Genomic DNA, 144,179 nt, shown 5'->3' on the forward strand with positions numbered 1-144,179 from the left:
AAAACAGAATGGTAATTTTGATAAGCTCTTTCTAAAACACATTGGTGTCTGGGTCATCCTGACCCTAAGAAAACTGTATAAATAGAGGAGCTTCAGCTCTGGTTTTTTAGATTGCATTTTGGGGCATCTCAAACTGTGTGGATCTCATGTGGTGGAACGGAACAAATAAACGTAACGAATATGCCTAAAGGCGATAATTGTCAGGTTACAGCAGTCTATGAACTCCAGTTTAGTAGCTACTGTACTGTCTTGTGTTGTTAGCATATGTTTGTATGTGCACTTTATTTATGTGCACTCTTATTTAGTTCTGTGTTGTCTCATGTGGTTAGTGTCTTGTTTTATGCAGCACCATGATCCTGGAGGAACGTTGTTTCATTTCACTGTTTACTGTACCAGCTGTATATGGTTGACTTGACTTGACTTCTCAGCAAACACAAACATGGCCACCCTGCTCACAGTCACCTGTGTTCAATCAGCTGCACTCATTCAGGACTCTTAAAAAAGAGACTTTCATTCACAAGCAATTCGCGAAGTATATGATCAGTTTGTCTTGTGTGCCTGACTATACCAAGCTTTTATTTGTTTATTGCTTCTCTGGTTTTGACCCTGTTTGTTTACCATTTATGTCTTTGCCTTGCCTGCTTTAATCTGTTTGCCACTGTGTGAACTTTGCCTGTTTTTGACCTTGAATCTGATTTGGATTTGTTTACCTGTGTGTTATTAAAAGCTGTTTTACCTGCAACTGCATCCAGCTTTGTCTCCATTACCTAACAATAAGAAAGAAACTTGCATTTAAATAACATTTATAAATAAAAGACATTAGTGACACTAAGAACACATTAAAGTCTTTCCAAATTTATAATTAACATAGAACAATCAAACCAAAACTGCAAGTACATCTGGAATGATTGAACAGGAAAAACAAGTAAACATACCTGCAAAGAATTACCAGAAAAACTGCACCTTTCTTATTTATTTTCTGATCCAAAAAAACTTTTTGTTCTGTAACTACACAGTGAGATGTAATGGAATTTAGGTGACAGATACAAGTGCAGTTAAGAGCTTTATTGAAGGGATGGGCAGACAAATCCAAATCGAAAGGCAAAACCATGGTAAAAAACAAGTGAGGAGTCAGATGATCGGGAGGAGTAAGATTTAACCAAGTACTGAGTTTGTATATAAAATGAAGGCATGATTTTCAGGCATGATTTTCCCCTCATAAGTAATTTATTTCTATTTTATTTATAAATGTGTGATGACCTGTAATTTACAGACTTTCCTGAACTGAAATATGTTTCTCTTTTGCATGTATCTCAACCAAAAGTAATATTAACGTGTGTCCCCCTAAAAGCGATAAGTGTCAGGTTGCAGTAGTCCATGAATTCCAGTTCCCAGCAAACACCTTGACCTTCAAACATGGCTGCCTCAGCCTACATTTCCATAGTCATTTACACTATGTTATTACTGCATCCTGTTAATGTACAACAATACTGAGGTGCAAATAGTATCTGACACTATTTATAAGTATAAATATCATCCATTTAGTGGCCTACAAGACGTTGTGCCCAGGAGCCTCTGGATTTTTAATCCGGGCCAGAAAATCCATGTTATCAGTTTTATTCTAAAGTTAAGAAAATAATTGCAAAGTGTAACCGAGGCTGTAAGAGTGGAGGAGGGTGGCCGAAGTTTTTTATTTACAATTTTGAAGAGGCAGTTTGGTTTACTTCTGCCTGCATTAATGACAGAAGACAGGTAGGCTGATTTCAAATGAAGATCAACAATTTTAACAGGCAGTCCATTATTTGAAATAACAGCAAGCCCACCACTCCTTCCATGGAGTCTAGATTTAGCAACATAAGTAAAAACAGGAGGGCAGGTCATGTTTAAAATCATGTCATCATTTGGTCATTGATCAAGGGTCCAAAAGTGGCAGCTTGACAGTGCTGGTATTTGACCTCACAGCCTTCCCAGCAGAAGTCCAATGTCTTAACCACTGATCTACCACTTCCACAGTATATATAGATACAGTTGGATGTGTAAACATATAGGATGTGTCAACATTTTTTTTCAGTAAATATATTTCCAATCAGGTTATTCACATTAAATTTTCACAGGACTTTGGTATTAACTCAAGAAATCCACACATATAAAGAAATCCAATCGTTAAAGTCCATAAATTAAATTATTTGTAATAAAGAGGCTAAAATAACACAGGAAAAAAGTACTGAACATGTTAACTGAGATTTATTTAATACTTAGTGGAGAAGACTTTGTTTGTAAAGACAGCTTCAAGATGCTTTCTATATATTGAAATTAATTCGCCGCAGTATTCAGGTGTGATTTTGGCCCATTCTTGTAAACATATTGTCTTTAAATCTTGTTCAACTGGATTCAGGTCAGGTGATTGACTGGGGCATTCTAACAGCTTGATTTTTTTTCTCTGAAACCAACTGATAATTTCCTTTGCTGTATGCTTTGGATCGTTGTCCTGCTGGAAGCTCCACCCACGTCTCATCTTCATCATCCTGGTGGATGGCAACAGATTCTTCTCAAGAATCTTCTGGTAAAGGGCTCATACATAGTTCCTTCAATTATATGAAGTCTGCGCCACACCTTGATGCTTCCACCTCCAAACTTCACTGTTGGTATAATGTTTTTAGGGTGATATGCAGTGCCATTTCTTCTCCAAACATGGTGTGTAGTATGACAGGCAAAAAATTAAATTTTTCTCTCATCTGACCAGACAACACACTCCCAGTATTTCATAGGCTTGTCCAAATGAGTTGTAGCAAACTTTAAATGAGCTTCGACATGCCTTTTCTTTAGTAACGGAGTCTTGCGGGGTGAGCGTGAGCGCATTGCCTATTGTTTTCTCTGTGATGACGGCACCTGCTGCCTCCAAGTGTTTCTGGAGCTCTTTTTGAGTGGACCTTGGCTCTTCGGTTATTCTTCTGACTATTCTTCTGAGTCCCTGGTCAGAAATCTTAAGAGGAGCTCCTGTGCATGGCTGGTTGATGATGGAGTGATGTTGCTTCCATTTGTGAATAATGGCCCCAATGGTGCTTACTGGAGCATTCAGAAGTTTTGAAATACGTCTGTACCCGATTCCATCAATATGTTTGCAATTATAAGGTTGTGAAGGTCTTGGGAGAGCTCTTTGCTTTTACCCAACATGAGATGTTTCTTGTGTGACACCTTGGAAACGAAAAGCCTTTTCATAGACCATCCATTTACTAACCAAGCTGATATTAATTTGCACATATAGGGGGTATAATTACTTATGGATTTAAGCTGATTCCTTGCCTTACATTGCCTTGGAGAACTGCTTTTTCTTAGCGTGTTCAATACTTTTTTTCCCCGTGTCATTCCACTTTATTATAGATAACTTTATTTATGGACTTTAATGTTGTGAATTATTTATATTTCCAGATTTCTTGAGTTAATACTGATTTCTGGTGAAAATGTAGCCAATAGCCTCATTGGAAATATATTTACTGAAAATATACTTATTTCCCCCACTACATATATATATATGTTTCAATCTGTTTAACCATTCCAGCCTTATGAGTGTAGATAATTCGTCTTCTGAGGTCCTCAGAAATCTCCTCTCTTTGTGCCATAATACGCTTTCAAAAAATAAAAAAAAGAGTTGTTGATGCTCATCAGGCTTGACATAAACATCTCTGCAAAAAATCATCTATAATAAGTGCTTGGACTCCAACAATCCACAGACAGACTGGTTGTGTACAAATGGAGGAAATCCAAGACCATTGTTACCCTCCTCAGGAGTGGTCGACCAACAAATATCACTCCAACAGCAAGATGTGTAATAGTCCAGGAGGTCACAATGGAGCCCAGGGTAACTTCTAACAACTAACAGCCTCTCTCACATTGGCTAATGTTAATGTTCATGAGTCCATCATCAGGAGAACACTAAAGAACAATCATGTGCATCGTAGGGTTGCATGGAGAAAACCACTGCTCTCCAAAAAGAACATTGCTGTCTTTCTGCAGTTTGCTAAAGATCACCATCACGGTTTGCCATCATTGATGGAGCAATGAATTTTGAATTATACAGGCAAATGCTAAAGGACAATCTGTCCGTGAACTGAATCTCAAGAGAAAGTGGGTCATGCAGCAAGACAACGACCCTAAGCAGACAAGTTGTTCTACCAAAGAACGTTTAAAGAAGAATAAAGTTAATGCTTTGGAATGGCCAAGTCATAGTCCTGACCTTAATCCAATGGAAATGATGTGGAAAGTCCTGAAGCAAGTATTTCATGTGAGGTAACCCACCAACATCTCAGAAATGAAGCTGTTCGGTACTGAGGAATGGGCTAAAATTCCTCCAAGCCAATATGCAGGACAGTTACCGGAAAAGTTTAATTACAGTTATTGCTGCACAAGCTGCTCACACCAGATACTGATAGCAAAGGTTAACAAAAGGTTAACTTTTGCCACTCAAGAATAAGTAATATTGGATCATTCTCCTCAATAAATAAATGACCAAGTATAATATTTTTGTCTCATTTGTCTCATGTTGTATTCTGGTTCTCATTGTCTAATTTTAGGACTTGTGTGAAAATCTGATGATGTTTTAGGTCATATTTATGCAGAAATATTGAAAATTCTTAAGGGTTCACAAACTTCCAAGTACCACTGTAGTACAAAGGTATGTAATGAATAAACCATAAAAGATTTTTCCAAGACAGTATATAGTATATAGACAGTAATCAATATATAGTTTTGAAGAAAAAAGAAAAATTAAAGCACAATGACTGTATAATGGAATAAATGTTTCAAATTACTTTGTACCAGTTAAGTAACATCCCCTTATCATCATTTGTATATCTCTTTGCATTTCAAATGCTAGCACTTACATTTTGGAAGTAAAATAGACTGTGTATCCCCTATACAGCTGCAAACAAGATAGATAAATGTCTTACTAAAAAACTTATAACACTATATTGCATATATGCTTTCTTTTACTTTGCACATTACCTACTAATTTAAAAATTCATTCATATTTTAAACTTTAACAACATGAGTGTGTCATGATTAAAACAAAATTTGGATTGCATGCAAAACATTCTGATAGGAATTTCTTTAACCAACTTAACATAACCGTTATCTATGTGCATTGACATTTAATTATTCATATAAAATACAGTACTACCCTTCAATAAGACACTACTACATTCAGAGTTTAAAATCACGGAGTATATTCGGCAAGTAAGATTTCCTTCCAGTTATTTACTGATTTTGTGAGTGTGTATTTCATATTGTCACTTCTCACTCTATAAAAAAAACATTACTGAACAGGTATTATGTAGACCTAAATATGCTGATATTATTCCATTTCAGATACATTTAGATTTTTTTCTTAGAGTTGCATGAATCGGTAAATTGAGACTCCTATATTAAGCCAAAGGCAGACTGGTAAAAACAAGCAAAATTCTGCACTATAAGTGAGGATGCTTGATGCAGCAGATTTGAAGCAGGTGGCAACATTTCCCACTGTATCCACAGCAACCAATTCCAAGTCTCGGAAACAGCAAGAGGAGTCGTAAACTGCCATAGTGACATTCACGCCTGTGGCATTGAGCTCACTGGTGATGCTGAGTATGCCGTTTCCCTTGAGGGCTCTCACGCTCTGAATACCTGACCCATCAGTCACATTGGCAGTGAGGTACCATGAGGAGAGACTGCAGTTGCCTGAGCAGTTAGAATTTAGAGTAACTGCCTCACATACTGGAGGAATAACATCTTTTACCTTAAAGAAGTAGAAAAACAGTTACATTTCTACACAAGTTGTCGGTAATGACTAAAAACATCATCAAAGCATGACATTCACTGTGTAAGAAAAATCACACTTTTTAGTTAATAGTCAATTTTGAAAGCTAAATGGCCTTCTATTCAACAACTTAATATAAAAACTGACTATTTATTTGGCAGAGTCCTGGAATATCTAATGTAATATACTGTAAGTAATTACCGGAGCAACAATAGCAATGCGCAGCACAGCATAGTTGAAATCACTTGCATCTGGTGCTTCAGCTTCAATTGTCACAGTGACATCAGTTCCAGAGGAAGTATTTTCAGGAACAGTCAGAGTTACTGTGGCATTCGCACTGCCCCCACTCTCAAGAGTTATGGATGTGTTAAAGCGAGTGTCAAAATTGCGATCATTGCTGACACTGATATTAAAGCTTCCTCCAGAGCTCTTGGTTGTGACTGTGAAAGGCAGAGTGAATTGTTTTCCTGGTTCAATTGTTCCAACAGGTTGAGTCTGTCAGTAAATAGAAAGGAAATTAATTTGTCCTTAATAAAGAACATATTTTAAAATGAACATACTACTACTACTACTACTACTACTACTACTAATTTATTATTATTATTATTATTATTATTATTATTATTATTATTATTATTATTATTATTATTATTATTATTATTATTATTCCTATTATTATTATTATTAATTAATTTAATTATTTTCTTTTTTAGACAAACATAGAAGATGCATAGGAACCCTACTGTAATTGTATGTTTTCTTTTTATGAGTATTATTATATTTTGATATGGGAGTCTTTGGCAGCCCATAAAACACTTGGAATGCTTTTTATGAAATTTGAAACAGTGACTAATGAAACATTGTTAGAGTGGCCATTGGGATCTTGATCACTTCCTTGATCAAGGCCCTTCTAGCCCTGTTATGGCCCACTGTGCTCTTGCGAACAGTCAGTTTTGAAATGGTTTTATACTCTCACACAGATCTATGCCTCAAAACAATTTAATCTTATAGGTCTACAGACATATCCTTGGATTCCATGGCTGGTTCTTGGTTTTTGACATGCAATGTGAATTGTGGGACCTTACACATACAGGTGTGTGTCTTTCTAAATAATTTCCAAATTAACTGAATTTGCCAGAGGTGGACTCCAGCGCTAGGACCTGAGTTCAGTTTGGATTGTCTTAGCCAAGTGTCTGAATACTTATCTGAATAAGATATTTCAGTTTTGAATTTTAATTAATTTGAAAAAAAAAAAAACGTAGTGATTATAGATTATTGTGTCTAGATAAATTGGCAATTTCATTTTAAATTGAATTTAAGTGAAGATTTCTCTCAGCAATAGTGTAACATATTCAGACCAAACTTTGTACATAATAATAATAGTAGTAATAATAATAATACTAACAACAACAACAACAACAACAACAATAATAATAAATAAAACAGTAGTAAAAAAGAATAGTAATAATAATAATAATAATAATAATAATAATAATAATAATAACAATAATAATAATAATAATAATAATAATTATTATTATTATTATTATTAAGTTTGAGTGGGAATTTATTTGTATTCAAACTTACAGTAATGTTCACACTTGATGTTTGGAATTGAGTTGGTGACTGTCTCTGAAAGTTATCTGAGGATCTAGAGGAACTGATCTGTCCAGCCACACGAACAGTAAACTTTCCTGCTGGAATGCTGTTGAAGGTCACTAAATACTTCCCACTAGTTACCTCTTCTATTATCCCATTAAAAGAGTTTGAACTTGAAGCTTCCACCAGAGACACCTCTGTAGGCTTCACACTGTCCCCACCGACCATTGACACCAGCAGGGTTACATTGTTGTCTGAATTAAAGAAAAAGTAGAGAAGAAACATTAGTTTTAAAGGAGCTTTTCAGTGATTTTCACTTTTGATGAGTATGCTTACTTGCTACAGGCCTGCTGTTTAATTGAGCATAGCTTGCATGAAGCCCTTCTGAAGGTTCTACAAAGTCAAAGAGGAAGTCAACCTCGCTTTGACCTGGATAGTGAATTAAAAAAAAAAAAACAGTCAATTATTTGCCAACAATGTCTGAACATTTTCAGAACCATTAACCGCAGTTTCCTTCATTCTTGTGATTTATTTATTCACAGCTAAGCGGGAAAGATCTACAAAGAAAAGTGGGAAGTGAAAGAGAATGACTTTACCAACAACTCTGATGGTGTAGGGCTGTATGGAGTTAATATTGAGGAGCCACAGTCCAGCCTTTTCTGCGATATTTGGACGAACTGTGTGAAAGTTACCAACTTTCTGAATGAGCCCCAAAGCCCCATTCAGCTCAGTGCTGGTCTGTGAGACTCCTGGGTTAGATAACAGCATTATGATAAAGGTTTAGCATAGTATTGCATAATATTGGCATTGCATGAGGTTCTGAGTGGTATTTCTGAATAAGGGTTTATTAGTTAATTTCACAATCTGCACACCTGATGGACTAGTGATCGTGTAATCTGGAGAGTTGCCTGTGATATAAATTGTCAGATTTTGCAAAGAAGAATCCACAATGACTGAGAAGCTTTCAGCTTTTGTAGAGTTTCTTACAGCCTGTAATAGAGTGACCTGAAGAAGCAGAAAAGTGAGTGTTCATTAAAAAAAAATATTCATACTGTAAATCATACTGTAAATATTTAAATTAAGGGCAGAATTTCCACTTAATTAAAATATAGAGCTTTTACATATTAATCTAATGTCCATGCTAAAGTAAATTAAGTTAACAAATTCACATATTTCTATTTAATGATTTTAACATAAAGTTGACATAATTTACATATTTACTTTTGTTGAAATTGCACATTATACTTTAAATTTCTGTAATATTCTGCCCTTCTTTTAAATAGGTTGACCTATTAATTTTTTTAGTGTTGTTCATTACTCAATGCATATATTAATCAGTTTAGTTAAAAAAATGTAGGTAATGGAATAGTAATGGAAAAAAATAGGTTTTTAATCCTACATTTCCAGAGCCACATCATCGTTCACCGATTAAATTAGCTGATCTAGGCCTTAAATCCATTCTCAAGTGTGGCTCCTGTCTGGATGGAACAGAAACCTGCAGCTTCACCAACCCTTTCATTATTTATTAAAATAATTTATGCATGATTTAATAAAGTAGGCAGAGTGAGGTGCAACAGTGGCTGGACTGTTTTTTGCAAGTTTGTGGGAAGCTAAGCCAAAGAATGCCAACTGAAATAACTGAAAGAAAAACATTATCAAAGCATGTCAGTGATGGTAACATTCATTCTTTCATTCATATACATTAAGTGCTATATCCTGTTCAGGATCGTAATGGATCTGACAGCAGGAATACACCCTAAATGGGATGCCATTCCAAGTCATGGTTATAATGCAACTAATAGTGAGCCATATAAGGTAGTATTCCTTTAATTACCAGTGTAGATCTGGAGGTAACTGCAATAATGTTAGTTGCTTGGGACAGTGTGTCTTTGGTGACTTCAATAGCATGGCCCCCAGAGGCCTGAGCCAGGTCCTGGTAGATCTGTGAATTGAAAAGCTGAGGGGAGGCTTGTTGTTGGTCATCCGCACGCTTGCCACTTCTTCTGCGACGCCGAGAACTAACGGAGGTAGTTAGCATGAAAGTCACCTTCAGATTGGGAATGGAAGAAGATTTAATCAGCATTTTGTCTATATTGCACATTATCTCATGTTTAAATAAATGTGTCATGATGAAGGCAAAATGAAGAATAAATACATATTATATGAAAAGTACATATTATATGATTTGATAAAATTCTGAAAAATTCTAAATAGTATCATGAATTGTTGATGTGTGTATATGAAAATTTGCATGTACTCACTACAGACTTTGTTCTCTCAATCAGTGCTTGCACAGCATTTTTCAACACTTTATCTTTTGCATCACCATCAGTGAAAACAAAAATCTTGGTCTGTGGTGGAGATCCAGTGAGGGCGAGCTGAAACAAAAAGTATGCAATGAGTATTACTTGTATGCTTGTAATTCGTAAAGGCTTAGGGAATTTTGACTGATTGATTTTCAGACTGCGTGACTGATGGACTAACTGACCAACTCAGTTACTGAGTGGTGAACTGACTGATTGTCTGAGTGACTAACTTACTAACTGACCAACAGGAAAAATAATCGACACACTGGTTGAAAAAAAAAAAATCGCTTTGTCACACCGTGAATGATTATGCCCAGTGTGAATAGCTCCATAGGGATCTATTGTTTTGATTCAAGAGCGTCATAGCATCAAATGTTCGTGGAGCTTAATCATGCCCAGTGTGAAAGGACCTTAACTGAGTGTCTGACTGAGTGATTGACTGACAGAGTGACTGACTGTCTGACTGTCTGAATAAGTGACTGGCTGACTTACTGACAAAATGAAAGTGTGACTGATCGAACCAATTGTTAAAAAAAAAAAGCAATGGTGATTAATGCACCCTGTGACTAGTGACTAAAAGGTGACTAAAATGTGATCAGTGCACCCGGTCCATATATAAAAGCATATAAAATTAATAAAAGAAGTCAATATGGTATAAATATGCAGACTCAACTTTGAACATAAACAGCCAACTTAAAAAAGTTTTTTTTTTTGCCTTATTTTTGAAATAATAATTCTCTTTTTAAATATCTTTTTAGAATTAAAAGACTGCTTTATTTGGCAAAAAAAAACAAAACATAATAGAGATGAATCAAAGAATCAATAATAACATTAAACAAAACTTATTTCAATAACAAGCCATTTAAAGACCACCCAACATGTTAGCAAGTTATGTTACTGTATCATACCTGAAGTGCTGAGAGACACATTTCAGAAGAATCTCCTCCACCAGCAGCTATAAGTGAATTGAGTTGCTGTTTAAACATGTTAAGATCAGTTGTTCTTGTAAGTGAGCCATAATCTGAAAGAATGTGTAAAAACAGAGAAAATTGTTTGTTTGTTTATATCAGTACATTGTACTATGTTACTGCATTCTCTTAATCATTTTGGATCTGCTTACATTATGCCGTACTGAGTGAACATTATTCTTTATTACAATGACCATACATAATACTTATTCCTGATTTGCAGTGAAAAAGTCAGGAACCAAAAAATTACGTTAATATATAACATAGAAATTGCTGTAATTGTAAGTCTCAAAGCTGTAATTCCCCACAACAGCTTTACAACATAGTCCTAATGCTGTTAATTTGTGGTTTCAGAATACATTTTCCCCATCCATTTTGTTTTTGAATCATATCTCTATGCTTATCAATACATATTTTTTATTCTCATACATTTTGCTGTACTTGTTACAAGCACAAACTTAAGACATTATGTGTTTATATTTGAAGTTATGTATAATCCCCTCCAAAACTATTGGAATGGCACAGCCAATTTGTTTGTCATTTGGGTTTGAGATCAAATAGGAGATTAATTTATTTAATTTTATTTATAAGTAGATGTGTTAAATGACAGAACATAGCACATTTTGTATCAGACCATCCAATTTGTAGGTAAGCAAAAATACTGGAACACGACAGGCATGTGTTTCTTGTTACCCAGGTCTATCCTGCTAGATCAATTCTTTAAACAATAAATAGCTCTGAACATCTACTCTTGGTTTTAGTTTCACCTGTGAAGACTGCATTTGTTGTTAAAAAGGATAAGCCAACAATGAGATCAGAGAGGTCTCTATGGGAGAAAAACAAGCCATTTTGAAGCTGAGAAAAGAGGGAAAATCAATCAGAAGTATTGCAGAAACATTGGGCATAGCCAATACAACAATTTGGAATGTCCTGAAGAAGAAAGAAACCACTGGTGCAGTGAGCAACAGACACTGAATGGGTCGACCAAGGAAAACAACAGCTGATGACAGAAACATTGAGCATGCTATTTAAAATTATAAATATATAAAAGGCTGCATTCTAGGAATCAATCTTACCAGGGTCATTAAATGGCACCAGGATGTATTGTGAAGTTTGAGTTGCAGTTTCTGTATTACTGTCAATAATGGATGAAATAACTCCCCTGACTTCGTCAATTTCTTCAGACATGCTGCTAGTGGTGTCGATAACAAAGCACAGCACTGAAGTCTGGCTGAGTCTCAACATTCTAAAAGATGACAAACAAGAAAAGTGCCATACATAATTGTCATTATTGAGCAGATAAACCTGCAGAGGCAGTGGAAATGACTACTGTGTCAACTTTAAACGTCTTTAAAATGTGTGATAAACCCTGATATCTTTATTCTTTATTCTCTGACATTATTCTTGAGGAACCATTAAAGTATTGTTGTGAATAACAGGTGGGAAATGTGAAGCCAGAAAACACCAACTTAAATAAGCAAGTACATAGCAGTGGGTATGCGTGTATGCTTTTATTGATATCACTGCTTAAATCCTATTTTATACATTGAAAGACTTTCTCTGATACCTAAGAAACTCAGCATCTCCAACTGCTGCTCTAATGTCTTGCAGTAGCTCTCTTGTAGCAGCAGTGGCCACTGATGCTGCCACTTCATGTAGATAACCGTGGTTGGAGGTTGTAGTATCCTTATTTATGCCACCTTGCCCCAGACTTGATGGATCTAATGATCCTCCATGACTGCACTTTCCTTAAGAGGAAATGAAAATGAGCAGATGCAAAATATTTTATTTGTTTGTCAGAGTGAATAAAATTGGTATATATATATATATATATATATATATATATATATATATATATATATATATATATATATATATATTTTTTTTTTTTTTGTGGAAATTAAACAATTTTTTAGAGGGCAAATGGAAAATATGAATAAAAATCATTTGACAATTTTCTATAACTTCATCTCAGCCCTATTACTTCTGAATTTATTTATTTGCTTGAATTATTTAAAGCATTACCTTTTGGTTTGTACAAGCCAAAGTATCCTGATGTTAGTTTCTGCTGTGCAATGACCTCCCCCAGAATGTTTCCTGTGCAGACATCATCATTACATTTGCTGCATGTTTCTGAATCTGCCAAAACAGGTAAAAAAAACATGTCACCTAATATGTGAACTATGTTATCTATTAACCACAGCACATTGCATGTTCCCCACCAGTTTAACCTGTGTCTCGTTCACCCAGATTAGCACTGATATATTTTTCAACACCTAAGCTTTTGCTGTCATTGTGTTCGTTTGTTATCATGTGTACATCAGCCTTGTTCTTAGTCTGTGTGTTTTTGCCTAGTATCCATTAGTAACACTCAGCCACACCCTTGCTGCCACACTGTTGTTTAAGTTTATGGTTCTGGTTTTCACTGTTTTACTTGTTTATTTTGCACTTTCTAAAATAAAGTCTGCATTTGCATGCACCACCTCTACAAAATCCCTGACAACAAGATGTAGCATCAGTAGTGGTAATTCAGAAACTCTTGATTCGGGAAAGACGGTCTACTAGTTTTACCAACTTGGCCTGATTTTTTTTTGCAGCGGGTATGAAAAAAGGCAGCTGGTAGGCATATGTTGTCACGATTCCAAATGCTTATCCACGGATGGATAACATAACACATATATAGTGCAGCTTATTATATATGTGTCAAATATTGTTTTGTGAACTACTTGCACAATAATGATGCACATAAAAAGGACATTATGATTCCATTAACTGCCCAAATATCAAATAAAAGCCTCCCTTAATTTGTTTAATCACAGTTTTATTGGTGAACAGCTGCTATGATGAAAAACAAAATTCATAATTGGAAACATGCATTTTTCAGTTTCTGTTTGAAAGCTACTAGCCAGGGTAGAGGCAGACATCAAGGTAACAGCAGATGGAAGTTTAAACAGGAGAAGAACAAGGGCTGACATAGCTTTATAAGAAACAATGGCATTTTCTAATATCCACAGAATTCCTCTTTCATTCATTCATCTTCAGTAACCTCGGGGTTGCAGTGGAACTGGAGCTAATCTTGGGAACACTGAGAGGAAAGCTGGAAAATCACCACTGATGGGATGCCAAATCTTCCTGCAGAGTGTATCTTCTTTTACACTAACAAAACTTAATAACTTTTCAAATGTATAATTTACTGTAGACCACTCAAACCAAAACTGAAAGTACTTCAGAAGTCATGGAACAAGAAAAACAGTTTCAGATATTGGCAGAGAAATATGTGCATACCCACATCTAGATCATTTACCTGCTATGTTGCTGATTGGGGTGTCTGGTTTAATCAGGTTGGAATAGGGCTCTCTTTTTCCCAGTTCAATCCAGTTACTATGACTGTAAAAATCCTTAGAGAAAGACACGAACCAGGGCCAGAATTACAACACAAGTGTTGCAAACTAAGTTAAATGTTAAGTCTTGCATTTTGCTTAAAACAAGAACATCTCTGTAAATATTACAGCAATGCAGTGTAACATTTTAAAATTTATTCAAAAATACTCAATATATCTTCATTTAAATTAGCACTGCTATTATTCTTCAGTAAAATGGTATCATACCTGCAAAGTGTGCAGGATTTTACCAAGCGCCTGTCTGGCAGCTTGATAGCTCTGTTGCTTGATACTGTATTTGACAGCAGAAACTCCTTCAGTAATAAGATTCCGTCCAGCTAAAAACTCCTCATTGTCAAAATGGTAACTTCCAGTAAAAACATACCGAACATCGACCCAGGCATTGAATATAACTATCTCCTCTAGGCTGCTTTGAAAACCTTTGGCTGAATCAGGTGAGTAACAGCTTCCGGCCACAGACTTTACTGTCAATGCACCTGGCTGCAATTAGAAAGGGGGTCATTCCATCACAAGTGGACCAATGCAGGTTGCTTGACCATTTTTAATTTTCCTATATTTTTTTGTGATTATCTTTATTTATCTTTATGTATTGGCATTGCAAAACCACCATTTGATTTTTTGTTTTACTTGTTTTTTACTACGACGACCATCTTAGCATCATGGCACACAACAATTTTTGGCTATACAGCTGTTTACGAAATCCTCAGTGTATCATCTCGGGATTTTCCTAGTACCTCAAAACAAAAACTGATCACTAGAGCACATTACATGGTACATGGAGATATATAAACATTTTGCACATTCTTGTTCCTTAGAACTTAAGTCCAATTGTAATGCTCGATTGTGCACAGTTCCACTTTTAGGGTCAATTTCTAATTTACATTTTTTTAGGGGGTACTTATTTTCTTGGTTTACCCAGTTGTGTGTCATAGCATTCAACACATTTTGGTTGTACAGCTGGTTATACAGCTTTTAAACTCTGCAGATTCGAAGAACCCTGTGATAGCTTATTCTTCACTGTTGCCAATATCAAATGTAGCACATTTTAGACCTCAGTGACAAGCATAAGCTATTGTATGTCAATTATAAATGCATGTACTGTCAAAAAAGCCTACTTTATTCATTTGAGAAATGAACAGATATAATATAAGCTTAACAAATAGTAAAAAATGAACAGTGTTTGACAGTACATGTGTTTATAATTGACATACAATAGCTTATGCTTGTCATTGAGGTCTAAAATGTGCTACATTTGATTTGATATCAATCTGAAGAGTTTAAAATTTGTATAACCAGCTGTGCAACCAAAATTTGTTGAATGCCATGACACACAACTGGGTAAACCAAGAGAATAATAATAATGATAAAAAAAAAAAAACTGGTGGTTTTAAAAAACTGGTGGTTTTGCAATGCCAATAGTAAGAGGTAATCACTCACTCAAAAAAATGTCAAGCAACCAACTTTACAATTATTGGACCGCTTGAGTTGGACTGGTCCAAGGCACAAAACAGTCTTATATAAAATATATGTTTTAATATAAATAACTTTATATTTCAATAGATAGATTTAAAGTTTTATTTACCAGAACAAAACTTCGTCCTTCCCGGAGTGCTCGTGACTTACAGATATCAGCTGTTGTCTGTAAAATTGCATCACTTGTTATGTCCTGATGTGTCTTGGATTTCGACATCAAAGGCATAAAGGTCAGAGTCTGACTTGTCATGAGGATCATTATAAGATATATAAGGATCAATTTCTTGATCAGCAAATTTGTGAGTATCATCATCACCGCTGTGAAGAGAAAAAAAAAAACCTTGTCATAAATAACCTTCAATACAAACTTTATATATCATTCTTTTACATGCTTTCTTATTATTTCTATCTACATTTCTTAATTAAATATATTATGCAGCATTCTAAGCATTATAATTGTCAATTATTGTCATACAGATCATACCTAAAAGCTTTAGTCTCTAGATGACTTTAGTGGAACTACACTGTAGTACTGTAGTGTCAAAGTGAAAGGTATTTTGTGCTTGTCCTTTTGAGTCTCAAAATGTGCATGAAAGCCACTCCCATAACCAAACATAACAGACATGGCATTATGATAACATCTTGGCCCTTTTAAGAATACATTATTTGAGCATAAGTTTATTTCATGCAGAAATATGTGATACAATTTACAGAAATGCAGAATGCTCTGCAATTCACAGACTTCCCAGAACAAATGAAACACTTCTCTTTTGCATGTATCTCAACCACAAATAATATTAAAGTGCCCCCCCCACCAAAAAAAAGTGAGAAGAAAGAAAACACCTTAAATCTTTCCAAATGGATAATTTACAAATGCATACCACAGTAAAATCCCTAGTGTTGAATTAGCACTTTAAAATGTTACAATTGTAAAATTTAGTTAGTTTTATATTTATGTGTACTTTTTCATTCAATCTCTGTAATTCTGGATACAAATTTAGCAAACATTTTTCATTACATCAAACATAATGCATAGCGTACAAAGCTAGACTGCTATCGAGGTTTAAACTTTCAGGCATGTGCCTCTGACCAGACCCAATCAGAGATGCCACAGCGAGTAAAAGCACATATATGGCAATGAATCTGAGAAAAGTAAAATGAGTAAAGGCAAAGTCAGGAAAACAATGCATTGCAATAGATCAGGCAGGAAATGGTAAAATCAAGAATGATAAGCATTAAATCCTTTAGAGCAGCAACATGTTTGAAAGTTTCAACCTTGAGAGAGCAGTAAAGCAGGCTGAAGACACTTGTCGTTGCTTGTATGGAATTCTGGATGTTGAATGTTGGCAAATGAATGTTACTTCAGGCAAAATCTTACACCTAGGACATCATGTAACACTACAACACAGTAAAGGGGAAAATGTCATTGTCATGTCTGTACGGCATTTTGGCATAAGTTTGGTTCTAAATGAAAGGTCAAGTATTTGTTAAAATGCAAGATGGTTATTCTATGGGCTGCATGAATGTAACAGTAATGTTACCATGATGTCAAGCCAGCCATTAGCTTTTTATATAGGCCTACATACAGTATGTCATACGGATACAGCAGTGTTTGCTATATAGCTGTTTTGTAGCAGTGGTAGCTGTAGGAGAGTTTTGTTGATTGTTCCATCTCCACTGCTGTCACTACTCAATTTGGTTCTTGTGCAGGTAATTGCACTAAAACATTATTTTATATTTGGGGACTTGATTTTGTTTAATGAACCACTTCGAAACACTGGGCCTATACTTATCTGTGCTTGTGTTGAGGCCAACTGAGGAAAAATAAATAAATAAATAAATAAATACTACAGCCTATACTGTAGGTATTAATAATGTTACCTAGGTAATAGGTAACAATAATTAATAATATTACCTAGGTTAACAGGTATTAATTAATAAAACTTTACCATACATTTATAGTAAATTGTATTTATATAAATTTTTATTGAAACACTGCTATTAAAACACCATTAACTCAATTAATTAAATATAACAGCCTACAAATTAAACTAAATACACATTTATTTTCTTTCTTTTAACATATCTTTTCCTATAGTTACTATGTCTCCATGCTGAAACAATTCCTATTGGCTGTCTCACCGTGTTGCTTTGAACATGATTGGTTAATCTGACTGTTATCCAGGAAACTCACCCATGACAACTGTTCGCGGCTCTCACCGGTCAAATGTGAAAATCTGTCTGTTCACCTGTAGTGGCTGTTACTTGGATTATTTTCTACATAAGCCCTAAGAGGAAATGCATTATTAATTTTTTTTCTGTTGTTTTCTCGTGATCACGACTTAATTTTCTCGTGATCTTGACATAGCCACATGTTTTTCGCTTTTGAATTGGGTGGTCTGAAACAAAATGTACTATGTTCTATGTTGTTTAAAACATCTACATATAAATACCAGGGAATAAAAGCTGAAATTCTAAACTCTCTGCTCGTATTTAACTTTTGATCTCAAACCGAAAGTTCTTCAGTCTACAGGAAAACAATTGAATTGTCCTTGCCGCTCCAATAGTTTTGGAGGGGACTGTATGTGCAAAACATGGCTCAAATAACCTTGTATGAGTTAAGTAACATCCGATCATCGTCATCGTCATCTGTAAATCTTGTTGTATATAAGGTGCCAGCATGTAATTCAGTTTAATTAAAACTTACATTCATACATACATGCACTTACATTTTAATTATGTTTACATAATTACAACTGCAAACATTAATTCTATACTAGAACCTGCAAGATTAAGTACAACTAGAACCTGAAACCTGAAAACCTATGCTGCATGTAGATATTACATTGTAATAGAAATGTATTTTTAAAAATCTTGCATGTACATGACATTTCCCAGTCATTTAAGAACTTACTTATATTTTAAACTTGTATTATAAAACCCTCTTTATATCTCTTTCTTTAACAAACCTACCATTTTACTGCGTAATGTAAAAAATAATTACAGAATTAGTATTATATAGGCCCAAATATGCAGATTTCTTAGAGCTGCATAAATTGGTAAACAGAGGCTCCAATATTTAGCCAAAGACAAGCAGGCAAAATCAAGAGAAATTCTGCATCATAAGTGAAGCCGCCTGGAGCAGCTCTAGCTCTCAGAGATTTGAAGCAGGTGGCAACATTTCCCACTGCATCCACAGCAACCAGTTCCAACTCTCGGAAACAGCAAGATGAGTTGTAGACTACCATCGTGACATTCATCCCTGTGTCACTGAGAACAGTGGTGGTGATGAGTGTGCCATTTCCCTGGAGGACTCTCACACTTTGAATACCTGACCCATCAGTCATTTTGGCAGTGAGGTACCATGAGGAAAGGCTGCAGTTCACTGAACAGTCAGCATTTATGGTAACCTCCTCACATAGTGGATGAGTAATGTCTGTTACCTTAAAGAAGTAGAAACAAAAGTTGAGTTTTTACCCAGTTTGGCCCCAGTCACTTTGTAATAACTATAATGCATGGCAGCCTGTGAAAACCCTACACATGGTGAGATTTCGACATTTTAAATTACTTGATTTAAATTTCAAGATTTCCTTCCATTTGTGGCACAGGAGCATCATTTTGACAGCAGGCATTTAGCTATCCAAAAATGTCAACAAAACATGACATTTGCTATGTTAAGGTGTTTGACATCATTACGCAGACAGACTGCTTTCTCTTATTGTGTTTGTACCCAACATGATCTTCAAAAAATGAATTTAGGCATTAGCACTTTCTTTGACAGCATCCTGGAATATTTAATGTACTGTAATGTAAGTAATTACCGGAGCAACAATAGCAAGGCGCAGCACAATGTAATTGGAATCACCTCCATCCATTTCTTCAGCTTCAATCGTCAGAGTGACATCAGTTCCAGAGGAAGTATTTTCAGGAACAGTCAGAGTTACTGCACCATTCGCACTGCCCCCACTCTCGAGAGTTATGGATGTGTTAAAGTGGGTGTCAAAATTGCGATCATTGCTGACTCTGATATTAAAGCTTCCTCCAGAGCTGCTGGTTTCCACTGTAAAAGGCAGAGTGAATGGTTTTCCTGGTTCAATTGTTCCAACAGGTTGAGTCTAAGGGTGAGTAGAAAGAAAGTCAATCCCTAAAAATCTGTAAAAGCCATTATAATCAATCTTTGCAAACTTTGACTGCACTTGAGCAGCTTTCATGAGCAGTAAATAATGTGGACCAAAAGGAATGCTGGTCTCCAGTATACTTTGTGCTTAATAAATAAGATTCTAGAAAATTTTGGAATGAACACATTGACTCTTAGGGTGAGTATCAAGAAAATACTCTCTTACTCCTCAAAATAAGAAAATGTAAAAGCCAGTATATATAAATTTTTGTGAACCTTGATTGAATTTGATTATTTGTTGGATGGAAATTGCTGTGTTGATCTCATAGTTCTTTTGCACATGCTGATTAATTAGCTTGCATTATTATTATTATTATTATTATTATTATTATTATTATTATTATTATTATTATTATTATTATTTGTTTAAGAATTTTTTGGAATATAAACTTACAGTAATGGTCACACTTGATGTTTGGAATTGAGTTGGTGACTGTCTCTGAAAGGTGTTATTTGAAGATCTAGAAGAACTGATCTGTCCATCTACACGAACAGTAAACTCTCCTGCTGGGATGCTGTTGAAGGTCACTAAGTACTGCCCACTAGCTACCTCTTCTAGTGTTCCATTTAAAGAGTTTGAACTTGAGGCTTCCACCAGAGACACCTTTGTAGGCCTCAGACTGTCCCCACCGACCATGGATACCATCAACGTGATATTGGTGTCTGAATGAAAGGCAAACAAAGCAGAAACATGTGTTTATTCAGAACTAAAGTATCTGATTGTCACATGTAAAGAGTCGTTCACTTACTAGCTGCAGGCCTGCTGTTTAATACAGCATAGCTTGAATGAAACTCCTGGGAAAGTTCTACAAAGTCAAACAGGAAATCAACCTCGCTTTGACCTGTATAGTAAATAGAAAAACAGAAATATTTTTGTAAACATTATTTTTTTTTTGCAATTTATTCTTTCATACCAAATTAGGAGAGTTGTACAAAGATTTTTACCAACAACTCTGATGGTGTAGAGCTGTGTTGATTTAACACTGAAAAGCCACAATCCAGTGGGGTCTGAAATATTTGGTTGCACTGTGTGAAAGTTACCAACTCTCTGAATAAGCCCCAACGCCCCAATCAGTTCAGTGCTGCTCTGTGAGATTCCTGGGTTAGATAACAGCATTATTATAGAAGTTTAGCATAGTATTGCATGATATTGACATTACACAAGTTTCTTAGTGGTATCTAAGAATGAGGGTTATTGATTCATTTCCCAATCTACACACCTGAGGGACTAGTGATGGTGTAATCTGGAGAGTTGCCTGTGATGAAAATGGTCAGGTTTTGCACAGAAGAATCCACAAAGACTGAGAAGATTTCCACTTTTGCTGTATTTCTTATAGCCTGGAATAGAGTGACCTAGAAGCAGAAAAGTGAGTGTTACTCATCACTCAATGCTAATATGAATGCGCTTAGAAATAGTTCTAATTTTAATTTTTTATTTTAACACAGCAGATCAGCTCATGCAAGGTCACTAAACTTTAAAGATAACAACAAACTGTACAAAAATGCAAATCTAAGAAGGAAGATTCTGCATAAAATGTCAAGACTTATAAGTAAATACCGTAATAGGATATAGAATTTATAGTATGTAGTTCAGTCCAATCTTATCCATAAAGGTGAAGCTGCAGGTTTTTGTTCCTACTACGACAGAGCCACACCTTCTTCCTCCTGTTTAAATAACCTGATCTGATTGGAATACAGACCTACAGCCAGACTAACCCTTTCATAATTTCCAACTATACATTTATAGTTTTTGACACCCTTATCCAGGGTGACTTGTATTTATCTTATTTATACATTTGAGCAGTTGAGGGTTAAGGGCCTTGCTCAAGGGCCCAACAGTGGCAGTTTGGTGGTGATGGAGTTTGAACTCATGACTTTCTGATCAGTAGTTCAACGTCTTAACTACTGAGCTAACACTGCTAACGCTTGTGCACTACATCCATTAAAGACACATTTCCTTATACAGATACTTCTAGAAGCAGTCGAACCTCTATTAAAACAATTAACTCCTCCCTTAACCCTGGCTATGTACCTAACTCCTTTAAACTAGCAGTTCTTAAACCGTTGATTAAAATACCCTTCCTTGACCCTTGTCAGCTGTCTAACTATAGCTACTCCTGAAGATTGCCCCACATGTATAGCTGTTTGCTGTGAGATTGCTGTGGTTGGTAATTCATAAACACCCTAAAGATTGCTGTGGATGGTTTCACTTGCACAAGACTGAACTCACTGAAAACAGTCTACAATTAAAAAAGCACACTGAACTAATTAATTTACATCAGTTTCACATAAATTAATTGAGTTAGATTCCAATAATTTGTTTTTGTAAATCCTACATGATTTGATCAATTTTAAAGCCCTGAATAAAATCAAACTTTGTGTGCTGAGGCAGCAATATTACCATTGTGTTTTCGATTTTCTTTGAATACTATATTTATTTCTTCCTGTCAGTGCTAACAACCTTGTAAGATTTCATGGCCTAACTGGATTTCATTAATATTACATGAATTGATCACACTCATTCTATATAATTCAATCTAGCAATTAGAAAATTGTTTAAATTAAATTTCATACAAGCACTGAAACTAAGTTTTGATGATAAATGATTTTTATGTATACTATATGTCATTTGTTCTCTTAAATCTGATCTTTTTTCAGGGTATGCAAAATTATTCAGGGTCTAGACTTAAAGCTAAAAATGCTAATGAAATAAAAAATGATGCTCATACTTTTCAACACACGCAGTACTGTTTGAATTTACAGCAATTTACAGGAATGACTCATGATCAAACTATTCGGCTTTTGTGCCTGGTTCCTCTCAAGGTCTCTTCCTCATGCAGTCTTAATGAGTTTTTCATTGCCAAAATAGACTCTGGCTTGCTCATTAGGAAACTAAATCTAAATTAATAACCATTAAATATTGTTAAAAAGTACTATATAAATAAAATTTTATTTAATTTAATTCAATTTACAAAATAATTTATGCATTATTTACTAAAGTAGGCAGAGTGGGGTGAGTAGTAGGCTGAACTGTTTTTTTTTTTGTCAGAATCTAAGTCAAAGAAAGTCAGCTAAATTAACTGAAAGAAAAACATTGATAAAACATGTCATTGATGGTACTATTCATTCTTTCATTCATCTTCAGTAAGTGTTATATCTTGTTCAGGGTCAGAGCAGATTTAACACCAATCCCAGGAATATGTATTAAAAGGAATGGCAGACCAAATGATGGCTATAATGCAACTGGCATTTAGCTGTAGGTGGTAATATTATTCTATTATCAAAGTATTCCTTTAATTACCAGTGTAGATCTAGAGGTAACTGCAATAATGTTAGTAGCTTGGGACAGTGTTTCTTTGGTGACCTCAATAGCATGGCCCCCAGAGGCCTGAGCCAGGTCCTGGTAGACCTGAGAATTGAAAACCTGAGAAACTTGCTGCTGGCCATTTGCAATCTCGTCATTCCTTCTGCGATGCTGAGAACTAACGGAGTTGGTTAGCATAAAAGTCACCTTCAGGGAAAGAAAGAATATGTAATTAGTGTTTTGCTTATATTATTTCATTGTTGCGATGAAAGCAAGACAAATACATGATCGGATCTACAATTTATAGATTAAATCTTTTTTTAAATAAATTTTTTTTAAACTTATAAATCAACAGTATCAATAGATTGCTTGTGTGTACAGTATATGAAAATTTGTATGTACTCACTACAGACTTTGTTCTCTCAATAAGGGCTTGTACAGTATTTCTCAACCATTTATCTTTTGCATCAGCATCGGTGAAAACAAAAATCTCAGTCTGTGTTGGAGATCCAGTGATGGCGAGCTGGAACAAAAAGTATGCTACGATTGCTACTTGAATGCTTGTAATTAGTCAAGACTAAACAGGTATTATGTATGGGCCAGCCTAGAGCAGGGATTTGACTGACTGACTGATGGAATGACTATCTGAGGGATAGCTTCACTGACTGACTGAGTGACTGACTGATGGAATAACTAACTGAGAGAGAGCCTCACTGACTGACTGACTGATGGAATGACTAACTGAGGGAGAGCCTCACTGACTGACTGACTACATTACATTTACATTTATTCATTTAGCAGACGCTTTTATCCAAAGTGACTTACAAATGACTAACTGACTGACTGATGGAATAACGGAATAAATAACTGAGGGAGAGCCTCACTGACTGACTGACTGACTGACTGACTGATGGAATGACTAACTGATTGAGAGCCTCACCAGCTGATTGACTGCCTGACTGATGGAATGACTGACTGAGGGAGAGCCTCACCAACTGACTGACTGACTGACTGACTGATGGGATAACAGAATATCTAACTGAGGGAGAGCCTCACTGACTGACTGACTGACTGATGGAATGACTAACTGATTGACAGGCTCACTGACTGACTGACAGACTGACTGATGGAATAACGGAATAAATAACTGAGGGAGAGCCTCACTGACTGACTGACTGACTGACTGACTGACTGATGGAATGATTAACTGATTGAGAGCCTCACCAGCTGATTGACTGCCTGACTGATGGAATGACTAACTGATTGACAGGCTTACTGACTGACTGACTGACTGATGGAATGACTAACTGATTGAGAGCCTCACTGACTGATTGACTGACTGACTGATGGAATGACTAAATGAGGGAGAGCCTCACCGACTGACTGACTGACTGACTGAATGAGTGAGGAGCTGACTGATTTAAAGAGCATCCAACAGCTAAACTACTTTATCATACCTGAAGTCCTGAGAGACACATTTCAGGAGAATCTCCTCCACCAGCAGCTGTAAGTGCATTGAGTTGCTTTTTAAATACATTAGGATCAGTTGTTCTTGAAAGTGGGCCATAATCTGAAAGAATGTGTAGGCAGAGAGGAAATAGTTTATTGTTTGTTTATATACAGTCAGGTGAAAAATTATGACAAATTGCGTGACAAATTTGTCAAGCAAACATTTGATCCTCTTTGAAACAGTGCCTGTTAATGACGTTGATACACTCTATCAAATGATACATAAAATTGACATTTTTCAGTAACTGTCACAATTTAAATTAACAACAACAACAACAACAACAACAACAACAACAACAACAACAAAAAAACAGATCAGTAACCTGGAAAAAGTAAATACACCCCTACATTTATCACTAGAGTTGGGTGTAACGCGTTATAAAGTAACATGTTTCTGTAACCTAATTACTTTTTCTGATAATGCAGTAATGTAACGCATTACATTATAAATTGATGCAATTTGATTACAGTTACTGATGTCAATAAAATTATGTTGCTTGCGTTACAAATGTATTGTTAAGAAAACAATATTAAGTAAAATGTATTTTTAAAATAAATCATGTTTTCCCCCGAAGACTTTTTCTTTAGCCCCGTATAAATCTCCACTTGGAGCGGTTTATCATTACGCAACTGAATGTCAGTAAAAGAAGACGGCCGTGTTGTAATTTGATATCTTCAGTGAACGGAGGCGAGACCAATCAGACAGTGTTTACAGGAAAATACGTGGAAATACTCATGTCTTATTGGCTGACAGCTCTCAATTCTGCCAAATGATATACACAGATTTTTTTTTTTTTTTTTTTTTTTTTTTTTACCGGTAAAGGGGTTGAAACGAAAACACTAACATCCTCTGAGGCTGAGCCGGAAAACAAGGTGTGTAAATGTCTACATGAATTCCAGTTAATGTGAACATGCTATGAGCAGAGGAAAGATAATGGCACTGTAGCAGCTAAACCCATACAATGACAGCTTAGCTATGCCTCCCCTTGGCTAGCGAAACCAAACGAGCCTAGTTAGAAAAGTTTTATATTTTATTGGTCTGATAGATCAACAGTGACAACACCCAAGGCATGTTTTATGATAAATCCAACTTTTTCTGATCATGTCATACCACGAGTTTCACTTTGCAGTGTATTTTTGTAGGTTTGATAGGTTTTGAACGTAAACTGAAAGTAAAGTTATTAGTAATCTGATTACTTTTTACATGCAGTAATCAGCAATGTAACTAGATTACAATTTAGTAATTAGTAATCTGTAGTAGATTAAGTTTTTTGAGTAACCTACCCAACACCGTTTATCACACCTTCAAATCATGTAATTAGAATTAGGTGTTCAAGATTACTTGCAGTGATCAGAACCTGCTTAGGGAGGGCAGGTGGAGTCGGTCTTATTTATAACCCTCTCATATCTAGTGTCTGGTGTTCCCTTTGCTACTGATCAAGCACATCGGCTGGTCAATCAAGCACAGTAATACCATGGTCACAAACCAGATACTAGTTGTTTTGGCACTGTGGGCATGTGCCAAGCCTGATGGAAAATGAAATCAGCATCTCCATAAAGCTTATCAGCAGATGTAAGCATAAAGTGCCCTAAAATCTCCTGGTAGACGCTGCATTGACTCTCAACTTGAAAAAACACAGTGGAGCAACACCAGCAGATGACATGACACCCCAAATCATCTTGGATTCTGTTCCTCTCCACTCTTTCTCCAGACTCTGAGACCTTGATTTCCAAATGAAATGCAAAATTTACTTTCATCTTCCCCATGATTGTAGTTGTGTGTCCTGAACCAGACTGAGAGGTTAAAGGCTCAGGAAACCTTTACAGGTGTTTTGAGTTAATTAGCTGATTAGAGCTCTTCTCAGGTCAAAATTTTTGTATTATAAATTCTTTATTCTAATATTTTAATATACTGGTTTTTTGATTTCCATGAGCTGTAAGCTGTAGTCATCAAGATTAAAACAAAACAAACAAAAAAGGCTTGAAATATTTCACTTTATGTATAATGAATCTAGAATATATGAAAGTTCCACTTTTTAAATTAAATTAAGGAAAAAATGCACTTTTCCACAATATTAACATTTTTTGTGATGCACCGATATATATTAAAACTTCTTAAACTGCATTTGCATCTGTCTCCTCCTCTTTGATGTGCATCTGTCTCCTCCTCTTTGATGCAGAACGTGACACTTACTTAGCTATTTAATATGTATACTACAGTATGTAATCACATACAACTGTTCTCTTACCAGTCTTTCTTTTTTTCTCTCTGTTAAAGTTAATAATAGCAATACAATACAGCATGCAATTTAGACTGAATTACATATAAAGAGCAACCAAACTTACCAGGGTCATTAAATGGTACCAGGATGTATTCTGAACGTTGAGCTGCAGTGCCTGTTTTACTGTCAATGATGGATGAAGTAACTCTCCTGACTTCGTCAATGTCTTCAGACATGTTGCTAGTGGTGTCGATAACAAAACACAGCACTGACGTCTGGCTGAGTCCCATCAGTCTGAAGGATGAGGAGTCACACACATAACTGTACTACTGAGCAGATGAACCTGGGTTCAATGCTAAAGAGAAGGCAGAGGAAATAACTACCATGTAAACTGTTATAATTTTAAAATGTGTGATTAACCCTATTTAACACTATGTTAGAGGAATAATCAGAATATGGTTGTGAATAACATCGAAAACGTGAAGCTTGAAACATCACCCAAAGAGGCAAATGGACATGGCACACCTAACATGTACATAGGATTGGGCATGTGTGTATGCTTTTATTTATGTATAGTACTGTGAAAAAGTATTTACCCCCATCCTGATTACTTCTGTTTTTGTGTTTGTCTCATACTAAATTGTTTCAGAAATTAAAATAAAATCAAAGATAAAACTAAAGCAACCTGAGTAAACAAAAAAGTAAAATTTTAAAATGATAATGCTATATATTGAAGCAAAAAAAGTTCTCCAACATCAGCTGGGCCTGTGTAAAACTGTATCCCCCCCCCCCCCCCCCCCCCCCCCCGCCGCCGCCCAATTCAATCAAACCAACACATAAATAGAACGTTTTCAACAGCATGAAGTTGGTTAAAAGGTCTTACCCAGTAACACACTATGCCAAAGTTGGAAGAAATTCCAGAAATAATGAGGAAAAACTTTATTGAAATACATCAGTCTAGGAAGGGTTACAAAATTATTTCAAAGGCTCTGGGACTCCAAAGGCCCACAGTGAGAGCCATTATCTCCAAATGGAAAAACAGCACAGTACTGAACTTCCCCAGAAGTAGCCAACCTTCCAAAATTCCTCCAGGAGTACAGCAACTACTCATCCTGGAAGTCACAAAAGGCCCAAGGACAACATCAAAGGAACTACAGGCCTCTTTTGCATCAATAAAGGTCATATGGAGTTCATGACTCCACTATCAGAAAGACACTGGGCAAAAATGGCATCCTTGGAAGAATGGTGAGGTGAAAATCACTGCCAACCCAGAAGCACATTAAGACTCATCTGAATTTTGCCATAACACTCCCTGATGATCCTCAAACCTTTTAGGAGAATGTTCTGTGGACTGTGTGGAAAGTGGAACTGTTTGGAAGACAGGGGTCCCATTACATCTGGCGTAAACTAAACACTGAATTCCACAAAAAGAACATCTTACCTACGGTCAAGCATGGTGGTGGAAGTGTGATGGTGTGGGGATGCTTTGCTGCTTCAGGGCCTTCCGGATAAAAAAAAAAGAAAAACATGAATTCTGCTTGCTCTCTACCAGAAAATCCTAAAGGAGAATGTCCGGTCTTCAGTCCGTAAGTTTATCTAAAGCGTAGGAGTTAGTCCATCTCTGAATGGCTAAAATAAATAAATAAATATTTTGGAGTGTCCTAGTCAAAGTCCTGACTTGACGCAATTGAGATGCTGTGGCAGAAAATTAAATGGGCAGTTCATGCTCAAAAACCCTCCAGTGTGGCGAAACTAAAGCAGTTCTGCAAAGAAGACTTGCCAAAATTCCACCACAGTGATGTGAAAGACTGATCTCCAGTTATTGGAAGTGTTTAGTTGCAGTTATTGCAGCTAAAGATGGCACAACCAGATTTTAATTTTAAGCAGGAAATTAGTTTTTCACATGGGTAATGGGTGTTGGATAACTTTTTTTTTTTGCTTCAATAATAAAAAAAAAAAACTGTAATGTGTCTACTCAGGTTGCCGTTGTTTTATGTTGTATTTTGTTTAAAGAGCTGTATGAGATCAGCACTGTGTATCATTTCTTAAATCTTATTTTATACATTGAAAGGCTTTCTCTGATACCTAAGAAACTCAGAATCTCCAACTGCTGCTCTAATGTCTTGCAGTAGCTCTCTGGTAGCAGCAGTGGCTACCGATGCTGCCACTTCATGTAGATGACCATGGCTGGAATCGGAAGCATCCTTATTTATTCCACCTTGCCACCAACTTGATGGATCAATTATTCCTCCATGACTGCATTTTCCTTAAGATGAAATGAAATGTGAAGATACAGGTGATTTGATTTGTTTCTCAGAGTGAATAAAATTGGTATACATTTTTTAAATAAAAAAAATTCATTGCAAACAGAATTTATTTTTTATGTAATATTCTGGCAGTCCACCAGCATGGACCTCATAATTTGAAGGATCTGGTGAGACTCTTGATGGAGGAACGGTCTCAGATCCCTTGCCATGTATTCTCCAACCTCATCAGGCATTGTCAGAGAAAACTCAGAACTCTTATCTTGGCAAAGGGAGGTAGCACAAAGTATTGACTTAAAGGGTGGCAATAATTGTTGCACACTTATGTTTAACCAAGATTTTTTTTTTGATAAACCTGTGTTGTGTTTGCAATTGAGAGCATGAGAGCAGAGTATTTTTTGAATTTTTTTTTACAAAAGATCAAAAGTTTAAACAATAAAGACAGTTATTCACAACCTTCTTTGCTTATATTTAGCAAGGGTGTCAATATTAGTAGAGGGCACTGTATGAACCAAAGCACTGACTTTATGTGTCTAACTGAAACTTAGGCAATGGCTTATTGACTTCTTTGTTCTGAACCAAGTCACATGCCCATAGTATCAGTATGTGGATAAGCCATATAAGACTGGTAATGATTTTACCTTTGCATGCAAGAAGTAAATTTCCCTTTTTCTAGCTTCCCCCCCCAAAACAGTTCACTGCAGAAAAAGTAAACGAGCAAATGGTGGCATATGAGGTCTCAAGATTGCATTTGTTTAATTATTTAATTTGCCATTTTGGACTTATTTTTTCCCAGGAGTGTATAGTACAAAATACTTCTTTTGATATTTAAGTCCCTTCATGGTCTGGTCTCCACCTATTTTTCTAGCTTCCTTATTCCACACTCATCAGCACATACTCTAAGATCTTCAGCTCACCTGCTCGCTGTCCCTTCTTCCCGGCTCTACACAATGGGAGATTGGGCTTTTTATGTTGCTGCCCCAAAACTACAGAACCCTCTTCCTCTCCATCTCTGTGCCTTCACTGCCCCTCCCCAATTTAAAACCATCTTGCTTCTCCACCTACCCAATGACATGCAGTATGTTCCTCTTATTGCTTGCAGTGCATATTAGTTTGCTATCTTTTCTACATAGTTATATAAAATGCATTTTATTCTTTATTCCTTTGAATTCCTTCCTAATTTTATTAGATTACCTCTGTCTTTATTTCATCGCTGACCAGATTTTACACATTACCTTTTGGTTTTGAGAAACCAAAATATCCTGATGTTAATTTCTTCTGTGCAATGATCTCTTCCAGGATGTTTCCTGTACAGTCTTTGCCATTACAAGGCCTGCAGGTTGCTGAATCTGGCAAAGAACATAAGAAAATTATGTTTTATGAAATCAGATATTTGTTTCATGTTCCCTCCAACATGGTATGCTGTACATTTTGTTTCTAGAATAATTTCCACATAATGAATATCTTCATTTAATAAAATGAACTATGAAATCATGTGTGAATATTGCCATGTATTTCACTACCAAATGGGCTCATACACGAAATATACCATAATTTAAAGCTGAATAGCATTTGAAGGGGATTTTGAGGTTTGAGATTGAGGTTGATGCAGGAGAAAAACAAGGATAGATATTAATAAGATTTAAAAAAAATTCCCCTATAACTAGTATCTTGTCATAATAGTTTTCAATAAAGCTGTCATGAAGGAATCTTCTTATGTTATTAATGTATAACAAATGTCGTGAGATTAGTTGTCATTGTCTTAAATGATTAAATAACACATGTATACCACCACCGGTCCTACTACTCTATGGAAAAAAACAACAACAACAACAAACAAACAAACAAACAAACGGGTAAACACATCTGCAGAGAAACATTCATGTAACCACATGGGTGTTCATTTACCTGCTATGTTGTTAATTGGGGTGTCTGGTTTAATCAGGGTGGAATAAGGTTCTCTGTTTCCTAGTTCAATCCAGTTACTATGACTGTAGAAATCCTTAGTGAAAGACATAAACCAGGGTCAGATTACAATACAAACACGACAGATCAAAGTAGGCCTTGTTAGTTATTAATTAAACACTAAAAATTCATCCTTGTATTTAACTTAATAGCTACCATATAATGCCCAATAAAACTAGGTCATCTCTTTAGTTATTATAGCAATGACGTGTAACATCTTTAACTTTATTTTGAAATATACAATATAGTATCTTCTATATTCTACAATATACAGTAGTATCTTAATTATTAGCAATGCAATTATTGTACAGTGACATGGTGTCATACCTGCAAAGTGTGTAGGATTTTACCAAGTGCCTCTCTGGCAGCTTGATAACTCTGCTGCTTGATACTGTATTTGACAGCAGAAACTCCTTTAGTAATAAGATTCCATCCAGCTAAAAACTCCTCATTGTCAAAATGGTAACTTCCAGTAAAAGGATGCCTAATGTCAACCCAGGAATTGCATTTACTTATTGTATCAATGCTCCTTTGAAAATCTTTGACTGAATCAGATGAGTAACACCCTCTTGCCACTGAAGTTACTGTCGGTTCACCTGCCTGCAATAGGAAATTCATGCACTGATATAAAATACATGTTTTATTAAAAAATACTTTTATATTTCAACAGATACTGTATTAACAGTGTTGTTCACCAGAACAAAACTTTGTCCCTCTTGTAACGCTCGCAATCTGCAGATATCGGCTGTTGTCTGTAAAATTGCATCACGGGTTATGTCCTGATGCTTCTTTGAATTTGACCACAAAATCTTAAAGGCCAGAGTTTGACTTGTCATGAGGAACATCATGGAATACATCAATGTCTTGATCAGCATGTTTGTGGTTATGATCATCAAAACTTTGGAGAGAGATAAAGACTTGGCATAAATAACCTCCAAACATAATATGACTATATAAACAGACTTGCTTTCTGAATATTTATATACAGTGGAGTCCAAAAGTCTAGTGCACTAGTGAAAATGCCTCTCTTTTGCATTATTTTCTAATTTAATGCAATTTTCATTGTAAATTATGTTACTTGACAACAACTTGAGTGAAGAAAAGAATCTTTGAAATGTCTTAGTATTTGGTATGTCCTGATATTGCTTTAATAAAAGTGTGCAATTGAGCTGGCATGGACTCAAATCTTTTCATCCATTTCAAAGATCAAATCCAGATTTCCAATGTGGTCTCATATTTTTGGACCCCACTGTATATATTTCTTAAATAATGAAATAATGAAATGAATAAAACAGTATGCAATAATGTGAATCATACCTTAAAGTTGATGGTCTAGATGATCAGTGAACCTCTGTTGCAGTGAACATTTCCTTATGCTTTTTCCTTTCTGTAATACTTTCAAAAACGGTTGTGAAAGCCACTCCCATTATGAAACATGATATCACCTTTATTTTCATAGCACATGTCAGAACAAAGAACATTGGCCAAAATTTCTCAGTAGTCTCAGGTAAATCCAAACAACAATGAAAACACAAATAAAATGAAATAAATGAATTAAAAAAAAAAAGAGTAAAACTAAAGAATGATACTAAAGGAGAAATAAAACCATCAAAATACAAAACTTCTGATAAAAAGACCCAATATGCTTGGGAGAATAATAATAAAAAAGTTTATAAATTGTATTTAAAAATGTCCACAATGGGAGATATTATGGATTTTCCATAATTTTGGAGCTGCAACAAAAAAAGCCCAGTCACTTTTGAACTTCATCGGAGTCTGCAGAAAAGTTAAAAGTAGCTGGTTAGATGATCATAAATTTCCTGAGGTATTGAACACAGAGATATAAGTGGGTGCCAATCTATGCAGAAAAATTAAGATTTACTGACATACCAACTGTTCTGTAAACATAGCAGTTCAGATCAGAGAAAGAACAGTTTAAAGAAAATGAGCAAATGCATTTTGTGCATTTTATGATCTCAATGAGTTCTCTGTTTTTCGGAGAAGTGACTGTTCAGAGGGTTACTTCCCTGTTTGGAGAACCAAAAGAAAACTGAAAGAGATTATTGAAAATGATGAGATAAGCTAGGGAAACATGATGGGAAGAAGATGATTGTGAGGGAGATAGGAGGTTTATGTTAAAGTATGATAATCAAGGTACCCTGTCATAAGAATAATAACAAAATGATTATATATATATATATATATATATATATATATATATATATATATATATATATATATATATGACCAACATGAACATGATCTAAGCCAAGCTCTGGCATACATGTCAACTGAATGAATACAAAATGTTAAAATAACAAAGATGCTGTACTGCTTTTGCTTGCATATGTGTTATGAAAAAGTACAAAGTGTTAGAATAACAAGATGCTGAAAAACCTTGCTTTCTTATATGCCATAACTGACATACGACTAATTGAAAGTCACTGAGGCATTATGAAGCTAGCAGGAGGATTCAACAGGATATTGTGGGTTAGCCTAACATCCTGTGCTCAGTGATTCAAACACGTACACACATATGCTTAAAGAAATGAAAGGTATACTCAATTGTTTTCTTTTCTGAAGGACAGCTCATAACCTGTCAACATTTAACTTGTTTCTAAGTATACTAATGATTCTGTGAAGAATCTGATGTACCTTGGTAATATTATATATTATGTGTGAAACTGTTTGTTCTTTGCCATGATTCTCGTGGTGAAGATCTACAATATAGTTATTGTTAATTACTGTATTGATAATTGTTAACCTGCTTGAAACTATTCTGCAATTAACCAAATCCACTTGGGTGATTTGTAAACTTTACAAGTGACTGGTGAGTCCTCTTTTTCTATGAAAGACTAAGACTAGAGTTTATTATTTTCTTTATCAGTTTGGATTGAAGAGTAAGCCTGAGGCATAATTCCGCTCCTGCCCCAAAGGCTCGGACCTCGACCTGAGTAAGTTACAAAGCTTCTCATTATCATGTAGACTTATATAAACAGGGTTTATATTTTATAGCAGGGAGCTAGTATGTTCTTTTCCAGATAGAAACTCACCTTGAGTAAGTATTTTTAAGGAATTTATGGGATATTAGTCAAAACCACATCAACACACACAGCTCTCCTCTTTGCTCAAAGTACAGTTTTCTCCTCTCTTTATCCTTGCCACTGCTCACTACAACACAGAACCTCTCCAATCAGGTATGCAATCACTTACCTTCTCCAACTCTTTTATATATATATATAAAATATGTCCTCTCAAATTCAACCGCTTTTATTTCCAGCAAATTTCTTAACGTGTAAATATTTGTATTAACATAAAAAGATTCAACAACTGAGACATAAACTGAACAAGTTTCACAGACATTTGACACCAGAAATGGAATAATGAGTCCCTGAACGGTGGGGTGGGGGGGGTGGGGGGGGGGGGGGGGCAACAGTCAGTATGTGGTGGTCACCAGCTGCTTTAAGTACTACAGTGCATCTCATCCTCATGGACTGCACCAGACTGGTCAGTCCTTGCTGAGAGATGAAACATATTGAACCCATTATGTATCCTTCCCTCGTAATCACCTGTAAATCTATAAATCTGTAAATTTAAGTGCTGGCATGTAATTAAGTTGAATTTAAAAAAATGCATGCTCTTAGTACAGTTTGGTAATAAAATAGACTGTTTATCCATTGTACAACTGCAAACAAGATAAATGCCATCCTAGATCCTGAAACCTTTTAAACCTTTGTTGCATGTAGGCCTACTATAATGTAATTGCAAAGGACTCAGGAAACATTTTTACCTTGTATGTTCATGACATTACCCAGTAATTCAAGAATTTTACTCATATTTCAAACATGTAGTGTAAAAGTGAATATTACATTAGTAATGGCATGGAAATTATTTTTCATAAGGTTGTCTATGTGCATTAAATTAATTAAATAAAATAACAACAGATCCTCCAATTAAAAATATCACATTACTTAGTTTAAAAAAAGTATTTATTAAATAATATTTGTAAATATATAATTATAAATATATCATACATTTATTAAACAGTATTACATTCACAGTTTAAATTCTGAGCAGAGTTTAGTTTTACGTTAATGAGTATATGAAGCAAGTAGGATTTCCTTCTAGTTACATACAGAACATGCTGATTTATAGTGATTATTAGACAAAATAGCTATTGAAGATTGATGTTTGGGTATTTCATTTATACATTTTCTCCTCATACTGTATAATACATGAGTAATGTGTAATATGCAGTCTTAAATATGCAGATATTGACCAAAATCAGATGAATTCAGTTTTTTTTTTCTTTCTTAGAGCTGCATGAATTGATAAAGTGAGACTCCCATATTAAGCCAAAGGCTTAAAGGCTTAAATGGCAAAACCAAGAAAAATTCCACACCAGAAGTGAGGATTCTAGATGCAGCTATAGCGCTCGGAGATTTGAAGCAGGTGACGACATTTCCCACTTCATCTATAGCAACTAGTTCCAACTCTGGGAAACAGCAAGATGAGGTGTAGACTACTGTAGTGACAATGCCCGTGTCATTGAGGATGCTGGTGATGATGAGTTTGCCATTTCCCTGGAGGACTCTCACACTTGGAATATTTGATCCAAATCCACCAGTCACTTCGGCAGTGAGGTCCCATGAGGAGTTTCTGCAGTCGCCTGGACAGTCAGCATTTATGCTAACTATTGTACACATTGGAGGGATGAAATCTTTGGCCTTAAAGAAAAAAAAAAAACAGTTGAGATTCTACACAAATTTTTTTTAATGTCATGTCTGTAATGACTATCATGTGTGGCAGCCTGTGAAAACCCTACACATGGAAGTGATACATGCAAATATATAGTTGTAAATCTACAAGTTTTTGCTAAATAATAAATGCTAATCCTATATTATATGCATTTTAAATTCTTCAATTGAAAAGTGAAGAAATAAAGATTTTAAAATGTAAGGATAATTTGACAGGAGTATTAAATTACAAACAGAATTCATTCCGCTTGTGTCAATTTTGCCATGGCATGTAAATATCCAAAAACATCATGAAAGCATGACAATCACTGTGTGAGGAAATCACACTTAGTTAGAAAGGTTCTAGACATCTTTAGGCAGACTGATTGTTTTTACCATGGTGTTTGTAGCCAACGTGGTCTTTCTAGAAATATAGCCATGGTAAGGTTAAAAAGTAAATCAAATTTCTGTTATATTGGTGAAATATAAGCAGAAAATATACAGATATAGACAGAAAAACACATTTTGTCAAAAATCTTGTCCAAAGTGTTTTGGATGTTTTCCAAAATTCAGCCACAGGGACATAAACTGGGTTTTCCCAGACTGCCACACATCAGAAATAATGATGGTAAAAAGGTGTAATGTAATGGTTAGCTTGGAAACCTAAATGTCCTACTGTTCAAAAACTACATTCAGGCACTGACAAATCCTTTGAAAGAATCTTGGAATATTGAATGTAATGTAAAGTGATTACCGGAGCATCAACAGCAAGACGCAACACAACGTAGTTGAAGTCGCTTCCATCAGCTGCTTCAGCCTGGATTGTCACACTGACTTCAGTTCCAGAGGAAGCATTTGTAGGAGCAGTCAGAGTTACTGTGCCATTGGCACTGCCCCCACTCTCGAGAGTTATGGATGTGTTAAAGCTAGTGTCAAAATTGTGATCATTGCTGACTCTGATATTAAATCTTCCTCCAGAGCCGTCGGTTGCCACTCTGAAAGGAAGAGTGACTTGTTTTCCTGGTTCAATTCTTTCAGAAGGTGGAGCCTGAGGGTAATTAGAAAGAAAGTACATTTTTAAAGAAAACTCTGATAGCTCTTGATTAATTACTATTTTGATCTTATAGCCCAAGTTTGACAGGTTAGTTTTCATGAGCAGAAAATGTCTACCAAAAGGTATTAAGGGACAAGCACTTAAGAAGTTCACCTGTCTAAATTCACCAGTAGAGGGTGCTATAATTCCTCAATTAATAAAACTTTTGAACTGTTTAACATCAAATTATGATAATTCTTTCTCTGGATTTCCTGGAACATACTTGGATGTAATGAATATGTAAGTAGTCAACCATTTTGAGTTTTAACAAAATCTGTCAGGTTTTTTTTTTCTACTTCAAATTTTGTCAGATCACAAGCAATGTTTCTGCTGATGCTGATGGACCTAATGTTTTATCATCTTTCTCTGTTACTATAGGGGTGGGGTCAATCAATCAATCAATCAATCAATCAATCAATCAATCAATCAATCAATCAATCAATCAATCAATCTATCTATCTATCTATCTATCTATCTATCTATCTATCTATCTATCTACAGTTGCAATCGAAATGATCAACCCCCATTGCAAATCAGGTTTATTGTCAAAATTTACAGACTTTCTGCTGTTTGCAATGAACAAATCTAACAAAAGCAATTGAAATAATTCAACACAACAAATGCTTCAAGTGATTTCCCCAAATTCAACTGAAAATGCAACTTATAATGACCTCCAGTTTCAAAATTATTCAACCCCCTGAATAGAATCCCTCACAACAGCACAAATATGCAAAAAAGGTGTTATCTTAAGCACACCTGATGCAACTAATCAAGGGCTTTATTAGTTGCACTAGGTGTGCTGGAACACATCAAAAGCCTGAACTGGTTAGGGTCAGAAACTGTATGAAATACCTGGACAGGGCAGAAAAGGAAGCTAGCAATTGCTGCAAACAGATTTCTGAGAAGGCAGGTTGTGAAAAACCCTCGAGTGACTGCAAAAGACCTGCAGCAAGACTTGGTGGTAACAGGCACTGAGGTTTCAGTAAGCACAGTAAGGTGAACGGAGAAGGTTTCCATGCCAGAACTCCAAGACGTACACCACTACTGACCCAAAAGCACATGAAAAGTCGTCTCAAAATCATATAAATAAGCCACAGACGTTTTGGGATTTGGTTCTGTGGAGCGATGAAACAAAAGTGGAACTTTTCAGCACGCTGGATCAGCGGTATGTCTGGAGAAAGAAGAATGAAGGAAGAACACTCTGTCCACACTCAAGCATGGTGGTGGCTCGGTGATGCTCTGGGGCTGCTTTGCATCCTCTTGCAGTGTGGGGGTGGCAAGATGGATTCATTGAAGTATCAGGAAATCCTAGGAGAAAATGTCATGCCGTCTGTGAGGAAGCTGAAGCTTGGGCATCATTGGACCTTCCAGCAGGACAATGATCCCAAGTATACCTCAAATTCCACCAAGGCTTGGTTGCAGAAGTCTTCCCGGAAGAATCTACCGGGGCATCACAGTAAGCTGACTTAAATCCTATAGAAAATCTCTGGTGGGATTTGAAGAAGATGGTTGCAGCATGCAAACCCAAAAATATTACTGAACTGGAGGCCTGTCATCTGACAACATTTAACAATTTTCCACTGAAAGTTGTTGGCAGAGGTGCTGCTGTCACTCAACTTGACGTTATGGTGAAGATGAAGCAATGCCTGGGAAATGGACATTTAGTCCAGAATATTTTTTTGGTGATTTAAAAAGAAGAAATAAAGAATATGTTTGAATGAATATGTTTTTATCTCTTGTATAATCCTTGAAAAAAACAAAAAAATGTGGTTGAAATGTCCTGTTTGATTGTGTTTCATGTTTAACTGTTATTTCCAAATTCAGTGATTTATTCCTTATATAATTGTTCAGTCTTAGTCTGAGGACAATTTCATTGATTTCATTGTTTTAAGGAACAATAGATGAAATATGTGGCACATTGATTTGCTGTTGCCAATGGCATGATTATTCCAATAGGGTTAATCAAGAGTTTTTCCAATAGGGTTTTCATTTATATCTATGTATTTCTGTAAATTTGGTTCATTTTGTAGATTTGAATTACTTAGTGTCGTGATACTTCAGCTGGTTTAGTATCATAAGATATGTTTATGGTATTGTGACTATCTATCTATCTATCTATCTATCTATCTATCTATCTATCTATCTATCTATCTATTTAATTAAATTAATAATGTTGAATCAAGAAAATACACTGTTCACTGTCAAAATGAGTATATTTACATCAGTCTAATAATTTTTTTGCAGCCTTGATTTCATTTGATAATTTATTGGATGGAAATTATTATTTTGGTCTCTTAGTCCATTGTAAATTTCGAATGATTCATTTCCATGAACAGAAGAAAAAGAAAACCAAATTGTAATGGTACACTCAAACAATAATAATAATAATAATAATAATAATAATAATAATAATAATAATAATAATAATAATAATAATACTAATAATAATAATATATGTGTGGTGAGTGGGGATTTATTTGTATTCAAACTTACAGTAATAATCACTTTTGATGTTTGGAACCGAGTTGATGACTGTCTCTGAAATTTCAAGATGACATTTGATAAGAAGCTGGCCTCTCCATCCACACGAATAGTAAACTCTCCTGTTGGGATGCTGCTGAAGTTCACCAAGTATTGCCCACTACCTATCTTGACTAGTTTCCCTGGAAAATAGTTTGAACTTGTTGCATTGACCACAGACACCTTTGTAGGTCTCAAATTGTCCCCACCGACCATGGACAGCAACAGGCTGATATTGGAGTCTAAATGAAGGGAAGGCAAGGTAGGCTTATTTAAATAGCACAATTTCATACACAAGACAATGCAAAGTTCTTACAAATAAAACAGAAAGTATAGAAGAACACTTAACTTGAAATTATATCATTTATTAACAATATAAACGTTAGATTCAAATGAATACAGGTGCATCTCAAAAACATTGAATATTGTGTAAAAGTTAATTTTTTCGGTAATTTAATAAAAAAAAAAGTGGAACTTTCATATATTCTAGATTCATTACACATAAAGTGAAATATTTCAAGCCTTTTGTTGTTGTAATCTTGCCGACCTTCTGAAAAGTATGTTCATTTATGTATAAACATCTTACATGGGCTAAGGAAAAAAGAACTGGACCGTTGTTCAGTGGTCCAAAGTCATCTTTACAGATGAAAATACATTTTGCATTTCATTTGGAAATCAAAGTCCCAGAGTGTGGAGGAAGAGTGGAGAGGAACAGAATCCAAGCTGCTTGAAGTCCAGTGTGAAGTTTCCACAGTCAGTGATGATTTGAGGTGCCATGTCATCTGCTGGTGTTGGTCCACTGTGTTTTCTCAAGTCGAGAGTCGATGCAGCATCTACCAGGAGATTTTAGAGAGCTTCATGCTTCCATCTGCTGACGAGCTTTATGGAGATGATGATTTCCTTTTCCAGCAGGACTTTTGCCCACAGTGCCCACTACTAGTAACTGATTTGCTGACCATGGTGTTAGTGTGCTTGATTGGACAGCCGACTCGCCTGACCTGAACCCCATAGAGAATCTATGAGAGACACCACACCCGACAATACAGACGAGCTGAAGACCGCTAACAAAGCAACCTGGGCTTCCAGAACACAGCAGTGCCACAGGCTGATTTGTAGTAATTCGTGCAAAAAGATTAAAGCCCCGACCGAGCATCAAGTGCATAAATTAACATACTTTTCAGAAGGTTGACATTTCTGTATTATAAATTCTTTATTCTAATATGTTAAAGATTAAAAAAAGCTTGAGATATTTCACTTTTTGTAAAGAATTTAGAATATATGAAAGTTCCACTTTTTTGAATAAAATTATAGAAAAAAATAACTTTTCCATGATATTAACATTTTTTGAGATGCACCCTGTAAACTTGACCAAAAAAGTGTAAGGTACTACAGAAATTAGATCAAAGATTGAACAGTAATGAAGTACCATCACTGTGATCTAACAAGAGTGCTTTATAACTGAAAGCTTTATCAAATGGGCAAGCATTTAGTGTTGATTTAAAAAGGTCTAATCTCTAATCATGAAGTGTTCATATCTCATATCTCAACTGATCAGTCCAAAGTTAAGGGCCTTGATCAAGGGCCCATCAGTGGCAGCTTGGCAGTGCTGGGATTTTAATTCATGACCTTCCTAGCAGAAGTCCAACAAGTTAACTGCTATGCTACCACTGCCATTTTAAAGGGAAAAATAGAAACATCTGGGAATTTTTTACTGGAGTTAACTGATTATTATTTAAGAAAAGGTGTTCACTTACTTGCTATAGGTCTGCTGTTTAATACAGCATAGCTTGAATGAAGCCCTTGGAAAAGTTGTACAAAGTTGTAAAGGAAGTCAATCTCACTTTGACCTGGATAGTGAATAAAAATAATCATTAACAAAATTCATTTCTGGCATTTATTTATTCACATCTAAGCAGAAAAGTTCCACAAAAAGAACTGATTTTACCGACAACTTTGATGGTGTAGGGCTGTGTTGAGTTAATACTGAAGTGCCAGAGTCCAGCCTGCTCTAATTCATTTGGCTGCACAATGTCAAGGTTATCAAAACCCTGAATAGGCCATGAAGTCTCAGTGCTTTGCAGTATGGGGGAGTTCTTTGAGACTCCTGGGTTAGATCATAGCATTATTATAAAAATTTAGCACAGTGTTGCATAAAGTTAATGTTACATGAGTGGTTCATTGGTTACTTTCCCAGTCTACTCACCTGTGGGACTAGTGATGGTGTAATCTGTAGAGTTGCCTATGATGTAAATTATCAGGTTTTGCACAGAAAAATCCACAAAGACTGGGAAGGTTTCATATTTTGCTGGGTTTCTTACAGTCTGAAATAGAGTCACCTGAAGAAGAAGAAAAGTGAGTGTTGCTCAATACTCAATGCTAATATGAATGAGTTTACTAAATGCACCCCACCCCCCTTCACTATACTATATCTTAACACAGCACTGAGACAGATCATGCAAGTGTGCTCAGGTTTAATGACAACAGCAAACTGTACATAAATGAAAAAACCAACATAAGCAGACAAGGAAAGGTGCACATAATATGTCAAGACAGTAGACTGGTGACGCTGCAGGTCTTTGTTCCTATTCAGCCAGAGCCAAACCGCCTTCAACCAGTTTAAATTAGCTGATCTAATTTAATTTAAAAAATATTGAATCTATCATTATTTACTAAAATATTTATGCCTTATTTACTAAAGTAAGCAGAGAAACAGTGGCTGGACTGATTTTTGCATATTCTTGGGAAGATAATCCAAACAATGTTCAAGTAAAATAATTGAAAGATAAACATTACCAAATCACGCCATTCTTTCATTCATAAGTAAGTGCTATATCCTTTTCAGGGTCACAGTGGCCCTGGAGCCTATCCCAGGAATACATCCTAAATTAAATGTAACTGAAATGTAACCATATGAGGTAACATGATTTAACTATCAAAGTAGGTCTTTAATTACCATTGTAGAGTTGGAGGTAGCCTCATTGGTGTTAGAAGCTTGGTTCATGTTGGTGACTTCAATTACATAGCCCCCAGAGGCCTGAGCCAGGTCCTGGTAGAGCTGTATATCGACAAGCTGAGGAGAAACTTGCTGTTGGCTATATAAGGGCGTGGCACTTGGAGAACTAGTGGATCTAGTTAGTATGAAGGTAACCTTCACAATAAGAAAGGAAGAAGATTTAATCATATTGACGTAGATGTGCCACAGTGAAGGCTGGATTAAAAATAAATGACCAGTATGGTTTAAAGTTGGAAGATTTCTATATAACAGTATCAGTAGTTCGGTCGTGTGTTTATGATGATTTGCATGTACTCACTACAGATTTTTTTGTCTCAATCAGTGCTTGCACATCATGTTTCAACTGTTTATCTTTTGCATCAGCATCTGTGAAAACAAAAATCTCAGTCTGCACTGGAGATCCAGTGAGGGCGAGCTGGAAAAAAAAGTATGCACTGATTAATTACAAGCATACGAGTAACAATGAAGATAAATCTTACTACAGAGGTCATTTGTGGTGGGTGACAAAATAAGTGACTCAATGTCTTACTGACTAAATGACTGATTGTTTAACTGACTGGGTGACTGATGCACTGATTTACTGACAAAATAAATGAATGAGTGAGTGGCTGACTGAGCAACTGACCACCTGAATGACTGACTTACCGACTGACTGAGTGACATAGTAATCAGAGTGACTCACTGACTGACTTACTGATTAACTGAGTGATTGACTGAGTGGCTAATCATTCCATTGTTGAAACATGCATGCGTGGGCATACCCTGAGAGGACTAAGTGACTACTATACCATGTCTATCTATACGGATGTATACACCTGCACATAGGTGTATACATAGGACTCACTGAACTTACATTACATTCAGACTACAAGCCTAAGTGCTCAATTCTGTTGTTGCCTGAAGCTCTAGATATGCAAAGGAAAAAAAAAAACAAAAAACTTTTAACAAAAGAAGTCAATGTTTAAAAAAGACATCAATCTTAAATAAAAATAAAAATGTCAACTTTTTAAAAAGTCTATTAATAATTCAACTTAAAAATAAATCAGCTCTAATACAGTTTAAATTTTAAAAATGTCAACAGACACCTTAAACATTAGTCAACTTTCAGTAAAAAAGACTTAACTTTAAATGAAAACAGCTAACTTTTTTTTTTTTTTTTTAAATTGGTTGTTTTTATTTACAGACTGATGGACTGATTGACTAAATGGTTAACTGGCTGATTAACCAACTGAGTGACTAATTGACTGACTTCAAATTGAGTGAGTGACTGACTCACTTACGGACAAATTGATAGACTATTGCCTAGGCAAAATAAAAATCATAGATATTGCCTAATTTTGATATTGAAGTAAGTGATGTTTTTTTTTCTTCTACAAATGATATCACATCTTTATTTGAATAACTTTAAAAATAAATAAATAAAAAGACTTAACTTAAAATGTAAATGACCAAACTTTAAAAAGTTGATTTTTGCCTAGGCTTATTTTTGATTTAGTTTTTTTTTTTTATTTTATTTTTTTTTTTTTAAAATGATATGACGTCTCTATTGAATATATTTTTTAGAAATGCTGCAACCTAACAATTTACTGTCTCATACCTGGAGTCCTGAGAGACACATTTCAGGATCATCTCCTCCACCATCAGGTATAAGTGCATTGATTTCGTCTTGAAACACCTTAGGATCCATTGTTCTTGTAAGTGGGCCATAATCTGAAAGAGTGTAGGTACAGAGGAGGCAACATTCCACATATGTTTTCTGAGGTGTTTTCAAGTTGCTTCATCTTTTCCATTAATTTCTGATATCAGAAACACTATGTTATCTTAGGTGTTGAATTTTCACTATTTTGACAATTTGGACACTTTTGACAGCCCTGACAGTAGTTCAGGTTGCAAATGAAATCATACATTTATGTTAATGTGCTCATTTTAACATGTTATTGTTTCTTTAGTAGCAGCTTACATAGGGACTTGTACTGCAGATATTCCACATAATCTAAGACTAACAACAAATGTATTTTATTATTTAACTTTTTTTTTTTTTTTTTTTTTTTTTTTTAAATAATCGTTCATATAGCCATGTTGTTTGTAAGGAGATCTCCACTGTCAGCACTTTGTAATGGTCATGTTATCACCCAAGGTGCAGATGAAGATTCGCATTGTACATTGCAACCTTTTTTTTCCCTGTTCAAATTAGAAGAAACTCTAGATTATGTATTTAATATGTATGTAATCACATGCAGCATATTATAGCAATATGGCATTCTGTTTAAAATTAACATTCTATAAATAAGCAGCGCTCCAGGAATCAAACTTACCTTGGTCATTAAATGTCACCAGGATGTATTGCAATGGTTGAACTGCAGTGCCTTTTTTACTATTAATGATAGCTGAAGTCACTTTTCTGAGCTTGGCAATGTCATCAGACATGCTGCTAGTGGTGTCTATAACAAAACACAGTGCTGACGTCTTGCCTAGTCCCAACAGTCTGAGGAATACAAAACAAGCACATAACTGTACTACTGAGCAGTCTAGCTTGGATTTGCTGCTAAAGAGGAGGCAGAGGTAGTAACTACCATATCGACTGCAAACATGACTTTAAAATGTGTAATAAACCCCGACACCTTTAACATAATTTTTGAAGAATCATCAAAGTATTCTCAATAACAGGTGGGAAAGGGAAATATCACCTGAAGAAGCAAATGGACATGGCACACCTATACCTACTAAGTAAGCAAGTTCAGCACATATCAGTGTGTATGTGTGTGCTATTATTCATATCATTCATTATTAACTCTACTCTATTCATTATTAACTCTATTAACACTATCATTCATGATTAATTCTTATTTTAGTGAGAGACTTAGTCTCTTTAGTAAAATTTTTCCTTTGATACCGAAGAAAATCAGAATCTCCAAGTGCTGCTCTAATGTCATCCAGTAGTTCTATGGTAGCATTAGTGGCTACCAATGCTGCTTCTTCATGTAGGTGACCATGGCTGGAGGTTGGGGTATCCTTATTTATGCCACCTTGCCCCCAACTTGATAGATCAGCTTCTCCTCCATGACTGCACTTTCCTAAAGATGACACGAAAATGTAAATATAGTGGATAAAATTGGTGCAGTGCCCTCCACTTTTATTGGCAGGCTATATATATATACCCTACATTTTTAAAGCATTACCATTTGGTTTGGATGGGCCAAAGTATCCTGATGTTAATTTCTGCTGTGTAATGACCGCCTCCAAGATGTTTCCTGAGCAGCCATCTCCATAACAACTCCTGCATGTTTCTGAATCTGGCAAAACAGAAAATAAACTTATGTTGTATCAAATCAGATCTGCTTTGCTTTCGTTTCAACATCATTGACTTTATATTCTCTTGCTCACAACTTAGATTCATTTTCACATGATGAGCCAGTGTACATTAAGATACCTTAAGCTTAGCCAGGAATACACTGAACAAATACAATACAGAGTTTCCATTGTTTGGAATGAAGTCTAATATAAGCTCTACTCCTATCTACAAAATTGTAGTCATTTGGTACATTTACAGCATTTTTTCAGATGCCCTTTTCCAGAGTGACTTACATTTATCTTATTTTTTCAACTGAGCAGTTGGGGATTACAGGCTTTGCTCAAAGACTCCAGTGGTAACAGCATGGCAGTGCTGGGATTTGAACTCACAACCTTCTGATCAATAGTCCAACAGCTTAACCAACATCTTAACCACTGAGATACCACTTCACATTGGTAGGGTTAGGGTTAGATGCTACATTAAATCACTATGTAACCCGTAAAATTTTATCTTGACCCTGTCACAGGGTGTGAGAATCTTTGCCAAGGAGCACTGAAGCTGTACTGGTGAGTCAATTTATGTTGGTTTCGTCACTTGTCAGTTTACAGGTACACCATGATTTTTGATGACTGACCAAGTTAGATTTGCCTGTGCCCTGCTCAGAAGTCCAGCCACTAAAACACATGTTTGCTAGGTAGTAATTCTTGACTCCTAATTAGTTGACAAAATTGATCAATACTTAAAATCAATTTCTTAAAATGAATTGTCCAGGGTGTAGCATTAGTGGCAGTAATTGAATGTTCTATAAGCAAAGGATGGTCAACCAGTTTGACAAGCTGCTGTGTTTTGGCAACTGGTACAGAGACAAATTTAATGATGGTTGCAAAATGATTAATATAACACGTGTAGTGCAGATCAGTAAATAAGTGTCACGCATGTATAACATCAAAAACGTCACAAATATGATTAGTCACATTTGTGTGTTGTCTAACAGCTGCTATGGTGAGAAACAAGATTACCCAATCAGGATCGCATATTTTTTTCCATTTCCAAACTTTAAGGTGCATCTTTAGTGATGCAACAGGAAAAACAGGTAAACACACATGTAGAGAAACACCCAGATAGTCACACACTTTGTTCATTTACCTGCTATGTTGCTAATTAGGGTATCTGGTTTAATCAGGTTGGTGTAAGATTTTCTATTTCCCAGTTCAATCCAGTCACTATGGCTGTAGAAATCCTTAGAACAAGACATGAAGCCAGGGTCAGAATTAGACCTTGTATTTTGCTTAATACAATTAAATTTGATTTGTATAGAGCTTTTAACAATGGACAATGTCACAAAACTGGCTTTATATATATATATATATATATATATATATATATATATATATATATATATATATATATATATATATATATATATATATATAGAGAGAGAGAGAGAGAGAGAGAGAGAGAGAGAGAGAGAGAGAGAGATTGATTTTAAATTAAAACAAGTGTCCTATTAAACCAGGACACCTCTTTAAATATAATAGCAATGTAGTATAGCATATTTAAATTTATTTTAAAATGCTTAATATATTGTCATCTCAATACCACAATTCTACAGTAACATGGTGCTACCTGCAAAGTGTGTAAAGTTTTACCAAGCATCGCTCTGGCAGCTTGATAGTTCTGCTGTTTTGCATGGTTTTTAACAGCAGAAACTCCTGCAGTAATAAGATCCTGTCCTGGCCAAAACTCCTCGTTGTTGAAATGGTAACGTCCAATGAAGGGATACTCAACATCGACCAAAGCATTGTATTGATTTATATCATTGATGCTGCTTTGAAAATCTTTGGCTGAATCAGAAGAGGAACAAGCTTTTGCCACTGACGCTACTGTCAGTGCGCCTGGCTGCAATAAGAAAGGCACACACAGTATAATGTTAAAATACATACTTAAAATGAGAAATAGCTTCATATTTCAATAGATATAACAATTTTGCTCACCAAAACTAAATGTTTTCCATCCTGGAGTGCTCGTGATCTGCAGACATCGACTGTTGTCTGTAAAATTGCATTACGGGTTATGTCCTGATGTGTCTTGGATTTTGGCGACAAAGACAGAAAGGCCAGAGTCTGACTTGTCATGAGAAATATTGTGAGGTATAAACAGGTCAATGACTTGATCAGCAGATTTGTGGTTATCATCATTAAAACTGTGAAGGGAAAAAAAATAAACCTTGACATGAAAGACCTCCAATACAAACTTAGTTTTATTGCTTTCTATATATTTCTATATTTCTTAATTAATTACATGAATAAAACATTAATGAAAATACCGCACTGCTGCCTGGGAGTAATGTATTATTATCTTATTTTATCTTAAATCGTACCTTAAGGCTTTAGTCTTCAGATGAATGCAGTGTACCTACAGTCTGTAGTAGTGAAAATGTCTTAGTGCTTGTGTTTTGGGCAGTACTTATGTGTCAGAACAGGTTATGCATGCCACTCCTATAAGGAAACATGAAAATTAGTGTCATAAGATCTCTAAACATATCTAATGACATGTTGTACTACATATAGTTGAGAAAACTACAAACCTTCCTGAACTGAAATATTTTTTGCACATATCTCAACCAGAATTTCTAGCAATTTAAAGAGGGAAAACAGCATTTAAATATCAATCTCAACAACCATATTGATTGCTTAGACCCACCCCACCCCCCCAAAAAATGTAGTGTTTTTATACACACACACACACACACACACACACACACACACACACACACACACACACACATATATATATATATATATATATATATATATATATATATATATATATATATATATACACACACACAAAATAAAGCACCATACAAACTATGTACATCACATCCAGCAGTAATTCTTTAAGTAATTCATATTTAGTAACAATATTTATTTCATAAACAAATAAAAGAGCATATAAAGATGATTAGAAACCATCTCTTAATTAAAAAGTATTTCAGTTTCAATTATCTTAATCTGTTTCACTATTATCCTGAGCTGACAAGCTGTAGAAAGTAACTTTATTGACACTGAGAAAACCTTAAAGTCTTTTCAAATGTATCATTTACAATTACACACACAAACTAATTTGGAAAGTATGTACATCTTTAATGATGGAACAGGAAAAACAGGTAGACACTTTGGAGCGGGTTGGGAGCAGCAACGGACAGAGCACAGACACACAGAGGCGACTGGAGGGGAATTATTGCCAGGTTTATTAAACTATTCACAAAAAACACTAAAAATAGAAAAGGGGAAGCATGCAGGAGCATTGTGAAGGGAGTGCAGGGAGTGCTGATGGTGGCTGGTGATCCCTCGTCCCAGCTGAGACTGGTCGTGAGGAGAGAGCTGTGCAGCAGGGCTCAGAAAGGAGGAAAACATCCATAGAGGGAGCAGCGATGATGGGCAGCCGAGGATCGTGGTCGTCTTGATCGTCGTTGTATTATTATATTGACCACAAAAAAACTATTCATAGTCAACACTTCACATCATCAGTTATCTGTACATATATGTACAGCTACAGTGGATATAAAAAAAAGTCTACACATCCCTGTTAAAATGGTAGGATTTTGTAATGTAAAAAAAAATCAACCAAGATAAATCGTGCCAGAACCTTTTCTACTTTACTGCAAAAATGTTACCTATTAATTAATGAAAAAAAAAAAAAAATTAAGAGAAAAACTAAAATGTACAATAAGAATAAAAAAATAACTTAGTTGAAGCAACTAAGTATCACAGCATTATATTTTTTTTCTTTTTTTGGGGGTGGGGGGGCTTTCCAAAACCTTGAACTTGTTTTGATGAAGCTATTCCTTTGTTGATCTGGAGGTTTGCTTTGGGTCATTGTCATGCTGAAAGGTGAAATTCCTCTTTATCTTAAGTGTTTTAGCAGGGTTTGTGCTAGTATGACTGGTATTTGGAGCTATTCATCATTCCCCAAACCCTGATTAAAGCCCCAGTTCAAGTTGAAGAAAAATAGCCCCAAAGAATGATGCTACCACCCCCATGGTTCCCTGAGGGAATGGTGCTATTTTGTTGATGTACAGTTTTTTCTTTTTTGTGCCCAACATATCTTTCCACATGGTTTTGGGAGATTGTATGTATTTATACCTATTATTATTATTATTATTATTATTATTATTATTATTATTATTATTATTATTATTATCATCATCATCATCATCATCATCATCATCATCATTATCATTATTATTATTATTATTATTATTATTATTATTGAATATTAATGAAGCAACAAAATATCACCACACCATCACACTTCAACCACCATGTTTGACTGTTGATGGATGTTCTTACTGTGAAATGCTGTGTTAGTTTTATGCCAGATTTAACAGGATCCATGTCTTCCAAATATTCCACTTTCACCTTCATGTTCACCTTGCAACTGTCCCATGGATACCATTGTTACCCAGTCAGTTTCTAATGGTGAGATCATGAACACTGAATTATCTGAAGTGAGCCAAGCATGAAGCTTGTTGATGTTCATCTGGGTTCTTTTGTAAGTTCCTGGATGAATTGTTGATGTACTTTTGGAGGTAGACAGGCCACTTCTGGAACCTGTTTCTCTGCAGCACTGTTCCAAGTTTTCTCAAGTCCCAGAACCCTAGATATAGCCTTCCTGACTATTTCTTTCTCATCCCTTCTGGAATTTTTTCGGATTGTGGCATAGTATGCTTCTTGTTGAGACCTTTTAGCCTCCTTCACATTGCTGCAAAGGTTCTATTTAAGCAATGTTAAATTCAACAGTGCTGTCTGTAATCAACCCTGGGTGTTTATAGTCTAATTGAGCCCAATTATCAGTACAATTTGGTTAAATGGTCATTAATGAAGGTTTATTTATTTTCAGATGAATGTTAAATAATTACATAATGTTACAAGTGTTAGTGCACATGGGCCTAACTCTTTTAGGCATTATGTGCATTTATATTGCAGCATGGTTGAATTCTGGAATCTGATTGGTCAGAAGGTGTGCGTTATTTTCGTATAACTGCACGGTTCGGACAGTAGCTACCACTTGTATGGTTGACGTGCCACGTAATCTAAGAGTAATAATAAACAGATGGGTTTTTTTGTGATTTTTTAAAAGTATTGTTCTAGAGAGAAAAAACATAATCGCTGATAAGTTAGGGGACATTTATGGAAGGAGTCTCAACTGTTAGTGCGTTGTAATAGTCACAGTGACTTGCAAAGTGCCCTAGCATAGGAAAGGCTTCAGGATAGAGGAGTTTATGCTTTATGGTTCCTCTGTAAAATGCACTGATTTTTGAGAGAAAGAGCGAGCGAGGGAGAAGTTGGTGGTGGACTAACTGTTTATCACGTCTATAGACCTTGAACGTGTTTGCAAAAGGCCTGAGTAGCCAAGCAGCCTGTCCCTACTTTGTTAGAATCTGACTGAAGAATCTATCAAAATATTATTTAGGAATCAGACAGAAATTAGCTTATTAATGTTATTTAGCTTATTAACTGTTATTCAAAAGACAGGGAGTTCTATTTGGCTGAGCCTGTTAAATTCTTAGTCCTTAAATTCTTGCCTGCATCCCAAACCATCTTCTGTTGGCTTGGAAAGGTGTTTGATTCAGAAGTACACAGTAAAAATGAATGTGTTTATGTGTTGACACTTTTCTGATTCTAACACCCAACAGCACAAAACAACATTTAAGATAAATAAATTCTGCCTTTCTTCAATAAATCAATATAGACTCCTGCTATGTTTTTACAACCAGGAGGCATGAGTGATATAAATTCAGAGTTATATATCTCACTCAGGGGTCTGTACTGTACAGTAAGTGATAACAAGAACTAACACGTCACTACCAAATCTCCCATAGTTGTTCAACATGGTTGCAATTCAGAGTGTATCTTACTTAGATGAGCCAAAGTAACTTACAAAGATGTGCCCAGTTTGTTTGTGAATATGTGCAGTACTTAATTTATTTATTTATTTATTTATTTATTTATTTATTTATTTACTTATTTTGTGGCAATAAGAAAAACAACTTTGTGTTGTGTTGGAAATAAAATTTTAATACATTAAACAATATATTGGAAGTGACATCACAAATTGAGACTATATAAATCATAATGACACTTGAATATGGACATGATATAAGTCTTTAATCATTTTAACCTGTTACAATCAACGTTTCAAGTTATATCAGGATGTAATAATACGTTCTGTTGGCATTGCCTATTTGGCAGCGTATAAGTACTTACTTACATACACAGGATAAGCCTTACACTCACGTCTGTGTAATTCTCAGCCACATTTAACACATCCTGAAACATATAAAAACAGAGTCTGAATACTCTCTAACCAAAATGAAACCTCAAAATCTCTTTACATAGCACCACAATAATTGGTGTGTTGACCTGGGAACACTGGTGAACTACAAATATACATACTTTTTTTTTTTTCACATAAATGTTTGAACAAGCCAGCTTTCCTACATCTATGTCTATCACAAACACACCTGACACGCATTCAAAACAATGTTTTACAGATTAAACTTAACACAAGGAGCCTACAGTAAATGAGGGAGAAAAAACAAAAAAACAACCTTACTCACAATCCTGACCAAGATCATATTCTTAGTACAGGTCAAAATCCTGCTGACCCTATCCTAATACCTGCCTAAACTAATACTGGGATTTGACATATGTTTCAGTACAAAAAGGCTGCCATGTTTGCGTTTACACTTTGACAGTTTTACATTGACATTTTTTATTTTTTTTGGAAATTGTTGTTCAGATGGGATTTCCCTTTTGGGCTTTGTGTAATGTAATAGAACCTGGTAAACCAGGTGAAAAGCACCAGGACGTGAGAACTTATTGACAGGGTAAAATATCCTGCAATGCACATGTTTACTCATATCAGCACTATGAGCAATTTCTTTTGAACACGATTTGTCCAATCATTTGATGTTTTGGAAATCTGACATTTGAAGGCAAGCCTTGGGGTTAAGGTGGGATAAGCCTAGGAGTGTATATTGAAAAGGAAAGCAAAGTCAATGGTGAAGTGTAAGATCCAAGAATTTGCTTCTTTTGTGCTGTTTCTTCATTCTGAATCTAACATGTCCTCTTCTTTTGGTTAAATGCTCATGGGGTGAAGGCACACTCATGACAGGCAGGTCAAACCATATGAAGGACCAAGGAAGGCCTTGTAGCTGATGTCTAAACCTCAGAACTGTCCCCACTGTATCTCATTCCTGCAGTCCCTCTGCTATTGCTGCCATTGCCATAGGCAGAGCAAGAAGAAGTAGAGTATGGTGGATCTTTTTTCTCTTTCCTCTTACACCTTAGTAATACAACCACTAGAATTACCACTAGACACAATAGGAGGATTAGTCCAGCAATTCCCAACAGTGTGGGGCTGCCAACAGGTAGAATGGAGTCAGTGGCAGGTTCTTTACCCAGGCTCCCCTCTACTAGGGGGCGCTCTATGTAAGTTTCACGGCCCCAAGGCTGCCGCTGGCTCACTCTGAGCCGGTCAGAGCGGTCCAGGGCAATGTGCTGGATATTAGTGCCACGGCTGTTCTCCACACCAATGTCCAAGGCCTCTGGGTCAGGCACAGCCCGCCGGTTCCGAGACATAGCACCAGAATTTGGAAGGACAGATGAAATGCCATGATGGTACTCCAGGCTTCTCTTACCAATGCCACGGATAGCATTCTCTCTGGAACGGACGGTATATATAGTGTGGATGAACCACTCACGACCAGCCGCAACCTAAAATATATGACATTTTATGTATTATATGCATTTTTCCGGTAATATGGCAGCAAGAAAAGATTTATTTAATTTCATTTGATACATAAATGAGCAACTGCAAATTAATATCACCTATGTTTTAGCTAAATATTTATTAAGCATATATCAAACATTCATATTGACTGTTATCACTTCCGTTTTAAGATAGAAGACAGAAATGGGTAGATAAAACGATATTTGTAGCATTGGTATATTATCAGTATAAACAGAAAGCTAATCACTTTCTTTTTTCTTGTTATGTACACAACATAAAATGTGGTTCTAGGTCAAAGAGAACCAAAAAGGATATTTAACATCAGCAAACACACTAAAGACAATACAACACATCAAAACCTGACTGGCAATAAGTATTGCTACATTGGATTTGAAAATATAAAGGCAAGTCCAAGGTTCTGACCTGGAAAAGGGGGGATGAGGACAATGCGAACCCATCTGATCCAGGCTGTTGGGCAAGAGAAAGGCCTCCTGGAGTATCAAATGCCAGTGTAGCATCAAAATGCACATCTCCAAATGAAGTAGCCTGGGTCTCAGGCTGGGCTTTGTCCTAAAGGGCAAACACAAACTGTCAGTTCAAATCCAAGCTTATGGGGTACAGCTAATTAAGAATTGAGCTGATCTAACCAGAAGAGATGCTTGACCCTGCTTGTTGTAAATTCAATCGTGACAAAACACTCTATACAAATGATGCCATAAAGAACAAATATATAAGAAAGAAATAGCGTACCAGGATCTTGAACCTGTAGAGCAGTGAGGGGGCATCAGCCAGGCAGCCATATTCTTTATTGGTGGGGTTATATTTTGGCACATAGCCATCTGTGCCCGTACAGAGGAAAACCTTCTCTATGCTACAGGAGAATGACTCTCCCAAGTTCTGCACTGGGTCCACCATCACACGTCCATAAATGGTAGAACCTATAGGAACAACCAAGAGTAATCATACCATGCAATGTTCATCATATTCCTACTTAAACATAAGCGGTAGATTGTAACAATGGATTGTTTTTTTCAGTGATGATCAATGATCACTGATGATCTCAGCTTTTACAGTATGTTAATATTATTGTAAAATCAGTACATATAGCTTGGAAGTATGTTGCATTTTGTACTATGGAGAGAGAAAGCTGTGCTTTTAAATGTGAACTAATGAACTGTACATTATCTCAGTGTCTGTCTGATTTTCTCTTTTTGTAGGAGAAAACGTGAACACACAGCTCTGAGTGTGAGTGTGAGTGTGTGTGCGCTGAAAGCTGTGGTACAATATGCTGAAGATTATAATTCATTTATGACACCTAATGAAAATCTATGTTTCAACAGGTGGAAGAAGATGTGTGTGCTCGCACATTTGTGAATAAATGGATGGATACAGTGCTCCTGGTGCATACAGGGTTAAGGCGCTTGATCAAGGGCTCAGCAACATTGGCACTTGAACCCCCAATCTTCTGATTAGTAACACAGCACCTTAACCATTGAGCCACTACTGCCATGTGAGGGCTCATGGATGGATGGATGTATTTGAAGATGGCTGGGTAGATTTCTTTGATTCTCAGAATGGGAAATTTGTTATGGAATATGTTGTGAGCATAGATTTATCATCACTCTTGGTGTTTAAAACTCATGTTTAAATACCTTTATTTGAATATTGTCTATGCATTGCTGACATTAGGGGACTTTCCAAAAAAAGGTTGGCTGTTTAAAAGAGAACTACATGGTCTAATATTTGGAGAACAATTATGGGTATCATTGGTATAATACTGGTATCAGCCATTGCAACAGTCAGAGATAAAGCAGCATATCAGGATACAGAAAAAGCCCAAAGCTTATAGGTAGCCTTAAACTGACTGTCCATAAGTGTAGAGATTATACTGCATATGTAAGGGTTAATTTCAGGTTTATTCAGTTCAGTTGAGATTATTCTTAATCAATTTTTACCTTCAGTGAAAGCAACATCAGTGCCTTCTGCAAAGCCCATAGAGCCGTCAGATAGCCAGATTTCTTTCTTAGACAGTAGGAACATCTGTGTGTTCAGGCTGAACTCTGCTGCCACTGGGTCACTCACCTGAGAGGAAAAGAAAGTGTAAATCGGATTGTTCTCATTTTGAGTGAAAATAAGTTTTATCAGTGTTTTTAAGACTAGCAGATACACCAGTGTTGTTAGATTTGTTTTTAGAAATGTGTTTTTAAAAATCTTTTCTTATGCTTAGATTTAGCATAAAAGAAAATGCAACCACCATATATATTTTAACCACATTTAAATCAGTCTGACCTGCTGGAAGCGGATGTCCATGTCAAATGTCAGTGGCTCTCGGGGATGGCACACGGGTGGAATACTAAACTCACCATTAGGAGAAGCAATGCACGGAATCAGCTTCACTGTATAGGTGCCAGAGTAGTCTCTAACCTACATACACATATAACCATATTATGAGTGAAATCTGTTTTAGTGGTGTTTGATGTTAGACCACATAGAAATAACAAAACATAGGCAGTGCAATTCATAAAATAACCCTAAATTAAACTTAGTGGAAAAAAAATATATTAGGAGGACAGATCTGCTGCCTTGGTAGTAATATACTAAAAAGGAAATTGAAGCGGGTGTCCCATTTAAAGGGTGTGTAAGAAAAGAACCAATAATATGAGAATTGAATGTAGGAAACAACAGGCATGAACCAGAATACGCTATACGTACATGTTTGATGCAAATTAATCACTTAACTAGGTTTATTTTAGTTGAGTACTCACAGCAAAGTCAGAGACAAAACTCCACTGCTGCATCGGTTGGTTGTATGTAGGCTCAGTTCGGACCAGAGACAGAGTGAATGTAAGGCCAGGGTGATCAGCACACATCACTATGGACGAGAGGCTGCTTCCTGTAGGGCAATGAAATGATTATTTCACAACAAAGTGATCTGAAAGCTGTATAGTACAGTGCTGTGAAAAACGTATTTGCCACATCCTGATTTCTTCTGTTTTTGTGTATATCTCATACTAAATAGTTTCAGATCTTCAAATGAAATACAACATAAAACAAAGGCAACCTGAATAAACACACAATACAGTTTTTATTTCTTTATTTACTTATTGAGCAAAAAAAAAAAGGTTATCCAACACCTATCACCGATGTAAAAAACAAACAAAAAGCTATTGCCCCCTTAAACTTAAAATCTGGTTGTGCCACCTTTAGCAGCAATAACTGCAACCAAACGCATCCGATAACTGGAGATCAGTCTTTCACAGCACTGTGGTGGAATTTTGGCCCACTCTATAGCTTTGTAACCCTTCCCAGACTGATATATTTCATCTTTTTCCGAATCATCTCTGGAATTTCCTTTAACTTTGCCATAGTGTGTTACTGCGTAAGACTATTTAACCAACTTCATGCTGTTGAAAAAGTTCTACTTAAGTGTTGATTTGATTGAACAGGGTTTGCAATAATCAGGCCTGGTTGCGTCTTGTCCAGCTGAACCCCATTATGAATGCAGTTTCATAGATTCAGGGAATTAGTAACAACGGCGCAAATACATTTTCACACAGGCCCAGTTGGTATTAGAGAACATTTGTGCTTCAATAAATAACATTATCATTTAAAAACTGCATTTTGTGTTTACTCATGTTGCCTTTGCTTTATCTTAGTTTTCAATTCTGAAACAATTACTATGACATAATTATTATGAGCAAAAACAGAAGATATCAGGATGGGGCAAATACTTTTTCACAGCACTGTATAATCCACTATTGATGTACTGATGTATTGATGACAATTTCAAATGTTAAGGTTTAGATACAATTCCACTTAGTTGCCCATCATGATTATATATTTAAATTACATGTCTTAAATGGGAAGCCTGTCAATGCTTTCTATTTCTTTGCCTACAGTATGTATGAATAAGTGAGAAGAACACTTTACCTGGATGAGACATGACAAATTGTCCCCTGAATCGAGCCTCAGTCTTGAAGTTGACAACCAAGCGACCCTCCTCATTGATTCTCATACTGGTAGGATACATGGCACCTATAAACATTTTATTACACAAACAAAAAAATTCAATGACATCAGGGATAAAGAGTAAATTAAAATGAGACTATTTCAAGGAAATAGATATAGTATCTATATGAAATATTTATATTGGAATTATTGTTATCTGTAGGCCAGTTCAGGTTACATAGAACTATATACTGTATGCTCTGGAACTATATATGTACCTGTATATAAATACACAAAACATAATATTGTATAATTTATCATCATATAAATTTATATCCACATTACAGAGCCACTGAGGTGACACGGTGGTGTTTTTTTAATAAGGCATGACCAAGAGTTAATACATTGAGTCTGTGAGTTAATATTTCTTAACCACAAACAATCCACAAAGTATACCATGGCCTTGAATTATTATGTTGTATCCACAAGATACCAAAATCTTGGCGATGAAATGTGTAACTTGAGCCCACAGTTTGTGGAAATATTTTATACTATATGGACAAAAATATGTGGACACCTGATTATCATACCCATATGTGCTATTTAAACAGTGCTTTCTAGATTTAGTCCCCTTTGCTGTAACAATATATTTCACTCTTCTGGGAAGGCTTTCCACTAGATTTTGGAGGGTTGCTGTGGGGATTTTTGATCGTTTAACTAAAAAGAGCATTAGTGAGGTCAGGCACTGATGTCGGGTGAGGAGGCCTGGGGTGCAGTCAGTGTTCCAGTTTAACTCAAAGGAGTTCAGTGTGGTTGAGGTCAGGTCAGCAGTTCTTCCATACCAACTTCATGGACCTCCCTTTGTCCACAGGGACATTGTTATGCTGGAACTGGTTTTTGACCCCTTAGTTCCTCTGAAGGGAAATCTTATTGCTACAGAATGCAATGATATTTTAGATAATTCTGTGCTTCCAAATTTGTGGCAACAGTATGGCGAAGAACTGTAAATGGCTGTAATGGTCAGGTGTCCACATACATTTGGCCATATAGTGTGTTTCATACATTACCTTCAGTTATTTGGAGGCAAAAAATCAAGAATTTGTCTAAATCTTGTTGTATATCCATGTTGCAGCACCAGTGACTGCAGTGTGTCTTGATACAACATTCCAGGACAAAAGTGTAATATAGCTTTGTGATCATGAAATAGATCCGAAGAATCTTAATCTGTTTCATCAATATATTAATTCTTGACCCAACCTTATTAAAAAAAAAACACCATGTCACCTCATTGGCTGTGTATTTATCAGATCAGGATATGGTGACATCCTCACAGCTGTCCTCTGTAACATTAAAAATTATTGAGACCACCACTATATGGCTGTGAGGCTACAAACAGACAGACTACCTTGCAGTTCAGCCTCGGGGGGACTCCCAATGCCATCCTGCCACAATATGGCGGTATCATACACAAAGGTGAGACGCAGTTCTGACTGCAGGTCAAAATGCTGCCAGCCACCAACTGCTACAGGAGAGTGGAACACATAGGACACGAAGAGAGGCATGCGCAGAGTGACATAGGACTGGACCAAATTCAGCACCTACACACATAATAAACACACATTAGAAACATGGTCACAGAGTATGTTAAGCATGGATAAAATGTATGAGCACAGAATTCTGCTACTGGAAGCCACAGGTCTTGTTTGTCATTATTTTACAACCTACAGATGACTCATAGAGCATTACATGTTAAACTGAACCACATACTAAAGCAAAAATGAACCAAAACTGATTATTAATATACATATTTGTTAATAGCTGATACCCCAATCAATCTACTTACATATTAATTCTACGTACTTAAATATTATTTTCAGAGAACTACATACATAAGTGACAGATTACAACTCCCATGATCCACAATCCACAACCTTATGACATGACCTACAGTCTGCTCTTCCCACTCAAAGTCATCTGATTATTAATGACACTCACCTGTTCACAACCAGACTGCTCCCTTTAAATAACCAGAACTTTCAGCATTACTTTTTAAAGACTTGTGCCAGTATCATTTGCCTGTTGGGACTTGTTTTGGTCTGCCTCACATTTCTGAGTATTGCCTAGTTCTTTTGTTTGTGTATTTGTTATGCTGGTTTTAGTAATACCTGAACTTGTTTAGAAAACCTGCACTTGTGTCTGGCTGTCTGTCTGTCTGCTTCATGAAACATACGGTATATTCATGCAATTTATATACAGTGCATTCTATGAGCATGTGAGCATGTTTATTATTTTGGCCCACATTCGATTTTCAAAATGGATCAGATGACTAAATAAGGGATGCTAGATTTAGCCACACAAGGTAATGTATATTGTTTACAGTCATTTTATACAATTTTCTACTATTTCTGGGACTGAAAATAAAAGAAAAACAATGACGACTCTAAGATAGTGTAATTTTAACACTTTTTAGTTTGTAGTCTGCAATCTGCAGACAGTCATTTGATGGTTTTCCCTACTGATGCTTCCCCTGTCATTTTCAATTTCTATTTGTTTCCAGTTAAGTGAATGCTTTATTCTTGCAGTATAGGCAACTCAGGGCATGTGGGTAATCCCCTTTCACCCTCCACACTTTCCTCATTCCTTTACATGCATACAGATATTTAGGGAAAATACTGTCCCAGAACTCAATTGAACAGTGATTTCAAACTTTATGCAGTATAGCACCAAAACAACAACAAAAATATTAACGATTATTTATATATGTGTCCAATTATTTATATATGTCATATCCTACAGAATCAAACAATATAATTCCTTCACAAAACCATAAAACCTGTACCCAGAACAGCTCCTGTAACTCTCACCTGTCCATCAGTTCCAATGGATCCTCCACACTCATTGAGTAGCTCAGACATGTCATAGTAGCTGCTGAACTCCCATAGGCAGGCCTCTAGGTTCAGGTTGCGGTAGAATCGTAGAGAGTTGGCACTGCGCATGGCCACACTGTACTGGTAGGGTGCCGTCTCACCAATGATCTCTGGGTTCTTGGTGGCATCTGTGATGAAGCCATGGCCTGTCTGGATCTCGTTGAAGTCAAGCAGGTTGGAGCAGCGGTGGTTCCCAGCTCGGGTACCGTCTGGACTCAGAGTCAGCTCGAAGTTTGACAGTGGACGTGTGGAGATGACAGGTAGCATGCCTGAGCAGAACATCCAGGGCACAAGAGCATAAATTAGTGCAGGTTTTCACCGTACTTTATTGTGTGGTCCTGAAACGTTACATTTTTGTATCAGAACTCACTCATACTATTCAACTCATACTGTTCTGATTAAATATATTTATAATCCAAATACATTCAGATAAATCCGACACTCACCATCCATGTGTGGCATGGTAACAGTTAGTTTGATGAGGTTGGGGTAGTCAGGGTCATCGGGTCCGGTGTAACGGATTTTTGCTGAGAACGGCTCAGCACCAACGGTTCCAGGAATGCGAGGCTGGCAAAGACCTACAGATAAGCATCAAAACGATTACAGATTTTCATTCCATCCCAATTTGGTGCCAGCAATGCTTACGAGAGTTTTAGTTCTTCCATACTTAGTTAATATGACTTTAAATTGAATGAGACAATCAACAGATTTTCCTTAATAAAGGAAATAAAAACCAATGAGCTGTTATGCTCATGTTAACATCATACAAGATAAAAATACATCAGACAGTCAAACAATATTGAACTAGATTCAACTCAAAGGTCATTATAATTAGATAATGGGCAATTCTATGAAAATAACTTTAATGTTAAGAAGTCAATACTCAAATGTAAAAGAAGAGCTAACTGCTACTGGGCTCACCCTCCTCCCTGCTGATGACCGTGATAGGTGAACTGAGCTCCAGCCCGGCATCTCCATTAGCATTAAAGGCCCGAGCAGCACACTGCACACGTGATCCTGCTTGGAAGTAGATGGAGTCCAGTGTGATGGACTTGGTATTGGTGAAGAAGGTGTTGGTATCGACCTCACGCATGGGACTTGTGACTCCATCTGGCCCAGTGGGGGCACTAACGAGCCAGCGGTACTGAGTCAGGGTGTCGTTAATGTTCTCCACAGCACAGATAGAACCAGTCTTGTCAAAGTCAGAGTATTTGGGGTTGCATGCCTGAAAAAAATATACACAGATACAAATTCCAGAGAACACTGAAAAAAATTAGATACTTGACTACTTCAGGAGTATCGCTTAAGTGAAAATTTATATTCAGGCTACTAAGGTGGAGCAAAAAGCTTTATCTATGTCTTAAAAATGGCCTTTATTCAATGTTGATTATTTGTTTGTTGATTATTTTCCCATAACAGCATGTCCAGAAATATTCATCTTATACCACAGCAATTTGCCAATTATTACAATGTCTTATATTGTGGAACAATCTAGTTCCTGTTAGCACGTACATCACTATACAACAGCAATAACAGGTGTTCCCCCTCCAACCTCTCATGTTTGCCATGTTACTGAGAAACCATAAAGCCCTTTTTCCTGAAGAATTTCCCTCATCAGAAAACAAAGTTAGCTTTACCTCAGACTGTTACAAAGCTCTGACACTGGAGACTCCTTCTATCAAAGCTAAATAAACATCTTCTCACAAAAAAACAAAAAAACATCACCATCCATTATTACATGCATTTCTTAATCTGATTATGCTGAGCATATTCAACTTATGTATATCTGCCATACAAATACCTGTGTAAGTTTCTATTAGAAATAATAATGTATCAGAAATTAATATATTATTATACATTAATATACTGTACTCAATTGCCTCAAGTTGCAGCTGGAACTACTATCAGAGCTGCTGTTATGGAAAATTTAATCAAAACCTTTTGACCAATCAGATTTGAGAATTCAACAGTGCTGTGGTATAAATGCAAACTAAATCTAGCAGTACAAATGGACATGCAGAAAATATTTAATATGCTGTGTGGAGCACATTCTGGGCAAACGCAGTGTGAGGGTGCATGTTACGCTCACCGTCACACACACTACAGGGTAGCCTGTTGAAGGGTTTGGATGCTCCTTTGCCCGAGCTGTATCATCATATGTGAGCAGGGACACCACCTGGGGCACTGCTGGGAAGGTAACATCAGCTACACTGTCCATCTCCTCAATGTACACAATGGCTTTGCTCATCTGAGGGAATAAATGAAGAAAGAAAATGTTTTGTAAAATCAAAGCAGACCTTAAAAAGTAACAGAGATCATCATTATATATATAAAAAAAAGTTTAAAAGCAGGCCGATGGATCCTAATTATGATGTTGTGAGTTATACATTATTATACATGTGTACACTGGAAATATATACAACCTTAACTATACATAGAACCTCTTACATAATCCATGAAAGAGTGTATTGTATTTATGTACATTTTTATCTATGCGTTACTGACTATAAAGTGAATAATTCCCAATAGTGTTCACTCTGTTGTGTATAGGTTGTATTTTTTTTTTGACACATGTCCATTCTAATCTACAGCAGTGTTCACTCTTCCTTAAAAAAAAGAAAACAAAAAAGAGCCAAATCTAAAACTGAGCAAATTACAACTTTTTTATGAACCTATTAACCTATTAATCAAAGAACCTATTAACTGGATGCAGCAACTTTAAAAGTTAAAAAGTAATGTCAGTATTTATGTGAGGGGAAAGTTCCTTGTATTCAGAGTCAGGCTATGCAGGTTGATTTTCTGGGCAGCCAATTAAGATTATTCTTAATTGCATGTACTTCTGCATGTAGTTCATTTGACAAGTTATAAAATAGCACATGATCCAGTACATAATATCATTTTTTTACGATTTATTCATATTGTTGGCTGGCAATCAATTTCGCACACAAATTAACGAAGCCATGAGATACTACAATGGAGTTCATGATATTTTAATGTACGTGGAATGTAGACAATGACCAACACATACATTTCAGTTGTGGTTAGATTAAATTATTAGACAGTAAGTCTGGACACTCCTTGCTCGAGTCAAAAAATTGACTTAAGATCAGGGTCAGAATCACACATAACTGAGACATGCTTCTGTTTTAACTTCTGAATATCGATGTGCACAATTTCTGTCTGAGTATGTAATGTATCATCTCTGGATACAGTACACTATGCCGAGCACTACATTAAGCTTAATGCCCATATGCTGAACACTACATTAAGCCTGCCTTGCTCATGGTTGTACTGAATGCTTGCATATAGGTCAACGTGTCCACTGAGACACATTCATATTACAAAGAGCGCACGAGGAGACAGCGGCTGTCTCTACTGGAGACAGTGACCGGCCCCCGCTGACAGAGACAGCTGCTGTGTGGCTATTTTAGCAAGTGAAGCCAAAGCGCATTACTCCATGTCAGTGAGAATATTTATATATTCAATGACCTCTGACCTGTGTTTCAGCCACCATGTATTCATCAGGCTTCAAGTGGACAGTGAAGGCCTCGCGGATTTCCCTCTGTCCATCATAAAGGACCTGGACCTCCACCACATGCTCCATCTCCCCTTCTTTAAACTCCACATCTACACACCCACGCAGTCATAAACATGATATATGGCCCGTGAAAACAAAATGCACTATAGATCAAGTGTTAAAATCTGTCTTAAAGAGCAAATCAGTTTCAATGCCAGACTTCTCAGATTTGACAGGTTTGGAGTTTGTGTGTGAAATCGTATCTGCTGACCTTGAGACAGTGGGTTGTAGTCCTCTCCTGATGTGGCAGAGCCATCTTTGGTGTGGACTCTCACCACCGAGACTTTAGAGGTGTCACCCAGACGGACAACAGGGATCTTCACCACGGCGATCTCTCCGGGAACCTGAGGCTCCTGTACACTGTACTTAACCTCAGAGAATCTAATGATAGCCTCTGGAGGACAGAATAACAAAATACTTCTGTTTAGTTATGGTGATTATGGTTTGTCATAAATTATATTTTGTTAAATGGTTAAGACTTTGTGAATTTGAGACCACGGTGAATAAAAACAACAACAACAAGTCTTAAAATTATTCACTCATTATTTTTAAATAATTGAGTTTAGAAGTATGGATACTTTAAAACTTTCATACTGTTACTTTAAGCGTGTATAATTTTCCTAAGTATCATTTTCCTACACCTGTTTTTATAATTCAAAAATCCATTCAAATTGTTTTAGACCATGAGTTTATTTATTTCTAGATATTTTAATTATCCTTAATTAACAAATTAGCCATTCATCCAAATTATTACTTAATAGGCTTGGCTTTAACAAATGGTGTAGCACAGTAACTATTGTTAAATTTTATACAATATAGCAATTTCAATAGCAATTGAAATGTGAGCTCCTTTTAACTAGCTAACACTTTTAGCGAAGGATAATAGGTGGCTAACGTCAATTTCTATTGCAGCACATAAACTATGTGCATCAAAGATTTTGAATGCTTGGCTGGAATGCATTAGAAATTATTAAAACGGACTTTAATCATTGCACTGGTCCTTCACATCTTTAACTCAAAGAAGGTGCTTAAAGTGCTAGCTTGGGAGCTCCCTCGCTAATCATTCAAAACTGCTACTATCAACCATTCCATTCATGAGGAGTGAATTTTTTTTTCCCTCAAAGTGTAAAAAAGTGTGTACACTCAAGTTTATTTCAAAAGATGCAATATTTGCTTGAATAGAGCACCAACATCTAAAGTACTAGCTAAATGCATCCCATCAGTGATTTTCCACAAATTACAGAACTAAATTTCATTCCTGGATGTCATTCATCCACAACTACAGTAGGCTAGCTATTTGGGTTATAGATTATGGGCCACTTTTAAGAAATGGAGATCAAAAATACTTTCCCTGAGTAGTCGCTAGTCTCATACTCTTAGTATGCTTCTCACTATCTGCTGTCACCCAGCTTTGTGACTATTGTTTATGTCAATAGATAAAAGCACTATACAAATGCAATTTAACTGAAGTGAAAATCTTCCAAGAAGGACCATATGATGAGAACTGCTAGTCTTGTAAGTCCTGATTTGGCAGTTAGAGTGTTAGAGGACTTACTGTCTTTCTTGTCAGTGATGGTGACCAGAGTGTCCTTCTGCTCCCCCAGTGCAGCTCCGTATTTTGACTTGCTTTTCGGCGTTCCCAGAACTAGTCTGAACTCCTCATCATCCTCGTGAATGGAATCGTCCAACAAAGTCACCACACATGGCTTCTCATTCTCACCTACAAGCAGACACACAAGCACACACATAAAACCACAGACAAACAGTGTGCAAATGTTCACGGCTTGGAAAAAAAGTTACATCGATACAGTTTTTATTCATTCATTTGTCTTCGGTAACCAATTTATCCGAGATCTGGATCTGCAGAATATCCCATGAAACATTGGAAGCCTTTTTTATTGCAAGGCACCATGTAGTAATGAATGGATAAATGGATTCAGAGACTTGCTGACCTGGCATGAAGGTGATGATGGACGCATCAGTGTTGGGTCGCTCATTGTAATCCATCATGACCTGGGCAGATCCTTGGCGAGTATAGCAGCGGACAGTGGATTTCTGGCTGATGTCACCACTGCGGTACACCATGGCCCTCACCTGCCCATCAGATTCATCCACCTTATACTCTGTCTCTTTAAATTGCATTCTGGGAACTACCAATACAGAAATACAACACAGATCATCACATCTGAGATCTTATTTAAGTATTAGTCCTACACATGTTCTTATATACAGTAATTACTATTCTGATGACTCACGGTCAGTAATGGTATCATTGATAGTGATGACAGTCTTGCTCGGCTCTCCCAGCACAGCGTTCATGGGCATGCGCAAGACCAGCTCGAATTTCTCTGGCCCTTCCAGCTCTGGACGGCCCAAATCATCCAGGATTGTTACACGGAACGTCTGCATTGTGACGCCGGGAGCAAAATCCATGTTGCGACTGATGCCAACATAATCTAAACCAGCTATAGACAGATAGAGAAAAAAGTATCAGTATACAAATTGTGTGTGTATATATACTCTTAGTATATATATATATATATATATATATATATATATATATATATATATATATATATATATGTATGTATGTATGTATGTATGCATGTATGTATGTGTATATATATATATATATATATATATATATATATATATATATATATATATATTGTTACACATATAGATCTGTAACACTGGGTCAGCATGTGCCAACATTTTTCTGCATGTGTCTACCTTCAGCTGAAACAGGATCTGTCTTTCGAGAACGCACAGTCACCGTAGCTGTCTTGGAGAGGTCAGTACCCGTCCTCCATACTATCACCTCCACATAGCCAGCACTCTCGTCCACTGTGTACTCCGTCTCTCCAAAATAAAGAGCCGGCTCTGTAGGGCAGACAGAGGTCTAAATTACTGACAAGCATTGTTCCTATATTCAAGTATTAATTTATTATTATTATTATTATTATTATTATTATTATTATTATTATTATTATTATACTATTATGTCTTATATTTTTATTTGGACCTTCTGAGTAAATTTCAAAGATCATGAGACTTGGCTACCTTTTAAATATCTAATCAAATACAGACTGATCTGTATCTGCATACCACAGACCATCATATTTGCATAAACACTTCCTGTTAGTCTCAACTGCATATTCTGCATCAAATTACTTGAATAAAACCAACCTGATTTCATAAAAAGTTTGTAGGAAATCAAACAAACCAGTGTGATGAGCATAGGTTTTGGGTCATTTCCTAAGCATAAATAAGAAAAGTATGAACACTAAGTCCACACCTGACTCTAAGCTTAGTACATTTTTAACAGGACCTGAATCATGCAAATTATTAAGAATGTGTGTGATTCAGTACCGTGCAGAAAAAATGTCAAATAATTTACTTTTTTACTTTTAAATACATGCATGTGTGGAATTGTTATTTCCAACCATGTCATCACATCAATATCATTTTCCCAGGGGAGAAGGTTGTTCAGGAATTTTCACTTTCCTCTTTTTTCGGTGACATGACAAGCTGTAAATGTAAGTGAGAACAAGAACTAGATGTTCCACAACATTACTGAGTGTACACTGAGTGTAACTATACATTACTGTTGGCAAATTGCTACAACGTTACAGGTATAATGGTGTCATACCACTGTCATATTGATTATTTCCCTATAACAACACACCCTGTTGTGTAATGCATTATAAAATGCCATTCCATCAGTCAAAAGGAATGTCAAAGTGAGACAGAGAAAGAGAGAAAGAGAGAGAGACTCCCTGTGTCATCGCCATCTAACAGCACAGGAAGCACCTTGGCCCTACTTACTTCCTGCCAAAGATGACAGGCAAGAAGGTCTGGTATTACAGCCAAGACACACTAATGTATTTTTCTGAGAGCAGAGAAAATAGAGGACGTGGTGTGGGTAAAAAAAAGGGGTGGGGGGTTAGATTCAGAGGAAAGAAAGTGATTTCCACAAAAGTCCTACAGAAGCCAGTCCAGAGAAACATAACAATAAGACCCTGGTTTTTGGCTTAAATCCAAACCATAGGCCTCTCCAACTGAACTTCTCACATCCCCATTTGACCCCTACCACACACATACACATACAAACACACTAGCAAGATCTGTTAGACCTACCAAGAAGTTTTGGCCACAGTTGTGGCCTACATTGTGTGCATGAATCCTCTCTACTGTTGCAATAGAGAAGTAAAGTCTGGGAATGTACATACATTATTTACATATAAATCTGCCTAAGACTCAGGTTGTAAATAACTAAGGGAAGCGTCCATGCTAATCTGGCTTTTACTGGAAAGACATAAGATGTAATATATAATATATAAGTAATAAGATATAATATATAAGATGATATATGTAACATATAACCACTGAAAGTGTGGAGAGTGAAAGGTATAATCATGTATTCACAGCCTGTAGGTAGCACCAGTAGGTTTAATGGGTTAGGCTTTGTGCTAGTGATCGTAAGAAGGTGAATTCGAATTTCAGGATGCCAGAGAGGCATTTTTGGGTTTCTGATCTAGGACCTTGTTTTTATTGTATCCTCTCTCAATTCACTATGGATAAAAACATCTGTAAATGAATTAAAATCTAAGAAAATGCTGACCATGAATTCAGAAGAAAGCTTATATGTATTTGTACACAAATTACAATTTATAGGCATGCATTTAGAAAATGTAGCGAGGCAAAAACAAGTTGATTACATAAACTTACACCATGTATATCATTTACCTAGCCTCAGATTCTCTGCCCACAGAATAAAGAACATCTGTTATCTTTCTGGTAGTCCCAGTGTCCGAATATTTTCCTTTCAGATATCAGTGCATGGAAATGCATCTACATAGAAGTGCAGATTTCCAATCAGGTTGTGACCTTCATGTTTTTGACAATAACTATCAGACACTCCAAAGGCAGTGGTTGGCCTGTCTAAGACTGAGACTAAGTTTATATACACAAAAGAACAATACATTCTTCTTGTCTTCTTCTCTACCTGTATGGACATGCTTGCACTGATCTGTCCATGCAGGGGCTTGTGAGTCATTAGACCTCTAACTTGAATTCTGTTCTCTTCCTTTTCCCATGTTTTGGGTTCTTGGGTTACAAGGCTTTGAAGGATGGCTGTGGCAGGCATGGTGACAGATGAAAAACTGGCATGCATTAAGAATCACCATTAACCATGGAAGAACAAATGTATGAAATAAAGGAGAAATGAGGTGGAAAGAATGGGCAAACCCTCAGACCTGAAACTAGAAATAGGAAACGAACAAATGCTTTTTGATGTGCAATAGATTTGGAGGTGCACAGAATGAGCCTGGGAGTCATGAAAACAGGTAATAGTGTGAGTGGGGAAAAAAACAAAAACATTTTGCTATCAAAGAGATTTCAGGTATAATTTGTAAGAAAAAGACAATACAAGACAATCATTTTGGTAAATAAGATTTTTTGTGTGTTTTAGAGGTCAGTAATATTGCTATATATTGGTAAAGACACATTTCCTGACCCAGTTCCCCTTTCTTAAAATGGACTCATATACCCTAATTCAGTCATACACCATAGAATTAATAAATAGATAAATAAACAATAAGAGTAAGTCTAGAATCTCTGTCTTCTTAAATTACTTTCCAGTCACAAGAAGCGTTATCCCACTGAACTGAATATACCAAATTCAGTATGTTCAGTAAGACCAAATTCAGAGTATCCACATAGAGCTCCAGATTATACTGTGGATAATAGTTAGGTGGATAAGAGTCAGATAGTTGTTGTTTTGAGACTTATAGACTGTCCAAAGCTTATCTCCTCTTCATTTGTCTTTCCTTTGATTCCAACCTGGCACAAGCTGACTCTTTCATTACATGTGTGTATATGAGACTTCACTAGTCAGAGTAGTAGATCAGCTACCCTCTAGCTAAGAGGGAGTAGGTAAGAAGAACATAAAAAAGAGCACTCGGACTGTTATCAGATATGGAGGTATTTTGGACTTGCTTTCACTGTAAAATGCCAACCTGAACTGACTTAATCTGATGTCTCCCTTTAGTCTTCTAAACGCCGCATTGTGAGGTGACTGGAGGAGTAGAACATAGCCACATTCGTGATCTCAAAAGTCACATCTTACTGTTTTCTTTCTCTAGCTTAGCCAAAATATTTTACACCACAGTTGAATGTTGAATAATGACTTGATTGGTCAGAGGGTGTTGCTTAGATTTTTATTACAGCTGTGCTATACTAATTCTGTACTGCCAGCTGTAAGGAAAATCAAGTTCATATTAATTCACTATTGTTTCTATAGTAACAGCTAATTCACAGGTACACATAATGTATTATTATTTAACAAATAAAGCTTTATAATCACTGATATGATGATGCTTTATTTAATGTTTAAGGAAGGAGTCTCCAGTGTCAGTGTTTTTTTTTTTTTGATGCTGTTTATAACATGAGCGATAACAGTAACTTGTGGATGTTCCATAACATTAAAAGGAACCATAAATGGATAAAAATACAATGTGTTATTATTTAGTTAATAAAAACACATGATCATTGGTGGATTGTTGTAGTATAAGAGGAATAAAACACCTTGCTGTCATTAGAAAATAATCAAGGAGGTAAAAGTAACTCCACTTTGTGTCAGGCTGCATCAGACCACCACATGCTTAATAATATTCCTATAACAGAATGCCTACAGGTGTTCTTTTCCTTACTTATTAAATACAATGTGATTAACCAGGCTGGACATGTTCTTCATTTGTATCACAAACTCAAGTCAAGATCAATAATTGTGAATAATAAAGACACTATTTTCCTTGAACAAGCTCACAACCTCATATGAGTGAATTAATAGTAGTTACTGTAGGTTACCTTGCATGTACCATCACTCACCATCATTGCTGTCTGCCAGGATGATGACCTTGGCACTGGGGAAGCTGGCTCCCACCTGACCTCCCATAGGCATGCTCAGTGACACATTAAAGCTCTCCTCTTCCTCATACAGCGAGTCATCAATGATGATGATGCGGCACAGCTTCTCCCGTTCATCCTTGTCAAAGCGTAGCACGCTGCTGTGGTCCTCAGGCCGAGTGATGTAGTCGGAGTAGGAGAGCACTGTGCTGGGGATGGTCCCTGTGGCACTGCCTGAATGAAACACAGTGTAAAAATTCTAATATGAAATAAAACACTAAAACATCATTAGCTTTCATGCAGGTGTGGTAAATTTTTAACCTGGCTAAATTAAATGAAAGGATTTTAATACAGTTACAGCATAAGGAAAAAGTGTAGCTGAGGTGTAACCACTCACCTTGCTGTGTGTAACAAATGACCATAAGCTCCTGGCTTACATCTCCAGATCTGCGTACAGGAACCAGCAGTTCTCCAATGTCCTCCTCTATTAGGTATTCAGCTTGAGGGATGAACACAGTGGACTCTACAAAAGACAAGAAAGCAAAGAGGTGGGAAAAAGGCACCTTAGCACACATCACTTCCTTTGACAAATCTTAATATTATTTAAGTATTAGACCCAGCACTTGTCAAAACTGGGAATATAGAGTGCATGCATCTATGTCTAATTTAAGCCTACTATAATTTGATTTCTTTTCTTCATTTCTGTGGAGTAAAATCAATCCTTACCATCACCAGGGTCCACAATTTCCACAGTGGCTTTATCTGGGTACTCTAGAACTGCCATTACTGGTTCAGAAAGTTGGATCTCAAAGGTTTCTGAAGTTTCAAACTCCTGGTCAGTGAAGATCTTGACTCTCCAGGTAGCTGTAGTCTGGCCTGGATTAAATTGGATCTGTTTCTGGGCTTTTCCACGAAAGTCCTTGTCTTTTTCAGCAGTGCCATCCTTAGTGGCAATGCCTGGGAGAAAACAAATAGAATATGTGTAATCAAAAAGGCTGTCTTGTGCTCACACCGAACATCCTTTCAAAACAATTAGTACTGTTTACCTTTCTACACCTGTATACTGTAATGATTTATAGTCTTACTTTCTGGTGTCACCCATAAGAGGATGGGTTCCGTTTTGAGTCCGGTTCCTTTCAAGGTTTCTTTAAGAGTTTATTAGGGATCTATGGTAAATCTACATCCAGATTTCTGTAAAGGTGCTTTGTGAACCTCATTATATGTGAAAAATGTTTGGATATTGTTAAGAGATTTTTTTTTTTTTTTAAGTTAAGATTTGCATTGCGCTGCTGTGAGTTGCTTCATGGCAACTCTTTGACAAAGATCTTACAAACAGTATGTCATGCTTGTCAAGTTATAAAACTAAGGTCATAGTTTAAGATGAAATAAATCACTGTTAAAAGGCTGTAAAAATACCAGCTTCACCTAATAAGCATAAACGTACTGGCTTCTGATAAGAGCCAACTCACTAGAAATGGTTCCATGTTAAGCCTTTACTCCAGTGGTAGCCACAGCTTTTGGCTTGGACATGAATTAGTAGCTTGGATAACAATGTCATGAACGTGAAAGAAACATTATTTTCCTTTATTCTATAAACAGCATAGTCACATATTTATTAAAGAATTATAAGAAAAACCGTGCAGCTAATTTCAGTAAATACTTACTGACAAACGATGTCTCTCCTAAATATCCTCTACGCTTGAGCGTCACCTCCAGGAACTTTGCATCCTCGTCCACCAAGTAATACTCCTTCTCCAGAGAGATCCAGGCCCAGTTCAAGCGAAATGGCTGCGCCTTCAATTTATTGCCCCCTGTTTCAACAAAAGTACGTTAGGAAACAGAATGTGACCCAATTTTAGCTGTCACCTTATTCATTATTCATTTATTCAGTCAGCTTCAGTAACGGCTTTATCTTGGTTAAGGTTGCAGTGGATCTGGACCGGTCTATCAAAAAGCACTATGCCTACATACTTTCAAACCTTTGAGTAATTTAGGGTTGCCAATCTACTTACTGGCAGTTTTATGGGAGGAAGAAACAGGAGAACCCAGAAGAAATCTTGGCAGACATTAGGAGAATATGTGAAACTCCACACAGAAGGTAACCCCTTAAACATACCTGCTGTTCCACTGTGCCACTCATGTCAACTTATGGTGAGAATAAACCTCAACCTAGCTCAGTTTAACGAAATTTTTGCTGTGTATCACTTAGTTATGTTTCGAAATCCAATGGGGTCAAGTAAATGCTTGAACGAGATACAAATCTTCATGACTTCTTTCTGTTCATGCATTTAGCACTCACAACCTTTGGGGTTGTTACTAATCAACTAACCCCATGTCATGGTAATTAAGTTAAAAGAACAGATTTAACATATGTAACAAGCCCACGCCGAGCTCGTCAAATCTTGCGGAGAGGCTGGTTGACTGTTATTTAGGGCACCATCGCTGTGCTAACTTCAGCTAGCTTCATTTAGAGATAGGCCTGATTTTGAGGAATGTAATTAGGTAACACTCAGTACTTTGAGCCAAAAGAGTTTATAAGTATACCCAGGTAACTTAAACTACAGGTTCAGGCAGTCAGCTTGAGGGTGAAGGTAATGGGATTAAATGGTTGCACAAGAAAGGAAGGAAGCTCAGTTAACATTATGATTATCAGCCGTGACAATAGTCTGTTGTCTGAGTCTTTGTCTGAGCCCTTGTCTGAATCTGTTTATCCACCAGTGCTTCTCTGCGACCGTCAACATGTATGATTTATTACAGTCCAGATTCCACATACAGATTCAATGATGTGCAAAATTTCATTCATCTCACCTTTATGGTAGCACTTCCTTTTGCTTTTCAGACATGTATTTCACAAGTGCATTTTACAGTGGGCTTATTTAAAAATTCATTGTCATATCTTACTAACTTACAAGTGAACTTACATAATGCATGGTGAGGTGGTTGCTAGTGCAGATAGAAGTTTAATGCAAAAAACAAATAATACAAAATTCTTAGCGTGGTAACACAAAGACATGGACTATGGTAGCCAGGCAAGACACAACAGTACATAGACTAAAGACCATAACAAGTGCAACCCAAGACAAAAGCTAGACAACCCATACTGTGCAAATCGTGGTTTAAATAGTGGTGTTCATTAAGATCAATGTGAATCAGGTGCAGGTGGACATGTGACAGTGATACAGTGGGGTGCAGTGGCTTCTGGGAACTGTAGTAATCCGATTCTGGCATAACCCTGACACTTACTAGAACTCAATTAGCTAACCATGTAAATAATTAGTGGTCAAATGAAGACAAACAGCAGAATTGACCACTGAAATAAAGTTATTAAAAAGTAATGAGTGATATCCGTTATGAAAATATAAACATATGCAGGACTGTTTGTTAATTGTCGTCACAGGTACTGTCATATTGTTCTTGACCCCCTCCCCCCACCCGCCCCCTTGGTTTTGGGCTCTGCTCAAATAAATATGCAGTTAGTTTTGTGGTATTTAACAAATATCATGCTAAAACTGGGTGAAAGAAAGAAAGAAATGGTTTCGACAGTCAAAAGTTTAGACTGAATTTATATTTTTCATTGTTTATTAAAATTTTGATAACTGGTTATAGTTGAAATTAGTTACTAAGACAAATGTAAATTTATGATGACTTTTATTTATTTATTTTTTTTACTTAAAACAAGTTTTTACTGGAAATTGTATTGTGGGGCAGTTAGGTGCTTTGCCCAATTTTGAGGTTTAAGGAATCTGGTCCTCCAACTGGTGGCTTTTAGATGAGCATTGTAGTAGCAATCACACTCAGATTTTAGTTTTTTAAAAAAATAAAAAAATAAAAATTTGACACTGCCAGGAACTTGTCATTGGCTATCTTTGGTCATAATGTCATTACGTAGGCCACCAGTGAAAAAAGTTCACATAATGCATTCCAAGACCGATCCCAACTCACAACCAAAGAATTTTTTTTTTTATGATGTGTGTTTTTTGTCTGTGTGAGCTTGTCTGGTGTAAAACTCAAACATAGTGACTAGCTAATATGTAACATTCAAAAGAGTAGTAAATATAAGCTGAACAATTTAGGATCTTAAAGCAGAGTTTTCTTGTGAGATGGTGTAATCCTGCTAGGACCATTCCCTCTGACACTGCCTTTCACGATGCCTTTAAATCTAGATTATCTAAGAATTTATATATCTGGAAGAATGCCAGAGGGCTTATTACATAGCATCAGATTTTTAATCAGGAATAAAGGACACACTATGGTCCTGTTCACACTTCCTGTCTGAATGACTGTTACCTGAACTTTTCAGACCAACCATGTGAGTAAGATGATCCAGTCAGGTCACTGTGAGGCCTGCTTTGATTTCAAGGAATGCCTTCTACAAGCTGATCTTTGAGGATGTGCCAGTATGATCTGCTGTACTGTCCATCTAGTTTGAAAACACCATGTAAAGAAGGCAGTTGGGCAAATAAATTATGGGTGTCTATCATCTAATGAATGGAACATCTATATGCAGTGCAGACAATCCACCTGCATTTGGTCCACCTATGCCCATGGGGCTGGGTGTTCAGCTATGTGACTTTAAAGAAAGCATGGATGTTGGTGTGAAAAATAGGATATGCTCTACTCCCTGACCTGCCCATCAAAACACAGATCCACAAGGCTTTTGGAGACAAAACATTCCTAATAACATCTGCCATGGATGAAAACCAGCATTCCATTGCCATGATAAAGTACGTAGGAAGTAAATATCCTGTAATATGCATTACAGCCAACTTCACTCTTTCTTCCACTTCCACCTGCACAGACATCAGCAAGCTTCTCAGTATAGAATGACATCTTTATCTGTAAGCAAGCTCAGGTATCCGATAGTCACGTCAAAAATTTTTGATTGTACTTGTATCATCTATTTTTCATCAGGCTGATTTACTGCATTTTATTGTCACTTATATGTGTTTAACTCAGATTTAAGCTTTAACATTTGCACGAATATTGTGCACTACTTAATCTCTCTTATTTACGATGTGTCATTTATAAAAAAGCAATACAGTCAGAGACCCCCTGGATATACATCCTGGTTCTCCAGGCCCCACTTTGAGAACCATAGGGCTAGTTGACGTATATTGTATATTCACAAGTCTTTGCTAGTCAGAAAGAAAGAGTAGGCTAAATGTACTATAATGCACAAGATTGCAGTCCTGTGTATAGTTCTAGTTGCCTGTTCCATGTTTAAATGCCTAATGGTTTTAAATTAGTATAATTTGATGCACAGATTTATTATTTATTTATCATAGTTATTATTTATATTTATATCTATATATCATCTTTAACACTGTAACATAAAAAAAGCACTTGAGCTGGAAGTATGTTTTGTATATTGGTGATGGATGGCTGTTAATTGAAATTTGGTTTGATAATTATTTGCTGCGTTAATCAACATTTAACTGCACTAACCTAAAAATAACGATGGCCTGAAGCAATTTTTACTTATGGAAAAGGAAACTAGTCTAATACTTTTTTTACTTACTGGTTATATTGCAAAATTAATAGTAAATTAATAGTAATTCGTAGTGCATTTCCAATAAGATCAAGCATATGCAATATGACAAAAATCATATTCCAGGTTTTTTCAAATCTGGTCATATACGTAGTAAAAGTATGGTCGAAACAGCAGCTTGTTCTATTGAAGAACATTTTATGTGTGCAGAGTGCCCAGTGTGAGGAAGAGTTGATATTGAGCTTAGTGATTGTGTACCAGTGGATTATCATCTGAACAGCGCTCAGACAAAAAGCTCTTTTTCACTCTGGTATCCGACACACGGTCTCGTTAACCCTGCAACATTCCTCTGGCCCTGGATAATACTACATTGTCTTCAAGAGTATAGAAAATAGATATCTTTCTATGTGACTATATTTCTTTGCACAACATTATTTTGTTGATTGGAGATTATTAGTAGTTAATTATAATGCAATACACTGTGTATTCAATCTACTGAGTTCAATAAAAGAGGATACATTTATGGGAAAAAGCTCAGTTATGCAATTCGTTAAAGGCTTAATGCAAAAATATAATAGCTGTGTAGATTATTTGAATGCTGTTAATAGTTGATCTATAATTAAGCATTCAGCACTTGATCCATGTGGTGTTAATAAACAGGATTGAATTATCAATGTGGATATAAATGTCACGCCTGTTGGCAAAAATGCAGTAACATGCTTCACCAGTTTGATAAACACATATAGTCGTCCACTGACATCTTTGACATCTTTAATGAAGTCTTGGGATTAGAAATATTTACTCACAGTTTTCTCGGTTTAAGGTGTAAACAGATCGAGGGTGGCTGATAGAGATGAGTTAGCAGGGCTAATTATTTTGCATCCACAGCAAATTATTTGCTGTTGACAAATGTCTTAATATAATATAACATGTTTTTTTTTTTTTTTTTTTGCTGTTGTTTTTTAGTGGAAACAATGCTTGTAAGTTAAATGCACAGAATGGTAGGAAGAAATCTGTGGCTGATGTCTTTTTATCCCAGACTGTAGATTCATGCAGTGACACCTTCCCTAGATTTGATCACTATTTTTTTTTTAGTCTATGACACTGGAACATGCATAAAATGTCATCAGCAATAATTGAGAAAGCACATGTGAAATACATTTTTTGTGTAATGAATGGAAATGAGGTAGATTATTTGCTCTATCATCCTTTTTTATTAAACCCTTAAATGACTTTGGAGGAACAACTAAATGTAGACAGACTAAGCATACATCACATTTACATTTACATTTACATGTATTCATTTAGCAGACGCTTTTATCCAAAGTGACTTACAAATGAGAAAAACGGTACATATTATACAAACAAACAAAAAGTTTAGTGTGATTTTGGTTTGAATTAAACTTTTCTGTTTGTTATGTTTGGTGGAAAATAGTACGAACTGGATAGAGCATTACAGACCACAAATACAGTTGCTTATCTTTTAAGTCTTTAAGTGTGTGTGTGTGCATGTGTGTGTGTGTGTGTGTGTGTGTGTGTGTGTGTGTGTGTGTGTGTGTGTAGTATTTTATTCATTTTTATTATACTATTGATGAGATGTTTTGAAATACTGCATATTAAACTTTAGCTTTCACTGGCAAATTAAAGCTGTACTAGAAAGTCTGCTTTACACAATATAGGGCTCTAATTGACTTCATATCCGTTGGTATAAGCCGTCAACTTTCAGTACAATCGCATCATTGCCAGTGTGTTCTCAGCTGTCAGAGGTGAGAGTAATTTTTTCTACTTACTAAACAGCTTTACACCCAAAATGACTGACAGGTGGTGTTTGACAGTCATTTTTAGGCTATTACCAATGGTGGTCCCCTTGCTCTTCTGACTGGCCATTTCACACGCACGTAGGCACTTCCATTTGGCAATGCTCACAATTTCTTCGATTGTTTCTCACACGACACAGATTCCCATTGGTTTTCAAATTCCAAGGCACAGAGACTGACAGCTGTACTGACATCTGCCCTCCCTCGCTCTTTCCTTTTGTCAGCCTTTATTGCAGCACAGAATGAACAAAACAAAAATACAAGAAGGACAGCAGGCACTGTTTGGGTGGGCCAAAACACACTGGCATGGGGTGCTTGCTTCTTCTCAAACAGGAGAATTAAAATGGGACTTGTATGGGACGAACAGCATCCCAATGGATGTTTAGCATTTCTGCTTTAATGTCTTGTCTTTCTCATGAATAATGAGGTTGAAATCGTAATAAAATGTCACACCGATGTAGTCTGTATATAAAATATGATGGCTTTGGTGGGTGAACAGAGCCATAAAATCACATTCCAAGTGTCAGTAACTCACCAGAACACTAGGGAGTCTCAATGAATGCCTCCATGACTCTTATGGGAGTTCAGAGGTATTTATGGGTGTAATTACATGAAGAAAGAATGCATGGCTCAGTAATGGTCACATTCTCCAAGGCACACAAAGGCCTTTAAAACAAGGAGCAGAAGTCAAACTGGCTAAGATCTTATATACCCACCATGCAGATTTTAAAATTAACATTTAGATTGGGTGTCAACCATGGCAGGTCAGATTTCCGTGATATTCCATCCACAAATGAAAAGTTTTATAGGTGGGACACATAAAATTGTATTTTTTAAATTACCGTGTAAATAGCCGATACATGTTTTTATCTATTTTTTTTTTTTTATAGATGTGCTCATGGTATAGCTATCTGTAAACGCCTTGGATGATATTTGGCCACGTTTTTTGCTAACATCTCCTGAGCCGTGCTAATTTAGCACTGCCATATTAACCGTCCTCTAAAAGAGATTTGCCAAGATTCTTAAGATGGCTTCCTGTTAGACACCTAAAAATTTTTAACTATTTTTTTTTTTTTTTTACGTCTGTGTCAACTGTTGTTGCTGTGTGTTGTGCAGCTTCATTATTTTATAGTGAAGTACAGCCAAATTTTTGTCCGTGTACCACGCATGCATTTAAAACTTAAATGTATTGAAGTTTCTCAAAACCTGACAGCATATCTGTGAGGTCAACTGCATTCATGGAATACTACTTAAACTGCGATGAGAAATATACAACACCAACATATTAGAGCAAATACAATTTTCACCCAAAACCTTACACAATAATAAAATTTGCTACATGGTAGAGGAAGTGCTCATAGTTACTGTATTTACCTAGCGATGCCCCTTGCTTTAAGAGAGATCTACAGGTCCTTCACTAAGTCGCATTATCGAACGTTTAACCACCATTTTGCAGTTTCGTCGGGGGCTAGAGGTATGAGAGATACTACATTTAGGAGGTCAACATTTGCCTCACGCAGCATGATGCAAGTGCAGGCAAGAGTGTGTGTGTGTGTAAGTATGGTGCTATGTATATCTAGTCAGAATGAGGAGGGGGCAATTATAATTATCCTAGCTTTCTCTTTCCATTTATACTCATCATAAGGCCATGTTAGGTATTCAACACATAGCCAAATCAAGCAAATATATGCAGGGCAGGATTACCCCCTGACCCAAACCCCACCCCCACAATTATTGTGATTAATATTACATTGTGCTATATTGGGCTGTTGCATTAGTAAACAAACAAACAAATAAAAATAAATTAAAATAAATGTAGTATGTATGTATGTATGTATGTATGTATGTATGTATGTATTTGTTTATTTGTATCTTTATTTATTTGTTCAATTTGAACCATTGGTCATGATGAAATTATCTAAAGTATGCATTTCCCTACAGTTTGGTTACCCACATATCTAGCCCTAACTATAGCTCTAGTAACGTCTCACCAAATTATGTGACAGTACCAGTGTCTTACATTAACTTTCTCACATCATTCTACATATTCTGTATTAACAATCCCTACTTTCTCTAAAATACCATGAACTACTAAACCTAAATCCCCATACAAAGTATGATCCCCAGCCCATGGCATGATGAATGGTGGGATGACAAGTCACCCTCACCTAACATTGACACCAGTGAGATGAGGCATCAGAATTGAAGATGATACCTCACACCCCAGGCTTGGACAGCAATGACCTGAAAGATTGATATCAGCATCCTTACAGAGAACACAAGAGTATGCATAACATAAGAGAAAGTGATATGGTAAGAGACAGAATGGGAGATTTAAGGATAGAAAATGCAGCATCGATGGAGAATGTGAGAGAATGACAGAAAAGAGTGAGAGAGATGCACCTAAAAGTGCATGCCTCATGACAGAGAAAGAAGGAGGTATAAATAACTCCAAAGCCGTAGATCATATCCTCAAGCGTGCTCAAAAAACCCTCCATAAATCTGTATGCTGTTGCATGAAGAAGGATGACTGAAGAGGAAGTTCATCAGTCACGGGTAAGAGAGGACATTTAAATCCTTTAGCAGCTGCTGACATGAGTGACAGGTCAGATCATGGGGCAGGAAAAGAAACTGATCTGTCCGAGTGACCCATTTCACACTTCAGGAAGCCAACAGCATTATTTCCTTTTTATACTGACTGTATGATCTAATCAATTAAGACCTGATCAGTTGAAGAAAAATTGACGCTGAACAATGTTCATATCAATATTTATAATCAATATGTGATCTGTAAATGTGCAATAGATTTATTTCATGATGAAATACTGAGTTGACTTTTTTGGTTTAAATGTCTTTCATCAACAAGTTGGTGTATTTTCACTTTAGTTAATGGTTTCCTACATTACCCACAGTGTTCTTTGATTACCTGCTGAAAGTTGTGTCAACATGAATTCATTTCTAACTAAAGAGAGTGATGCTGAAGCACTTTAGACCTTTAGCCTGTCTGGCTCTCTCACCTTTTCATCTGTACAGCCTGCTCAAACAGAAGCTTACAAAGCTTTAACTTTCATGGCTGCGTCATCTAACTCGTCCACTCGTCGATTGCTAACTAGCTGAGCCGAGTATAGCCACACTGCATTCTGGAACTTTGAGTTCAATGCTTGTTAGCTCCAATACTTCTATGTTGGATTTCTCATTTGGATGATATGCTTGTTGTTCCCTATTAAACGCTATTGTAACTGAAGTAGCAATTTCCCCCTTGTGAGGTCTGACAGGAACAGCAATACAGCACCAACCAACAAATTAGCGCCTTCATCGCTAAACATATCACAGATATTTTGATTTAAACATATTTAATGTGCCTCAAGGTGGAATTTATCCTGAAGACTTGCTTTATGTGTGGTATAGCAGTGGAAAGGTACACTGGGATTTTGTTAACAGTTGCTATATTGTGACTTTCATTCAAACTACAGTAGCATAATGATCTCACCCAAGTACTCCTCCAAACTGCTGAAGTAGAAGCTGACCTTAACCTGAGTCAAAGGGAAACCCTGGGGTTATCGGCAGATCTAGAACTGGATTTGGGTTACAGGGTGCAGAGAAGGCTTTGAAAAGAGCTCTGGAAGCAGATCAATCCTTGTCCACACACACACACACACACACACACACACACACACACACACACACACACACACACACACACACCTGTTTGCTGCGTCTTCCTCTCACAGACCAGGTTAAGTGTCTATAGGAGACACAAGTCTTAGAAAAGAAATGAGAGCCTGCTTATAACAAGTGATCAAATGACCTATTTTGGTGTCAACTCTTACTTGAAGAGGTCTTTAAGATTTGGTCTTTACATGGCAGAATATTTTGGCACAATATTCTACACAGTACATGTTTTTGCTTTCTTTTCACAATAATAAAAGTGATTTAAATTTGGTACTAGTATACAGGGATCCATTAATCTCAGCAATAACTGAAGTGCACAGGACTAAATGTCCATGTATGGACACGCTTGGCAGGTTGCCACCGGCTAGAGCGGAGGTTCCCAAACTTAAATCTTCAGTTCATGTCAAGAAAATTTGACCTCCACCTGCACTCCCTATCTGTCAGTTTCACTCTGTTCCCTATGCTAGAATAGCTCGATAATGTTAATAAAAATTATTTACCTTACTTGATATTATTTTTACTCACATTTCATAAAATATAATTACTGGAATGAAAGAAACCTACCTCGGATGTCTTAGGATAGTAAGTCATTTGTAATATGTGCCTTTTTTTTTTTTTAACACATGGGATTTCACTCAGATCTGGAGTTTCTCTACTTCTGGCACCACATCAGGGTTCTATTGTTTACCTATGATTATCACAGCCAGACACACAGCCTCAAACACATTCTTATCGTATTGGAAATAAATACCACATTTGTGTATAACTGAATTGTACCCAGATATAGCAGTGGGTCTAGAGCCTTGTGGAACAGTAAACATATCTTCTGTATGCATAGAGAAATCACGATTAAAGTGTGACAAGTTAGTTTAATCAGTTAATAAAGATAAAATTAGGTAAGACCCGACTCCAAAATAAATAAATAAATAAATAAATAAATAAATAAATAGGCAAAGAAATGCAATTGTACAAAGCAGAGGAAAAGAAGCTATCCCAAAGGAAGTACTTCATTTGAATTGTTTGTGTTTCTGATTGGAGGATTAGACGGTTGGACCACTTGGGTGAGTCTGAACATGAAACTGAAATCATATACAAGAGCTGCTAATTCCAATAAACTTTCAAACAGCTGCCTCTGTCCTGCATTGTATAACATTAGCGATTTACTCCTTGAATTCTTTAATAACAGGTGTAGTCTAAATCTAAATGAGCTACATTATTCTTCATAGTCTAGTCTTAGACTTTTTGACCCCCCAAAATAAATAAATAAATAAATAAATAAATAAATAAATAAATAAATAAATCCTTCTTTAAAATATTTGCTATACTTTTTCTTTTCTATTACTCAATAGTGTAGTGCCTTAAGCAGCCTCCCTGAGTCTCTGGCCATTAGACAACTCTCCCTTTTCAACAATGCTGGCTCCAAATGGAAGTTCTTTCCAGTTGAAGGATTGCCAAAGAGACTAAATGCCAAGCCTGGGGTCCACTCTAGTCACCAGAGAATTCCCTTCTGGATAAAAAATAGCTTGAGTTTCAACCAGCAGACCTCCATAAATAATCTTTCTAACTAGAAAATTAAGACGTGTATTTCACTTCACATACATTTTCATTATCAGTCTATAATTGTCAGCAGGCTTGGGGAGAATACACGTAACCGCGTTACATAATCAGGATACAAATAAACTGGTAACTGTAATCCGTTACAGTTACATCAAAAAACAAAGTAATCAGATTACAGGTACATTTTGTAAAAATAATAATAATAATAATAATAATAAATAAATAAAATTAAAAAAAGGAATACTATCAGGATTGCAATTTTTTCATTTAAAACCAAAGAAATGTATCTTTTGACATAACACAATATAGACAGCTGCTTGATTATAGTTCTACAGTTCTTGAGTATAAATTGTTCTCTAAATTGAAATGCTTTTGTTAGGGTGACCATACATCCTCTTTTTTTCAGTTTCAATATGATGAGCTTATGGTATAATACTGCATCATGTGTACATATTTGCACTGCTTTAACCCCTCTCTGTAATTCCCACCTTCCCGCACACCAATTGATCGATTATAAAAGGCTTATTGGCCAAATTCCTGCCTCTCAACCATTAGTGAAGCGCTGTTGTCTACGGCATCAAACAGTTGCTTGACAGTAGCAGCAGATGACAGCTGTCCTGAGTCGAAACAATGCCCATGGCCATATAAGGTCATTTTTAATTTCATGTTTTCACATTACTTCTTAACATGGTCATTCAAATGTGTATATGATGGCAGCAGGTTCACTCATGGCATGTAGTATTTAATTTTATTCCATGGACTTTCATAAGAATGTAGGAAAAAATGCAATACGTGGGCACAGTGAAACCAATTATATTTATATATATTTATCTGATGCTAATAGTGTCTTTTTCAGTGTATTAAAGACTGCATTCCTAGTAACACTATTTTGAATGCTAGTAAGACCACCAACCCCCCACCCACATACAAAAAAAATCTTTTTGGAAAACATGAATATGGTCACCCTAGATTTTGTGATGTAATGTTAATGGCATCAGGAACAGTGATCTTTTTTTAATTAATTAATTTATTTATTCTATTGAAACAAATCCAAACATTTCACATTTTTTTAAAGCTCTAAAATAAGCTCTAACTAAAAGTCTTTTAAATTATATTGCTTTTTTCCCCCTCTTTACATTATTTACATATGTCACCTTGAAGTAATCTAAAAATAATCAGATTACATTACTTTCATATTGTGAAACTTGGATTATGTTACAGAATAGATTTTTTATGAAGTAACTTGTAACTATAACGGAATACATTTTAAAAGTAACCCTCCCAACCCTGATTGTCAGATGTTATATTTCTAAAATTCTATGTACATATCCACAGCAAAGTATTTTTTTCATCTTTTCTTTCATTTGTATGATACATTCTCAGTCATAGTAAACACTTGACCATATGCTGTGGTTTGTTGACCACCTAAGCTCTGGTGTCTGGTCTGGACATGTCTCTTCTGTCTAATCAGATAACAATTTCCTTTTTTTTCTTCTTCTTCTTTCAGGTATGTATATGGTAGGGGGTTGGGGGTAGGGAAACTGATAGTAGAAGACTCTTATGTTCAGATAGAGTGACCACACACTTTAGAGTATCAGAGTAAACCTAACCAGGTTTACAGGTATGCATTTTTCTGCTGGTATTGAGGAGATGACTGGAATCTCAAACAGTGACATGACAAACAGAGGTTAAAGTTACTACAAGGTCTCTTTGTCTTCTTTCTCAACACAGAACAATTCATTGCCTTCCTAAATAAACAGTCTAAGCCAAACATTCAAACAACATGAATATTTGGTCTGTCCAGAGGACTGTCTGTCCTAAGAATATATTGGACCTATGCTGAACCGTAAGTAATTGCATCTTGAACATAATTGTCTTTTGCACTTGGTTATTCAGTTCTTTATCATTTATGACTGCATAAAGCCCAGTAAAATCATGTTGCACTTGTATCATTTTGAGAACTTGTGTACTTTAACTTAATAATTATATCCCAGAATTTACTCTCCATTCATCTTTATGTTAAACGACAACAGGATTAGACTTCATGTATTTTTATGTTAACTGAATTGGTGAGAAACCACTATAAAGCAAACTCATATTAAAATCTGTTGGTAGAAAGTTCAAATGATGTGAATTTTGGTAGGAATTTAAAATAAATATGATCACCATGAATATATAACCATATTCTTTTAGTGATGTTCAATACAACATAAATATAGGCCAAACATTGCAGAGCGGATTGTATTTCAAAACCTCAGAGCTCATGCACCATCTACAGCCAAAGTTAAAATAGCCAAGCCCCATACCTATGATATTTTGTTTCTTAAAAATATATATATTACGTACTCCATTTTTTTAAACCATGCAAGCTAACCTAATAATAATAATAATAAAATATAAAGAATAATCCAATAATAATTTTTAAAAATCATGCATTTTTAAACAATCATCATAGGCAGAACAAACACTTCAGAATACACTTCAGGAGAAATATATATATTTTTTTAAATGATGAAATTAATATAAAACCTAACATTAAAATGACTAAATGTCAGAGCATGCAGAAGCTGAGAACTTAACTATTAGATGGAAAGACAAAATATTCTTACCATTGTCTTCCACTGTGAAGTAGAATATGTCACTTGTGGCATTGGATGCATCAAGTAATACATAGCAGATCTTCATGTCGTCAATATCAGCTATAAAAAAAGAATTTTTTTTTGCAATTCCAATAAATCTGTTGGTACCCAGATCTAGTTCACATTCAGCTTTTCATAATGTTTGTAAATATTGTATAATTTGGCTTCTTTCATAAATTAAAATCAATTTCAAAGTAGTTATTGCTATGAGTATGATATAACAGCTTACCTTGTGTGAAGGTCTTGATGCTGTCATTGCCCAGAGCAGTATTAATGATGAAGCCATGCAGAGGGGCCTCAGAAACAGAGTACTTCAAAACTTTGTTTGGGCTATCTCTGTCCTCAGCCTTCAGAGCTTTGCTTGTAATTAAAAATCCGAGATGCCCAGTATGAAGAACCCTGAGTGTCGATGCAGCTTTGTTGACAACAATTTGAGGCATGCCATTGTCCACTGTGTTAATCTGGATGGTCATCATCTGAGGCTTACGTGTCTCATAGACTGTATCCGGGAAAACGTAAAAGTCTGAGTGAGTTCCATCAGTAACAGTGAAGGAAAAGCTGTCCTCATTAGTTTCAGTGCCATCATGCTTATAACTAATTAGGTTCTCATTTAGGTCTTGCTTAGTGAAAGTTGTGATGACCCGAGTCCCATTGTACAGTAGTTGACCATGCACTGGAACCTGAGTAACCACAAAACGCAATAGATTGTCTGGAGTGTCACGGTCTTCCACAGTCAACTCAAAAGGTGTGATGAGTTTTGTTTCACCCTCTTCCACCATCAATTTGTTAATAGTCAAGACTGGCTTCTTGTTGTCAACGTCAGTGATAGACACCCGGAAAGTCCTGAATACTGGATTGTAACCATCAGTAACCTCAAACTCAAAGCTATCCATCTTCACTTCATCATCAGAAGTGTGTATGTAGTAGATTTTGTTGCCAGCCAGTTGCAACTGGGTGAAGGTGGATATGGGTACACCAGGATGGTCAGTGCTTTCTAGGTGACCCCTGCTAGGAGCACGAGTGATGGTAAAACTAAGGTATTCATCAGGACTATTAATGTCTGTTGTGCTGAGAAGGTCTGTGGTGAGGGTTACTTTGCCTCCTTCTTTGAGGGTCACACCTTTGTTGATGACATCAGGGAAGACCATATCAATACTGCCAATGTTGATATAGAAGTAGCGGTCAATAAGAGGGTTGATACCATCAGTGACATCAAACTTTAGAAGATCACGAATGCCCTCTTGACCAGTGTGGACATATTGAATGAGCTGTTTATCAATTTCATCTTGTGTGAAATTCATTCCAATGCTTATGTTGCCAATAACATCTCCATGCTTAGTAATTCTCTGAAGGTAGCCTTGGCCAGGACCATAGCGCATAATGTAAGTAAGCTCTTTGTCTTCAGAGTCCAAATCTGTGGCTTTGAGGACTCTGTTGCTAATCACTTTGGTTTCTCCAATTTCAACCTCCAGTCCATCATTAATTGTCATTCTTGGAGTCTCATCATCAACAGCAATAACCATTATCAGAACCTTCTCTTCAACAGTGTGTTTCCCATCAGTGAGTCTAATTTCAAAACTATCCTCTTTGGTTTCAGAGTCATCATGTTCATAAACAATATTAGAGGCCTCTTTGATCTGTTCCAAGGTGAATTTCACTACAGGGGTACTCCCGGTGCTTAACTGCTGGACAATGTTGCCATGTTTGGGATTCTTGATTATCTCAAACTCTAATTCATCACCTGGAATATCTGCATCTGCAGCATTCAAAATTGGAGTGTCTATGACTAAGCTCATGCCTTCCATGACAACAAACTCACGTATAAATATTTCTGGCTTCTCATCATTGGCAGGGATGATGACAATAGGGAAAAAGTGCCTCTCTGAAAAATTAATGCCATCAGAGCAGTGGAAAGTAAACCTGTCTTCCACTGGCTCTACACCTTTATGAATGCTCTGTACATAGTAGATATGGCTGAGACTAACATCTTTGATGTTAAAGGCGGTGATGGCAGTGCCTGCCCTTGACTTTTCTGACCCAGGGGCTGGAGAAATGTTCTCCACATAGCCAGATGTTGGCTGGACTATAATAGTGCAGAGGATATCATCATTATCTGTGTCAACATCTTCAGCTCCAATGTGCTCTAGTGTAATAACATTCTTTTCTCCCTCCACTACCACAAACTGGGCCCCAACACTAACAACAGGGGCAATGCTGTCAATAGGAAGGATGGTGACATGTACACAAACTCCTTGAACTTTGTTACGACCTACCACCCACTCGTCTGACAAGTCCGAGATGGTGAGGTTGAAAGAGTCATGCACCTTAATTGGTCCAATTTCGCCACTTGTGTGGACGTAGACAACCACACCATTGATAATGTCTTGCTGAGTAAATCGTTCAGCTGGAACACCATTCACCATGATCTCTCCTAGTCTTGGAGGCTCCTCCACTATAAATGTCAGCATTAAATCATCTGTGTCCTCATCCTGGCCCTGGATGACATTGCTGGTGATCTCTGTAGCTCCATTCTCAAGAACATCAATTGAAGCACCTAAAAGACCTGCTGGTAGCATAATAGTTGGGCTCTCATCATCAACTGGCTTGATATTAATTTTAATAATGATGGGCACTTCATGAAAGCCATCACTGACATCAATTTTGATAACATCACTGAGAGATTCTTCACCACCATGGATATAGGCCAGCCGACCACTTTCAATATCTTCTAAAATGAATGTCTCTCCATTAGACATATCAATTCCTAAATACTGTAGCTGCCCATACGTGGGAATTTGGATCACTTTAAAGATAATATGTTCATTCTCTGTGTCCTGATCAGATGCATTCAGTTCATTCTTAGTTATTATGTAAGTACTTCGCTCCAGTACAGTAAAACCAGTATTTGTGATTACAGGAGGCTTATTGTCAACCGGCTGCAAAAATATTGTGAACAAGCCATCAGCTGAGTTACCTGCAGTGTCCTCAACAACAAAGGTGAACTGAACCACTTTGGGAGTGATACCCAGTTCCTGGTCAGGGGGTTTGTATGCTATTTTATGGTGATTTACCTGAGCTTGAGTAAATTCAGTAATGATGGTGTCAGGACTGTCAGTAAGTACAATGGCTCCAAGAGGCACTGGATTGTTTTCATCTATATCTGTTGGGGGCTTAATGATGATATACTTGAGATCCCGGTCATCACAGTCCAGGTCTGTATAGCGAAGAAACTTCTTTCTAAAAAATGTCAACTCATATTCTTTAACTGTCATGTGCAGAGTAGTGTCTGGGTAAAGTGATGGTGGTATATCATCTACTGGATGGATTTTAATGGTGAACGTGTGTTCTCCTGATTGGTTTGGGGGGTCATTATCATCCTGAACTCTGAAGACAAACTGGTCAGTGACAGTGGTGGTGCTGTGTGGACCTTTGTGGCGGTAAAACAGTTTCCCATCAAGAATATCCTGCTGGGACCATTCTGTCACCACCTGTTCAAACATTTCATCTGTCTCACTAAACTTCCAAGAAGAAGTATCTGCAGGGGGCTCCACTTGTCTAAGAAGCAGTTCACCAATGGTTGAATAAGGCTCCTCCAGTATAAATTTAATAGTTGAATCCTCTGAGTCTATGTCAGTAGCACTCAAAATAAACGGTGAAATTTGCATCATTTCATTCTTGAACAGCACAATACCAGTGTTAGCATTAATGATGGGAGGCTCATCATCAGTAGGGGCGATTGTAATGGGAAACAGAAACTCCACTTCATTTTTTCCATCTGTCATTCGAAATATGATGTTGTCACTGTAAGTATCACTTCCATCATGTTGGTATATCACAATGCCAGAATCTAAATCAGCAGGTGTAAAGAATTTTCTGCGAGATCCTAACACTGTCATCTCACCATGTTTCAAGCCATCAATTACAGTAATCTTCACATCTTCCAGGTTATCCTCATCACTGATTTCAAGATTCTGAGAACTAGAAAGAGGCCTTGACTGACCCTCAAACAGCAACTGGCCCGTGTTCTTGGTCGCTACTGGGGCTAAAGTGTTCATTGGTTTCACGACAATCATAAATGCAAAGGTATCAGACACAGCCCCATCCGTATCAACTATTTCAAATTCAATCTGAAAAATCCTCTCTGCATCTGAATCTTCAGAGGGTGGCTTATAGGCAATTTTTAGATCTTTTATATCTCTTTGATAAAACGAAGTGATTGGCAAATTATGGTTATCTGTGCTGATAATATATCCTTGTTGATGGCCTAGGGGAGATGTTATGTTAAATATTAAATCATCAGGAAGTGATTCTACATCCTCAGCTGCCAGCATATCAGATGTTATGGCAGTCATTACAAACTGATCTACCTCCATCATCATCATAGCTATAAAGCTGGCTTTTGGAGGTGTGTTTTCAACACCTTCTTTTATTCGGACCATAATCTGGAAGTGCTCTTGCTGAATAGTATTACCATCATTATCTTGTACTTCCACTAACATTGGTATGTAATCTCTGTTAGGAGATTTAGTGGTGGCAGTATGCTGGTATCTTATACCTTTTTTGACAAACTCATCACAGTCAATCATCTGTCCATTAACAGAGTTGTCTGAAAGAGTGCCATACCTGGGAAGACCACCTGTTCCAACCAGTGTGGCCACCTTGCACTTTGTGACACCATCCTCAAAAGCAAACTCCAGGCCCTTTTTATCAATGGGGTTGCTTTGACCGTTAAGCTTTTCCACAACAAGAGGCATGTTACGAGTTAAGATCTCCAGCTGCTGGAAGACAACCTCTACCTCGAGCATGAAAGGGATGACCACAGTGTCTGTATGGGAGTCATACCTTAGCTGTAGCTTCACCTGGTCCTTACTTGGACTCCGTGAGCCAAAATGAGTGTATTTCACTTCCTTAGCTCCAAACTCACATGGGAATTTCTTGGGAGTCAGCATTCCAGGTCTTTGTGCCAGTGGGTCATTGTCTAGTACTGTGATGTGGCAACGATCTCCTGGTTTCACTTCAGTGACAAGGTCATTGATAGGATCCAAATAAACAGAGCGTCCAAAAGGAACTCTAATCCCATTGGTGGCCACCAAGATGGTTTCAGCGTTAGGTCCAGATCGGTGCCTGTAATGGAAAGCCGAATCAGAAGGATTTGCTTGCACTGTGCAGAAGCAAAGACCTAATGAAAACAAAACAAGGAGGCACTGCAGAAGTGTCTGGGTTCCACAAAATCTTGTCCTTTGCAGACAACCAGCCATGTTTAGAGCTAGCTGCACTGCAGTCTTGAAAGTTGCTTGCCAAAATAGACCTGTTTCAATCTCCAGCAAGAGGTCTCCCAGAAAATTTCCTCTGTTGAATCACGTCAAACTTGGACTGTGCTCTCCCAGTGGTGTCCCTCTTCTCTCTGCCTCACTCTCCCTCTGCACTTACTCATTCATTCACACAGCACAAGTGAACTCCTCCTGCTGAAGCAGCACAGGTAATACTTAAGCAGAAACACAGTGACAGCGCAAGACTCCACCCTCAGAGCAGCCTCTCTCATGACTAATTTAAGGCAGCAAGTTTTGACAGCCCCCCTCAGTATGGCATTCACCCCTACCCACCCACTGCCCTTCTCTAGAGACAGGGATTTAAAGGACTTTCATGAACTTTGAAGCAGCAACTATTAAAAAGAGTTTGTGATGCACATAGAAAAGTACTTCATTCATGCTATGTTACGTTATGCATTCTCTAATGTTAATGTAATATATTTTTTGTTTACACCACAGCATTGTTGAATGCACACATCTAATTGGTTAGAAGGTGTTGACAAATTTTCCATAACAGCAGCTCTGACAATAGTCCCAGCTGCAAGGTTAATATCAATGCATTCATTCTAATATGTTATTTCTTCTATAGTAATAACATACTACACATCAAAAAGAAAAAACATGCGTAACTCTTGATGTACTGAAGTTTTCTGTGAGGAGATGTTTATTTAACATTTATAAAAGTCTCCAGTGTCAGGGCTTTGCAATAATCCGAGGTAGAGATGTAACATTTTCCACATAGAGAAGTCCTTCAGGGTGGTGGGCTTTGCTTTGTGGTTTATCAGTAACAATACAAGCTGCATTTGTTTGTCTTATTTACTTCAAGAGAGAGACAGAGCATCCCACAACCTGATGGTTGATTATTTTCCTAACACACCATCCCCTGTTGATTACTGACTGTTACTTGTTTATGTGTAATAATTACATAACTTCACATTAGTGCTATCTTAGAGCTACCTTAACCATTTAAATCGGTCTGTGTATATGATTATTTAACCCACTGCCGGATGTAAAGGACCCAGGTCTTTCATCAGCTGTCTAATTAAAGTGCTTCTAAAGCTATATAAATGGCATAAGGCATGTAACTATGCCATTAGCATAGTTTCTACCATTTCTTTTTGCATTAAACATGACCTTATCCTAAAACAGTCATAGTTATAGTGTTTCTTGAGTGGAATCCAATGTGCTCGGACATCCTGAGTTAGAATCATTTACCATTTTCCATATTTTCATTAGTTACAGATCAGTAGTACTCAAGTCCTTCAGAAAGATTCTTTTTTTTCCCTTTCTGTTCCTGGTATTAATTAGAAACCTGATAATTTGCTGACTGGTCAATAAGGGTGCTAAACTGTGCTGGAAGTTAAGAAAGCTAGGCAGTTTTTTTCACACGGCTATGTCATGAGAGGTCACTAACTGGGGACGTGTCAGTTGAATGTCACTCAACTGGCAGTAGCTGATGGCACAGGTGAACAAAAACACCAAGGTACTGTGGATTATTGACATATAAACTAGACACAAATTAAATGGGAAAATACATTTGAGGGGCATTTATTTCTTTTGCTGGTATGTTTTGTTACCACTCGTCTCTTTAGAGAAAAGCATCACTGCAAATCAATACTGCAGTTCTTCTGACATTATTACCTTTATCAAATGATGAAACATTTCTATCCTGATGGGTGTAGTCTCTTCCAAGATGACTCCATCCCCATCCACAGGACACAAGGATTAAAATTATGTACTATGGACTTCACAGTCACAGGATCTCAACCCAATTGAACAACTATGGGAGATTTTGGAACGGTGTGTTACATCATTACCTCCATCATCAAAACTCCAACTGATGGAATATGTTTTGGAAGAACAGTGCTCATTGCACCAATACAGTTCCAGAGACATGGAGAAATTATGTTAAGGTGCTTTGAAGCTGTTCTGGTGGCTCGTAGTGACCCAATACCTTACTACCACATAAGTTACATTTAACATCTTATTTTGAAAAAGGTAAAGCTTATTTGTCCCTTAAAGACAAACATTACATGTGAGCATAAATCTTTTTGTTGTTGTTGTTGTTGTTTTTTGTCTGTACTAACAGTTATTACTAATTTCATTTTCTATATACACTGTATATTGAAGTCATGTTAAGCATGCATCACTGAAAGATATTTTGAATCATGTAACACATTATTTATCAAACATATGGCATCAGCACATGTTTGGCCAGGTTCAGGAATCAGAGTAACCCGAACAAACCTGTTACCCTTTTTAACCAAATACCTCTCATATAATTTTATTCCTAGTAAGTCCAAATATATCCTTTGCGGTTGCTGTCACTGGGGATGAGATTTAAATATGTGCAGTGCCTAAAAATGGAAATCCTGTATTGCTGTCAGGACAGAAAAGACTTTATCCCATAACATGACACATGATCTTGAACACCAATACAAGCCCCCAGCATCCAGAGCAAAGAAGGACAACTATTCATCCATCGGTCCTGAATATATGCACATTTAAAAAGATCTACCATGCAAAAAAAAAAACATTCTCCTTCCATCATTTTGATCTGATGTGACTCAGTGTGAACTAAATATGATGAAAATTGGGCTAGATATTTGAGATTACACACTGTCACACTGTCCATGGAAACTCGAAGGTCGCATCAAGATAAAAATACACTCTTTCCATTTATGGAGCAGTGTTTCAAATAGACATGGCAACCGAGGCCAGCCTCACAAATTATTATAATTAAAACATGGTGAATATTTTTATTTTGGTCATTGTTTTCATTATTTTCATTCATTTATTGCCATAGATTAGTACATTTTACTCGCAAGATAAACAATTCAGAATATTCAAAAGTACATCTTGAGTATATTAATTATAACAGTTTATATAATTAAACCATTTGATGACGGATATCATTATCAAAAATAGCTTAAATTATTTCATTACTTCAATTCCATGTCTTAATTATTCAGCTGCTATGTTGGTGCTGTGCTGATTTTCTACAACTTCTTTTATTACTTTTTTGTTTACCCTTAATGCCATGAAAACTATGGTTATACATTATGCATAACTTAATTTTAAACACAACTGAACAATGTGGAGCACGGAGCATTATCATATGATACCTTTAGTGAAGGGTGAAGAAATAAAGGGTACTCCTTTATTTATTCTACTGCATGGTTGGGACTACTCTGTTCTGTTCTTAGCAACGCTTGTGAAAGCCCCCCTGTTAGCATAGTCAGAATACCCAGAATGCTTTTGGAGTTCAGTGCATCTATTTTGCTACTTTGCTAAAATAACCTTTGGTGTACTCTTTACTTATGACCGGTCAAGCTCCTAATGTGGACACACATTCCTACTGCTAGTCTCCTGAACTGCAGAAAGTGGACCATCTAGCTTTTTGTTTAATACCCAATCTAAGATTTAAAAATAATTGTTTTGTGTACGTTTTTTTTCTTTACACACAGGCTCTTTAGGGTGCTTTCACTCTTGCAAATTTTGTTCCAGAAACATACTAGCTGGAAGGCCTTTTGTGCTCATATGAAACAAACAAACACACAACAAGAATCTATAGCAATGCTTTTACCAATCATATATAGTATCAACTGACTAACTGGTATAGGTTGTTATGTACATTGATTATTATCTGTGTAATAAATATGAAATAAGATTGTTAAGAGGTTGAAGGATGTTGAGGAGGTTGTTTGCCTTTGTTGTAGAGAATTGAAGAGAATTTGACATAATGTCACATTGTGTACCACTGAATGTAACAAGTAACAAGGCTTGGTTTTTCATGTTTGACTTCATAAAAAAGTGGTAGGACTGCACTGAGTGCTTTTGTGAAAAGCTGATTTTTGGTTCAACTTCCACACCACTGTGATAAAAAAAAAAGACTGTGACAGTGCTTTTTAAAATCATTCGTATTCCGTTCACCTTGCAGGCGCTTCCTGTAGGATTACATGCGAAGTGTGAAAGCTACAGGAAATCCTATAAGGAAATGGCATCATGTGTTACCATGTATATCATGTATATTACAAAATATTAACAGAATATGGTATATACAATATTTTACATCTGTTGTAATCTCTACACAAAATATTTCTTCCTGAACTAACCCTACAGATAATATGGTGATGACACGGCTTCTGCACAAAATGGACTGGATTTTGAAAATTAAACATGTAAGCCTTATATAAACCTTTGCCATTTTCCAAGACTACCATTTTCCAAATTTCCATCACCAAAAAGTATGATGCACTTAACATAAACTGAAAATAGTCTGAAGATGAAATCTTGTGTTTGTTGATGTTTAAATACAGTATTGTCTTTAGGCTGAGATTATTATGATTATTATGATTATGATTATGATTATGATTATGAATATTATTATTATTATTATTATTATTATTAGTAGTAGTAGTAGTAGTAGTAGTAGTAGTAGTAGTAGTATGATTATGATTGTTTGTTTGTTTGTTTGTTTGTTGTTTGTTTGTTTGTTTATTTATTTATTCAAAAACCTAAGTAGCCATTGGATAGAATACTTTTTATTGCCTCTAGGAATATAAATTGTATTTTAAAAATTAAGAAGCAAGGTCCATATTGTTGTGTTGAAGTATGGCTGTAGTGCTTCCAGCTGCAGAGATCATTTGAGCATACGTGTCACTGCCTTACACGATGATAAAAAGAAAACCACTACTTCTGCTGAACCCCTATCCCCTGCAGTTATAGCACAAGTATGCTAATATGCACATCAACGCAGTGATGTTGCCAGTGCAGTCATGGTGGATGGTGATATTGTTAGCTATGGTCAAATGAACATGCATGTCAAGCTTGTTGAAATTTAACTGTCTGCCATTCAACACTTGTCACCTGTAGAAACATTTAAAAAATCCTTTAAAGACCTAAGGTTGGTCATATAGAGAACTCCTTAGGCTAAATGAGAATGGTATTGGAAAATAACCATGCTCTTTATAATGATCTTTAATCTTTATGTTCTTGGTCAAAACATAATAGTCATGTTTAAGGGTTGTGTTTATATTATCATAATCCGGGTTGTATTCTAGTAAGGTAAATTAAGTATGGAATAAAACATTAGGGCACATGCTGTTAAAGAAAAGTAATCCATAATGTGCATTTTTTGTCCTATAAGAGCACATCCTGAAGTGTTTTATTACTCTTACAGAACAGCAATATGCCAACAGCAGACACTCCTCTGTCATGAAGACTTTCTTGTGATGGAAAACATATTATTACAAAGTGCTAATGCTGGAGACTCCTTCCATAAATGTTAAATAAACATCTCCTAACAGAAAACTTCACCAGGTTCAGGAAATCAACAGTTCTATGTTATTAAAAGGTTTGTGGATGTAAACCAAAAAGTTAAACAAAAGTAATGTTACTGTGTTACCTTCTTGGAGTATCTCATGTTTCTTCTCCCACCTGCCATCAGGAAAAATTGATGTAACAGATATTTTAAAATAAATGTTACAACTGTATTTCGACAAGTTATAAACACTGGGCCAATGTGATGTAACATTGCTAGGTAACAAACATAACATGAGAGTTAAATTGCCTTGACCAAACTTTGTTTGGAATATTATTCACATAACATTTACATTTTTGGTAACTCCAGAGTCACATTGGTCACGGCATTTTCCCAGCTCAGGGTCTGCCAAAGGCCTGAAAATTTTGTTGCCATGGCACACTCAATATCTGACTCTGATTACACACAACTATTTTTGTATAAATAGCTTTAGAATGGTTACAGGCAGGCGTGAACCATGCTCTGAATGTCAATCCAGGGCAAGGCTTTACTGCCCCATGTCCTGAAAGCCCCAGCAACGTCACTAACACCTCAGCCTACACCTCTCTCTACCACAGAATAACTCTCCCCCAGTAAGGAGGGTAACACTTTCTCTTTGCTTTCGCACGTTGCAGCATCTGAACCATTCACCACTGTAAATATACACACTGTATAAATAGAGGATCCTGGGATACTTTACCCATTTGGATCAAGAGGTTGGAGAGCTAGGAAAATTCTGCCTGTGCCAGCCTGCTGGCACCGATCTCACAGTGCTGCGGTCTTCTCTGCATTCCTCTGCTCCCTCCTTTCTTACTACCTATCCAGAGTCATGTCCATGGTCGTTCAAACACACCCCAGTCTTCTGCATGTTGGATCAATCTGCTTGGGTGTTATCATGACCAGATTTAATAAGGAGCCATTTAGGAACCAGAGCTCAAATATAACAGCTTGGTAGAGTTTAATTCTGCTATAAAAGCTATTGAATAGACCTATTCCTCACCACTGTTCAATTCTCGTTTCTGATAGGTGGTAATTACATTTTTATAGCAGCAGTTCTGACCCTAGTTCTGGCTGTAATTCAAATCACAGGTTTATTTAATGTGGTCTTTCTAATATGTTATTGTTTCTATAGTAACCACTAATTCACATGTCTTTGTATGTTGGACACACCACATAAACTATACCTGATAATTAAAAAAAAAAAAAAAAAGTTTTAGTATTTAACAAAAAATGTATAATCTTTGATATGGTAAAGTTTTATGTAAGGAAATGGTTATTTATTTATAACCATTATGGAAGAATTCTTCACCGTCAGTGTTTTCTGAAGGTCAGTAAGATTTCCACCATGGGAAAGTGTTCACAACAGAAAGAGACTTCCGAAGAGAGAAAAAAGAGCCTAGTGAGATAACAACTGTTTATAGCTTCTCTAACATAAGTGATAACATATGGAACTTGTTCCACAACATTAAATGTAATGAAAAGGAGACAAAAAGTACATGTTGTTTATAAATAAATGAAGTCATGTAATAGTTGGTAAATTTCAAGATGTACTGTTATTCGGGGTGGTAACAGTAACTCCGCTTCATGCCGGGTGACATCACACCACTCTGTTGTTAATTGTTTTCCCATAACAGCACGCAATAAGTTGGCAGTTCATTCTCTTCTTCTGGTGCATTGTCTTCTTTTCTCATTGTATAAAACACTGATGATTAGCATTCACATTAAAAAAGGCCTTAAATCATAAACCTTTTGTGTTTAATGTTTCTCTCTCCACATCACGATGTGCACTATTTACCAGTGTACTTAGATTGGAATTTTTTTTGTCCTAAAGTGGCAGCTAATACCGGTCTTTTAGCACTGTGGTGGGGGTTTGCTTGCACCTGGACTTTATGTTAGGTGCTGCAGAGGAAGACTGAAAGCATTTAAAGAGACACAAAACGACAGATGAGAGAGAGAGAGAGAGAGAGAGAGAGAGAGAGAGAGAGAGAGAGAGAGAGTATGAATCAGGTGTTACTTTTTCTGAATATCACAATGAGAACCGTTTGAGGTGATGTGCCAAAATATTTATTTCTTCCAGTATGCTGTTTTCATGTAAATCTCAGTGTGAATGCTGCTATGATGCTTTTCTTAAAGCCACGAATAGGAGGATAGCATAGGATGATGTGAAACTCATGGGAGTGCTACAAATACGGTAGTGTCAATGGCAAAATATAAATCAATCATGCTAATGTTTTCATTTTTATTACCTTAAGCTCATTTTGAGACACGTTTCTGTTTATGTGAGCCGGTTTTCTGCATGAAAACATAAATCATTTCTTTTAATTGCAGGTCTATCGTTTGAGGATCTTCATCATTATCACTCAGTCTTTTATAGAATTTAAGCAATATTTTATTAGGCATTCAGTGAGGCAACTTATTATATTAAAAGGCTAAACATACACTGAGTAAAACTGGCTTAAAAGCAACTTTAATCAATCATATTCACAAACCTGAACAACAAAGCAATAAGCATTTCCATTAACAAACCTAATGTAGCTCTAGGATCGAGTCCTGTACAATACTACAAAGTTGAATACAAGTTTCCCACCCTGCACAGCCAAGAGGAGACACCTCATATAACAAACAGAGACAGCTTGTAAGTTACTATCTAAACTTCTTATCAGCTATAAACCATGGAAGTGTTTTTATGACTTCTTGCCTCACAGCAAACTGTCTCCCAGAAGCCACCATATAGAGCAGATATCTGTTTGCAACAATTTCTAATAAAAGTTTGCAGCTCTGAGACTACCACTTCCTGAAAGAAAAAGAAACGAAGTGACAAATATCAAATAACCAAATATCGGCCTGATGATCATGTTTAACTTGCTCACCGCAAGATACTGGATATATTGGCATGATCCAGGGTCACTGAGTTTAATATGTCACAAATATAGGTGCAACATGTCTCCCAGTTTGAACCAGTGGACTTAATAGTGGTATTAACTATAAGTAAAACTAACCTATAATTACATATACCTATTGAGTTCAAGGTTATATACGGAATATTTAATATTTAATACACAACCAAATGTTATACACATATACATCCAACACATTACAAAAAGTAAATTCGAGAACAGAAAGACAAGGTTTATAAGACACACCTATAGTAATGCATTAAAAAAGTAATAGGAAGTAAAATTACAGAAAAAGATAGTCATTGTAATCCATAAAAAGTAAACGAAAGTTACATTACGGCAAAGCAATGACATGCTTATCTGAAAATACCACAATACTGTTGAATTCTCAGGTCAGATATTGATTAGTTTTCAATAACAGCAGCTCTGAGACAATAAAAGACAAATAAAAGGTTTCCATAGACTTTAGATTTGTATGTTGGACAGAAATGGATTTTAAAATGGATTTTCCAAGTGTGTGTAATGGGTTATATGGTGAAGCCTTTGAGGAGATGTCTCTAGTGTCTAGCTCTTTGTAACACTCAGAGGTACGTTTCCCAACGTGCGGAAGTCTTCATAACAGAGGGCTTTGTGGTTTATTAGTAGCATGAAAACATGCATTTCTTCTTTAATTTATCAAATTAACTTCAAGAGAAAGAAAGAAAAAAGATGTGAGAAGATGACTATTTATAATATTTACATTCATTAAATGTAACTAAAAAGGATTTAAAAGTTTGATGTCATTCTTTAATAAATAAAAATTGTAATAATTGGGAAATTGCCTCAGGACTTGCTGTTAAAGGAAAGTTAATCAACTTTGGAGGTGTAATGCATCACGTTAACCCCATCATGTTTTATTTCTTAACTATAAATACCTACGTAGAATGTGCAATAAAAGTTAAATGATACATAAAATGTTTGAAAAAGAGGAAACAGTTAGTATTCAGTGTGAAGAAGAATGAGCTGTACTGATCATGTCAACGTTTGATCAAGTAAACCTACCTGATCTCCAGTTTAGAGAGACATGAAAAGTATTCAATTTTTGCATACTATTTGCAATCTTTTTTTTGTTATTGTTGTTTAAATATCCAAACAGTCTGGTGCAAGTAAGAAGTGTGAAACAATAGCTTCTGAAATATCTACGTTTATAAATACTTTATTAGTCCTGTGTATGGATTAGGTATAGGATATTTCCATTTATGTACATACTGTATATAAGTACATTGTATGATAATCATAAATAACCTCACGCTAATACAAATTGCAAGGTTTGAAAGTGTTCATTAATTTAAAAAAAAATCCTTGATTCGTTTTTTTCTTTTAATTGAAGTAACATGCAAAGACACTAAAACACAATTTTGACAAGTACACTATAGGTTCAAAAGTATGTGGACAATTCTACTGGGAATTTGTGTTCATTCAGACACAAGAGCATTAGGGAGGCCAGGCACCCGTGTTGGGTGAGGAGGCCTGGCAGGCATTTGGAGTTCCAATTTATTTCAAAAGTGTTCAGTAGGATCTGTGCGGGCCACTCGAGATCTTGGCAAACCATGTTTTAATGCACCTCACTTTATGCACAGGGGTTTTGTCATGCTGGAACAGGCTTGCACCTCTTAGTTCCAGTGAATGAAAATCTTAATGCTACAGCATACAAGAACACAATAGAGATTTGTGTGCTTCCAGCTTTGTGGCAACAGTTTGGGGAAGAACTACACATGGGTGTTATGGTCAGGTGTACACATATTTTTGGTCATATCGTGTGTGTATATTTCATTTCTGCATACTTTCCTTCTTTTTCCTCCATTTCTGTAAGTTCTGAAAGACATGTCCTCTTTGGTCTGTAGGGAAAAGAAAGAATAGTTCTTAGTTGAAGTTTTATTATGACATTTACTTATAGAATTCACTGGAGATAAGCAAATCTCCTAAGCTCACAATTAAGCAATATTTACATTTATACATACATTTATTTAGCAGATGCCTTTATTCAGAGCTAATTACAGAAGCTATGTATTTTTTGTTGTTGTTGAATGACCTTGATAAATGATGAAACTTGGTCAAGGGAGTGAGTGAATCTGCTCATAAAGATGTTCAAAATGGTTACATGTGCACCTATTGGTTTGTAATGGTTACATTACAAACATGTACACCTACCTACTACATGTTCAGTAGTGCACCTGATACTGTCTTCTCAACATAATAATGTACTGCAAGTACAATTTTGGGTTATTTATCCAAATTGTTGAAGATCTGGTTGTTCTTCAAGTCGACATTATTCCCTGCTGTGAATTTCAAATTTTGTATGCATAGCCCCATCCTCAAATACCCTTCTGTTTCTCACAAAATGTTACCTTTGTCTTTGACCTTAGAATGTAACCATCTGTTTGAGAGATTAAAGCAACTGAAATAAGTTGTCCTGAACAGTAAGCTAGCATTGCACATTCACAATATGTGATTATTATTATTTATTTATTTATTTATTTATTTATTTTTTTGTGAATGGACCCACATTGCTATTGGGACGTTAAATTAAGAATTCCCATTGATATTAAAGACTAACCTCATTCATAAATCAGAATAGGTATTGAGATAATAATAATAACCAGTCATGATTAGTCATTTAATTAGTCAAATACTAATAATGTCTACAAATATACATAATGCAGCTGCTACTGACTTGCTCTTAGTTGGAAGTGAACAGTACAGAATACTGAGCTAGAAGCAGAGATAATGATCAGACCAGCTTTGACCCAGGAAAGTGAGCAGCAGATGAAAAACCTGGCATTCCTCAGGGGATTTATTAAGGTGGGAGAAACCTGGGGGATAATCCAAGAGCCATGTTCAAATAACCTGCTCTCACCTTATACTCGGCTCTGGCCATAGGCATTAGGTTTCATTGATTGGATTTATTGGGTTTGGTCTGGAACTGGAAACTTTTAATAAAGTGACTAATTAAATCTCTTTTGTTTCTTTTTTGGCTTTATGGTCTAAAACAGTCGAGTCCAGGGATGTAAGTGCAAAGGAATCACAAGGAACTGAAGGATGACTATTTAACGCTAAAGCAGGGTTTGGGGCTGCATGTCCTACTGATATTAGATTTACCAATACGTAAAGTTTCCTTCACAGCAACCTCTGTGCACGTTTAACGTGAATGCAACTTATACAAGTTACTTAGAAAACATTTTTTCGCCAATAACTACACTTTATCTTGAGATGTGTATATTCATTCAAATATTTCAAAAGATATTATTTTTGTATTGATGTGTGAATCCACTTAACATGACATTCTTGAAAGATCCTTTTCACATGAATCATACATTATCGGTTTGAAAAAGAAAAGAAAAAATAATTTTAAATTAGTGTCCCTCTTTTACTAAACTCTGTTACCTGAACACAATCACCTCTATGACATATTTGGAATATTCCACAAGTCACATGCACAACAGGAAGTTTCTTCACCTGAATTTCCTGAAAATCACAAGAAGGGGGAAAGTAACTTCTGTCAACCCTTTTTCCTTTATGTTCAATTATATTGTGGCATTGACTGATTAGGTCACTTTGAAAGAATAAAACTGGAAAAAATTGAATATTTTTTTTAAAAAATAATATATTGTTGACTCCCGCGACCCTGTAAAGGAGTAAGCGGTTGAAGATGGATGGATGGATGGATGGATGGATGGATGGATGGATATTGTTGACTCCATATTTGCAAATAGAATAGAATAAGCGATCTTAGATTGAATGTTGGATTAATTAATTCATTAATTAAGCTGGTCAATCATTGAATCACCCAAAAGCTTGTAGTGCAGTACTGTACAGGATGAGCTTTTCTAATGTTTTATTAATTTTTTTATTTTATTTTATTATCAAAGCACAATCCCAACAGTGATCTGATTGCCATGTACAGTAAATAACTGTACCAAAAGGTATCAGTGCACCTGGAAGACTTGTTGAGCTTCAGTACTTCAGTACAGTAGAGCTGGACTGATTAAATATCTTTTCATTATTTTGTGCACGGACATCTGCTTCCCAATCAAAAAATTTAATGAGAAATAACATTTGAATATATAACAACGCTTCCACCACATGATCTTGAATGCACTAGCTTTTGCAGTTGACCTCCTCCATACTATTCAGGAGCTTGAAAGAAGAAGGGACCTAGTGTTGGTGATTTCTGGGCTCGAGCTGTCAGTGCTGGCATGTGGAATGTGGCCGTGATGTACAGGGCTGATATGGGCAGAAGGAGTCGTCTGTCTTTCACCGCCCATGTGATCATAGCTTGCCCTGCTATGATGCACACAGCAGGACATGAACTCTGAGGGTCACTGCAGAAGAGGATCTAATAGAGGTTTGGAATCTACGTCTTTCTCTAATAACTGAGCCGGTAAAAAGCATTATTTTGGTGAAGTTAGAACCTTAACATACTGATATGCTATGAACACCGTGAAAAGAATGACAGTCTGACACATAACTATTTAATTGACAGTCGGTCTACCAGGAATTTTCATGAGTTAGGAGAAAGCTAGAGGAACCAGAGGAAACCCATGAGGGTAGAGCTTATGTCCAAACCTCCACATAGACAGTATTCAGAGTAGGGATTAAACCCTGTACTCGGGAGCTGTGAAGCACCAACACTATCTACTGCACCACCGTACCACACACAGCACTGTGAACAGGTGAAACTAACAGCCAGTGTCACTGAGAGAAGAATACTGACTTTAAATAGAGGTCAGACTGGCTTAACACTGAGATGGTGATGTGATGGTATTAGCTCATACACTAGCTCATAAAACCACGCCCTGTGGGGATCATTACTTCTTAAACAAAACCTCTTCCAGCGCCGCAGGCTACAGGAGGATCTTCTCTGACAGGCTACTAAAATAAATCATATTAATATGTCTGCATACACTGAGTATGTATTTGGGGCCCTGATTTTACTACAATCCCAAATAATGAGTACTAGGATGCACTTGGATGCAAATGCAGGGCTTTACTGGAATGCTCAAGCAACTCAAAGCAAAGTAAAAACTGTAATGCAGGCACAATCTCAGGTGATCAACAAAACAGACTTAACTAGGCAGAGACCAAATTGCAAAAAATTGCAAAATAATAATAATAATAATAATAATAATAATAATAAAAACCTTTAAGGAACAGCTTTACCTCTGACTGTAACAAAGCAGTGACACTGGAGACTCCTTCCATGAATGCTAAATAAACGTTTCCTTACAGAAAACTTTACACATATTTTTTCCAAACAATTGTTCATGTGGTGAATTCACCATACAAATCCCTGCATACATTATTAAAAACAATAGCATAAAAAACAATAACATATTAGAATGAGTGCATTACTATAATGATTTGCCTTGCAGCTGGAACTATTGTTAGAGCAGCTGTTATAGAAAATGGCTCAATGTTCAATATATAGAGCAAGCGTCCCGTAGCTATAGAATAAACCTGCAAGACATTAAAAAGTTGGGGAAAGCTATGTAATGTGCAGTTTGCTTACTTCTGTCACATGTCTGCCAATTACAAATCAAAGCAAATAGCTTCTCAGAGAGAATAATATAAATATGAAAACTCTAGCCTCTGGGAAGAATATGGACATGCCTATCAATGCTCTCTGTGTTTGTGTGTGTGTGTGTGTGTGTCCACATGTAAGTACACTTGTCTTCAAATGGACATTTTCTCTTTCATCCAACACAATTAAAAGAGAAGACGCTTTGAAATCTGAGCCTGTTATCTGCAGCTAAAAGAGCAAATACAGAGCAAAGAGAATTAAGGTAGATGACAGAAAAGTGTATGTTTGTGTGTGTGTGTGTGTGTGTGTGTGTGTGTGTGTGTGTGTGTGTGTGTGTGTGTGTGTGTGTGTGTGTGTGTGAGAACATATAGTGATGTGAGTAAAGAACACATCCCTATATATTCATATTTCATTGAGGCAAACAGTATATATGTACACATGTATACAGTATCTCACAAAAGTGAGTACATCCCTCACATTTTTGTAAATATTTGATTATATCTTTTCATGTGACAACACTGAAGAAATGACACTTTGCTACAATGTAAAGTAGTGAGTGTACAGCTTGTGTAACAGTGTAAATTTGCTGTCCCCTCAAAATAACGCAACACAGCCATTAATGTCTAAACCGCTGGCAAAAAAAGTGAGTACACCCCTAAGTGAAAATGTCCAAATTGGGCCCAAAGTACCAATATTTTGTGTGGCCACCATTATTTTCCAGCACTGCCTTAACCCTCTTGGGCATGGAGTTCACCAGAGCTTCACAGGTTGCCACTGGAGTCCTCTTCCACTCCTCCATGATGACATCGCGGAGCTGGTGGATATTAGAGACCTTGTGCTCCTCCACCTTCCATTGATCTGAGCACTGACAGGCTGACACCCCACCCCTTCAACCTCTGCAGCAATGCTGGCAGCACTCATAAATTTATTTCCCAAAGACAACCACTGGATATGACGCTGAGCACGTGCACTCGACTTCTTTGGTCGACCATGGCGAGGCCTGTTCTGAGTGGAACTATCCATCCATCCATCCATCCATCCATTCATCCGTCCATCTTCTACCACTTACTACTTTTCAGGGTCACAGGGAACCTGGAGCCTATCCCAGGGAGCATTGGGCACAAGGTGGGGTACACCCTGGACAGGGTGCCAGTCCATTGCAGGGCCTGAGTGGAACCTGTCCTGTTAAACCGCTGTATGGTCTTGGCCCCTGTGCTGCAGCTCAGTGTCAGGGTCTTGGCAATCTTCTTATAGCCTAGGCCATTTATGTAGAGCAACAATTCTTTTTTTCGGATCCTCAGAGAGTTCTTTGCCATGAGGTGCCATGTTGAACTTCCAGTGACCAGTATGAGGGAGTGTGAGAGCGATGACACCAAATTTAACACACCTGCTCCCCATTCACACCTGAGACCTTGTAACACTAACAAGTCACATGAAACTGGGGAGGGAAAATGGCTAATTGGGCCCAATTTGGACATTTTCACTTAGGAGTGTACTCACTTTTGTTGCCAGGGGTTTAGACATTAATGGCATAAATTATTAAACAGTCAGACATGTTGTTGTCATCTTTATCATCTAACATGGCACTACATGAGCGCCCATTACAAAATATTGAAAAATGTGTTGCTTTAATTTCAAAACACAAAAAAATATATATCATTTTTGGAGAATGTAGTTTATGATAGTTCATGATACATTTACATTTTAGATTTTGTTGTATTATGTAACAAATTACATTTAGTAAGTTCATGACAAATGGTGCGTTGGTCCTGCTTTGTATAACAACTGTATAACAAAATTAACCTGGCTGACTCTGGAGACTTTCTCAGTTTTGTCTACTGAAATGTGGTAATTACTCTGAGAATTCCTATGTGAATGTCTCAGTCTGTTTCCTCTAATTAGGACTCTCTGACCTTTGACCTTTGACACAAGTGCCTGATGGCAGGTCATGACGTCGAGCAGGAAGCAGATTTACCTTGTGTAAATATGTCAGCAGATAGATAATGACCTCCTATATTATTTTCACAATACACACTGTAACTAGTTCAGTGATTTTGCACCATTTTTTAATCTTTCAGTTTTCCTCATTCAGGTAATGAAGGGCTTTATAATCACCTATAACTGTGCATACAGGATTCGTGGGACTGCAAAGGTTAAAACCGTCTCTTAAAGAAACCAGATGGCAGTGATTTAATGTTTCAGAGAATGTCTCACTACTAAGCTGGGTGTGAGAAGCAGAATCATGAATCTTTGTTATAGATCATAAAAAGTATTTTAGCTTTGGTCATATCAACCACATTAGTAAAAAAAAATCTCTACAATTAAAAACTTGACCAAACAAAACACATTTTGCATTTTGCTCCTAATGAAAAGTTATGTTTCCTGGGAAGGTGTATCATATCAGAAATTCAAATCTTAAATAACAGCCCTAGGATGAGTTCAGGATAGTCTTTATGAGAACCAAGGATATAATTTTTTTTTTTTTTTTTTTTTGGAAGTGCAAATCATTTGGACCACCCACAGCATCAGAAATTCTTGTCATACCTACAACCATAATAATCTTATTCTGGGTTGCCAGATTACTTCCCGCCACTCAGCAAAAAGGGATTCAAAGAATGACGGCTAAAAGCAGGACATTCACTGCTCTGGCACACATACAGGAAGTCGAACACCCTACACTCATATGCTGTGGACTAATTATCACCTCTCTTAAGTGCCCCAATTGTAAAACAGCTCCTTGAGTCCTTACAGATTTAGCCTTTCTAAAAGCACACCACATTTTCAGGATGGCCAGCAAAGGGTAGGTAAAAAAAGCTCAAGAGTAGGGACAGCTGGAGAGAAGAAAGATGATGAACATGCAGTCAGATGAAGACTACTGTATACTAACAGCACATACCAATAACTCGGTAGAAAATTCTCTATACATTTAACAAAATTGACTGCTGTGAGACAAAACCAACTCAGGTAAAAAATGTTTAAACTACAACCTATTTTTCCATGCTGATAATAGATTGTTTAATGAGGGTACAATAAAGGGTTGAGGTGCCCAGGCCATTTTTAGAAGGGGGCAATTACTATTGCATAGTAATTTACTATGTAATTAAAATTGGATGTAGAAAAAATCTAGCTGAAAATATATCTCAGAATAAGGGGACATTTAGGACTAGTGGTTAATTTTACACTAGGTGCAAACATATCATTAATTAACTATCATATATAATACAATTCATGTACTAATTTAGCTGTGAATCAAAATAAAACTGCTTAAACGTTGCACTGTATTGGCTTACTGGTTTCCTCTAAACTTGATCATTGTATTATTATTCATGTTTAATACTATGAACATCTTTAATAGGCAGGAAGGCACTCACATTCCCTTGTGATCATATTACAGAGAGAGAGAGAGAGAGAGAGAGAGAGAGAGAGAGAGAGAGAGAGAGAGAGAGAATTATTAGACTTTCTTGATTTTGTTCAATGACACTGGTAAATTAATAAAAATTCAAATGAAAATATAAAGACATTTGATGAGTTTAGATGGCTTTCCATGATATACTATGATATATACACTGATCAGCCATAACATTAAAACCACCTGCCTAATATTGTGTAGGTCCCCCTTGTGCCATCAAAACAGCTCTGACCGATTGCTGCATGAACCTCACAAGACTCTGAAGGTGTGCTGTAGTATCTGGTATTTCTCAGTCCATTACTGAACAATTTTTGCAGTGTGGCAGGATGCATCCTGCTGGAAGAAACCATTACCATGAAGTGGTGTACTTGGTCTGCAACAATGATTAAGTAGGTGGTACGTGTCAAAGTAACATCCACATAAATGTCAGGACCCAAGGTTTCCCAGCAGATCATTGCCCAGAGCATCACACTGCCTCCGCTGGATTCTCTTCTTCCCATAGTGCATCCTGGTGTCATCTCTTCCCCAGGTTAGCTACGCACACACACTTGGTCATCCACATGATGTAAAAGTAAATGTGATTAATTAGACCAGGCCACCTTCTTCTATTTCTCCATCCTCCAGTTCTGATGCTCACGTGCCCATTGTAGACATTTTCGGCAGTGGACAGGGGTCAGCATGGGCACTCTGACCAGTCTGCAGCTATGAAGCCACATGTGCTGCAAGCTGCGATGCACTGTGTGTTCTGACATCTTTCTATCATAGCCAGCATTAACTTTTTCAATTTGTGCTATAGTAGCTCTTCTGTGGGATCGGACCAGATGGGCTAACCTTTACTTCCCATGCACATCAATGAGCCTTCGGTGTCTATGACCCTGTTGCCGGTTCACTGGTTGTTCTTCCTTGGATCAATTTTGGTAGGTACTAACCACTGTACACTGGGAACACTCCACAAGCCCAGCAGTTTTGGAGGTGCTCTGACCCACTCTTCTACCCATCACAACGTGGCCCTTGAGAATTTCACTCAGATCCTTACGCTTGCCCATTTTTCCTGCTTCCAACACATCAACTTCGAGAACTGTCTGTTTATTTGCTGCCTACTATATCCCACCCCTTGAAAGGTGCCATTGTATAATGAGATAATCAGTGTTATTCACTTCACCTGTCAGTCCTTTTAATGTTATGGCTGAACAGTGTATATTTCAGTATAAAGGCCAGTGCCACCCCAGGGGCCCTCTTAGACACGACTAGCATATGTCTAGTATTGCAGCCGCAGCGTGGCTAGCAGGTATGAAAAAGAGTCTCTGTGTTTTCTGCCTCCCAACTACAGAGAAATATGAGCCAGCAGATCTGCACAAGATCCTATCGCATAACTCCAAAACCACACGTCTGGGCTACAAATATAGTGGCAAAGAAAGAAGGTATGAAGCTTTATAGGGAAATTACAAGAGCAGGTGGATGGTTGGTGAATTAAATGAATGGGCAGGCTGTACCTGACTCACAAGATTTGGATGTGAGCCTTCTGTGTGCTGCCAAACACACATCAAAGGAAACCGACACACATGGAGGCATGCACACACTGCAGTGTTACACTGAAAGTGAGGATAGATGTAGGCAACTCTGAGATGAAAAGAGTAGTATGGTCCAAGAGATATATCGGATGGCTGATAAAATTGGGTGATAATAAATTTCCAGAGGCTACTTTTGTACTGGCACCAGTGAAAATCACACATGATGAAACAAAGACAATATATATTTAAAGGGGACCTATTATGCAAAATTCACCTTTACATGGTGTTTGAACATAAGTGTGTGTCTGCAATGTGTGTACACAACCACCTATAATGGTAAAAATCCACCCACTCCTTTTTTATATTCCCCATAAATCATAAACAGTGTCTCAGAATGAGTCAATCATGCTTTCTATCCAATGTGATGTCACATTGGAACAGGCCCCACCCATGACTGGTGATGGACTCTGCCCTATTAGCATAGATCCTCCAAAAACACATTCTGCACTGAACTAAAAAATACCAAAATCAAATGACAGGAGGCTTAAACTCAAGCTCTTTAATAAGTATATTTAACAGCGCAGATAGCTCAATAATAATTACGAATACAGAAAGCCATTTTATTATTCATTAATGTTTTGGGGTTTTTCTACTTAAATTTTTTTTAGAATAATAGTGATATTTCTGTTTTGTAAACACGCTTAATTAAATATTAAAACTCTTAAAACACTTATGAAACCAATAAAGACCTTAATGTCAATCATGCCACAAGCACAGAACTCAGTTGAGATTTTTTTTTGTTATTTCTTGTTATTATTAATTGCACTAGAGACACACTATGAATAGCAGTCTTGGTTACGTTTCTCCATATAAATAATTGCACTGCAGATCATAGACTGTTCAATGCAAACTCTTACAGCACAAAATGTACTTTATATCAGCATCAAACACAGTTAAAAAAAATTTCCATGCTATGACTGCCACGTTGGCAAGACAAAAAGCTGCATCAGTACCCTACCAAAACACACCTGGCTTATATTACCACACAGGCATATGTATTAGGAGCTTGGTTTTGGTAAATACAGATTTACTATAATTATACTTTTCTCTGTAGCCCAGATCCAAAAGCTTATATGATGGAGAGATCAAGAGTATGAAGATGTGCTATGTACTGCTGGTGCATCCTTAGGTTCTTTAGAAGTTTAAGATAAATAAATATGTAATCAACCGTGTTTATAAATGAAGCTTGCATTTGAAACCCAAGGCAGTGAAACATGCTAACTGAGATAATCAGACCAAAGCTGGTTAAATAGAGTGCAAGCGGTTCGAATGTTTAGTTTCATGTTAAAGTAACTGTATCATTGGACAGTTTAATCCTGGTCTTCCTGTTGTTGAAAATTTAAACAGTTCAGTCTACATCTCATTGCCATTTTTATGATTTGTGACTACATGTAACTACAGGCCTTTATGCATACAAATTGCTATCTTTTTTTGATATTAGAGTAACTAGCTCTGTTGGAAAGCCTTCGGCACGGCTCATCTCAGACAAGCAGACACACACCACTTACTCCAACTCTGGTGTGCGGCACTTAAACAGCTCCTCAAGCATGGCTACAGGTGGCCAGGTGATACAGATAAGGGCCTGTTACCACATCAAACCCAGGAAGCACAAGCACACTCACACACTCTCAGCTACATGCACACGTTTATTATCTCCACACTAGAGCACACAGGGTAATCCGTTCAGGTCTGAACCAGTGTCAGACTACAGTCATAAATCCTGCTGTGCTCAGACGACAACTTGACACGTTTTCAGGACGATGTCCCTGAACTTGTCTAAACAGATTGTACTGCATGTTCTAATTATCAAACTGTTTGTGAATATATGTACTACATTGATTTAGCTGAGCATGCCTAATTGATTCATATGTGCAATTAGGCGGGTTTCCCAATCCTGGTGTTCGCGCAGTAGGTTATAGCAGTATTTCCCAATCCTGCCTCCTTACCACACCTGTTTTAAACTCACAAAGAGCTTGTTAAGGAACTGAAAAGATAAATCCAGATGTGTTAAGACCAGGGAAACACCAAGACGAATCAGTGCACTGAATCGAACAAAGCATTACCGATACTTTTGCTATATTTTTAACTGATATACATAAGAAATAAAACACATGGGGTATGTTGCTGTAGGAAAATAATCAATGATGGGGTGGTGAGAGCTATAGTATACAGTTATAGAAGAGAAATGATTACATGTAAATAATCACACTATTCAGTGGCTATGTTTACATGCATCAATATTCCGATATTAATCAGAATTTGGCAATTAGTATTAAACATTTTTTAATTGCATGTAAACACCTTATTCAGAAAATCCACTGAAAAGAGATATATAGGCATGCTCCAACCACAAGGAATTCTGGGTGCTAACAGATGCTTATCTGTAGGCTAAGTATTTAGGCATGGCAATTCCGGCATACAACAACCATGTATACAGGAATATCCGATGCCTGTATGCATATAAACATCGTATTCGGAATATGGCTGCAAGCTGAATATAGACCTTAAACATCATTTGATGTGCATGCAAACATAGTCAGTGTCTCCCAGATGAGGTTAGGTTCCCTTTTGAGTCTGGTTCCTCTCAAGGTTTCTTCTTGATGTCATCTCAAGGAGTTTTTTCCTTGCCACTGTTGCCTCTGGCTTGTTCATTAGGGATAAACTTAAATTTAAACATTTATTTCCAGATCTCTATGAAGCTGCTTTGTGACAATGGCTATTTTTACCAGTGCTGTGTAAATGAAATTTAATTAAATGTTGTGTGACATAAACTGGAGTTGCTATTACCACACCAAATTTGATTATTTTCTGTAACAGCTTATATTGAAATGTTTTATAGACGTGTGTCTTGCCTTTGAAACTGAGTGTTTATTAACAGACCAACCTACTGCTGTCTCACAATAAAATAAAATACAGCTGTCTAATTGCAAGTTTTGTCTCTTTGACCACTGGGAGAATGGTGTTGTGATTTGTAAACACAGTCTGTTATTTAAAATACTTACGAGAAGACAATTAACCCCCCTAGAAATGTGGAAATGATTCATCCGACACTGATTTGAAAGCATGTGAAAGCGCACCCACTTACTGCAAGATAATAGGCCAGTCGCATTCACAAAATCAAGGTTAATTGCACCGTTGCACATTATTGCCGGTCATTTCGGTTGAGTTGATCTCCAGCCAGTAATTTAGCAACTAAACCAGGTGGGATAAGTGACAGGTGTCTTAGATTTATATCTGTCTTTGTGTTTCCTCTCAACACTCACTCTTTTGTCTTTCCTAAGGTCTGTTTTTAGACTTTCCCTGGCATTTTCTCAGGGCTTTTCCACAAGTAAAATAGCAGCAAAGTCAGTGGTAGGGCTGAAAAATTCTACCTATGAGTATATTGCTATTACTACTATGAAACCATAAAGGTTGAGCCTTGTAGCATGCTGTAGGCATAAAAGAAAGCACTTCTAGCTATCATTTACTGTCCACCATGACTTGCACACATTGTAATGGCTTATTATTATAATTTTCTAATAAATTTAAGGAAATCCAACCACCTCACCTTGTTATTTTTAATTCGCACAATTCTTTTCATGAAACAAATTTCCATGAATGTGAAGAAGAAATGAGAAAGATCCGAGCATATAATTACATACAGTGGGGCAAATAAGTATTGGACATGTCAACATTTTTTTCAGTAAATATATTTCCAGTGAGGTTATTCACATGAAATTTTCATCAGACTTTGGTATTAACTCAAGAAATCCACACATATAAAGAAATTCAAACATCAAAGTCCATAAAGAAAGTTGTGTGTAATAAAGTGGAATGACACGGGAAAAAAGTATTGAACACGCTAACTGAAATTTATTTAATACTTACTGGAGGAGCCTTGTTTGTAATGACAGCTTAAAGACGCTTCCTGTATGAAGAAATGAATCAGCCGCAGTATTCAGGTGTGATTTTGGCCCATTCTTCTAAACATATTGTCTTTAAATCTTGGTCAATTGGATTTGAGTCAGGTGATTGACTGGGCCATTCTAACACCTTGATTTTTTTTTTCTCTGAAACCAATTGAGAGTTTCCTTTGCTGTATGCTTTGGATCGTTGTCCTGCTGGAAGCTCCACCCACGTCTCATCTTCATCATCCTGGTGGATGGCAGCAGATTCTTCTCAAGAATCTTCCGGTAAAAGGCGCCATTCATTGTTTCTTCAATTATATGAAGTCTGCCAGTACCATGCGATGAAAAACAGCCCAACACCATGATGCTTCCACCTCCAAACTTGGTATAGTGTTGGTATAGTGTTTTTAGAGTGATGTGCAGTGCCATTTCTTCTCCAAACACGGTGTGTAGTATGGCAGCAAAAAAGTTCAATTTTGCTCTCATCTGACCAGACTACACTCTCCCAGTATTTCACAGGCTTGTCCAAATAAGTTGTAGCAAACTTTAAACAAGCTTCGACATGCCTTTTCTTTAGTAATGGAGTCTTTAATGGAGCGTGAGCAGTGGAGTGCATTGTCTATTGTTTTCTCTGTGATGATGGGACCTGCTGCCTCCAAGTGTTTCTGGAGCTCTTTCCGAGTTCTTGGTTTGTGCCCCTTGGCTCTTGGGCTACTCTTCTGACTTTTCTTCTGACTCCCTGGTCAGAAGTCTTGTGAGGAGCTTCTGTGTGTGGCCGGTTGATGACAGAGTGATGTTGTTTCCACTTGCGGATAATGGCCCCAGTGGTGCTTACTGGAAGATTCAGAAGTTTTGAAATACATCTGTATCTGATTCCATCAAAATGTTTGCAACAATAAGGTTGCAAAGGTCTTGGGAGAGCTCTTTGCTTTTACACATCATGAGATGTTTCTTGTGTGACACCTTGGTAATGAAAAGCCTTCTTACAGACCATCAATTTACTAAACCAGCTGATATTAATCTGCACAGATAGGAGGTATAATTACTTTCTAACTACTTACGGATTTCAGCTGGTTCTTTGCCTTACCGTGCCTTGGAGAACTGCTTTTCTTAGTGTGTTCAATACTTTTTCCTGTGTCATTCCACTTTATTACATTTTATTTATGGACTTTAATGTTTGAATTTATTTATATGTGTGGATTTCCTGAGTTAATACTGATGTCTGGTGAAAATTTCATGTGAATATATTTACATAGGAATTTTTATTTACTGAAAAAAATGCTGACCCGTCCAATATTTATTTCCCCCACTGTAGCTGATGGGTATAGACCTCACTCAGGGGCCCTTGCTAAAAGGGATTTGAACACTTTCTGATTTTTAATAATGCATGCTAGCGGCAAATGTTAGCATTGTTATTTAGAAGAACACGGGTATGAAACAGTACTTCACTGATCTCCACAGGAATAAAACTTAAACTAGTTTTTCTATGGCATAAGTTAGTTTCTCTACCCAAGCTACATCTCTAAAGAACATAGCACTTTTTGGGGAAAATCTGAAACATAACACCAAGGTAATAATGCCTGTGCAAGAGGTAAACATGGATCTTTTGGTTTATACATGTCTGTGTGTGTGCTCGGCATGCAATAACCTGTGTGTGTGTGTGTGTGTGTTATATTTCACTGTGAGAGGTGATAGTATACGAGCTGGTATAAAATGAGATATCGAGCCAGGCTGAGCTATAATGTTACATTCCAGTGTATATATGGGATTAAAAATAACTGTGATAAAGTAATGCATTAAACAGGCATGTTCTAGCACTTCATCTTAAAACAGTGTACATATAATAAATACTTATCAGATTAAGAATCAATCAATTCACAAACAGAACTATGAACATTAGCTAACATAGGTGGTAGTGTAGAGCTTACATGCATAAACATACAGAAGTGTATATCTATGTGCTCGCATACTAAAGCACACATGGACACAAGCACACACACACACGTACACACACACTAGCCGAGAGGAAAACCTGAGATCTGCTTTCTCCAGAATGGCGCCAAAGGAGGCATTAGCAACCATGCCTGGTGTGGTGTGGGGTCAGCTCTGACTGACATGGCTGACAGATGAAAGCATTAACTGTGTTCTTTACAAAGCCTGACCTATAGCCAACACTTGACCCTTTACTCCACTTGGGCTGGTAGTATTACTCAGATTCTGTTTCATCTATTGCAAATTAAAATGAGCATCCATCAATATACTGAGGATATGGATAGTATTACACATTTACGCTGACTGATGAGTAGTGATAAGTGGGTAATTAATAGTCTGATGAGCAATATTCAGCAAAGAATTTGTTCTTTTGGTCATCAATGGTTGTATTTTTCCAAAACTGACCTGTACACAGAAGTTTTAAGAAGAACTAACTACTTTAATGATCTGAATAAGAGAACAGTGTGGATGCACAAAATGTAGTTTTTTTTGTTTTTAATACCGTAGGTCTAAATTTTAAAACTAGTCACCTCTAGTTAAATCACATTATACCATAACCCAGTATGCATTCTGCTTGGCCAGAAGGTGTTGATCAATTTTTATAACAGCTGCTCTGTCAGTCATTCTGGCTGCCAGGCAAGTCACAGGGTAATATTAATGCTTGTTCTAATACGTTATCATTTCTATCATAACAACTTTCACAGTGACACGCGTGGCGGATGATGTACATATTCTAAGTCTAATAATAAACTGAATAAAAACCTATAATAAAACCTATACCTATACTGATATTGTGAAGTTATCTGCAAGGAGATGTTTATTTAACATTCATGGAAGAAGTGCCTTCAGTGTCAGCGCTTTGTTCATTTTTTGCCTTGTTAGAGAGAAAAGGAGAAGCTGGTATGGGAATGACTGTTTTTAACTGTTATAATGTAAGTTACATGTTTCGTGGAAGTTTCACAGATAATTATATATGGATAAAAAAACATGATAATTGATAGAATTAAAAATAAGAGGAATAAAGCACTTCAGGACATGCTGTTATAGGAAAATAATTCTGACAGCAGCGCCAAAATTACAGCAAATCAAGACTGCCTTTACTAAAGTTATTATTGGAGGAATTTTTTATTTATTTATTTTAATTCACTATTTGCCACATGCCAAATCTTATGTCTACACTTTTACTCTGCAAAACTGACATCTCATGAAGTGAAAATATCTTGAATGTAGTCATATTTATCTACTATTTCCTGTTTAAACATTACGGTAAAGCAAATATATGATTCTATAAGCTATTTATATATATATATATATATATATATATATATATTCAATAGTTTTGATCTATTGGCAGATAATTTAGCAAATTTTAAGCCTTTATTTATAGAAAGAAGAAAAAGAAAACTTAAAAGCTGTAAAACATGACTAGAAATAGGTTTAATAATCTTATATTTGGATTTTCATAATGTTTTAATGGGAAATATTTGATAAATTTGACTATATTTGAGATATCTTCACTTGCTAAGATGTCATTTTGACAGTGTGTTTTGCATTCATATCATACTGTATTTTGAAGAGTTTTTCAGTCACTTTTCTGGGAGATCACGACAGCTGTTGAGAACAAATATCTAATGAAAAACCAAACGTTCTTGGTAAAACCAACTGTAAAATGCCAGTTAACTACACATCTTGAAGTAAGAGTGGTGCTTCACTTCAGTGACTTCTTCAAGGGTTCTTTGTGGGTTTCATAGTATTCTAGCCTTTACAATGGGGAAACACTGTTGCGGAACCTTTAAAGGTTCCCCCAGAGGAACAACCAATGAACCCATACGGTTCTAAATTTGATTTTTTTTCTCCAAGAGTGTGATCTCTGATAATATTGAGTCATATTATATTAGTGAACATTAGGAGTGTTGAGGAATAGATTGCACCCAAGCATTTTTTTTTTTTTAACTTTTTCACTTTTATTGTCCTGCTGTTGTATTAACTTACATTCTAAATATTTATTTTTCCCTTTACTGCAATGATCTATTCACGTATGTCTAGAATATATTATATTGTAAATTAAATTTATATTGTCAAGTAAAATTAAAATGTAATCCACAACCAATGATCTGACACTATAATATGGATAATAATTAACTGTCTTGCAAGCACACCTTCACTTGATTATTGTTGCTTTGTTCTTTCCCAGTTTATTTTAACATTTTATCTAAAATTTTTAGATTTATGTGATAGTTTTTAGTGCTTTTCTGCCATTGATCATTAGAGGAAGCTGTATCTGCTGAAAGGTCAGTGATGCAGGTCTCTCATCAGCAACACAAAGCTGTATGAATTCCCCGGGGAAGTGAAGACAGATGTGAAGCTACCGGGGCCTCTAACTGTTCCTGCACAGGTGAGCTGCTAACATGTTGTCACATATAGCACTCTGACAGAGAAAAGCCCTGCCACAAGGGCCTGTAGGTATGTAAGCTGGCCTAGGCCTGCCTGACTAATCACTGAGATGGCTGTGATGACAGTATGTTCTCCTAAATTTCAGGTATTCAGTAAAGTTGTGTGATTTTTCAAGATGGGTTGACTATGCATACCTTTTTTTCCCCCTTTACTTCCTGCTAAGTAAAATAATTGAAAGTATATGATTCTTTATTTCACATGCAAACAGTGCTATGAGTTTTAACTTTAGTCTAGATAAACTTAATTTGCAGCTGTTTCGTCTAAAGTGTTGGCAAGGTCTTGCAAATACTATAGAATATTACTTACTATTTTAGTCATTAGGCCATATACTGTAACATGCATGGCTACAATTACAATATTGATTTCCACACAAATAAGTCTTTGAGTATTGGTGTACAAGTCTTTCTGGAATTATATGTTTCTATATCAAAATACCATACAAAGCAAAGACCGAAACAAAGAACACCACAATGTGAGATTATCCTATATGATCAAGACACTTTATCTTTGTAATAACAATTTATACTGGAGATTAAAAAGGCTGGAGACTTTTTAACATAAAGGTGGTTGTTATCTTGCTCTGTTCCTGTCACACAACTCCAACCATTTTCCATGCAATACATGGAACAGGATTGCTTCCAGGTTTCTATAACAGAAGATCGGACAGTAGCTCCAGTAGCAAGGTTTATATAATTGCACTTGTTTTAATACAGTATAACGTTTCTATGATTACAACTTAGGGAGTTGTGTGGCAGATGCTCTAGATTAACAGGGGGAAAAAAGTGTATAATTGTTGATATAGTGAAGTTTTCTATGGGGAGACTAAAGTACAATAAAGCACTGTTTTATTCTATATGCTGTTATTAGACAATAATAACAGAGATTATTCTCCTATAACCGCATGCCACCAAGTGTTGTATTCCCTACTTATTGGTCTGGTAGTGAAGAGGAAGCAAAGTATAAATATAGACTTAACCTATTAACTACCATTACCAAGGTTCCATAGAAACATGACTATGCAGGTTAACATGTTTGATTTAGAGCTATGACCAACATTAGAAGTGACTCAATTCCAGAAAACTACAAACACCTGCCAGCTTATCAGTAATGAATAGATTGGATATTTTTTTGCCAAGTGACAATGATGATCAGTTTAAAAATTACAGACTAGGCTGTATTTATAAATTGGGATTGCTAAACTGGGAATATCATATATTTATTTCAAGTATGAGTGATACACTGACATGATTTTTAATATTGTTCTACCATGTGCGTGTGTGTGTGTGTGTGTGTGTGTGTGTGTGTGTGTGTGTGTGTGTGTGAGGGCATAAAAGTGTGTGCGTGTGGATATAGAACTCACCATTGCATTTTCAGCTTCAGCTCATCTTAGAACTAGTCATTAAGGCAGATGTCAGTGAAGCACACACGAACATCACGCACTGTTAGAGGGAACGTAAAGAAAGACGGAGTACTACACCCAAAATGCCATCTACATAGGCCACAGCCATTTACTCACAAACAAGAGCATAATAATATCTCAGATCTTTCTAGATGCAGACTGGATATTTTCATTCACCGTACCTGCATTGTTGTTGCTGTTGTTCTCATTAAGCACATCGTTCAGAGTCTCCACGGAGGTCTTGTTGGAGGCTGTTGGATCATCATTTAAATCCACGACTGCCAGCTCGGTCGGCTTCTCAGCAGGAGGTTCAGTGGTCTGAGACTCAGCTGGGCTTTCCTTAACCTGCTGATCAGCTTCAGTCGGGGCTGCAGGGGAGAATATGCATTAACAGACATGACGAGAATAAAATCATGTAAACTCCATTTAAAATGAACTCCTTCTATCTGAATTAAGAAACAAAGCAGATAACATTTTGTAGACGGCATTGGTTACTGGAACTGGATTAACTGGAGCATTAACATGTGTCACAAGATGCTAGCTGATTAAAATGATGTGTGCTCTGGAATATCAGTTTTATCGCATATGCATACAGTCACAACCAAACATTATCCAAGTGATTATCTTTATTATCGAGTTCTTGTAGATATTAGCCTGTTTTACTTGGCATGTGTGAGTGATTAGCAAAAACTATTAGAGTCACTACAGATACGAATAATCATCTGTCCTTTGCAATATTTGCTACTCAGTGTCTTTCACGTTCTAGAATTTTCCTCCCCATGTATTTTTCTCTTCTCTTTTTCTGTTTTGTCTAATGTATTCATTTATATTTTGATGTAAAGTTGCCTTTTTATTTGTTGAAGTGCAAAATCTTTCTTTTTCTTTTTCAAAAAAATATTTTTCTATTCATTTTCTTGCCTTTTCTGTATATGTGGGTTGTATTAGTCCATACAAATGTACAGTGCCCTCCACTAATATTGGTACCCTTGGTAAATATAAGCAAAGAAGGCTGTGAAAAAGTGTCTTTATTGTGTAACCGTTTGATCTTTTGCCTAAAAAAAAAAATCACAAAAATACTCTGCTCTAATGGATGTCAAACAATTGCAAAGACAACACAGGTTTATCAAAAAATATATTTGTTAAACATAGGTGCGCAACAATTATTGGTACCCCTATGAATTAATATGAGAAAAATATATTTGAAGTATATTCCCATTAATATATATATATATATATATATATATATATATATATATATATATATATATATATATATATATATATATATATATATATATATATATATATATATATACACACACATATATATGTGTAAATATGATAAAATACATAGGCCAAATTCACAAAATGGGAACTGGTTATAAGAAAATAGCCCAAGCACTGAAAATGCCCATTTCCACCATCAGAGCAATATTTAAGTAGATCCTTAAGACAGTGGCTTTCAAAGTGGGGGCCACCAGGGGGCGGCTCAACAATTTGGCGTGAAAAATAAATAAATACATGGTTTAAATATATAATAATAATAATAATAATATATAAAAATATGTAATATGTAATATATACCTGGAACCTATCCCAGGGAACATGGGGCACAAGGCGGGGTACACCCTGGACTGGGTGCCAATCCATCGCAGGGCACAATCACATACACATTCACATGCCCATTCATACACTACAGACACTTTGGACATGCCAATCAGCCTATATATATATATATATATATATATATATATATATATATATATATATATATATATATATATATATATATATATATATTACTACAACATGTTATTTGTAGCAATACATATTAGAATCACATTTGCTATACCTAACTCCCTTTTGCAGCAACTTACTTGTGTGAGTCTGGCTTTTCCACTTTAAAAATACTTAAAACAAAACACAGAGCACGTCTACATGTGGACAATGACATGCGTATTGCAGTGACAGTCATAAAGCCCAAGCTTGACAAACTGTGTTGGAGCCACCAAGTCCATCCCTCCCAATAGTATGTTTTCTCTTTCTCACTCTCAGACAACCACACACACACACACACACGCACACACACACACACACACACACACACACACACACACACACACAGAGTTAATTCCTAATGTAATGTAATGTAAAGATGTAAGATGTAATTACTAATAAATAAAAAAAAGGGGGGGGGGGGTACATTCAGAAATCTGTATTTTTAATGTGTTTTAAAGACATGTTGCAAAATGGCCTCGATCAAATGTTAATGCCATTTGGGGCGGCCTTGCCCTGGAAAAGTTTGGGAACCCCTGCCTTAAGAATCAACCTGGAACTGGATGCTTGTCTATATTGTCTAAGTGCACTGTGAAGAGGATGGTTCAAGTGGCCAAAAAAATCTCTTTGTCTCCCATTTGTCTTTCTTTGCCTTTGTCTATGTTGCCGTGTTTTGTTCTTTGGTTTATGTTTAGTCTGTGTCACAGTGTTTTGCCCCAAAATCATAGTGTCTTTTTGTATGTTATTTAGTTCTTCATTAAACTTTAAAAATCTGCACTTGCATCCGTCTCAACCTCCATAACGTGACACCATGGCCATCCCAGTCCCCTGACTTGAAACCTATAGAAAACCTGTGGGGTGAACTGAAGAGGAGAGTCCACCAATGTGGACCTGGAAATTTGAGGGAACTGGAAGTATTCTGTGTGGAGGAACGGTCTCAGATCCCTTGCCATGTATTCTCCAACCTCATCAGGCATTATAGGAGAAGACACTGTACTACCTCCCTTTACCAAGAAAACAGCTCTAAGTATTCTCCAAAAGGGTGCCAATTATTGTGGCACACATATATTTAACAAAGATCTTTTTTTTTTTTTTTTTTTTTTTTTGATAAACATGTGTTGTGTTTGCAGTTGTTTGATATCTGTGAGAGCAGAGTGTTTTTGTGATTTTTAAAACAAAAGATCAAAAGGTTCAACATTATTAGCCCTGTAACTTGCATACTGTTAACAAAGTAAGGGGAAACAAATTACAGCTACAAGTTATAAAAGAGTAGAAATTTTTCACATGTAATGAAAGAAGGAAGCTGGAGATTGTGTATCCAATTTCCACACAATTCCAACACGCATTCCAACACACACTCTCGCTCCATCTCTCTATCTCTATCTCTCTTAAACCTGCAGGGCTTGTGCAAGAGATACAGCTGGTCCTGGTGGGAAAACAGAGACACCTGGTTATTACCAAGTACTGTATGAAAGGCTGTAGCGTTTGAGTCATAGCTCAACTGAAGCACATCAGTATTACTCACTCATGGGCCAAGTGCAATCCACGCCTTTCTCTCTTTTCATCTCAGTTTTCCACTGTATGCTTAATGGCTCTATGGATCATACTCTAATCTACAGACATGGGACCAAAGAACTTAAAAGACGATTATTAGCCTCAACATGGCTAATAATTTGTCTTGGTGTTGACTGTCTGTGAAAGTCCTGCAGATGTTAATATTTATTCAGAGAATACAAATTGGGGTAAAAGTGATAAGTAACATCCGTATTAAAAGTTTTATATATATATATATATATATATATATATATATATATATATATATATATATATATATATATATATATATATATATTTAAGTGTGAAATAAGACATATTCTGCCCTTGTTTTGCATTGTGTACCTAAAGAGTTCTATTATTACACTAATTATATAGATATAAAGCCATTATTTTAGTGATTGTTTATAATTTTAAACAACCAAAGCAGAGATTTTATAGACCACCTGCTTAATACTTATTATAATATATAAAACATATAAGACTATATACAAACTGCAAGTGAATACATTTAGAGTTTCCTTAATCCCAACATGACCCTAAAGCAGTATTCCAGCATGATAAGGACCCCAAACACGCCTCCAAGATGACCACTGCCTTGCTAAAGAAGCTGAGCGTGAAGGTGATGGACTGGCCAAGCATGTCTCCATACCTAAACCCTATTGAGCATCTGTGAGGCATCCTCAAATGGAAGGTGGAGGAGCACCTAATGGTGGCCACACAAAATATTGACACTTTGGGCCCAATATGGACATTTTCACTTAGGGGTGTACTCACTTTTGTTGCCAGCGGTTTAGACATGGCTGTGTTGAGTTATTTTGAGGAAACAGCAAATTTACACTGTTACACAAGCTGTACACTCATTACTTTGCATTGTAGAAAGTGTCATTTCTTCAGTGTTGTCACATGAAAATATATAATCAAATATTTACAAAAATGTGAGGGGTGTACTCACTTTTCTGAAATACTGTAACTACATTTGTCTGCACACAGCAAAAATGGCTGCATTTTCAGAGATAAATGAGTTCTTTTGCTACAGTAATTTCTGTGAGAAGCATTTCCTTTGGTTTCTCAATGTCAAACCCTGAATTGTGTCATTTTCACAAGAAACTTATTACACACAATAAATATAGAAAAGGCCAGCTTCCTGTATACGCCATTTTCAGCTAAGCTTTTTTCGCAAACTTTTCCAGTTCCTCTTTGACACACCAGTCCTGTTTTTAAACAAGAACTCCATTTAGCAGTATCTTCGATTATCATTACCTCTCTCTCACTCCTACTTCCCAAACTTCTAATCATACACATATGTTTCAAATGAACAGATCACTATGTAAACATGACTTATTGCAAAATATTCCCCTTAGCACATCACTAGTGACGTAAACAAGCTTTTATATCTGCGTGCATGCTAATCTTGTTTTTGAAATTTGCTCAGTGCAATCTGTTACTTAATATAATCATCTGAACTCTTTGAATCTTTCCACTTCGACTTTGTCTCTGCCCTTTGGATTTGTTTATTTTTTCAACCTTCTCTTTAAAACCTTCAAAATTCCTCCAATTGTATTTAGATGCGTGTTCGTTTGGACCATTTTAAATGTCATCAAGTCAACTTGTCTTGTCACACACCCTACTATTGACATGAAAAATACTATAACTTCATACACAAGCTCACTTAACTGAACACATCATGAAGCATGAATGGCCATAAACACCCTTCACACACATAGACAACAACAGACATAACATACACAGTAGGTTCACACCTCCATGGTGAAAAAAAAAAAAAGAATTTATGATGACTAAAATGCATAAAATAAGCAAGCTGTTAAACAACAGTAAATCATACACTACCTTTAATATCAACACATTCATTCCACATAAGGTCCTCTAAAATTGACAAGAGGAACAGATGAGTTTAGAAATCTAGGTAGTGGTAAAATTTTGATATGTTGTCAAGATTAAGAGGAACATAAACCAAGTGAAGTTTAAGACGAACCAGAACTAAGACTTCTGCTTCCTGCAATAAGATATTGAATAACAGTGGAATTTTGGGGTTCTTATAAAATGTGAGCAATAGCTGTTCTTTCACTCTTAACCTAAGTAAACCTAAGAAAATGTAAGTTTGAAAATGAAACGTATATTTGTCAGCTATAGATGCCTTCATAAAATCTACAGGTTCCAGTCCTTTAAGACTGTCGCTGTCTTAGCATTCCATCTAGTGGTGGGCGCCGATATTAACTGCTCAAAGTATGGTTTGTGCTCTGTCTCATATGGTCTTTTAAGTATCTTTAATGGATTTCAGTTGTTTTTAGAATCATCTTGTGGAATAAACTGATTCTTAATCTAACTGATAATTAATGTCATTTCTACAGTTTATTTTTTTATTTTTTTATTAACTAATGTGATCTTTACTCTAATCGCTAGAGCAGGGGTGTCCAATCTTATCTGGAAAGGGCCGGTGTGGGTGCAGGTTTTCATTCCAACCAAGCAGGAGCCACACCTGATTCCACCTGTTTAATCAGTTGATCTTGGCTTTCAATAGACTCAGGTGTAGCTTCTGCTTGGTTAAAATGAAAACCTGCACCCACACCGGCCCTTTCTGGATAAGATTGGACACCTTGCTCTAGAGCCTTTTTGTAGAGCAACCTAGAGCAATAAATTATAATTAATATCTTACTGTTATATAGTCAAATGTGTCTAGTATTTCCAATGCAGGGGCGGATTTAGTGATTTGGGGCCCTAGGCAAAATATAGGACTGGCGCCCTATTCAGTGTTTTAACATTCATATGTAAATTTTCAGCATATGTCATTTAGCACTAATAATAATTTTTAATACATATAATAATTTTTAAAAATACATGCAGGATAATACATTCTTAGGGGGCCCTTGGCTTCTTGGTTCCCAAGGCGGTTGCCTACCTTTGCCTAGTGCAGAGTCTGCCCCTGCTCTTATAATAAGATTGCAATAAACCAAATATAAGATTAATAAACCTATTTCTAGTCATTGTTTCTGATTTCAAGCTTTACATTTTCTTATTTTATTTGACAGAAATTTAGTTTCTTACTAGAAATAAATGCATAAAAAGAGCAACATTATCTACCAATAGAATAAGACCATTTAAAGAATGAAGCTAGTATATACAAAAAAAATAAGTCTAATAAACTTATATTTGTTTTATTTTAATCTTATAATAGGAAATACCAGGTAAAAGTTCCATAATATACAGTTGCAATCAAAATGATTCAACCCCCATTTCAAATAAGGATTATTGTCAAAATTTACAAACTTTCAGCTGTTTGCGATGAACAAAAACACCCAAGAATATTACTGAACTGAAGACCATTGCTCAAGAGACTTTTCTTTGCAATAAACCAATCACAAATATAATTTGTGATTGGTCAAGAGGATTTTTAGCCATAAACTGATAAACTTAATCCAAAGTCTAGAACTGTGTGTACAATACACTGACCTTCCTCTAACCTCTAACTATTCTGAAAAATAGATTGGTCCATAAGTTAATCTTGATGACTTTTTGAGCAGTAAACCGATAACTGTAGAGCATTTTTGTGCAAGAAACTGATCCTTACTCTGACTTCCAGAGCCTAACTGTTCAATAAACTCATTTATTATCTAACCTTTAGCACCTTTCTGTGCACTAAACTAATCTACATCCTTAATCTATTCTCTAGAGCTTTATTCAGAAATAAACTTATTCCTAATGTAAACTCTTAACAGTGAATAGATTTAATAGATATTAATGTACTTATTAACTAGCTAACAAGTTGTTTGGGGGTATACATCCAGCATTAGATGCTAGGGAAAACAATGTACAGCTAATTTTAATGCAATCATTAAGATAAAAAATTGATACTTCATAGCTTCAAGCGAAACAAAAAAGGCAAATAAGTGTCAGATACCACATATATCTTGGCGGACCAAATACAAATACGATGTGGATAATGATTTAATTTCCCCCCACCTCAGTGAACTATTCATTTATGTGGACGCATGTGGGTAGTCCCACAAAGATATCCTAAAGACTGCTATTCTTAAAAACAGTTTACGCCAAACATTTGAATACTGTAGAGTTGCACCTGAGAACTGTACTCCTTTCAACACACTCAGAACCTCCTTTCAACACACTCAGTACTGTTTAACTAAGAATTTCTAAAATATTAGATGTACCATGGAACACCCTAAAGTCCATCATCAACAAATAGAGAAAATGAGGCAGCACAGTGACTGGCTTGTTAATTAATGATCTGAATCTACATCCATGTATATATTTTTTTTTGTGAAGCTACTTTGTGACAGTGTTTATTGATAAAAGTGCAATATTACTCAAATTGAATTGAATTAAAAATCCAAGGTTATTATTTAATCATTCAATTTAAAGTATAATTCAGTGCTCAGCTAACATGTATAGTGAAACGAATAGGAAAAAGTGTATATTGACTTGAAGCAAGTGTGCAAAAACACATTTCAGAATGAATAAAATGAAGCAATATTGGTGGAATAGATGAGCTAACTCACTTCCTTCTGTTTTCCTAGTAGAAAGAAGAAGTACACTGGTGCATCAATAGCAGGAACTATAAACAGATGCTGCAAAGAGGTGCAAGCATGCAAATGGTATACTGGTCACACCATCTAACCCCTGCGATATTGATGCACATACCTGTGCATCTGTTAAATTCTCAAATCTGATTGGTCAGAAGGTGTTCATTAATTTTTCATTACAGCAGTTCTGAAAGTAATTCTGGCTACAAGGCAAATCAAGAGTTTATATTAATGCACTTGTTTGAATTTGTTAATGTTTTTATGCTAACTGCTCGTTCACTGGGACTTGTCTGGCGAATTCTGCACATAATTTGAACCTAATAATTAACAGAATTGTTAAAGATGCACTCTTATTTAACAAAGAATAACCTAACCATTGACGGGGTGAAGTTTTCTGTGAGGAGACGTTTATTTAACATTTAGGGAAGGAGTCTAAAATGTCAGCACTTTGTAATAGACAGTACGTTTTCATCCACGGGGGAGTCTTAACAGGAACTAACTATAAATATATATATATATATATATATATATATATATATATATATATATATATATATATATATATATATATATATATATACAGAGAGAGAGAGAGAGAGAGAGAGAGAGAGAGAGAGAGAGAGAGTGAAGTGTGATATATAATAAAACATGTCCAATACCTTTTTCTCCTTCAGTCTTGTCCACTGTGTCAGTCGGTGAAGACTGCTCCCCCTCAAACGAAATAAATGTTTTCATGCCTGTATGTGAATAAAGAGTATATATATATATATATATATATATATATATATATATATATATATATATATATATATATATATATATATATATATACAACATATATAATTGTATATTGTATATATATTGTATATATACATATATACAGTACAGTGTTGTTTCAAGTGTGTGGTGTGTAATGTGTTGCGTAGAATAACCTTTTAGTGAGCTCTCATTCATCTCTGGCTCCACTTCAGCAAGTGGAATTTGAGCATCTTCATTTTTGGCATGTATATCTACAGAGAACCTCTGGAAGACAGGAATATTAATATGAGTGCATATTGGCTCTATTAGGACAACAAAAAGGAAGAACAATGTGAATGGAATCATTTCAGAAGTGCGGATCACTAAAACGATCATCAAAACATGCTATTTGGGAATAATATAGTGCTGCTTGTATGTTCTCAAAAACTAACAAGCAGAAAATATATAGTAATGAATGGTAAATTGTATTTTTTTAAAAAGTTTATTACCCTGTGGTTATTTTTAAAACAGAAGCACATGATGCCAATAACAGCAATAACCAGAATGATGACGATCAAGACAATGATGTACACTGAAAGAAAGAGGAACAATTTTATTTGAGTTGACTGATTGAGTACGCAAATTAAATAATGTGCAATTGTTTAAGTGTTTAATAAAGTGCTGATCTTTACCTGATGGGCTGTCTGTTTTTACGCCATCACCTGAAAATAAAACATGTTAAAGCCAATTAGTAACTTTAAGATGCATGGATGTGTATTATATATAAAGAATTCAGAGTTAAAATGAAACTATTGCGCATAATGGAACAGCGTTTATAAAGATTGTGCAAAATTTAATTATAGCAGGAACACATTCTTCCTTACATGTTTGTCTCTTAGTATACATTCATGTAAATAATAATAATAATAATCCATCCATCCATCTTCAACCGCTTACTCCTTTTCAGAGTCACGGGAAACCTGGACCCTATCCCAGGGAGCATTGGGCACAAGGCGGGGTACACCCTGGACAGGGTGAAAGTTGCAAGTCCATCGCAGGGCACACAATCACACACACATACACACATGACGGACACTTTAGACATGCCAATCAGCCTACCATGCATGTCTTTAGACTGGGGGAGGAAACCACAGTACCCGGAGGAAACCCCCGCAGCACGGGGAGAACATGCAAACTCCACACACACAGAGCAGCAGGAATCAAACCCCGACCCTGGCAGTGTGAGGCGAACGTGCTAACCACTAAGCCACTGTGCGCCCATAATAATAATAATAATAATAATAATAATAATAATAATAATAATAATAATAATAATAATAATAATAATAATAATAATAATAATAATAATAATAATAATAATTTAAAAAAGAAGTAGAAGAATTTGAGATTTATTCTGTTGAGGAAAAAAAAACTGTGCCATCAAGATGAAGCTTCAAATCAAGCTTGATGTATTTAGCCTAATACTGTAAACCTAGAGTGCGACTAATCAAGTCTTAAAACTTAAAAAACATCATATAGCCTACATGAGGTGAATCGTGCTTAGATATTAATTAAACATTCATGGAAGGAGCCTCCAGTGTCAGCTCTTTGTAACAAGCCGTGTCTTCGTAACAGTCTACAATATTATAACATCCCACAACATTAAAAGTAACTATAAACTAAACTATAAAAAAGTATGATGTTTTGTTATTAATCACATAATATTACAAATGCCCAAATTGCTGTAGTATAAGGGGAATAAAACACTTAAGGATGTGCTGTCATAGAAAAATAACTCCAGGGGAGTAGGAGTAACTCTGCGTCACGTCAGGCCACATCCTGTCTCACTCTGTTGTTGATTATTTTCCTATTACAGCATGACCCGATATGTTTGCTTGTTTCCTTGCTATGCACTACATGATTAAATAAATACAAGTTTGCCTACCTGAGGGTGTTTTTGTGCTCGTGGTTACGGTGCGGTCCTTTTTGGTTGAAGGTATGGGCTTTGGTCCAGGTGTGCTCACTGTTAAATGATTAGGTATTTTATGTGTTGTAAAATCTGGTCGTGTTACTTGTGAAGAGAGTAACACAGATATCATTTTTGTACATATTGTGGATGTGAATGTAATCAACTGTACCCTTCATTTTCTTAGTTGTTGCATCTAATTCAGGTGAAACCATGCTGGTATTTGCTGGACAAAAATTCAACAAGTCAGTGAAAAACACCTCAGTATCAAGACCTCAGTATTATTTTTGACACAATGTGTGAACTTCCTTCAATAAAGGCAGCTTGATGATTAAATAGGTAACCCAAGTAACACAAATTGCTCTAAAATTAAAGTTTATACTTTTAAACCAACATATTAACATTGGTGCCAATAGAGTGGAACATGTGGAACCGTTGCCCTTGTACCAATTTTGATTAAATGATAAGTAAATCAAACCATTGCGCAAGTGGGTGTTAAAGCGGAAGTTCATTTCTAACCAACTTAATTTTCCTCATTTCTTTTCTCTCTTTTCAATTTATTTTAAGAAGATGCAACATTTTCCATGACTCGTGAACATCACTAAACTGCTACCTTCATTTGTTGTCATAGGAGTGGTTGAGTTGTTGATGGGCGCGTTTTGAGCTGTGGCTGTGTTGCCTTCAGTTCCATTGCTCACATTCATTGAGCTAGTCATATCATCAGGTTTTTTGGACATGACGGCTGATATGTTGGTTGTAGTAACGTTTTCAGCAAGAGCATTTAAGGTCTCGTTCTCAGCAAATGTTGGTACCAACAGGGTTCCTGTGTGACATGAACAGTACCGATCAGATAAAACACAAGATACAAGATACTGAGTTTAAAAAAAAATACAAAGTATTTTTTTTTTTAATGCATGGTTTATATAATATATTAATGAATAATGAAAATGAATACATTATTCAAATTCTAGCAATCTCTTATTGGCTAATTACATAATTAAGCTTCCTATCATTACAGCAAAACATGACCTTGCACCATTATTTATTAGATATAACCATGCTATAACATCAACATAGGCACTTTAATATAATTAAGATACATACCCACGACTGTCAGAATGCAAAAGGTAGCACTCATTTTCTCCATGATGTTCAAGCTCATGCTCTATTTTGTGTGTGTGTGCGTGTGTGTGTGTGTGTGTGTGTGTGTGTGTGTGTACGTTTGTGCATGCACTCTACCCATTGCATCAATTGAGTGGCCAACAAAACCTGACATAAACCTCCTCCACAGGATGTTCTACTGATTGCTCAAATGCTTGATAACAGGAAGTTGTGTTCTTTTCGTTTTTTAGCTTTCTGTCATTTTTAAACATATGACATCACTATTTAAAAAAAATCACAATAATTACAGTGAATGCAAAAAAAAAAGTACATGTGCTCATCATTCATTTTGTACAAGCAAGTAAAAGGATCTTGACTTTTATAGATATTTATGTTGATTGGTAAATATATGTACAGTAACTTGCAAAGCTGTTGCTTGTACACAACTTTATATCCTATCAGGGGAAATGATGCTCTCATGATAGTTTTTGAAATAGAACGTGTATTCTGTCGCATGTCAGACACTTCCAAGGAGTCATGTGATCAAAGTATAAAATCAGCCATGTACACTATTTGCCTTACTGCAAAAACATGGACCTTAACATAGTCATCATACTGCTTAAGAAACCTTTTCAATGCCTTGAAAACATAGATCAGGTTAGGAATTTGAAAAGGCTCTTTGCCCTGTGGGTATGTGAGTGTATATGTGTGTATGAGCATGTGCTTAGGACTGGGGTTCTCAAATTTTTCCAATATCTCCATTTTAGGGGCTCAAAATCTCCAGACTCCAGATCCCTCCTACCCACCTAATAATTCCTAGTGGAATTAGAAAGTACGGGGTTTCAGGGTTTTTTTTTTTTTTTTTTTTTTTTTTTTTTTTTAATTATTATTTTTATGTTTTTATTTATTTTGTGTGTGTGTGTGTGTGTGTGTGTGTGTGTGTGTGTTTTATATATTTCCTGCTAATTCATGGTGCATTACTGCATATACGTATACAATCCATAGAACACTGGATGACCTTCTTATTTAAAGATTACTTAAAGACATCATTGTTATAGATTAAAAAAAAGGGAAAGAAGGCACATGGGTTCTCAATATTTAAAGATTTAACAGGGATTTTATGCAACACTGTGCGTAAATCACAATGTCTATATAGAGGACTGGGATTGTGCGTCACACTGCAGCTTAAGTCAGGAGAGGTAGATGAAAAGGCGGAGCTCATTTCAGGTGTTACATCCAAACCGGATCGGTACTTTGATTCGATACAGACTAGGACACTGAACCTTATATGATAAATAAAATCTGTTTAGTCAGGTTCCCATGCTGTTTATAGAACTACATTATAAATAATGGCTGGTAAATTCTCCTGTGACTCCTGTGAGCCACAGCTCAGGAAGATGGAAAGTGACATTTCCTTTTATGTTAATTTGTGTGACAAGAAACAGGACTTGAGGACATTTCACAACTCTTCGTCATGCTTAATCTCATCTACAGAACTGGAATTATTCCCTGTTTGATTTACATCAATGATGTCATGTTAAAGCCACATGACCCTCTAGAGGTTTGATCCTTTAGGGTAAAGAGGTGAGCCGATGTTATAAATCGATAAATGGTATTTCAGATTCCCCCATATGTCTGGAGAGTTTTGTTTCAGCTTGACACAGATGGCTTGCTTTACTACTCTTTCAAAATCAGTTGCCTTATTTGTCAGAAATTGTTAGAAAAGAATTTAACAGTCAACTTGCTTTCTATAGACTGTCAAACAGTCTGGCATGTGACATAAACAAGCCCATGAACAAGTTCTGAAGATGTTGTCAACAGTTTATGGATGTTGATGTAGAGTAGAGCTTGAGTTCTCTAACTGTTTTACAATCAACGTGTACAATTTACATCCATGGAACTAATTCTTGATCAAATTTATCTATTTTTTTTGTTGTTGTTGGATTCCAGCTGGCATTATGTATAAACATAAGAACTCTATGGTGGGTTATGATTTCCACCACTGTTCAGATCACCTATACACAAGCTATAGACCAGATTGTCCATTTTTCCCTTTCACCTTATTTGGAAGCGTCTTGTTTAGCTTTGTTAATGTTTACCAAATCATTCAGTTCATGTGGACTCTGTTGATACAATTCATGACGTTCTGTTGAAAGATAAATAAACATTATTTGTCATCAAATGAGAGTCAGTCGATCAGCTGGTTAATGATAATTTACAGATAGTTTGTCGAGAGTATAAATATAAAAAGTGTCTTTAAAAAAAAAAAAAGTAGAGGACTTTCCAAATAAAAACATTGTGGCATTTTTCTAGCTCAATACAGATTGTCTCAACGCAACCTCAACTAAGCTCCTCACCATTAAGCTAAACGGAAACTCCTTAAGATGTGGCAAAGGAGGAAGAAAGCCAGAACTCAGAAGGGGAAGGACATCATCTTTTGGTTAATAATGATACTGATAGCTTAAATTTATTATAAAAAGTCAAATGTAATAGTTAGAAGAAAGTGAGCCCTATTTTTTCATGGATGCCAACAGGGTACTGTATGTATTTTAAAGTTCCACACACAGATATACCAGAAATGTGATTAAAGTACGTTTTTGTGTTAATGATGGTTTTAACTATATTTGGGAGTTTAAGAATTCAGTATTTCAGTTTCTCAGCATCTTCTGATTCTTCTCAGAAAAGATACATGACAGCCAACAGTATGTTGTAAGTTTAATGAAACTGATGTTGCTGTGGGTAAGCTGGTATTAGTTTATTTATTTTGTCGGCACGCTTTGTGTCCACTTGTCCCCTTAGCAGAAAGAGTCATTGCAAACAGTACAAAGTTCTTCTCACTGATCACCTTCTTTCTTGAAGGAACCATTTCTATCCCAATGGGTGTGGTTTGGATCTGCTCTAGTGGCTTGTGTTTGCCTTTAATTTGTCGTCTGTGAAATTGCTGTGGTTAATAATTGCCTTGGCCAAGGATGAAGCAAAGATACTTTGGTAAATACAACTCTATAACAAAGGAGACAGGTTGATCATAGTCAGCAGTCAATCAGTAATCAAGCAGTTTGTAGGATAAATTAATGTGCCTGTAGAATTTCATTTTAACTTGTAGGTAAATGTCAAAATGCACAAGTTACCAGTGATTAAGGGCGTGAAGCCACATGACTGTATCAGGAATGGCAGAGTTTAGCCACTAGGTGTCAGTGTATGTAAGTAAAAGCAGGAACTTACAGGCAGTACTTAACTAACTCAGTGAAACCTGAAGGAAAATACAATGGTCTAATCTAAGGTTGTGCATAATAAGCTTAATACAAAGACAAACACAATGCATAGGTTAATAACAAATTAGACCATGAACTTTATTCATGCTTAAACTTGATCCCATCTTCCTACACGCTCAGAAAAAAACAATGGTAACAAATTATACTTTTCCCTATTTAGTACCTTTACTAATTATGAGTACCTTTGAAATATTATGTATATTTTACCTAGGAAAATGCATGTGGTGTATCTTGTGATCGACTGATGTACCTTTTGCACCTTATATTTAAAGTTTTGCAGATAAAAGTACAAAATAAGTCAAAGTACTCACTCAGTGGTAAGTTTGGTATTTTTATTTCTATTTCTTGTCTAAAAATAAATATAAAATGCAAGTATTGTGTTTTGAATTTTCTGATTAATATATGACAAAGAGAGAGAGCGCACTCATTTTTATTTTTATGCAAGGATCAAATATTTACCTTTCCTAGAAATAAAGGTATCAAAAGGAAAAGTGTATTTTTTTTCTTATAACTGGCATCATACCATTTTTGTACCTTATGTATGTATTATATCTTGTAAATTTTGCCTGGAAATGTGCACCATTTTAAAATAGTTTAAGGTATATAACTGGATCTTAAGGATAGCTGATAGATGTATTTTTTATGAAACTTTATACGAAAAGCTAATTAAAGGTACACAGTGTGAACCTTTCCAAGTAAAGATACCGATACAGACAAAGAAAAGTACAGTTTGGTACCTTTATTTCTCAATGTTTACTGTGGAAGCCATATGAAACATTATAAGTTCAAAAGTGGAACAGTATCATATAATAGGCCCTGTGAGTGTGCTGTGTCTGTGTGTGCATAAAAGCGAAGCTGTGTGCTCTTTTATTACTGTTTGTATCCTCATGCCAGAGATAATCAGTGGCAGGATTAGTGCTCACCGCCACCCATTCAGCAGGTTGTCTAACGCAACCAGGAACGAGATGTACCTTTTCCACCGGCAGCCATGTCGGAGCAGTGGCGCTGCAGCTGACTACAGAGAGAGAGAGAGTAGATGAGCTAATCACTCCACTTGGTGGTGTTGGGAGAAGAGAGAGAAAGAAAGGGAGAGGAGAGGAGACCACCCACCCGGAGGATTCAGGATTTCGAGAGGCCCAGACGCGCAGCTCCATTCTGTGACCCTCTGTGCTGCCTCAAGCTGGACCCTTCGCAATTGACCCCCCCCCCCCCTCCCCCCCACTCCATCCCACCCACCTACCCAACGCCCTCAAGCAGCTAACTGGGAGAATGGAGGAGGAATGGGATGGGGTGGGGGGTGGTAAACAACCTACCGTCTTCTGCGTCTCTCTTTCTCTCTGTCCCCTTCATAGTACAATGAGAGGGAATGCAGTCAGGACTTAGAGCACTTTTCGAGAGGCCAAACGCTGCAAAGGCTGAATGCAACATCTGTGAAGGCACATAGCCCAAAGGGGGGAAATGCTATTCTGTTGTGAACCACATCGGCAACCTGCAATTCTGCATGTTTCTCTCTCTCTCTCTCTCTCTCTCTCTCTCTCTCTCTCTGTATCTCTCTCGATCTTTCTCAATTGCTTTCTTCCTTTATTTTGCATGCCTTGGCCTGTAGGACCATACAGTATGAACAGCTTTACAAGACTGAGATGTGATTTTTATGTGTTTCATTAATCTGAAGGGTAGCTGGGGGGGTTGGGGGGGGGGGGGTAAACATTCTTCTGGGAGAGAGAGAGAGAGAGAGAGAGAGAGAGAGAGAGAGAGAGAGAGAGAGAGAGAGAGAGGACCTCTGGCATAATGAACAAAGGCAGCATAGTGATAGGGTGTGTGAAGTTCGAGGCCTTTTTTCATTTGCGCTTCCACACCACAAATGTCTGTTTCAAATATCTTGATTGTGCTGAACCTGCATGCATCTGTTTCCCTTCAAAAACGTCAATGACAGCTCATGTGGCCTCTTCTAATGCATGCATATTTGCTTATTAGTATGATAAATACTTTTAAACCAATGTTCTGGCACCATGGAAGCATTAAACCAAAAATGCCTCAGTCTGTTATAGCTCTTACTTTGATGAGCATCAGCAATTCATTAAAAATGTCATTGTGGATGAAATCTTTTTCTCTTCAACTCTCTCTCTCTCTCTCTCTCTCTCTCTCTCTCTCTCTCTCTCTCTCTCTCTCTCTCTCTCTCTCTCTCTCTCTCTCTCTCTCTCAGAACTTTACTTTTTGCAGATCATTTGACCGTTTCAACATCACCTCACAACCACAACTACACCAAAACCTCTTGGAGAAAGGACTACAGGGTGCAATCTGAGGTGAATGCATTTTGTGTGTGACAATAGATTTAAAATAAAAAGAAACCACATCTGAGGCTTTTAGTTTAATATTATTAATACCGCAGCCCATTGGTCAGAAGGTACTAATTACTTTTCTATAACCACAAACATATAATATTTCATCGAAGCAAATCACAGGATTATATTAATGTGCTCATTTGAATACATTTTTATTTCTGTAGTAATAAACCATTCGCAAGGACTTGTGTTGTTTTGCAGATGTTCTACATCGTGAAATTTAATATAAATGGACAAAAAGTACAATGTGTCATTGTTTAATAAATAAATAAGTAAAAAAAAATCTGAATAATTTCCTGTAAAAACATGCCCCAAATGTGCATTCCTTAAATATGGTTATGTGCCATTGAATTCTTTTAGTTTAGTTGAATCGCAGGATATAAAGTTTATAATAAATCATCCACTGAGAGTACTGATCATAGGTCAGGACATTGGATCACAGACAAATGGTCAACCCATCTATCTAGCTAATTGTTCAATAGCACTGTTTAAAGGATTATGCATCCATGTTGAAGCACATTTAGGTAGCAGTGTTACATATATATATTTAAGTAAGTCTTTAATGTGTTAAATTAGTTCTATTAAGTCATACCTCAACTCTAGACAAATGAACAAATCAGGATCAGAACCAGAATCAGAAACAGAATCAGGCCAGAAGGAGAACCAGAATTATAAACAGAACCCAGATTCAAAACCGGAAATTTGAAACTGAATCAAAACCAGAAGCAGAATCATAATCGTAATTTTTAAATAAATAAATAAATAATAAACAGATACAATAATAATATAAACTAATCACAATCATAATTAGAATTTGAATCAGAATTTAAATCTTTTTGGTTTTAATATTGACAATTATATTACTAATTAACTATGTTTAAAACCCATTTTTGCTCAAAAATACAACATATTTTAATATATTAATATGTTAAAAATGCAAAAATGCCTCATTTATAGTTTTTTGGGGTTTTTTTTTGTTTTTTTTTTGTTTTTTTGAGTTGGAGTTATTTCATTTTGTAACATGCTTGCATAATGTTCTGAATTTGTGTCACAGCACAAGTTGCCTAAGGGACCATCTGGCAATTCCACCCACTGAGCTAAAACGTTGAAGTTTTAACGCATTAATTAACGCATGAATTAAAATGACATAAGTTTTAATATACAAAAGTCATTTAAAAGCACACATTTTTACATTCTAAAGGCCGTAGCAGGCTCATAATGAGATGCACCTCACCTAAATGTTTTAGAGATATAATTTAACTACATGTTTTTTGTTTTTTTCACATTCCAGAAGTGGTAGTAGGTTCCTAGTGGCCAGACTGATGCGCTGAGATTTTGCCAATACCTTTTGACAGGTTTTTTGACAGGTGAGATTTTGCCAATACCTCTCTTTATACAAATACAATACTCAATTAATTAAGGGCAGGGGAAAGTGAATATCCAGCGAATATCAAACATAAAACTATCTTTATCGTGGTGAACAACCCGGCTAATTTTCCTAGTGGGCATGTCACCCTCCCTAAAGGCTAGTTCACACTACACGACTTTCAACGTTGGCAGACCACTGTGCTGTTCAGTCTACACAACTTGCTGTGTTGAAATCGGGAGTCGTGAACTCGTTCTAGTGTTCACACTACGTGATCGTTCGGCGAAAGGAGGTCACACACTACACGATCTGACAACGATTCTGTCACCCGACGGCTCTATCTGGTGTCCAAACTACGTTTTGTCAGGAAAACACCCACAAGAAGTGACACGGCTATGCGATGCGAAAACCACGTGCGAAACAGGAGTTGTTTATTTGAAGATGGACGTGGGACATAAACAAGCGGTGCGAGCTGTTTGCGCGATGACTTGTGCTGAAGAAACCCCAAAAATGAAAAGACAAGGAAAGTGGGGGAAAGAATGGATTAGCACACGCGGACAGCAGGGATTGTGCATGCTACAGAGAGAGTTGGAGGTGATAAAAAATGTTTATACAGCTTCTCCCCTTTATGCTTCCGCCATAGGTTTCGTGGGTTTCCTGACCTCACGGTGACCTCACCCCATGCCTTGCTCTCTCATTGGCTGTAGCTCGTCATTGCAACCACTGACAGTGATGACACTTTTCACACCACAGGTTGTGGAGTCGCCCGACAGTTCCAGATATTTAGTATGCCAAATATTTGTCTGGTGTCGGTGATGCCTCTTTGATGTATTGGCGAGACTCTTTGATGTGCTGTTGAGTAGTTCACACATAACGATCGACTGCTGATTGGAGAGCGCCGATCGCTCACTGATTTACCTTCGATCGAAGGGTTTTTGCCAGCAAACTCTGCAACTTGCAAATTGGGCTTAAAATCATGTATTGTGAACTAGACTTTACTGTAACCCTCTTACTGCCTTTGAAAAGCACGTAATGAACTTCTCAGAGCGATGCAACATGTTTGACGAAGCCACTTTTCTGCACATTTTTCATGTTAAATGTGAGCATGCCACAAAACGAAATAACTCCAACTCAAAAATATAAGACGGCAACAAACTCTAAAAGAGGCATATTTAAAATATTTAGCATTTCTGAGCAAAAATGGGTTTTAAACATAGTTAATTAGTCATTTAATTGTCAATATTAAAACGAAAAATTAATGAACGCGTCTTTATTTGTATTTTGTTTTTCAATTTTGATGCCAATAACGAGGGAACGCAACGTACACTGGATCAGAACCAGGATCATAATGAGACCAGAATTAAAATTGAAAAAGAATCAGAATCATAATTAGAATTTGAATCTGAATCAAACCAGAACCAGGATCATAATGAGAATTAAAAAGAAATAAAACCAGAATCAGAATGAATAATAATAATAACAATAATAATAATAATGATGATGATGATGATGATGATGATAATAATAATAATAATAATAATAATAATAATAATAATAATAATAATAATAATAATAATAATAATAATAATAATAATAATGAAGAATCAGAATCATAATTAGAATTAGAATTTGATTCTGAATCAAACCAGAACCAGAATCATAATGAGTATAAAAAAGAATCAAAACAGAATCAGAATCTGAATATGAATCAGAAGCATAGTGGAATGTCCTTTGTGTCTCGTATTTGAAATGAGCATGTTCTTGAACTGACTTGTATTTCCTCTTCTGCTAAGTTTTGCTCAAATGAATGTGCAGTGTGTTGGCATCTAAAATTCAACTGATTGCTTTTCATTAGCTTTATTTCTGAACAAAAGATTTGTTGCTACATACTGCAGAACCACAGGTCTAGTGATCAGACTCCAAGTGGACAACATTAAGTACCAATTTGAATGGGGGTAAAATGTGTTGTTCAATCTGATTACTCATGGCACCTGGAGTGTCAAATTAGTTTTTACTGCCATTCCTCTATATAACTTGCACACATTGGAATGAAATGGTGTTTCTTCAGGACCATGGTTCATGAAAACAATACCACCGCATGGTGCACAGAAATATATTAAAACATATACAATAGTGTATTAATTAAATCTGAACATATTTTTTCTCAGTGCTTTGGTCTACTCCCTCTCATACTTATTCTGTATTTCTAACACAAAAATAACAAATGTAGAAAATGACGTTTTTAATATTGATTCATTGAGAATACTCATTCCTGAGCTCAGGTTCCAGTCTGTGTGGCGTTTCACATGTTCTCCCTGGGTTCACATGAGTTTCCTACGGATTCTCTGGTTTCCTCCAACCTCTCAAAAACACTGGCGATGCTAAATTGCCCCTAGGTTTGTTCTGGAATACAACATATAGGTTAACTACGAACCAGAGACACTTGAATGAATACATTCGCACCAGTTTTAAAAGTCCTTACATCAAAATCACATGATCTCCACATGTGAATTTTACATGTTTGGTATTTAGGCACTTCACATTCTTGTGCATGGGTTTTTATGTTCACGTGTTTTTATTTTCACACGTGATTATTAAAATTCACATATTCATTTTCTGTACTCTGGTTTCCTCCCCCAGTCCAAAGACATGCATGGTAGGCTGATTGGCATGTCTAAAGTGTCCGTAGTGTATTAATGGGTGTGTGAGTGTGTATGTGATTGTGCCCTGCGGTGGACTGGCACCCTGTCCAGGGTGTACCCCGCCTTGTGCCCGATGCTGCCTGGGATAGGCTCCAGGTTCCCTGTGACCCTGAAAAGGAGTAAGCGGTAGAAGATGGATGGATAGATGGATGGATGATTTTCATGTTCTCACACAATTAATTTATTTTCACATGATTGTTACACATGATTCATTTATTTGCATATGGATTTTTACACATGATTTGTTCAACTTCATATATTAATTTTGATACATTATTCGGTCCCCTGTTGGTCCAGGGGCTAAGGATCCCACGCTCTTACTTCCGTGGCCCTGGTTCGATTCCCAGGTAGGGAACCGACCCAGCCACTGGGTGTACTCAGTGCCAGTCCCAAAACTGGATAAAATGGGAGGGTTGCTTCAGGAAGGGCATCCGGCGTAAAACCTGTGCAAACCAAATATGCAGACAAATGATCTGCAGTGGCGACCCTTAACGGGAGCAGCCAAAAGAACAATAACAATTTTATGCATTATTCATATATGTTTAGATGTGATTCTTACAGATGATTCAGGGTTTTTTTTCTTTTTTTCTTTTCAAAAGCACGATTAGCTTATTTTCTATTTATTTCATATGATTTTGACACATAATTTACTTATTCATTTTCATTTTCATTACATTTGGCAGACACCCTTATCCAGAGTGACTTATATTTATCTCATTTATACAACTGAGAAGGTGAGGGTTAAGGGCCTCGCTCAAGGGCCCAGCAGTGGCAGGTTGGCAGTGTTCATCATATGTGAACATGTGAACTCAGCATATGTTCATCACATGCTGTGAAGATGATGTGGGGCAGTGGTAGCTCAGTGATTAAGATGATGTCATGAATTCAACATCTTAACCACTGAGCTATCACTGCCCCACATCATCTTCACATCATTCTCACATCATTCATGTCGTTACACATTTATTTTTTTCATTTATTTTCACAGGAATTTTAACAATGTTTTTCATATGATCGTTACACATGACTCATTTAATTTCATATTAATTTTACACATGATTCATTTATTTTCTTGTGATTTATTTTAGACACAATTCTTTTTATATAATAAATTTACAAATTATTTGTTCATTTTGCATGTGATTTTTCTGCACATATTTCGTGTTATTTTCGTTCACAATTCATTTATTTTCACATATAATTTTTGACATGATTTAAAATTATAATTTAATTAACTAATTTATTTATTTTAGGGGTTTTTTTTGTTTGTTTGTTTGTTTGTTTCAAATGATTACTTGATTTTCACTTGTGATTTTTTTAAACTGCTAATTCTTCACATGGTTCATTTATGTTCACATTTTATTTCACAATTAATTTCTTTTCACACGTTAATTTTTCACCTGTAAGTCAGGCAGTTTCATTTGTCAGATGTGATTTTTTTCTAATTAATAATTCTTGCGATCACCTACTATTCACATCTCTCATGTATGTGCACATTTCAGGGCATAACATATGAAATGCACCTTCATGTTTGTCACATGATCACATATTACTTACATAATCACATGTGAAGTGTATGTGATTGTTTTTTTGTAAGGAAAGGACACTGTAGTAGCTACAGACTATATGAGATGTGATGTATTCTCTTTAGATTAATGAGAAACCATCAGAGACACCAATATATTTAGTCAGCTGAGGACAGCTGCTATTGAACGACCACTTCAGGCACAAGCCGTGCATGGTAATCACTGGGGTTTGAACTTACAAGGCTTCTAATGCCAAAAGGTCAAGAACTGTGAGCATTCAGCCCTCTGGCCAGCAGCCTCCTATTCTTTCTCTCCCTTTCTCCTCCCCAACTCAACCAGGCTTTCTGAGTGCTGCGTTTGACAGACTCTTGCCAGTGTCTGGTGTAAATCATCATTCATGCTGTTTCATTTGCTCCTGTATATATCTAACGCTTGAGAGTTTACTACTGAAGCGATGTAGTGTGTGTGAGAGAGAGAGAGAGAGCTTCATTAGTAGGCCAGTTATTTGGGGAATCATAAATCTGCTTCTGGGTAGTTGGTGTTTTCCTTGCAAATGATGCATCACGGTTAAAGAATGGAAAGCTCGTTGCTGAAAGCTGACCAAAGATCAAGTAATTCACAACTCTCTCCCAGAGCAATCCCAAAGTGGTTTGCTGCACCATTTAACATGTTCGTAAGTAGGTGGGGGTTTTGAAAAATGACACAAAACATGAGCAACGTCAACACAAGCCACATAGCAAACACCATCCATTAGATGATGAAAGTAATAATAATTATCTACCTACCACATAGAATCAAATAGTTCCCACTACTGGGACACAGCAACTTCTTGGATTACGCTCTTGCTTGACCCACTGGCATTGCTGTATGGAAAATCCAGCAGATCATTATGTCACACACATTAAGCATGGCTGTGTTTAAATTCAGCTTTGCTCCTGTTACTTCTTAAGCTGTCCTGCTTCCCTCTGAGATAATACCTTTGTGATCTATCTCTAACTCCGTGGGTGAGCCCAGCCTCTTGGACCACCATGGTGTAGTTTGTAATTTGTATGGGTGAAAGTTAAGAGGAATGAGCCTCGCGGCTGCCTGCCAAGTGCTAACGGCCTGCGGCTGCGTGCGCCCTCTTGATCAACAGTGTCGGACGCTGCCAGTGCCTTGTGCCGGATGGCAAACACATATTGTCTACTGTTTGTGATACCTCCTGCTTTACGTCATTCCCTAGAGCTTCAGGACATGGACGTGGAGTTACTTGGCCTGCTGTCATCACAGGACAAGACATAGCAGACAGGATGTTGGCAAACTGGGGAAAGTGTTGGAGAAGTGTAGTGGCTGTGCCAAGAAGACATTGGTGCAAAGAATGTGCTGGACATACAAGCATACTTATCACCCAGCAAACATTGCTTTGATCTAGCTTTGGAAATCAACCTGGATAAATTGCTTACCTACAGTACAACCCCAATTCCAAAAAAGCTTGGACGCTGTGTAAAATGTAAATAAAAACAGAATGCAATGATTTTCAAATCTCAT

At 36.4% G+C, this 144,179-nt stretch overlaps 5 protein-coding genes across 7 annotated transcripts; all 5 read right to left on the reverse strand.

Annotated features, from left to right (window-relative positions):
* Positions 1-4,543: 4,543 nt before the first annotated feature.
* Positions 4,544-16,105, reverse strand: LOC108263485 (von Willebrand factor A domain-containing protein 7). The gene is made up of 16 exons (XM_017464308.3): positions 16,026-16,105; positions 15,651-15,859; positions 14,276-14,548; positions 13,972-14,065; positions 12,693-12,806; positions 12,235-12,415; positions 11,744-11,913; positions 10,608-10,720; positions 9,655-9,771; positions 9,228-9,440; positions 8,266-8,398; positions 7,990-8,142; positions 7,730-7,822; positions 7,382-7,647; positions 5,996-6,289; positions 4,544-5,773 (listed from the first exon to the last, which is right to left on the reverse strand). Exons 2-16 carry the CDS (start codon positions 15,852-15,854, stop codon positions 5,384-5,386), a joined length of 2,808 nt encoding a protein of 935 aa, XP_017319797.1. The 5' UTR covers positions 15,855-15,859; positions 16,026-16,105; the 3' UTR covers positions 4,544-5,383.
* A 1,734-nt stretch (positions 16,106-17,839) lies between these two features.
* LOC108263484 (von Willebrand factor A domain-containing protein 7) lies at positions 17,840-32,370 on the reverse strand. Its single transcript, XM_017464307.3, has 16 exons — positions 32,300-32,370; positions 31,678-31,880; positions 31,310-31,582; positions 30,926-31,019; positions 30,253-30,366; positions 28,839-29,019; positions 26,878-27,047; positions 24,480-24,592; positions 23,429-23,545; positions 23,020-23,229; positions 20,939-21,071; positions 20,664-20,816; positions 20,468-20,560; positions 20,113-20,381; positions 19,363-19,656; positions 17,840-18,984 (listed from the first exon to the last, which is right to left on the reverse strand). The coding sequence occupies exons 2-16, from the start codon at positions 31,873-31,875 to the stop codon at positions 18,583-18,585; spliced, it is 2,814 nt and encodes a 937-aa protein (XP_017319796.1). The 5' UTR covers positions 31,876-31,880; positions 32,300-32,370; the 3' UTR covers positions 17,840-18,582.
* A 2,583-nt stretch (positions 32,371-34,953) lies between these two features.
* Positions 34,954-48,077, reverse strand: LOC108262884 (von Willebrand factor A domain-containing protein 7). Of its 2 annotated transcripts, XM_017463238.3 has the most exons (16): positions 48,017-48,077; positions 47,631-47,839; positions 47,263-47,535; positions 46,783-46,876; positions 45,524-45,637; positions 45,238-45,418; positions 44,660-44,829; positions 43,942-44,054; positions 42,643-42,759; positions 42,285-42,479; positions 41,535-41,667; positions 41,277-41,435; positions 41,086-41,178; positions 39,305-39,573; positions 36,473-36,766; positions 34,954-35,709 (listed from the first exon to the last, which is right to left on the reverse strand). In XM_017463238.3, exons 2-16 carry the CDS (start codon positions 47,832-47,834, stop codon positions 35,296-35,298), a joined length of 2,823 nt encoding a protein of 940 aa, XP_017318727.1. In that variant the 5' UTR covers positions 47,835-47,839; positions 48,017-48,077; the 3' UTR covers positions 34,954-35,295. The 2 variants fall into 2 exon arrangements, with proteins under 2 accessions (XP_017318727.1, XP_047009843.1); XM_047153887.2 differs by lacking the exons at positions 47,631-47,839; positions 48,017-48,077 and having other exon boundaries at positions 47,286-47,425.
* A 3,615-nt stretch (positions 48,078-51,692) lies between these two features.
* On the reverse strand, positions 51,693-91,472 carry frem3 (Fras1 related extracellular matrix 3). The gene is made up of 24 exons (XM_017465055.3): positions 86,200-91,472; positions 85,941-86,030; positions 72,462-72,608; positions 71,524-71,754; positions 71,195-71,320; positions 70,780-71,031; positions 66,622-66,771; positions 66,144-66,353; positions 65,841-66,038; positions 65,444-65,608; positions 64,100-64,282; positions 63,808-63,938; positions 62,401-62,559; positions 61,233-61,536; positions 60,758-60,889; positions 60,249-60,580; positions 58,790-58,982; positions 57,367-57,471; positions 56,202-56,329; positions 55,726-55,860; positions 55,392-55,518; positions 54,187-54,374; positions 53,860-54,006; positions 51,693-53,420 (listed from the first exon to the last, which is right to left on the reverse strand). Exons 1-24 carry the CDS (start codon positions 91,226-91,228, stop codon positions 52,866-52,868), a joined length of 9,417 nt encoding a protein of 3,138 aa, XP_017320544.2. The 5' UTR covers positions 91,229-91,472; the 3' UTR covers positions 51,693-52,865.
* Positions 91,473-99,026: 7,554 nt separating this feature from the next.
* si:dkey-27h10.2 (uncharacterized) lies at positions 99,027-131,589 on the reverse strand. 2 transcript variants are annotated; one of them, XM_053679890.1, is made up of 11 exons: positions 131,448-131,589; positions 130,957-131,166; positions 130,516-130,569; positions 130,323-130,400; positions 129,070-129,099; positions 128,887-128,969; positions 128,572-128,662; positions 128,299-128,376; positions 119,933-120,118; positions 119,712-119,790; positions 101,217-101,355 (listed from the first exon to the last, which is right to left on the reverse strand). In XM_053679890.1, exons 1-10 carry the CDS (start codon positions 131,503-131,505, stop codon positions 119,744-119,746), a joined length of 915 nt encoding a protein of 304 aa, XP_053535865.1. In that variant the 5' UTR covers positions 131,506-131,589; the 3' UTR covers positions 101,217-101,355; positions 119,712-119,743. The 2 variants fall into 2 exon arrangements, with proteins under 2 accessions (XP_053535864.1, XP_053535865.1); XM_053679889.1 differs by lacking the exon at positions 119,712-119,790 and having other exon boundaries at positions 99,027-101,355.
* Between the last annotated feature and the right edge of the window lie 12,590 nt (positions 131,590-144,179).

This window comes from Ictalurus punctatus, chromosome 3 (genome assembly GCF_001660625.3).
Source record: "Ictalurus punctatus breed USDA103 chromosome 3, Coco_2.0, whole genome shotgun sequence".
Classification (NCBI taxonomy): domain Eukaryota; kingdom Metazoa; phylum Chordata; class Actinopteri; order Siluriformes; family Ictaluridae; genus Ictalurus; species Ictalurus punctatus.

Excerpts from the sequence above, each read along its gene's own strand:
- si:dkey-27h10.2 (XM_053679889.1), bottom strand. The coding sequence starts at position 131,505 with ATGAGCTTGAACATCATGGAGAAAATGAGTGCTACCTTTTGCATTCTG. Across the intron at positions 131,167-131,447 it reads TTGCATTCTGACAGTCGTGG|GAACCCTGTTGGTACCAACA; the intron begins GTATGTATCTTA and ends CATGTCACACAG. Across the intron at positions 101,356-119,932 it reads CAACAGCAACAACAATGCAG|ACCAAAGAGGACATGTCTTT; the intron begins GTACGGTGAATG and ends TTTTCCCTACAG.
- LOC108263484 (XM_017464307.3), bottom strand. The coding sequence starts at position 31,875 with ATGATCATAACCACAAACATGCTGATCAAGACATTGATGTATTCCATG. Across the intron at positions 29,020-30,252 it reads TGGTTTCTCAAAACCAAAAG|GAAAATGCAGTCATGGAGGA; the intron begins GTAATGTGTAAA and ends TTTCATCTTAAG. Across the intron at positions 23,546-24,479 it reads TGTGTCTCTCAGGACTTCAG|CTCGCCATCACTGGATCTCC; the intron begins GTATGATAAAGT and ends TTTTTGTTCCAG.
- frem3 (XM_017465055.3), bottom strand. The coding sequence starts at position 91,228 with ATGGCTGGTTGTCTGCAAAGGACAAGATTTTGTGGAACCCAGACACTT. Across the intron at positions 72,609-85,940 it reads CTTCACAGTGGAAGACAATG|GGGGCAATAAATTGAAGGCG; the intron begins GTAAGAATATTT and ends TTGTTGAAACAG. Across the intron at positions 71,032-71,194 it reads CATTTGTTACACACAGCAAG|GCAGTGCCACAGGGACCATC; the intron begins GTGAGTGGTTAC and ends TGTTTCATTCAG.
- LOC108262884 (XM_017463238.3), bottom strand. The coding sequence starts at position 47,834 with ATGATGATAACCACAAATCTGCTGATCAAGTCATTGACCTGTTTATAC. Across the intron at positions 47,536-47,630 it reads ATGGAAAACATTTAGTTTTG|CCAGGCGCACTGACAGTAGC; the intron begins GTGAGCAAAATT and ends TTCTTATTGCAG. Across the intron at positions 44,055-44,659 it reads GGTGACATTTAATGACCAAG|ATTATGGCCCACTTACAAGA; the intron begins GTAAGTTTGATT and ends ACACTCTTTCAG.
- LOC108263485 (XM_017464308.3), bottom strand. The coding sequence starts at position 15,854 with ATGATGATACTCACAAATTTGCTGATCAAGAAATTGATCCTTATATAT. Across the intron at positions 12,807-13,971 it reads CCCAATCAGCAACATAGCAG|ATTCAGAAACATGCAGCAAA; the intron begins GTAAATGATCTA and ends CTGTTTTGGCAG. Across the intron at positions 7,648-7,729 it reads AAACAGCAGGCCTGTAGCAA|ACAACAATGTAACCCTGCTG; the intron begins GTAAGCATACTC and ends TCTTTAATTCAG.